The sequence below is a fragment of the Pseudophryne corroboree genome, chromosome 4 (assembly GCF_028390025.1).
Source record: "Pseudophryne corroboree isolate aPseCor3 chromosome 4, aPseCor3.hap2, whole genome shotgun sequence".
In the NCBI taxonomy this organism is placed as follows: Eukaryota; Metazoa; Chordata; class Amphibia; order Anura; family Myobatrachidae; genus Pseudophryne; species Pseudophryne corroboree.
Window position 1 is genome coordinate 258136609 of NC_086447.1, and position 144179 is coordinate 258280787.

The 144179-nt window shown below is 47.6% G+C and overlaps 1 protein-coding gene across 3 annotated transcripts; it reads left to right on the forward strand.

The window, feature by feature from the left end:
• Window positions 1–1078: 1078 nt before the first annotated feature.
• On the forward strand, window positions 1079–115099 carry SUCNR1 (succinate receptor 1). 3 transcript variants are annotated; one of them, XR_010176477.1, is made up of 3 exons: window positions 1092–1141; window positions 61006–61073; window positions 113617–113705. XR_010176477.1 is itself a non-coding variant. In XM_063919581.1 (2 exons), exons 1-2 carry the CDS (start codon window positions 1139–1141, stop codon window positions 114607–114609), a joined length of 996 nt encoding a protein of 331 aa, XP_063775651.1. In that variant the 5' UTR covers window positions 1079–1138; the 3' UTR covers window positions 114610–115099. The 3 variants fall into 3 exon arrangements, 1 of the variants encoding a protein (XP_063775651.1); XR_010176476.1 differs by having other exon boundaries at window positions 1103–1141; window positions 60428–61073; XM_063919581.1 differs by lacking the exon at window positions 61006–61073 and having other exon boundaries at window positions 1079–1141; window positions 113617–115099.
• The last annotated feature ends 29080 nt before the right edge of the window (window positions 115100–144179 follow it).

A 144179-nucleotide genomic window follows, 5' to 3' on the forward strand; every position in this document is an offset into this window, starting at 1 on the left:
CTACAGCTTTGATTCTTTATATCCATGGAAAAATTTAGATTCAAACATAAAAAGTCTACTATTGTCTCAATGTAGCCACCTACAACCGCCATCTGCTACACCATGTTGGGGAGTGAATTTTCCTTAAAAGAATGTTTTGATAGGAGGACTGCCTACTACTAAGCTACAGTACATAGTTGTAAGAGTTAAACAGGTGGCGCAGACTTCAGCTCTGCTTTCTTATGACAGTACAGATATCACATCGGCAATCAATACCAAAAGACAATCAATGAAGAGGGCAGTTATGGAGTTGTATGAATAAAAAAGATACTACAATACGTTTTTATTACTTACTATATGTTCTTGGTCATGGTAGTCCAAGCGTGTCTACCCTATTACTGTGTTTGCTTATACTCACCCAACAAGGTGGAGTTACTGTAATAATCACATAGGCTTAGTAAGTAGTCATTGTTTTTGTAAAACTGCTTACATGTTTTCTATAATCAGATTTCTGTCGGGTTACTAAGTATTTTCTTATTGTTATTTTACAAAAACATTAAACGCATGTCTTCCCATGTAAGAGGCCCATTTCATATGAACTACTGTACAAAACACCCAAACCATAAAACGATGTTAGTAGTAAAGTCACTGCCCATCAGAAGTGCAGGTTTTTAATACGATGATGACTCACTTTATTGTTTTTTATATTCATTCTAGGTGCAATATTGCAGTAGTGATAGCGAATGCTACTTTTACAATATTGTAAAATGTTTCACATCCTACAAAGTAGAAAATTACTTTGTTTTGATCCAGTAATTTCAGAAAAAAATAACATGGAAGGCAGAGAATAAACGTTAATGGGAATGGTAATTCAATTTGAATGACCACTTCTCTCATTGTGTTTATACAATAAACCTGCTTATTTGTTTATGAAGTAATGTTCTAACCCATATTCCTTCCTGTTGGTTGCTAACCGCAAGGTGAGCTTAACCACACTGGCTTATGACTTAATTTTGAATTATTAACTAGCGTTACTCAAGATATGCAAATGAGCCTATTAGGGCTGCTCTCCCGTATATATATAGAGAGATGACAAAGAACTGCTCAGTGTCACAGACTGCTAGAGGATTGCAAGGAAGGACCCATATCATCTGATACAATGGTAGGTGTTGTACTTTATTCATAGAAATAACATGTTACATGCCGCATAGTGCACAGTGAGCTAAATATTTCATGAAATAGCAGAAGTAATATGTTGAGTTTGATTCTGTTGCAGGAGGAAAAAGAATAAGCAATTCATTTAAATGTTCCTCCTCATTTCACATATAACCTGCTGTTTCAATTCTTGGGTTATAAAAAAACAATCAAAAAAATCATGGAATCGTCCAATTAATTATGGGGGGAATTCAATGAGCCATGATAATTCCACTTATGACCTGTATGCGCGCTATCGTTTTTCCACACAATTTAATAACAAAACTGAAATCAGCATTCGCGCGATAATATTTGCTGGTGTTACCAACGTTCAGTCTAGGTGAAAATGGCAAATCTGCCTGTACCCCCGAAAAAAGGCAAACTAATATAGGATTGACAGTATAGGGCAGTGGTTCCCAAACTGTGTGCCGTGGCACCCTGGGGTGCCTCGGGACACTTGTAGGGGTGCCTTGGATTGGTGGTCCAGGACCAATTAAAATTATTTATGGTCAATGTAATAGGCAAAACCGGTGCTGGTGGCTGCTAATCATAAAATACGTGGACAAACAGAAGCAAATCTTGTCCCTCACCACACAATTTAACTTATGGATGACATATAAACACAATTCACTTCATTTAATATTTCTTTCTAAATTTTTCAATAAGAAGCTTTTGTCCTTGAGGTGCCGTGAAAAAATTCTGATGCTCGAGGGTGCCGTGATTCCAAAAAGTTTGGGAACCACTGGTATAGGGGATATGTTTACCAAAGAGAAGGTTTTTAGGTGGAGATGTTGCCCATAACAACCAATCAGATTCTAGATATTATTTTCTAGAAGGTGCTAGATAAATTATATGTAGAATCTGATTAGTTGCTATGGTAACATCTCCACTTCTAAAAGCCCACACTTTAGTAAATATACCCCTAGTAGTTTATTATTGGTCATTAAAAAAAAGTATTCAGGGTTCTTGAAATGTGAAAAATGTTGTTATAAGCATTACTCTAAAACAGTGACAATAATTATATAAAGTAAGTGTTTTTCTGCAAAATAAGTTCTCTTATTAAATTAAGGGTCCAAAAAATGCCAATTAGTAGGTTTTTCTGTCATTTTAAGGACTTTTAAAAGCTCTTGTATCTCCCACCTGCAAACCTAAAAACACATTTCCACATCATATAGCAGCCCTACGTACTTGTCCCATACCTTGAAACCCATTATTCTGCACTTTGCATTTTTTAAGCTAATTAAAAAATTGAAAGTGCTTAATTAATCATTAAGGGGGTCACATTGCCGAAATGATGAGTAAGGCTGCATGTGTATTTAATGGAAGTTTCAACTAAAGGTATAGTAATGTCATTGATTACCATAATAATACAACAATATGCCTTTCTAGGATAAGATAAAAATGTGATAACAAGGGGGGTCATTCCGAGTTGTTCGCTCTGTATTTTTTTCTCGCAACGGAGCGATTAGTCGCTAATGCACATGCGCAATGTCCGCAGTGCGACTGCGCCAAGTAAATTTGCTATGCAGTTAGGAATTTTACTCACGGCATTACGAGGTTTTTTCTTCGTTCTGGTGATCGGAGTGTGATTGACAGGAAGTGGGTGTTTCTGGGCGGAAACAAACCGTTTTATGGGAGTGTGTGAAAAAACGCTACCGTTTCTGGGAAAAACGCGGGAGTGGCTGGAGAAACGGAGGAGTGTCTGGGCGAACGCTGGGTGTGTTTGTGACATCAAACCAGGAACGACAAGCACTGAACTGATCGCAGATGCCGAGTAAGTCTGGAGCTACTCAGAAACTGCTAAGAAGTGTCTATTCGCAATTCTGCTAATCTTTCGTTCGCAATTTTGATATGCTAAGATTCACTCCCAGTAGGCGGCGGCTTAGCGTGTGCAAAGCTGCTAAAAGCAGCTTGCGAGCGAACAACTCGGAATGACCCCCAAGGACAAGTAAAGGACTATCACTGTTCTGATTTAATAATGGATTGGATACCTTTCTTGCACGGAATAGCATGGACATGTTACCTTAATTGGGGGTGTTTTATTTTCTTCAACAAGATTAAAATGGCAGCTTTGAGGGATATGAATGTTTTCAATCTTGTAAACAATGTAAACAAGGAATTAAGGGGGAGATTTATCAAAGCTTGGAGAGAGATAACGTGGGGAGATATAAAGCACTAACCAATCAGCTTCTAACTCTCAAGTTACAGTCTGTTTGAAAAACGACATGAGCTGATTGGTTGGTACTTTATCTCTCCCCACTTTATCTCTCTCCAAGCTTTGATGCATCTCCCCACACAGTATGTCTGTATACCTATATTCACATATACTATATATTTTAAACATAACCTCCTAGTAATGAAATAACAGTTCACGTACACATGCAGTAATTTTTACCCTCATAGCAGGATCCGGGATATTCCAATGTGAAGAGGACACAGCAGACTGTTCTGCACTAATCCTGCTCATTCCACTGTGCCACAATGAGAGTGTGGTACACTGAGGAGTGGGAAGTATGATCAGCTACTTTGTAGGCAGGCCCTTGATGGATTTATTGGCTGCAACCTACTGTAGCTTAATTTGACATAGATATGTTACATTTATATATATATTGTAACATATTATACCTAATTTATAAATGTCACATTTTAGTATTCCTGGCCTAAAATGAAACTTATTACAAAAAATAATTATTTTCCACCTTTGTACAGCATCGTATAGGGGACCTGAATTTGATTTAGGAACAGAAAGAAGAATGAGCAAGTAACTGTGCACCTGGACAAACCATAGTGCAATGCATGTGGTACAAATGCTTCCTTTCTGCTGCGGGGTACACTGGGCTCCACAAGGAATGGACAATGGGGTGTAGAATAGGATCTTGATCCGAGGCACCAACAGGCTCAAAGCTTTGACTGTTCCCAGAATGCACAGCGCCGCCTCCTATATCACCCCGCCCAGTGCCAGATTAAGGTCCACATGGGCCTGGAGCTGAAATTTATGAAGGGCCTATTGTGTGCCGCGCAGTGGGTGTGATTAGCGCCACAGAGAATTTGTCTGTGGGCAGGGGGGTGTGGTGGCATACTACATCACTGCACTTCCTTCCCACACTAGGGGGGTCATTCCGAGTTGATCGCTAGCTGCTGTTGTTCGCAGCGCAGCAATGAGGCAAAAAAATCTGCATTTTTGGGCATGCGTATGCTCTGCAATGCACATGCGTGACGTACGGGTACAAAGGCATTTGTTTTTTAGCACAGGTTCTAGCAAAGTTTTCAGTCGCTCTGACGGCCGCAAGAAGATTGACAGGAAGGGGGCGTTTCTGGGTGTCAACTGACCGTTTTCAGGGAGTGTTTGCAAAAACGCAGACATGTCAGAAAAAACACAGGCGTGGCTGGGCATTCGCTGGGCGGGTGTATGACGTCAAATCGGGACAGGAATAGGCTGAAGTGATCGCAAGCGCTGAGTAGGTTCAGAGCTACTCAGAAACTGCACAAACTGTTTTTGCAGAACTCTGCTGCACATGCGTTCTCACTTCTGCTAAGCTAAAATACACTCCCCAGTGGGTGACGGGATAGCGTTTGCACGGCTGCTAAAACTAGCTAGCGAGCGATCAACTCGGAATGACCCCCTACATCTCTTCACTTTATCACTACTACACTACATCTCTTCACTTTATCACTACTACACTACATCTCTATGGGGCATCCGCCATGTGGATGGGATGTGATAAATTTCTACCAAAATCGCATTGCGATAATTGAAGACATCGCATGGATGTATCAGTTATCGAATACAGGGACAGAGCTTGCGAGAAAGCTGTCCCTGGGAATCCAGTTACCACAATTATCAGTGTATTTCTCTGACGTCCTAAGTGGATGCTGGGGACTCCGTCAGGACCATGGGGAATAGCGGCTCCGCAGGAGACAGGGCACAAAATTAAAAGTTTGACCACTAGGTGGTGTGCACTGGCTCCTCCCCCTATGACCCTCCTCCAAGCCTCAGTTAGATTTTTGTGCCCGGCCGAGAAGGGTGCAATCTAGGTGGCTCTCCTAAAGAGTTGCTTAGAATAAAAGTTTGTTAGGTTTTTTTATTTTCAGTGAGTCCTGCTGGCAACAGGCTCACTGCAACGCGGGACTAAGGGGATAAGAAGCGAACTCACCTGCGTGCAGGATGGATTGGGCTTCTTAGGCTACTGGACACTAGCTCCAGAGGGACGATCACAGGTACAGCCTGGATGGGTCACCGGAGCCGCGCCGCCGTCCCCCTTACAGATGCTGAAGTGAGAAGAGGTCCAGAAATCGGCGGCTGAAGACTTCCCAGTCTTCTTAAGGTAGCGCACAGCACTGCAGCTGTGCGCCATTGCTCTCAGCACACTTCACACCGCGGTCACTGAGGGTGCAGGGCGCTGGGGGGGGGCGCCCTGGGCAGCAATGAGATTACCTATACTGGCTAAAAATACATCACATATAGCCCCTGGGGCTATATGGATGTATTTAACCCCTGCCAGGATTTCAGAAAAACCCGGGAGAAGAGCCCGCCGAAAAGGGGGCGGGGCCTATCTCCTCAGCACACAGCGCCATTTTTCCCACACAGCTCCGCTGGTAGGAAGGCTCCCAAGCTCTCCCCTGCACTGACTACAGAAACAGGGTAAAATCAGAGAGGGGGGGCCACTTATTTGGCGATATTCATAATATTTAAGCTGCTATAAGGGGAACACACTTTTCTCTGACGTCCTAAGTGGATGCTGGGGACTCCGTCAGGACCATGGGGAATAGCGGCTCCGCAGGAGACAGGGCACAAAAGTAAAAGCTTTAGGATCAGGTGGTGTGCACTGGCTCCTCCCCCTATGACCCTCCTCCAAGCCTCAGTTAGGTTTTTGTGCCCGGCCGAGAAGGGTGCAATCTAGGTGGCTCTCCTAAAGAGCTGCTTAGAGTAAAAGTTTTATTAGGTTTTTTATTTTCAGTGAGTCCTGCTGGCAACAGGCTCACTGCAACGAGGGACTTAGGGGAGAAGAAGTGAACTCACCTGCGTGCAGGATGGATTGGCTTCTTAGGCTACTGGACACTAGCTCCAGAGGGACGATCACAGGTACAGCCTGGATGGGTCACCGGAGCCGCGCCGCCGACCCCCTTGCAGATGCTGAAGAGAGAAGAGGTCCAGAAATCGGCGGCTGAAGACTTCTCAGTCTTCATGAGGTAGCGCACAGCACTGCAGCTGTGCGCCATTGCTCTCAGCACACTTCACACCAACGGTCACTGAGGGTGCAGGGCGCTGGGGGGGGCGCCCTGAGCAGCAATGAAAGTACCTATACTGGCTAAAAATACATCACATATAGCCTCTGGGGCTATATGGATGTATTTAACCCCTGCCAGGTTGTCAGAAAAACGGGAGAAGAAGCCCGCCGAAAAGGGGGCGGGGCCTATTCTCCTCAGCACACAGCGCCATTTTCCCTCACAGAACTGCTGGTGGGAAGGCTCCCAGGCTCTCCCCTGCACTGCACTACAGAAACAGGGTTAAAACAGAGAGGGGGGGCACTTATTTGGCGATATGATTATATATTAAGATGCTATAAGGGAAAACAATTATATAAAGGTTGTCCCTGTATAATTATAGCGTTTTGGTGTGTGCTGGCAAACTCTCCCTCTGTCTCCCCAAAGGGCTAGTGGGGTCCTGTCCTCTATCAGAGCATTCCCTGTGTGTGTGCTGTGTGTCGGTACGTGTGTGTCGACATGTATGAGGACGATGTTGGTGAGGAGGCGGAGCAATTGCCTGTAATGGTGATGTCACTCTCTAGGGAGTCGACACCGGAATGGATGGCTTATTTAGGGAATTACGTGATAATGTCAACACGCTGCAAGGTCGGTTGACGACATGAGACGGCCGGCAAACAAATTAGTACCTGTCCAGGCGTCACAAACACCGTCAGGGGCTTTAAAACGCCCATTTACCTCAGTCGGTCGACACAGACACAGACACGGACACTGACTCCAGTGTCGACGGTGAAGAAACAAACGTATTTTCCTTTAGGGCCACACGTTACATGTTAAGGGCAATGAAGGAGGTGTTACATATTTCTGATACTACAAGTACCACAAAAAGGGTATTATGTGGGGTGTGAAAAAACTACCTGTAGTTTTTCCTGAATCAGATAAATTACATGAAGTGTGTGATGATGCGTGGGTTTCCCCCGATAGAAAATTATTGGCGGTATACCTTTTCCCGCCAGAAGCTAGGGCGCGTTGGGAAACACCCCTTAGGGTGGATAAGGCGCTCACACGCTTATCACAAGTGGCGTTACCGTCTCCAGATACGGCCGCCCTCAAGGAGCCAGCTGATAGGAGGCTGGAAAATATCCTAAAAAGTATATACACACATACTGGTGTTATACTGCGACCAGCGATCGCCTCAGCCTGGATGTGCAGCGCTGGGGTGGCTTGGTCGGATTCCCTGACTGAAAAATATTGATACCCTTGACAGGGACAGTATTTTATTGACTATAGAGCATTTAAAGGATGCATTTCTATATATGCGAGATGCACAGAGGGATATTTGCACTCTGGCATCAAGAGTAAGTGCGATGTCCATATCTGCCAGAAGATGTTTATGGACACGACAGTGGTCAGGTGATGCAGATTCCAAACGGCACATGGAAGTATTGCCGTATAAAGGGGAGGAGTTATTTGGGGTCGGTCCATCGGACCTGGTGGCCACGGCAACAGCTGGAAAATCCACCTTTTTTACCCCAAGTCACATCTCAGCAGAAAAAGACACCGTCTTTTCAGCCTCAGTCCTTTCGTCCCCATAAGGGCAAGCGGGCAAAAGGCCAGTCATATCTGCCCAGGGATAGAGGAAAGGGAAGAAGACTGCAGCAGGCAGCCCATTCCCAGGAACAGAAGCCCTCCACCGCTTCTACCAAGTCCTCAGCATGACGCTGGGGCCGTACAAGCGGACTCAGGTGCGGTGGGGGGTCGTCTCAAGAGTTTCAGCACGCAGTGGGCTCACTCGCAGGTGGACCCCTGGAGACTACAAGTAGTATCCCAGGGGTACAGATTGGAAATTCGAGACGTCTCCCCCTCGCAGGTTCCTGAAGTCTGCTTTACCAACGTCTCCCTCCGACAGGGAGGCAGTATTGGAAAAAATTCACAAGCTGTATTCCCAGCAGGTGATAATCAAAGTACCCCTCCTACAACAAGGAAAGGGGTATTATTCCACACTATATTGTGGTACTGAAGCCAGACGGCTCGGTGAGACCTATTCTAAATCTGAAATATTTGAACACTTACATACAAAGGTTCAAATCAAGATGGAGTCACTCAGAGCAGTGATAGCGAACCAGGTGTCCCTGGACATCAGGGATGCTTACCTCCATGTCCCAAATTTGCCCTTCTCACCAAGGGTACCTCAGGTTCGTGGTACAGAACTGTCACTATCAGTTTCAGACGCTGCCGTTTGGATTGTCCACGGCACCCCGGGTCTTTACCAAGGTAATGGCCGAAATGATGATTCTTCTTCAAAGAAAATGGACGATCTCCTGATAAGGGCAAGGTCCAGAGAACAGTTGGAGGTCGGAGTAGCACTATCTCAAGTAGTTCTACGACAGCACGGGTGGATTCTAAATATTCCAAAATCGCAGCTGTTTCCGACGACACGTCTACTGTTCCTAGGGATGATTCTGGACACAGTCCAGAAAAGGGTGTTTCTCCCGGAGAAGAAAGCCAGGGAGTTATCCGAGCTAGTCAGGAACCTCCTAAAACCAGGAAAAGTGTCAGTGCATCATTGCACAAGGGTCCTGGGAAAAATGGTGGCTTCTTACGAAGCGATTCCATTCGGCAGATTTCACGCAAGAACTTTTCAGTGGGATCTGCTGGAAAAATGGTCCGGATCGCATCTTCAGATGCATCAGCGGATAACCCTGTCTCCAAGGACAAGGGTGTTTCTTCTGCGGTGGCTGCAGAGTGCTCATCTATTAAAGGGCCGCAGATTCGGCATTCAGGACTGGGTCCTGGTGACCACAGATGCCAGCCTGAGAGGCTGGGGAGCAGTCACACAGGGAAAAAATTTCCAGGGAGTGTGATATAGTCTGGAGACTTCTCTCCACATAAATATACTGGAGCTAAGGGCAATTTACAATGCTCTAAGCTTAGCAAGACCTCTGCTTCAAGGTCAGCCGGTATTGATCCAGTGGGACAACATCACGGCAGTCGCCCACGTAAACAGACAGGGCGGCACAAGAAGCAATAGCTGTGGACGTTCTGGTAACACCGTGGGTGTACCAGTCGGTGTATGTGTTCCCTCCTCTGCTTCTCATACCCAAGGTACTGAGAATTATAAGACGTAGAGGAGTAAGAACTATACTCGTGGCTCCGGATTGGCCAAGAAGGACTTGGTACCCGGAACTTCAAGAAATGCTCACAGAGGACTCATGGCCTCTGCCGCTAAGAAGGGACTTGCTTCAGTAAGTACCATGTCTGTTCCAAGACTTACCGCGGCTGCGTTTGACGGCATGGCGGTGGAACGCCGGATCCTAAGGGAAAAAGGCATTCCGGAAGAGGTCATTCCTACCCTGGTCAAAGCCAGGAAGGAGGTGACCGCACAACATTATCACCACATGTGGCGAAAATATGTTGCGTGGTGTGAGGCCAGGAAGGCCCCACGAAGAAATTTCAACTCGGTCGATTCCTGCATTTCCTGCAAACAGGAGTGTCTATGGGCCTCAAATTGGGGTCCATTAAGGTTCAAATTTCGGCCCTGTCAATTTTCTTCCAGAAAAAATTGGCTTCGGTTCCTGAAGTCCAGAAGTTTGTCAAGGGAGTACTGCATATACAACCCCCTTTTGTGCCTCCAGTGGCACTGTTGGATCTCAACGTAGTTCTGGGATTCCTCAAATCACATTGGTTTAAACCGCTCAAATCTGTGGATTTGAAATATCTCACATGGAAAGTGACCATGATGTTGGCCCTGGCCTCGGCCAGGCGAGTGTTAGAATTGGCGGCTTTGTCTCACAAAGCCCATATCTGATTGTCCATTCGGACAGGGCAGAGCTGCGGACTCGTCCCCAGTTTCTCCCTAAGGTGGTGTCAGCGTTTCACCTGCACCAGCTTATTGTGGTACCTGCGGCTACTAGGGACTTGGAGGACTCCAAGTTGCTAGATGTTGTCAGGGCCCTGAAAATATAGGTTTCCAGGACGGCTGGAGTCAGGAAAACTGACTTGCTGTTATCCTGTAGGCACCCAAAAAACTGGGTGCTCTTGCTTCTAAGCAGACGATTGCTAGTTGGATGTGTAGTACAATTCAGCTTGCACATTCTGTGGCAGGCCTGCCACAGCCAAAATATGTAAATGCCCATTCCACAAGGAAGGTGGGCTCATCTTGGGCGGCTGCCCGAGGGGTCTCGGCTTTACAATTTTGCCGAGCTGCTACTTGGTCAGGGGCACACCCTGGCTGAGGAGGACCTGGAGTTCTCTCATTCGGTGCTGCAGAGTCATCCGCACTCTCCCGCCCGTTTGGGAGCTTTGGTATAATCCCCATGGTCCTGACGGAGTCCCCAGCATCCACTTAGGACGTCAGAGAAAATAAGAATTTACTTACCGATAATTCTATTTCTCGTAGTCCGTAGTGGATGCTGGGCGCCCATCCCAAGTGCGGATTGTCTGCAATACTTGTACATAGTTATTGTTACAAAAATCGGGTTATTATTGTTGTGAGCCATCTTTTCAGAGGCTCCGCTGTTATCATGCTGTTAACTGGGTTCAGATCACAGGTTGTACAGTGTGATTGGTGTGGCTGGTATGAGTCTTACCCGGGATTCAAAATCCTTCCTTATTGTGTACGCTCGTCCGGGCACAGTATCCTAACTGAGGCTTGGAGGAGGGTCATAGGGGGAGGAGCCAGTGCACACCACCTGATCCTAAAGCTTTTACTTTTGTGCCCTGTCTCCTGCGGAGCCGCTATTCCCCATGGTCCTGACGGAGTCCCCAGCATCCACTACGGACTACGAGAAATAGAATTATCGGTAAGTAAATTCTTATTATTTAAGGTTGTCCCTATATATATTTATAGCGCTTGGGTGTGTGCTGGCAAACTCTCCCTCTGTCTCCCCAAAGGGCTAGTGGGGTCCTGTCTTCTATCAGAGCATTCCCTGTGTGTCTGCTGTGTGTCGGTACGTGTGTGTCGACATGTATGAGGACGATGTTGGTGTGGAGGCGGAGCAATTGCCTGTAGTGGTGATGTCACCCCCTAGGGAGTCGACACCGGAATGGATGGCTTTGTTTATGGAATTACGTGATAATGTCAGCACGCTGCAGAAGTCGGTTGACGACATGAGACGGCCGGCAAACCAATTAGTACCTGTCCAGGCGTCTCAGACACCGTCAGGGGCTTTAAAACGCCCATTACCTCAGTCGGTCGATACGGACACCGACACGGACACTGACTCCAGTGTCGACGGTGAAGAAATAAACGTATTTTCCAGTAGGGCCACTCGTTACATGATCACGGCAATGAAGGAGGCTTTACATATTTCTGAAAATTGTATACCAACAGGTAATGGATCGGGCGCTAATAGGATGCTGCACCTCTAATGCTGCCGCTAAATTTACTGGGATAGTCACACCCAATTTAACCAATAATACAAACAAACAGTAGCAGCGCTAATTAATGAACTAACACATAAGGATTGAATGAAAAATTATAATCAATTTAATATGTTGGCAATCATTTGCCTAAAAAGCAATATACACAGCTCATATAAAAATATATATAGTATCAATTAAAAATTGGGTCTTAGCAGTGAAGTGCCTATAATAAGCAGTCCGTTCCTATTGGGTGAACTGGTTTTGGCAGATAAGAAATTTTTTAGAAAAACAGACTGTCTGCGCAGTCAACCATCCAACTTTACCAATCCCGCTAGAGGTGAAGTCCCTTGGTGTTTTCAGTTGTTTGTAAACATCCCAGCCGGGTTCCTCAATAGTTGCGGTGTCCTTATCCTTTTAAGGTTGGAAGTTGTAGGATGTAATTAAGATGGTTTATCTGCAAAGTTATAAGTCCAGTTCTGGTCCGGTTATAGGCAGTGTAATCAGCACTTGATGACCCAACAGTTCCAGGAACTGTTGGGTCAACAGTTCCAGGAACTGTTGGGTCATCAAGTGCTGATTACACTGCCTATAACCGGACCAGAACTGGACTTATAACTTTGCAGATAAACCATCTTAATTACATCCTACAACTTCCAACCTTAAAAGGATAAGGACACCGCAACTATTGAGGAACCCGGCTGGGATGTTTACAAACAACTGAAAACACCAAGGGACTTCACCTCTAGCGGGATTGGTAAAGTTGGATGGTTGACTGCGCAGACAGTCTGTTTTTCTAAAAAATTTCTTATCTGCCAAAACCAGTTCACCCAATAGGAACGGACTGCTTATTATAGGCACTTCACTGCTAAGACCCAATTTTTAATTGATACTATATATATTTTTATATGAGCTGTGTATATTGCTTTTTAGGCAAATGATTGCCAACATATTAAATTGATTATAATTTTTCATTCAATCCTTATGTGTTAGTTCATTAATTAGCGCTGCTACTGTTTGTTTGTTTTACATATTTCTGATACTGCAAGAACCACAAAAAGGGGTATTATGTGGGGTGTGAAAAAACTACCTGTAGTTTTTCCTGAATCAGATGAATTGAATGAAGTGTGTGATGAAGCGTGGGTTAACCCCGATAAAAAACTGCTAATTTCAAAGAAGTTATTGGCATTATACCCTTTCCCGCCAGAGGTTAGGGCGCGCTGGGAAACACCCCCTAGGGTAGATAAGGCGCTCACACGCTTATCAAAACAAGTGGCGTTACCGTCCCCAGAAACGGCCGCCCTCAAAGACCCAGCTGATAGGAGGCTGGAGAATACCCTAAAAAGTATATACACACATACTGGTGTTATACTGCGACCAGCTATCGCATCAGCATGGATGTGCAGTGCTGGGGTGGCTTGGTCGGAGTCACTGACTGAAAATATTGATACCCTGGATAGGGACAGTATTTTATTGACTATAGAGCATTTAAAGGATGCATTCCTTTATATGCGAGATGCACAGAGGGATATTTGCACTCTGGCATCAAGAGTAAGTGCGCTGTCCATCTCTGCCAGAAGAAGTTTATGGACGCGACAGTGGTCAGGTGATGCGGATTCCAAGCGGCATATGGAAGTATTGCCGTATAAAGGGAGGAGTTATTTGGGGTCGGTCTATCGGACTTGGTGGCCACGGCAACAGCCGGAAAATCCACCTTTTTACCTCAGGTTACCTCCCAGCAGAAAAAGACACCGTCTTTTCAGCCGCAGCCTTTTCGTTCCCATAAGAACAAGCGGGCAAAAGGGCATTCATATCTGCCCCAAGGCAAAGGAAAGGGTAAGAGACTGCAGCAAGCAGCTCCCTCTCAGGAGCAGAAGCCCTCCCCCGCTTCTGCAAAGTCCTCAGCATGATGCTGGGGCCTTACAAGCGGACTCAGGTGCGGTGGGGGGTCGCCTCAAGAATTTCAGCGCGCAGTGGGCTCACTCGCAAGTGGACCCCTGGATCCTGCAGGTAGTATCTCAGGGTTACAGGTTGGAATTCGAGACGTCTCCCCCTCGCCGGTTCCTGAAGTCTGCTTTACCAACGTCTCCCTCCGACAGGGAGACGGTATTGGAAGCCATTCACAAGCTGTATTCTCAGCAGGTGATAGTCAAGGTACCCCTTCTACAACAAGGAAAGGGGTATTATTCCACGCTGTTTGTGGTACCGAAGCCGGACGGCTCGGTAAGACCTATTCTAAATCTGAAGGCTTTGAACATGTACATACAAAAGTTCAAGTTCAAGATGGAGTCACTCAGAGCAGTGATAGCGAATCTGGAAGAAGGGGACTTTATGGTGTCCTTGGACATCAAGGATGCTTACCTCCATGTCCCAATTTGCCCTTCACACCAAGGGTACCTCAGGTTCGTGGTACAAAACTGTCATTATCAGTTTCAGACGCTGCCGTTTGGATTGTCCACGGCACCCCGGGTCTTTACCAAGGTAATGGCCGAAATGATGATTCTTCTTCGAAGAAAAGGCGTATTAATTATCCCTTACTTGGACGATCTCCTGATAAGGGCAAGATCCAGAGAACAGTTAGAGGCCGGTGTAGCACTAACCCAAGTAGTGCTGCAACAGCACGGGTGGATTCTAAATTTTCCAAAATCCCAGCTAAGCCCGACGACACGTCTGCTGTTCCTAGGGATGATTCTGGACACTGTTCAGAAAAAGGTGTTTCTTCCGGAGGAGAAAGCCAGGGAGTTATCCGGACTTGTCAGGAACCTCCTAAAACCAGGAAAAGTGTCTGTGCATCATTGCACAAGAGTCCTGGGAAAAATGGTGGCTTCTTACGAAGCGATTCCATTCGGCAGATTCCACGCACAAATTTTTCAGTGGGATCTGCTGGACAAATGGTCCGGATCGCATCTGCAGATGCATCAGCGGATAACCTTGTCTCCGAGGACAAGGGTGTCTCTTCTGTGGTGGTTGCAGAGTGCTCATCTGTTAGAGGGCCGCAGATTCGGAATACAGGACTGGGTCCTGGTGACCACAGATGCCAGTCTGAGAGGCTGGGGAGCAGTCACACAGGGAAGAAACTTCCAGGGCGTGTGGTCAAGCCTGGAGACGTCTCTTCACATAAATATACTGGAGCTAAGAGCGATCTACAATGCTCTAAGCCTGGCAAAACCTCTGCTTCAGGGTCAGCCGGTGTTAATCCAGTCGGACAACATTACGGCAGTCGCCCACGTAAACAGACAGGGCGGCACAAGAAGCAGGGGGGCAATGGCAGAAGCTGCGAGGATTCTTCGCTGGGCGGAAAATCATGTTATAGCACTGTCAGCAGTGTTCATTCCGGGAGTGGACAACTGGGAAGCAGACTTCCTCAGCAGACACGACCTTCACCCGGGAGAGTGGGGACTTCATCCAGAAGTCTTCCACATGCTTACGATCCGTTGGGAAAAACCAATGGTGGACATGATGGCGTCACGCCTCAACAAAAAACTGGACAGGTATTGCGCCAGGTCAAGAGATCCTCAGGCAATAGCTGTGGACGCCCTGGTAACACCATGGGTGTTCCGGTCAGTGTATGTGTTCCCTCCTCTGCCTCTCATACCCAAGGTACTGAGAATTATACGGCAAAGGGGAGTAAGAACGATACTCGTGGCTCCGGATTGGCCAAGAAGGACTTGGTACCCGGAACTTCAGGAGATGCTCACGGAAGATCCGTGGCCCCTACCTCTAAGAAGGGACCTGCTTCAGCAGGGTCCTTGTCTATTCCAAGACTTACCGCGGCTGGTTTGACGGCATGGCTGTTGAACGCCGGATCCTGAAGGAAAAAGGCATTCCGGAAGAAGTCATTCCTACCCTGATTAAAGCCAGGAAGGAAGTGACCGCACAGCATTATCACCGCATTTGGAGAAAATATGTTGCGTGGTGTGAGGCCAGGAGGGCCCCGACGGAGGAATTTCAACTCGGTCGATTCCTACATTTCCTGCAAACAGGATTGTCTATGGGCCTCAAATTGGGGTCCATTAAGGTTCAAATATCGGCCCTGTCGATTTTCTTCCAGAAAGAATTGGCTTCAGTTCCTGAAGTCCAAACTTTTGTCAAAGGAGTACTACATATACAGCCCCCGGTTGTGCCTCCAGTGGCACCGTGGGATCTCAATGTAGTTTTGGAATTCCTCAAATCCCATTGGTTTGAGCCACTTAAATCGGTGGATTTGAAATATCTTACATGGAAAGTGACCATGCTACTGGCCCTGGTTTCGGCCAGGAGAGTGTCAGAGTTGGCGGCTTTATCGTACAAAAGCCCATATCTGATTTTCCATTCGGACAGGGCAGAACTGCGGACGCGTCCTCAGTTTCTCCCTAAGGTGGTATCAGCGTTTCACCTGAACCAACCTATTGTGGTGCCTGCGGCTTCTAGCGGCTTGGAGGACTCCAAGTTGTTGGACGTTGTCAGAGCCTTAAAAATATATATATTTCAAGGCCGGCTGGAGTCAGAAAGTCTGACTCGCTGTTTATACTGTATGCACCCAACAAGCTGGGTGCTCCTGCGTCTAAGCAGACGATTGCTCGTTGGATTTGTAGCACAATTCAACTTGCGCATTCTGTGGCAGGCCTGCCACAGCCAAAATCTGTAAATGCCCACTCCACAAGGAAGGTGGGCTCATCTTGGGCGGCTGCCCGAGGGGTCTCGGCATTACAACTCTGCCGAGCAGCTACGTGGTCAGGGGAGAACACGTTTGTAAAATTCTACAAATTTGATACCCTGGCTGAGGAGGACCTGGAGTTCTCTCATTTGGTGCTGCAGAGTCATCCGCACTCTCCCGCCCGTTTGGGAGCTTTGGTATAATCCCCATGGTCCTGACGGAGTCCCCAGCATCCACTTAGGACGTCAGAGAAAATAAGAATTTACTTACCGATAATTCTATTTCTCGTAGTCCGTAGTGGATGCTGGGCGCCCATCCCAAGTGCGGATTGTCTGCAATACTTGTACATAGTTATTGTTACAAAAATCTGGTTATTATTGTTGGAAGCCATCGTTTCAGAGGCTCCTCTGTTATCATGCTGTTAACTGGGTTCAGATCACAAGTTGTACAGGGTGATTGGTGTGGCTGGTATGAGTCTTACCCGGGATTCAAAATCCTTCCTTATTGTGTACGCTCGTCCGGGCACAGTATCCTAACTGAGGCTTGGAGGAGGGTCATAGGGGGAGGAGCCAGTGCACACCACCTAGTGGTCAAACTTTTAATTCTGTGCCCTGTCTCCTGCGGAGCCGCTATTCCCCATGGTCCTGACGGAGTCCCCAGCATCCACAACGGACAACGAGAAATAGAATTATCGGTAAGTAAATTCTTATTTTTTCGCAATAATTACCCTGAGATTGTAAAGCATATGTGCCTCCACTAGCTATGCCCCACCCACCTTCATCCCCATGACCCTCATCCATCTCCGCCTACACCTGCCTGTCCAGTGATCACTGAGCTCTCTCTTCCAGTCAGCTGATCGCGGAGCTCCTGCTCTGTGACCTTGATCAGCTGTGAACCGGCATCTCATATGCTGTAAAGTTAGTTACCAGTCTACAGCACAGCTGACCGGGGTCATAGAAAAGGAGCCCCACCTAACCATGGAGAGCTCACAATCTACTCTACATTACTATGCTACGTACTTACACTACATTCCTGCAGTATATCACTACGCTACCGGTATGCAGTTAAAATACCACCTGCCAGGCCCCCGGCGGTCTCAATACCGATGCCGTAATCCCAACAGGGGTACTATCCTGCCGTCGGAATACCTCAGAGGTAGGTGATTCTCCCTCTGTGGGTGTCCACGACACCCGTACAGGGAGAATAGAACCTGTGCGAGTGAAGCGAGCCACAGTGCCCACCACGTGGTGAGCACAGCGAGCCCGCAAGGGGCCTCTATGTGCTCGCCCCGCTGCCAGCATTCTGGCTCCTGGGATGCCGATGTCGGAATAGTGACATTCGGCATCCCTTATGCCGGGATCCCATACCGATTCCTTGCTACCTCCCCACACTACATCCCCGCATTACACCTCCCCAAACTACCTCGGCACTCAACACTACATTACTGTTACCTACTCCTCATCTAATCCCTGCACTAAACAGTATAACTGATCTACTTCTCCACACTATGGCCCTCATTCCGAGTTGTTCGCTCGCTAGCTGCTTTTAGCAGCCGTGCAAACGCTAAGCCGCCGCCCTCTGGGAGTGTATCTTAGCTTAGCAGAAGTGCAAACGAAAGGATCGCAGCGTGGCTACAAAAAAAGATTGTGCAGTTTCTGAGCAGCTCGAGACCTACTCCTAGCTTGCAATCACTTCAGACTGTTTCGTTCCTGATTTCACGTCACGAACACGCCCTGCGTTCGGCCAGGCACGCCTGCGTTTTTCCACACACTCCCCTAAAATGGTCAGTTACCTCCCAGAAACACCCACTTCCTGTCAATCACTCTGCAGCCAGCAGTGCGATTGTAAAGCGTCGCTAGATCTTGTGTGAAACTGCATCGGCTGTTGTGAAAGTACATCGCGTGTGCGCATTGTGCCGCATGCGCAGAAGTGCCATTTTTTAAGCCTGATCGCTGCGCAGCGACCGAAAACAGCTAGCGAACAACTCGGAATGACCACCAATATCTCTATTCTAACTCCCGCACTATGGGCCTAATTCAGACCTGATCGTAGTCCTGCAAAATTTTGCAGGGCTACAATCAGGCACACAGGCATGCGGGGGGATGCCCAGCACAGAAGTACAATGCGCACAGCGGCGATGCTTTTGTACTTCAGGAGTAGCTCTCGGCCAGCGCAGCTCCTGCGCGCTAGCCGGGAGCTACTCATTGCTGCCCGGGTCGCAGCGGCTGCATGTGACGTCACGCAGCCGCCGCGGCCCACCCCCAGCAGGGTCCGGTCACACCTGCGTTGGCCAGACTGCACCCCATAAACGGCGGCTTAACGCCGCCGTCCCTACCCCCAGCGAGTGCCTCTGACTGTCAATCAGGCAGAGGCGATCGCTAGGCTACGACAGCCGTCGGCTGTCTGCCATGCGCCGGCGTATGCGTACTTCTGACCCGAATGCTGCGATGAATGGCAGCGTGCGATTAGGTCAGAATTACCCCCTATATCACTGCACTACATCCCGCACTATATCACTTCACTGCCACCCCACACTACATTTCCCAAACAACCTCCCAACACTACATAGCTGCACTACCTGCCCACACTACATCACTACGCCGCCTCTCCACACTACATTTCCCAAACAACCTCCCAACACTACATAGCTGCACTACCTGCCCACACTACATCACTACGCCGCCTCTCCACACTACATTTCCCAAACTACCTCCCAACACTACATAGCTGCACTACCTGCCCACACTACATCACTACGCCGCCACTCCACACTACATTTCCCAAACTACCTCCCAACACTACATAGCTGCACTACCTGCCCACACTACATCACTACGCCGCCTCTCCACACTACCCTTATCTCTGTCTCTTTGCCCTAGTCTCTGTGTACAGAGCAGCTCCAGAGGCGGTAGAAGTTTCAAGCGAGGTAATACAGACAGGATAGTGGTAACAAAGAGGTGAGCCTGAGGATGGGGATGAGAGGAGTAGAAGAAAAATGGGGGACAGCTGGCCTGAGTATAGGAGCAGGAACGGGCTACTCTGGATGTTTGCCTACTCACTACGGTGCATCAGTCCATAGGTGGCTGGCTTAAGCGTGCGCAGAATCTAGAAACTGGGGTGTGTGGGACATACCCCATTCTCCCAACAGACTACTGACCTGATCTTCTCATACTCTGCAGGGCTCCCCTGCATGTCAGGCACTCTGATATCTCCATGCTGAAACTGCTGCTACTCTTGTTCCATCAGTCACAGCTGGTGAGAGGTGAAGGTGCTGAGAGGGGCAGAAACACAGGTGAGGAGGGAGGCAGAGATATATTTGGAGAGGCAGACGGAAGTTTGAGAGAAGGCAGAGACACAGGTGGAGAGGGGGGCAGAGATACAGGTGGAAAGTGGGCAGCGATATAGGTGGGAAGGATAGAGATAAAGGTGGTGAGGGAGATGGAAGCACAGGTAGAGAGAAGGTAGAGAGAACGCAGACACACAGGTAGGGAGGAAAGCAGAGATACAGGTGGAGAAGGGGCAAAGATGCTGGGGGAGAGGGGTGCAGAGACACAGGAGGAAAGGGAGGCAGAAGCACAGGTGGTGAAGGGGGAAGAGACACAGGTGGGGATAAAGGCAGGGCTATACATGGAGATGGAGGCAGAGACACAGGTGTGACGCGGCAATGACAGAAGTTGGAAATGAGGCAGAGACACAAGACACAGGTGGCAAGAGGGACGGACATACAGGTAGTGAAGATGGCAGAGACACAAGGGAATAGGAAAGTGGAAGCACAGGTAGGGAGAAGGCAGAGATACAGGTGGAGAGGGGGCAGAGGAACAAGTGAGGAGGGAGGTGGAGGCACAGATGGTAAAATAAGTAGAACAGGTGTGAAGGGACAGAAATATACAGTAGGTGCAGAGGGGTAAAAGACACAGGTAATAAAAAGGTGAAGTGGGACATATTGTAAGGGGGCAGTGGCGTGAATGATGCGGTCGCACCTAGGCAGCAGCAGCCGCATCTGATGTCCCAGGCCATTTAGGGGAAAACTTAACATGATAGCACACATCCTCTCCACCACCCAGCCCAGTGCTTCTCTGAGTGCTACCCAGGAAGAGAGCATTAGGTGGGGTGAAAAGCAGCAGAGAACAGGGGGAGGAGCAGTAGTGGGTCAGGGGAAGCAACATGCACACAGGAAGAGCTGCCACCCCTGTGGTAACAGCTGTATTGTAAACCTCCTGGCACCGCTGTCCTGAATGCTGTATTACTCTGAATGCTGTATTACTCTGAATGCTGTATTACTCAGAATATCCTCACTGATCACCAGCTCTACCACCAGCCCTGCTGCCGATCCAGCTGCTTAAAGAGAGAGAGAGACTTTAGAAGTTTTGAGTGTGACAGCATCCATGCGGAGCTTCGGACAGCCAGGGAGGCGGCGCTCCGACGACCTAGGAGGCGGAGCTTCGGACAGAGCTGGGAGGCGGAGCTTTGTAAGATCCAGGAGGCGGAGCTTTGGAAGATCCGGGAGGCGGAACTTCAGACGGCCCAGGAGGCGTAGCTTCGGACGGAGCTGGGAGGCGGAGTTTTGGACGGCCCAGGAGGCGGAACTTTGAACGGGACTGGGAGGCAGCGTTTTTGACAGGGGTGTTGGAGGTGGTGCTTTCCTCGTTTCCGGGAACGGTGTGTGCTTCAGCTGGCTGAATCTGAAAGAGGAGGGGCTTCTGTCGGCCGGCTGGGGGCCTGGGTAATCAGATGATTTTTTTGGGGTTGATGGGAGGGGAGTGAGCTGGGCTTTGGTAGTAACAGGAAAATGTTTTCCTGTCACCACTGGCTGCATTGCCTGGGAGTCTCCGGGCCTATTTTTAATGGGGGGCCTGGAGCTGCAGCTCCATCCGCCCCATTGTTAGTCCGGCTCTGACCCCGCCTCCCAGCACAGGAGCTCAGTTTTGTAAGTTGGTGCTGCAGTAAGCAGGCACTGAACAGAGGGGCGGCTTCAAGCAGCCCTAAGAAAAGCTTTTTATGAGGTAAAAAGTGAAGACTTCAAGGGCAGCAGCGGTGGTAAATGTCTTGTGACATTCACTGCTGCAGCTCCAGCTCTCCCCTGCGGCTCTGTACACTCCCGAGCCCTGGTTGCCGGGTACCTACAGCGGAGGCTCCGGTTTTCTTCACGTTAGACACACATGGCTGGGGCTCTCCAGGATCGCGTGGCCCCGCTTCGGGAGGTGGTAAGTGGGTCCCGCTTGCGGGACCCGGTCTTTATCGCGATCCGCCGCGGTCAGTGGGAGGCGGGCCGTGCACGCTGGCGGTGGACACTGTGGCAGTACAGGCGATCCCACTAGATCACCAGGGCATGGGCGCAGGTCAGGTTTTCTCTCTAAACCAATTCTTATATCGCCCGCAGTACCCGGTGGTTTTACCAGCAGAGGGGATAAGGCTTAGACCTGAAGCCCCTACCCCAGCCCCAGGGCGCCATTTCTAGCAAGTGTTCCCACCCTGGAGCTGCATATCTGTCTTTTCCTCACTCCCTGTCAGTGTCTGCGGCGCCATTATCCCTCAGCTCACTGTTCCTGGGACTGCTTGGGCAAATCCTCCTATGTAAAGCCGCCTGGTTGTCAGCGCTGTGCCTTTACACAGAGCCGGCCCTATCCAATATGATGCTCTAGGCAAGATTTTGGCTGGTTCCCCCTAGCACCAACGCTAGTTCCTCCTCTAACCCTGCACCCCTTTCCCAGCACCATCACCCCCCACCTATACCATTCCTTATTTTGGTTTTCCTACCCCCTGTAATTTAAATAAGAACAGTGTGCATATTCAGCGCACAGCCCAAAAAGGTATGTGTTCTTGCTGGGAAAGGGCATGGCAACACAATAGTACCCCCAATTCAAATTATGCCACACAGTACTGCAACTTTGTTCACAATTTATCATGCGATAGTATCCCTTATTCACATTACATCACGAAGTTGTACCACTTTACCTTATATACGTTACTCCACAACAGTAGTGCCCCTCATTCACATAACATCATACTGAATTGCTCCTTATTCACATTACACAACACCATATTGCTCTTTATTATCATTACACCACACCATGTTGCTCCTTATTCACATTACACCATAACATATTGCTCTTTATTCACATTAGACCACACACTAGTGCCCTTTCTATACACATTTGCTGCACATTATTAATACATTATACACATTAAACGCATAATGACCCTTACACACATGCTGAACACTATTGCACAACCAACCCACTCACACGGCCGCTAACACTGTGACCTCTGCCTCTGCTTGGATACATAAATCTTACACCATGCAGCAGGAGATGCCTGGCGCGAGTCAACTGGTAGCTCTGCTAACGTCAGGTGCCTGTTTTTGATGAAAATGCATCTTATTTGCATTGCTATGTGGCTAGGATGCACAAGCAGCTTCTTCTGATTAAAATGATACGCGGCATGCCTATATACTGTGTGTGACTGTGGCTGTATCTGCATACGAAATGCTACACACAGACTATAGGCATGCCGCATATCATTTTAATCAGCAGAAGCTGCTTGTGCCCCTAGGCATACCAGATTCCCTAGGCAATTGCCTAGTTTGCCTATACCTAGGGCCGGCTCTGCCTTTACATGACACTTAAGTATTCTACCTGCCTTTTTAGACAGTGATAGTTAAGAAAGAGTGCACTTAGTCAGGGTTTTATAGTACAATTACCCTGTGATATACATCCAGTTCTTATTGTGTACTGTTATATCTATTGTTATATAGCTGTGTAAGCTAGTCCAGTGCAGTATTATTGTCAGTAATAACCTCTGCATTGTACAAACTGTGACTTTCTGTGTGTGCCTTTGATAGCTGAGTGGTGTCCATTTCGTGTCTTTCACTCAACCTGCTATCCCTAAATTCTATAACCTGAGGGGGCTTGGTGCGTCAGGCAGTGGCAGATCCAGGGGGGGGCACTCGGGCCCGTGCCCCCCCTGTCATTTGTGGCCCTGTCCGACCCGTCTGTCCCCCGGCGTCCCCCCCCCCCCCGCTTGTGTCACTAAGACACGCTGCCGCTCAGTCCGGCGGCAGCGTGTCTCAGCTGTCAGGAGGAGAGCGCGGCTATCTGGCGGCATGTAGCGGACTTCAAACCAGCTGCCGGTTCGTGAGCCAATCAGAGCTCGCGGACCGGCAGCCAATCAGGAGCCGCCGGTCCGCGAGCTCTGATTGGCTCACGAACCGGCGGCTAGTTTGAAGTCCTACACGCCACCGCCACCGGCACCAGACTTAGCCCTCAGAGCCGGGCAGAGAAGCAGCAGCAGCGGTAAGCAGCTACAGCACTGCTGTGGGGGCATTTGTATACCTGCTGTGGGGGCATTTGTATACCTGCTGTGGGGGCATTTGTATACATGGCACTGTGAGGGCATTTGTATACCTGGCACTTTGGGGGCAATTGTTTACTTGGCACTGTGGGGGCAATTGTTTACCTGGCACTGTGGGGGCAATTGTTTACCTGGCACTGTGGGGGCAATTGTTTAACTGGCACTATGGGGGCATTTGTATACCTGACACTGTGGGGGCATTTTTGGATCTGGCACTCTAGGGGCATTTTTGGATATGGCACTGTAGGGGCATTTTTGGATATGGCACTGTGGGGGCATTTGTGGATCTGGCACTGTGGGGGCAATTGTGGATCTGGCACAGTGGGTGCAATTGTGGATTTAGCACTGCACTATTGGGGGCATATGTCTGTGTATCACGTCTCATTTAATTGGCCACACTAATTATTTTGACGCGCACGCCTCCGGCGCGCGCACACAGTACCTCTATGGGACACTCTCTGTCTGATTGGTCGTCGCTTAGCCTCGCCGGGAGTGCCCCATTCTAGTGAATGGGGCGCGTGCATGTCACGGACACGTGCGCGCCCCAGACGCGGTGATAGGCCCAGGCACAGACGGAACTCCATCTGTAATGTAAGGGGGCATAAGTCAGAACAAAAATATAGTCCTATGGATTGTTTGAGGTAGGGGGGCCCCAAATCGGTTGTGTTACCAGCGGGCGCCCGTCTCTCCTCACAGAAAGCTGGAGGCAGGAGCTCAGTACTGAGCTCCGGCTTCTGGCGCTGTCACTGTGCGGCGTGCGCTATGGCAGATGACGTCTCTCTCATAGTGCTGAGGAGAGGACGCCAAGAGAGGAGGACTGCAGCGGTCTGGAAGCGGGAGCGGGGCTCGGTAAGTATGTTTTTTTTTTCTTCCTTAGTGCAGCGGGGGCATATAATGGGGGCAAACTACGAGGGGACATTACTACTGGGGGGGAATCAACAAGAGGCATTACTACTGGGGGGCATCACTACTGGGGGGTCATCTATTGGGGGCATTACTACTGGGGGCAATACGGGCATTGCATAAGGGGCACCACTACTATGGGGTCTATATAAGGGGCACTACCAGTACAGTGGACATTGCATAATGAGCGCTACAACTGTGGGCATTGTATAAGAAGCGCCACCTCACATGCACCGAAGCTGCATGCAAATGTACTTGCCCCTTCCATGGTGCCCCCCTATCATTTTCTTCTGGATCCGCCCCTGGCGTCAGGTGTTATCTAATATAGGATTTTCACAAAGATATACTGTATTACGTATTTTTCTCTGTGATTTAGTCACCATATCTCTCCTTTAACTCTGCTAGTGCTGACTACACTGCGCAGGGGTTTGGGTTTAGAGATATAGTGCTGCTGATAACTGTACTGTGTTAACCTCATACTGCAAGTTATATCATGTCTACTTCTGAGGGTAATGGTTCTGGGGCTGAACACACTGCTGGTGTTGCTGACGCCATGGAGACATACGAGGAGAATATAGCAGCTGTGGGCTCTGGTTCTGGAGGCTCCTTGCCCCCCCAGTGGGACTGTGGCAATGGAGGCACATACTGACCCACCATAGCCCGCTTTTTCCACGCTTCTGCATACACTAGTTCATAAACTAACTCCCCCTATGGGACCCCCAATGCCGGTACAACCGTATGTGGTCCCTGCAGCTAACCCGCCGTGGGCGGACGATTTATCTGCTCAATTAAAGAAGTTGAACCAGTCCTTGACTACTAAAAAGTCTGACCAACGCTCGCCTAAGTCCAAGAGGTCCTCTAAGCGAGCGCTTATCTCCTCACAATCCACTGCTGTCACTGACACCTCGTCTGATTAAGACGGCATGTATACTGACCCCACAGGTTCTGACTCAGATACGGCTGATGGGGAGGGTAGTTCACATGTGGATGTTCCTGATCTTGTGGAGGCTATTAAGTTAATTCTGCAGATTACGGATGATCCCGAGTCATCCGTCCCTCCTAAGAAACCAGATAGGTTCAAGCATCAGAAGGTGGTTAAGCAAGTTTTACCTCACTCTGACCACCTAGTGGATATACGTCAGGAACCCTGGGAAAACCCGGGTACGAAGTTTGTGCCTCAAAGGAAAATGCTGGCTCGCTATCCCCTCGCGCCAGAGCTGTCTAAAAATTGGGAAACGCCTCTTCTAGTGGACTCACATGTGGCTAGGATGGTGGTTTCCTCAGCTCTACCTGTCACTACCGTCACGTCTCTAAAAGAGCCTACGGATAAACGTGTGGAGGGTTGTCTGAAAGCGATTTACACCCTCACGGGTGCTGCATAAAGGCCCACTATTGCAGCTACATGGGCTGCAGAGGCTATTGAAGCATGGGCCTTGCAGTTAGAAGCTGAAATCTCTTCTGACCATGCTAGACAATGCTTGTCATATATTGTCACTGTAACGATTTCTAGAGTTCTCTGTGTGTGCGTGCTTGGAAAGATGTCAGCTGAAGCCAGGTGAAAATTAAGTAAAGTTTATTGTGGAAAAAGTGGTGGTAAAAATAAATATAAACTGGATGCTTGATTACATGGAACAAAACACGATAAATGGAATATTTCAGGTTAAACATAGATGCAAAATAAACATGAAGAAATCCGGGTTTAAATCAAGCAGGGGAAAAAATAACATACCAAAAATGAAGTGATCAGGCAGGAATGGAAACAAACTGCAAATAATAGTCCAGAAATGTAGATGTTGAACTGGCAGGGTAAGAAGTCCAGAAGCAAGGCACATGCGTTTTAGCAAACTGCAGGGAAGTCTCCAAGAAGCAAATAAGGCAGAATCTGGACAGGGTTACTGGAGAGAGCCCAGTCTCACTCCATACGGAACCGCAATGATCTGCAACTAAGTGCCTGTGAGCTGGAGTTAAATAGCAGCAGGGTGTTGGGCTCCAGGTGCACACAATCAGGTAATTACCCTGCAGAGGCAGTGTGCAACTGCCATTCAGACCTGAGGCAACAAGTGAGACCCCTAGAGGCAGGAATGAGGTAATGCAAGGCAAAACAAAACACAAATATTCCTAACATTATCCCCCCCTTAAACAGGCGGATTCCAGACGCCTCAAAGTTCACCTTCTCTTCTTTTTTCCTTTTTTCTTTCTGGGTTGCCTAACCCTATTTGAAGGTGTCACAAAGACACTATTAGGCAATACAGGTCCATCAAAAACGAGTCTCGGATCATCCAGAAGCTCACTCTCAGAGTCGGAGCCACCACCCAGCGGTAGAACTGACCTCTTATTTTCCTGGATGGAATCAAGAGCGGATGGTAAACTTGTAGATGTTAAACTTGCCGAGCAATCTGCGTGAACACCTAGAGATACCTGCCCACATCTGAAAAACTGAGGGTGCTCCCCAGACTGCAAAGGCAGGTTCTCAGAGGGGCACACCTTAGTAGATTCATCTAGGAGCGTGAGGACAGTTGGTGGACTGAATCTTTCGGTCACAGCCTTGAGGAAACCGGGCAAATCTTGTAACACTGGATCTCCCTTATCTATAAGACCATTTACCCACTTCAAGGCCCTCCCTCTGAATCTCATACATACGTTAGCAATGATATCAATAGGGGACAAGTCATCAAAACTCAGATAATATCTGAAGAGAGCTAAACAGTGAGAGATATTTCCATAAAAGTAAGGCAGATCCTCGGGCAAATCTTGGATCTCGGGCATGGCAGGCACCTCTATCTGGTGTTGGACAGGCGGAACCCCCTCCTGGGGCTGGACAGGCAGAACCCCCTCCTGGGGCTTGGCAGGCGGAACCCCCTCCTGGGGCTGGGCAGGCGGAACCCCCTCCTGGGGCTGGGCAGGCGGAACCCCCTCCTGGGGCTGGACAGGCAGAACCCCCTCCTGGGGCTGGACAGGCAGAACCCCCTCCTGGGGCTGGACAGGCAGAACCCCCTCCTGGGGCTGGACAGGCAGAACCCCCTCCTGGGGCTGGACAGGCAGAACCCCCTCCTGGGGCTGGACAGGCAGAACCCCCTCCTGGGGCTGGACAGGCAGAGCCCCCTCCTGGGGCTGGACAGGCCTTGGCCGGACCTCTGGCAAGGTGGACACCTCTCGGACCTCTGGCAAGGCGGGCACCTCTCGGACCTCTGGCAAGGCGTGGACCTCTGGCAAGGCGGGCACCTCTCGGACCTCTGGCAAGGCGAGCACCTCTCGGACCTCTGGCAAGGCGTGGACCTCTGGCAAGGCGGGCACCTCTCGGACCTCTGGCAAGGCGGGCACCTCTCGGACCTCTGGCGAAGCGGGCACCTCTCGGACCTCTGGCGAAGCGGGCACCTCTCGGACCTCTGGCGAAGCGGGCACCTCTCGGACCTCTGGCGAAGCGGGCACCTCTCGGACCTCTGGCGAAGCGGGCACCTCTCGGACCTCATGCCGTGAGGCAAGGGCAACGGGGACCTCATGCCGTGAGGCAAGGGCAACGGGGACCTCATGCCGTGAGGCAAGGGCAACGGGGACCTCATGCCGTGAGGCAAGGGCAATGGGGACCTCATGCCGTGAGGCAAGGGCAATGGGGACCTCATGCCGTGAGGCAAGGGCAACGGGGACCTCATGCCGTGAGGCAAGGGCAACGGGGACCTCATGCCGTGAGGCAAGGGCAACGGGGACCTCATGCCCGAAGGCAAGGGCAGCAGGGACCTCATGCCCGAAGGCAAGGGCAGCAGGGACCGACACCCCTCCTGGGGTCGCAGGGCCGGACACCCCTCCTGGGGTCGCAGGGCCGGACACCCCTCCTGGGGTCGCTGGGCCGGACACCCCTCCTGGGGTCGCTGGGCCGGACACCCCTCCTGGGGTCGCTGGGCCGGACACCCCTCCTGGAGTCGCTGGGCCGGACACCGCTCCTGGAGTCGCTGGGCCGGACACCCCTCCTGGAGTCGCTGGGCCGGACACCCCTCCTGGAGTCGCTGGGCCGGACACCCCTCCTGGGGTCGCTGGGCCGGACACCCCTCCTGGGGTCGCTGGGCCGGACACCCCTCCTGGGGTCGCTGGGCCGGACACCCCTCCTGGGGTCGCTTGGCCGGACACCCCTCCTGGGGTCGCTTGGCCGGACACCCCTCCTGGGGTCGCTTGGCCGGACACCCCTCCTTTCGAAATTTGAGCACCACAGTGGCATAACTGAGCAGAATTTGGCACTATGGCAGAATGAGGAAAGCTCTTTTTATGTTTGCGAGCAGGACATAACTGAATAAAATGTCCCGACCTGCCGCAATAAAAACAGAGCTTCTTATCCCTTCTATGTCTCCTTTCTTCCTCAGAGAGACTGGGTCGTGGAAAACTCCAAAACTTGCCTTTGCTTACGCTAGAAAAACAGCAGCCAGAATTGAGAGTACCAGACTGATCTTTTCCCCTTTTTTCCTGCGTCTCCTTAAAGGGAGCAGGTAACCTTACTGAATCTTCAGGCAGAGCAGACAGTATCTCTGAAGATAGGATTTGAATACCCTCCAGTTTCTCTCTGAAATCCACCAGCAATGCAGAACTCAAAAACGGCAAAAACTTGAGAGGCAGGGAACCTTTCTGAAGTGAAGCCATTTTATGAGATTCAGCTGAATCAAAACAAAACTCCTGCACACGTTTATTTTGGCAGATCATTCTGTAACGATTTCTAGAGTTCTCTGTGTGTGCGTGCTTGGAAAGATGTCAGCTGAAGCCAGGTGAAAATTAAGTAAAGTTTATTGTGGAAAAAGTGGTGGTAAAAATAAATATAAACTGGATGCTTGATTACATGGAACAAAACACGATAAATGGAATATTTCAGGTTAAACATAGATGCAAAATAAACATGAAGAAATCCGGGTTTAAATCAAGCAGGGGAAAAAATAACATACCAAAAATGAAGTGATCAGGCAGGAATGGAAACAAACTGCAAATAATAGTCCAGAAATGTAGATGTTGAACTGGCAGGGTAAGAAGTCCAGAAGCAAGGCACATGCGTTTTAGCAAACTGCAGGGAAGTCTCCAAGAAGCAAATAAGGCAGAATCTGGACAGGGTTACTGGAGAGAGCCCAGTCTCACTCCATACGGAACCGCAATGATCTGCAACTAAGTGCCTGTGAGCTGGAGTTAAATAGCAGCAGGGTGTTGGGCTCCAGGTGCACACAATCAGGTAATTACCCTGCAGAGGCAGTGTGCAACTGCCATTCAGACCTGAGGCAACAAGTGAGACCCCTAGAGGCAGGAATGAGGTAATGCAAGGCAAAACAAAACACAAATATTCCTAACAGTCACAGCTTCTCAATATATTAAAGAGGTGGCTTCTGATGCCGGTATCCTAGCAGCCAAGGCCTCTACTACGTCAGTCATGGCTCGCCGGATATTGTGGCTGAGATCCTGGTCTGTGGATCTGGACTCTAGAAAAACCCTGGAGGTACTCCCTTTCAAGGGAGATATTCTCTTTGGGGGGGACTTAAATAAGATTGTGGCTGACTTGGCTACTGCCAAAACTGCCTGTCTGCCTAATACCGCTCCTTCTGTGTCGAAGGCTAAAGGTACGTCCTTTCGCCCCTTTCGTCCATCAGGTGAAGCAAAAGGTCAGGCGTACCATAAGCAGGCCAGCACTTCCAAGCCTGGTAAGCCGAAGCCTAAAAGAGCCTGGGCTGCCCGTCAGCCAGCTGCCAAGACCGATAAGCCTGCCGCATGACGGGGCGGGCCTCCCCCTGGGGGATCCCAGGGTGAGGGGCCGGCTTCTAGGGTATACCCAGGAATGGTTGAAGACCACTTCAGATGCCTGGGTGCGGGAAGTCGTCACTCAAGGTTACGCCATAGCCTTCAAAAACCGACCCCCTCATCGATTTTGCAAGACAGACGTCCCTTTGGACCAGACAAAGGCAAAAACTCTACACTCGGTGGTACAGACCCTCCTGGATACATGAGTCGTCGTACAGGTGCCTCTTTCTCAGAGGGGCCGGGGGTACTATTCTCCGCTGTTTCTAGTCCCGAAACCGAATGGGTCCTCCCGGCCCATTTTCAACCTCAAGGCATTGAACAGGTTTATGAAGGTCTCCAAGTTCCGTATGGAAACCCTTTGCTCTATAGTTCTGGCCTTGGAACCTGGGGACTACATGGTCTCCCTGGACATACAGGATGCTTACCTGCATATTTCTATCGCAGTGTCATATCAACAATACCTGAGGTTCGCTATTGGCAACCTACATTACCAGTTTCGGGCATTACCTTTTAGTTTAACAATGGCTCCGCGAGTCTTCACCAAAGTTATGGCGGTGATGACGGTGGTACTCCGCCGTCAAGGGGTCAGGATACTGCCGTATCTGGGCGACTTGTTAATCCTGGCAAATTCCCCAGATCTTTTCCTGCGTCATCTGGATATGACGGTCCGGTTTCTACAAGCCCACGGCTGGCTCATCAACTGGAAGAAATCCTCCCTGGTCCCTGCTCAGAGCATGGTGCACCTGGGAGTGTTGTTGGACACACAACCAGAGGTTGTTCTTGTCTCAGGAGAAAGTCCTGAAGATTCAGGACAGGACGCGTTGCTTCCTTTCTCGTCCGCAAGTGTCGATACATTCGGCAATGCAGGTGCTGGGCCTAATGGTATCAGCATTCGACATGGTGGAGTATGCTCAATTCCATTCTCGCCCCCTCCAGAGGCTGATTCTAGCCAAGTGGGACGGCCTGCCTCACCAGATCAGATCTCAAATGATCTTTTTGACTCCAGAGGTCCGTCTGTCGCTACACTGGTGGCTCCGGGACCAACAATTGTGCAGGGGTCGTCCCTTCTGGATATCCAACTGGGTCCTGTTGACGACAGATGCCAGTCTAAGAGGTTGGGGCGCGGTGCTGGAGCAACACTCCCTTCACGGTCGGTGGACCAAGGAGGAATCTCTCCTCTCGATCAACATTCTGGAATTGCGGGCGGTCTTCAATGCGTTGAACCTGGCCCAGCATTTAATTCAGAACCGTCCTGTTCAAGTACAGTCGGACAACGCCACCACAGTGGCTTACATAAATCATCAAGGTGGCACTCGAAGCCGTTTGGCAATGAAGGAAGTCTCACGGATTCTACGTTGGGCGGAACGCCATCTACCGGCTATATCGGCAATATTCATTCCGGGAGTCCTGAATTGGGAAGTGGACTTTCTCAGTCGTCAGGACGTGCATGCCGGCGAGTGGGGCCTCCATCCAGAAGTGTTTCAACTGCTCGTGGAAAAGTGGGGTCTTCCAGATGTGAATCTGATGGCGTCTCGACACAATCACAAGGTTCCGGTCTTCGGAGCAAGGACAAGGGATCCTCAAGCAGCATTCGTGGATGCGCTGGCGGTAACGTGGAGGTTTCGGCTGCCGTATGTGTTCCCTCAGGTGTCCCTCCTGCCTAGGGTAATTCGGAAGTTCAAGCAAGAAAAAGGAAATCTGCTTCTCATAGCTCCAGCGTGGCCCAGACGGCACTGGTTCTCAGACCTGCAGGGCCTGTCATCAGAGCGTCCAATTCTACTTCCACAACGCCCAGACCTCCTCGTTCAGGGCCCTTGTGTCTACCAGGACCTAGCTCGGCTGTCTTTGACGGCGTGGCTCTTGAAGCTTCCGTCTTAAGGGCTAAGGGTTTTTCTGAAGAGGTAATTAAAACCATGTTGCGGGCCCGGAAACTGGCTTCTGCTCGGATTTACCATAGGGTCTGGCATTCCTACTTTGTTTGGTGCGCATCTAACAATCATGACGCTTCCAAGTTTAGTACAGCCAAGCTTTTGGCTTTTCTGCAGCAAGGCCTAGAGTTGGGCCTGCGTCAGGCCTCCCTAAAGGTTCATATTTCTGCCTTGTCGGTGTGGTTTCAGAGAAAAATTGCGACTTTGCCTGATGTTCATACTTTCACTCAGGGTGTGTTGCGTATCCAACCTCCCTATGTCCTGCCTGTGGCTCCTTGGGACTTGTCGGTGGTTTTGGAGGCATTGCAGGAGCCTCCGTTTGAACCCCTTGGTTCAGCTGACATTAAGTGTCTTTCCCTTAAGGTGGTGTTCTTGCTGGCTATTGCCTCTACTAGAAGAGTGTCGGATCTGGGTGCCTTGTCTTGTAGTTCCCCTTATCTGATTTTTCACCGTGATCGGGCGGTTCTTAGGACTCGTCCCGGATATTTACCTAAGGTGGTTTCTTCGTTTCACCTTAATCAGGAGATTGTGGTTCCGGCCTCTATCTCTCCTGATTTGTCTCCCAAAGAGCGGTCTTTGGATGTGGTACGGGCTCTCCGTATCTATGTGAAGAGAACTGCTTCTATCCGAAAATCTGATTCTCTCTTTGTTTTGTTTGGATTTCACAAACGTGGCTGGCCTGCTCACAAGCAGACCCTGGCCAGATGGATTAGAATGGTGATTTCACATGCTTATGTGAGGGCTGGTCTCTCTGCTCCTGATCACATTAAGGCCCATTCTACTCGGTCTGTTGGACCTTCTTGGGTGGCCCAACGTGGTGCGACCCTTGAACAGTTGTGCAAGGCGGCTACGTGGTCTTCCAGGAACACGTTCATAAGGTTCTATGCCTTTGATACTGCCGCTTCCCAGGATGCTTCCTTTGGACGCCGGGTTCTTGTGAACGCTACAGTGCGTCCCCTCCCATAAGGAACTGCTTTAGGACATCCCCATTGTCCATTCCTTGTGAAGCCCAGTGTACCCCGCAGCAGAAAACGAGTTTTATGGTAAGAACTTACCTTTGTTAAAACTCTTTCTGCGAGGTACACTGGGCTCCACAAGGCGCCCACCCTGACGCACTTAGCTTCTTTGGGTTGGTGTGGCATTAGCCGCTGACACTTGTCGTGAGAGTGTGATGTATGTGGCTACTAACTGTTGTCGTCTCTTTTCCTGCTACTGCATTGGGCTGGTTAACTAAAAACTGAGCTCCTGTGCTGGGAGGCGGGGTTATATAGGAGGCGGCGCTGTGCATTCTGGGAACAGTCAAAGCTTTGAGCCTGTTGGTGCCTCGGATCAAGATCCTATTCTACACCCCATTGTCCATTCCTTGTGGAGCCCAGTGTACTTCGCAGAAAGAGTTTTAACAAAGGTAAGTTCTTACCATAAAACTCATTTTTTTATGCATGCAGGGTAAATACTGCCTGCTTCTGCATGTAGCTCACAAATGCTGGACAGAATTATTTTTACACTGAAATTTAGATTTGAGTTTGGACACACCCCTCCAAAAATATAAATCTCTGCATATTTTGCATCAGCCCAAGCAGCACGGTTTTACCGAGGTGCGCAGCATGGACGTGCGGTGAGGTAAATGGCTGAGGAGGCACTGGCTTGTACCAGAGCCAGATTTAAACATAATATTTAAATAATGAACTGCTCTGCAACTGCCACTGGCAAGGAAGTCCAGCCTTATGGTTCAGGAGATTTTGCGATGAGTCGGTGGTATTTGCCTTTTATACATATAGATTTCAGATGTAAGTACTTAACCAATCTTTTTCTAGTCAGGGAAGGATAGTGTCTCAATTATCAGAGGTTAACCTGTCACTTGAACTAAACACTGCTGAACCTCTCAGAGAGCAATAGGACGAAAGGAGACATAAAGGAAAGCTTGATAGTCAGCAACTGCTTTTCTGCTGTGTAAAGGGTACCGACAGCTCTCCCAGTGACATTAAGTGTTGTGCAAAAATATGTACCTTTTTACCTCAAAGGAGGAGCCCTAAGGAGAGCAAAAAGCTAAGCAAGGAGACCTAGAGCCCTTAGGAATAGAGTCAGCGTATCCCTGCAAACCTTACATATTTAACATACAGTGGGCGGAGCTTGGATTGTCGTCTCAGCATTTACAGCACTGAGCAGGGCAACATCAGAAGCTGGATGGGGCAGAACAAGCAAATTATTATCCTCTGCTCCATCCTTTTGACAAAGGAGGTGCGGCCTGACAAAGATTGGCAGCGGTGGGCTGAGCATGTCCTACTGTAAGTCTATTTGCTGATTTTCTGTGATAAACTAACCAGTTAACTAAGGTATATCCCATTGTCCAGAAAATAAGATACAGAGACTACAGTTTAAATTTGCTTAAATACCAGCGCTTTTCATCTCTTTGTGATTATACATGACATTCCGTAGCAAAGCACGGATATTCAACTAGTTCTTTATATAGTCAAAACTCTGGCGTATATGTTAGTATGACAGGATAGGCTCTGTCTCATCTGCCTCAACCCACCGCACGTCACTGGTGCACAATTACTTGCTCTTTCTTACTTCATTCCCAAATAAGAATCAAGCCCAGTAACTCCCAGTGGATTCCATATACCCTTAATGCCAATAACCAATAGGGTAATAATTATATGTAATGAGGAAGCCAATAATAATAAGAATAATAATAAGAATAATTCTAAAAAATCCTTTCACTTAATGGTTAAACTCCCAGATCCCAACGTTTCAAAGTCTGGAAGTAATTCTATCATGCATGTTGACTTTTTATTAATTTTGTGTGCACCATGCAAGTTTACATACAGACAATTTCATGAAAATGATTTGCCATTAGTTATATTACCAGCACTATGTATTGCCAGTCGCACATTAGACAGCTTTATAGCTTCTTTTTTTTTTTTGAACAACAAAGTCTTAAACAAACACTTAGAGGCGGGTGAATGACAAAGGGCTTTAGTTATTCACCAATGCACTAATCCGATATTACCTTCAGTGTCAATAAGCTACTGTATTACAAATTCCAGGGCTCATATCCAGCAACCACAGAAAGTCCGGTAGCTCGGGTGTTTCAATAAGCATGTGTGTGACAGTTGTAAACCATATGTGAAGGGCTCACAATTAACTTAATACTTTGGAGAGAGATAAACTGGACTGAGATAAAGTACCAGCGAACTGTCCTTATTCAAACACAGCCTGTAACATGACAGTTAGGAGCTGGTCGGCTGGTACTTTATGTCCATCTACTTTATCTCTCTCCAAGGCTTAGTACATAGACCCCATAGACCCCTAAACCAACATATTCAGGAATGGTAACCAGGACTACCAGACAGTATGTCATACAGTTACCCATTGTCTCACCAGGGCCGCAGGGATTCTATTGTGTTTTGGTACTAAGAGGTGTGAACATGCCCCATTGTGAATGACAGGGCCTTCTTTACATGATGGTATGCCTATCAAGGGGGGCATGGTCATGACATCAGGGCCTGGAGTGTGTCACCTCTGTTTTCTGGGAGGGGAGAGCCCACGGTCTGCATGTCACCATGCAGACTTCCTGGCCCTGCAGACCCCTTGCATTTCCTTCCATCTGTGAATCAGGCCCTTAGCAGCAGCACTAATGTCTGGTGTAGCTTGTATTTATGGCAGCAGCAGCCCATATGTTGTAGCCTGTATTTAGACAGCAGCAGTACTAATGTCTGATTTAGCCCGTATTTAGGCAGCTGCAGTACTAATGTCTGATTTAGCCCGTATTTAGGCAGCTGCAGTACTAATGCCTTATGTGGAACATATTTTCATGGTGTAGTATTTAGGAAGGCTTAGCAGTAACATCCGGTACGTGTTGGACTGTCAAATTAAAACAGGGAAATGCAATGACAGGGGCCTACTGAAGTGGCATGACTAGCTATTGGGTAAGCATAGCCAACTGGGGAAGGGGGGGGGGGGGGGGCATGGCCATCCCACAAAGAGCAAAACACATTGTTATGCGGCATCTGATTCTTGTGCCCAGTTTAGTTTAATACATTTTATGTGTGCCCAGTATAGTCTAATAATAATCCGAGTCCACTTTCATAGGATAATAATCTGTGCCACCTTTCGTCTTTTAGTCGTCATCTACTACTACTACTACTACTACTAATAATAATAATAATAATAATAATAATAATATATGTCACTTTCAGTATAAATAAGAATTTACTCACCGGTAATTCTATTTCTCGTAGTCCATAGTGGATGCTGGGGACTCCGTAAGGACCATGGGGACTAACGGCTCCGCAGGAGACTGGGCACAACTATAAAGAAAGCTTTAGACTACTGGTGTGCACTGGCTCCTCCCACTAAGACCCTCCTCCAGACTTCAGTTAGGATACTGTGCCCGGAAGAGCTGACACAATAAGGAAGGATTTTGAATCCCGGGTAAGACTCATACCAGCCACACCAATCACACCGTATTACTCGTGATACAATACCCAGTTAACAGTATGATAACAACTGAGCCTCTCAACAGATGGCTCAACAATAACCCTTTAGTTAAGCAATAACTATATACAAGTATTGCAGACAATCCGCACTTGGGATGGGCGCCCAGCATCCACTACGGACTACGAGAAATAGAATTACCGGTGAGTAAATTCTTATTTTCTCTAACGTCCTAGTGGATGCTGGGGACTCCGTAAGGACCATGGGGATTATACCAAAGCTCCCAAACGGGCGGGAGAGTGCGGATGACTCTGCAGCACCGAATGGGCAAACTCTAGGTCCTCCTCAGCCAGGGTGTCAAACTTGTAGAATTTAGCAAACGTGTTTGACCCCGACCAAGTAGCTGCTCGGCAAAGTTGAAGAGCCGAGACCCCTCAGGCAGCCGCCCAAGAAGAGCCCACCTTCCTCGTGGAATGGGCTTTTACTGATTTAGGATGCGGCAGTCCAGCCGCAGAATGTGCAAGCTGAATCGCACTACAGATCCAGCGAGCAATCGTCTGCTTTGAAGCAGGTGCACCCAACTTGTTGGGCGCATACAGGATAAAGAGCAAGTCAGTCTTTCTGACTCCAGCTGTCCTGGAAACATAGATTTTCAGGGCCCTGACTACGTCCAACAACTTGGAAGCCTCCAAGTCATTTGTAGCCGCAGGCACCACGATAGGTTGGTTCAGATGAAAAGCTGATACCACTTTGGGGAGAAACTGGGGACGAGTCCTCCATTCTGCCCTATCCATATGGAAAATCAGATAAGGGCTTTTACATGACAAAGCCGCCAATTCTGATACACGCCTGGCCGAAGCCAAGGCCAACAACATGACCACTTTCCACGTGAGATATTTCAAATCCACGGTTTTCAGTGGCTCAAACCAATGTGACTTTAGGATATCCAACACCACGTTGAGATCCCAAGGTGCCACTGGAGGCACAAAAGGGGGCTGAATATGCAGCACTCCCTTAACAAAAGTCTGAACTTCAGGTAGTGAAGCCAGTTCTCTCTGGAAGAAAATCGATAGAGCCGAAATATGGACCTTAATGGAACCCAATTTAAGGCCCATAGTCACCCCTGACTGTAGGAAATGCAGGAAACGGCCCAGCTGAAATTCCTCCGTTGGGGCCTTCCTGGCCTCACACCACGCAACATATTTTCGCCATATGCGGTGATAATGGTTTGCGGTTACTTCTTTCCTAGCTTTAATCAGCGTAGGAATGACTTCCTCCGGAATGCCCTTTTCCTTCAGGATCCGGTGTTCAACCGCCATGCCGTCAAACGCAGCCACGGTAAGTCTTGGAACAGACAGTGCCCCTGCTGCAGTAGGTCTTGTCTGAGCAGGAAGAGGCCATGGGTCCTCTGACATCATTTCTTGAAGTTCCGGGTACCAAGCTCTTCTTGGCCAATCCGGAACAATGAGTATAGTTCTTACTCCTCTTCTCCTTATTATCCTCAGTACCTTTGGTATGAGAGGAAGAGGAGGGAACACATAAACCGATCGGGACACCCACGGTGTCACTAGAGCGTCCACAGCTATCGCCTGCGGGTCTCTCGACCTGGCGCAATATTTTCCTAGCTTTTTGTTTAGGCGGGACGCCATCATGTTCACCTGTGGCCTTTTCCAACGGTTTACAATCATTTGAAAGACTTCTGGATGAAGTCCCCACTCTCCCGGGTGGAGGTCGTGCCTGCTGAGGAAGTCTGCTTCCCAGTTGTCCACTCCCGGAATGAACACTGCTGACAGTGCTAACACGTGATTTTTCGCCCATCGGAGAATCCTTGTGGCTTCTGCCATTGCCGTCCTGCTTCTCGTGCCGCCCTGTCGATTTACATGGGCGACCGCCGTGATGTTGTCTGACTGGATCAGTACCGGCTGGTTTTGAAGCAGGGGTTTTGCCTGACTTAGGGCATTGTAAATGGCCCTCAGTTCCAGAATATTTATGTGCAGGGAAGTCTCCTGACTTGACCATAGTCCTTGGAAGTTTCTTCCCTGTGTGACTGCTCCCCAGCCTCGAAGGCTGGCATCCGTGGTCACCAGGACCCAGTCCTGTATGCCGAATCTGCGGCCCTCTTGAAGATGAGCACTCTGCAGCCACCACAGCAGAGACACCCTTGTCCTCGGAGACAGGGTTATCAGACGATGCATCTGAAGATGCGATCCGGACCACTTGTCCAACAGGTCCCACTGAAAGGTTCTTGCATGAAACCTGCCGAATGGAATCGCTTCGTAGGAAGCTACCATTTTCCCCAGGATCTGCGTGCAGTGATGCACCGACACCTGTTTTGGTTTTAGGAGGCCTCTGACTAGAGATGACAGCTCCTTGGCCTTCTCCTCCGGGAGAAACACTTTTCTCTGTTCTTTGTCCAGAACCATCCCTAGGAACAGTAGACGTGTCGTAGGGACCAGCTGTGACTTTGGAATGTTTAGAATCCAGCCGTGCTGTTGTAGCACTTCCCGAGATAGTGCTACCCCGACCAACAACTGCTCTCTGGACCTCGCCTTTATCAGGAGATCGTCCAAGTACGGGATAATTAAAACTCCCTTCTTTCGAAGGAGTATCATCATTTCGGCCATTACCTTGGTAAAGACCCTCGGAGCCGTGGATAGACCGAACGGCAACGTCTGGAATTGGTAATGACAATCCTGTACCACAAATCTGAGGTACTCCTGGTGAGGATGGTAAATGGAGACATGCAGGTAAGCATCCTTGATGTCCAGTGATACCATGTAATCCACCTCGTCCAGGCTTGCAATAACCACCCTGAGCGATTCCATCTTGAACTTGAAATTTTTTATATATATGTGTTCAAGGATTTCAAATTTAAAATGGGTCTCACCGAACCGTCCGGTTTCGGTACCACAAACATTGTGGAATAGTAACCCCTTCCTTGTTGAAGTAGGGGCACCTTTACTATCACTTGTTGTGAATACAGCTTGTGAATTGCCTGTAACACTGCCTCCCTGCCTGAGGGAGTGGTTGGCAAGGCAGATTTGAGGAAACGGCGGGGGGGAGACGTCTCGAATTCCAGCTTGTACCCCTGAGATACTACTTGAAGGATCCAGGGATCCACCCGTGAGCGAGCCCACTGATTGCTGAAATATTTGAGACGGGCCCCCACCGTACCTGGCTCCGCCTGTGAAGCCCCAGCGTCATGCTGTGGACTTAGAGGAAGCGGGGGAGGACTTTTGCTCCTGGGAACTGGCTGTATGCTGCAGCTTCTTTCCCCTACCTCTGCCTCTCGGCAGAAAGGACGCGCCTTTAACCCGCTTGCCCCTATTGGGCCGAAAGGACTGTACCTGATAATACGGTGCTTTCTTTGGTTGTGAGGGAACATGGGGTAAAAATGTAGACTTCCCAGCTGTTGCTGTGGAAACGAGGTCCGAGAGACCATCCCCGAACAACTCCTCACCCTTATAAGGCAGAACTTCCATGTGTCGTTTGGAATCTGCATCTCCTGTCCACTGCCGAGTCCATAACCCTCTCCTGGCAGAAATGGACATTGCACTAATTTTGGATGCCAGCCGGCAAATATCCCTCTGTGCATCCCTCATGTATAAAAGTGCGTCTTTTATATGCTCTACGTTTAGCAATATAGTGTCCCTGTCTAGGGTATCTATATTTTCTGACAGGGAATCTGACCACGCAGCAGCAGCACTGCACATCCAGGCTGAAGCAATAGCCGGTCTCAGTATAACACCTGTGTGTGTATATATAGATTTCAGGATAGCCTCCTGCTTTCTATCAGCAGATTCCTTCAGGGCGGCCGTATCCGGAGACGGTAGTGCCACCTTCTTTGACAAGCGTGTGAGCGCTTTATCCACCCTAGGGGATGTTTCCCAGCGTGATCTATCCTCTGGCGGGAAAGGGTACGCCATTAGTAACCTCTTAGAAATTACCAGCTTTTTATCAGGGGAAGCCCACGCTTCTTCACACACTTCATTTAACTCTTCAGATGGAGGAAAAGCTACTGGTAGTTTTTTTTCTCCAAACATAATACCCTTTTTTGTGGTACCGGGGGTAACATCAGAAATGTGCAACACATTTTTCATTGCCTCAATCATGTAACGTGTGGCCCTACTGGAAGTTACATTAGTCTCATCGTCGTCGACACTGGAGTCAGTATCCGTGTCGACATCTGTGTCTGTCATCTGAGGTAGCGGGCGTTTTAGTGCCCCTGATGACTTTTGAGACGCCTGGGCAGGCACAGGCTGAGAAGCCGGCTGTCCCACATTAGGTATGTCGTCAAACCTTCTATGCAAGGAGTCGACACTGTCGCGTAATTCCTTCCACAGCACCATCCACTCAGGTGTCGACCCCGCAGGGGGTGACATCACGTTTACAGGCATTTGCTCTGCCTCCACATAAGCCTCCTCATCAAACATGTCGACACACCGCAAACACACAGGGAATGCTCTGACAGAGGACAGGACCCCACAAAGCCCTTTGGGGAGACAGAGAGAGAGTATGCCAGCACACACCAGAGCGCTATATAACACAGGGATCCCACTATAAATGAGTGTTTTCCCTTATAGCTGCTTTTTTATATATCATATATATATATATATCTATACTGCGCCTAAATTTAGTCCCCCCCCCCCTCTCTTTTTTACCCTAATGTAGTGTTCAGACTGCAGGGGAGAGCCAGGGAGCTTCCTTCCAGCGGAACTGTGAGGGAAAAATGGCGCCAGTGTGCTGAGGGAGATAGCCCCGCCCCTTTTTCGGCGGACTTTCTCCCGCTTTTTCTGGAATACTGGCAGGGGTAATTTTACATCTATATAGCCTCTAGGACTATATATGATGTAGATTTGCCAGCCAAGGTGTCATATATTGCCCTCAGGGCGCCCCCCCCCAGCGCCCTGCACCCATCAGTGACCAGAGTGTGAGGTGTACATGAGGAGCAATGGCGCACAGCTGCAGTGCTGTGCGCTACTTTGGTGAAGACCGAAGTCTTCTGCCGCCGATTTTCCGGACCTCTTCGTTGCTTCTGGCTCTGTAAGGGGGACGGCGGCGCGGCTCCGGGAACGAACACCAAGGTCGGGTTCTGCGGTCGATCCCTCTGGAGCTAATGGTGTCCAGTAGCCTAAGAAGCCCAAACTACCACCTGTTTGGTAGGTTCGCTTCTTCTCCCCTTAGTCCCTCGCTGCAGTGAGTCTGTTGCCAGCAGATCTCACTGTAAAATAAAAAACCTAAATATACTTTCTTTCTAGGAGCTCAGGAGAGCCCCTAGTGTGCATCCAGCTCAGCCGGGCACAAGAATCTAACTGAAGTCTGGAGGAGGGTCTTAGTGGGAGGAGCCAGTGCACACCAGTAACATAGAAACATAGAATTTGTCGGCAGATAAGAACCACTTGGCCCATCTAGTCTGCCCCCTTTTTTTTTTTTTTTTTTAATATTATTTTTATCTCTAACCTTATTTGATCGTTATTTCTTTGTAAGGATATCCTTATGTCTATCCCATGCATGTTTAAATTGCTCTACTGTCTTAGCCTCTACCACCTCTGATGGGAGGCTATTCCACTTGTCCACTACCCTTTCTGTGAAATAATTTTTCCGCAAATTTCCCCTGAACCTCCCCCCCTCCAGTCTCAGTGCATGTCCTCGTGTCCTATTGCTTCTCTTCATTTGGAGAATGTTTCCCTCCTGGACTTTGTTAAAACCCTTGATATATTTGAAAGTTTCTAATACTACCATGTCCCCCCTTTCCCTTCTCTGCTCCAAACTATACATATTGAGATTTCTTAGTCTTTCTGGGTATGTTTTGTGATGTAGGCCATGCACCATTTTAGTTGCCCTCCTTTGTACAGTTTCTAATGTATTAATATCCTTTTGAAGATATGGCCTCCAGAACTGAAAACAGTATTCTAGATGAGGCCGTACCAATGACCTATACAGTGGCATTATTACTTCTTTCTTTCTGCTGCTGATTCCTCTCCCAATGCAGCCAAGCATCTGACTAGCCTTCCTCATTGCCTTGTTACATTGCTTACCTGCCTTTAAGTCATCTGAAATAGTGACTCCTAGATCCCTTTCCTCCTCAGTAGTTTCCAGTATAGTGCCATTAATACTGTATTTAGCTTTAGGATTTTTGAGACCCAAGTGCATGATTTTGCATTTTTTGGCATTAAACTGTAATTGCCAGACTCTTGACCATTCCTCTAGTCTACCTAGATCCTCAATCATTTGTTTTACCCGACCTGGTGTGTCTACCCTGTTGCATACCTTCGTGTCATCTGCAAAAAGGCATACTTTCCCTTTAATGCCATTTGCAATGTCACCAATAAAGATATTAAAAAGCACTGGTCCAAGTACAGATCCCTGGGGTACTCCACTGGTAAAATTTCCCTCCTGTGAATGCAAGTCTAAAGCTTTCTTTATAGTTGTGCCCAGTCTCCTGCGGAGCCGCTAGTCCCCATGGTCCTTATGGAGTCCCCAGCATCCACTAGGACGTTAGAGAAATAATAATATGTAACACTTTATTATAATAGTAATCATATATGCCCCTTTTATCTTTTGAATGTAATCAGTTTAATATCTAAAAAATATAATACCCCTATTAGTATATTTTGAATATAACAAACCATACATATAACACAGTATAAATATACTAATTCATATATGTAACTAGCTGAATACCCGTGCTTTGCTACGGAATTTCAAGTATAATCACAAAGAGATGAAAAGCGCTGGCACTGTATTTCAGCAAATTGAATCTGTAGTCTCTGCGTCTTTTTTTCTGGACAACGGGATATACTAACTGGTTAGTTTATCACAGAAGATCAGCAATAAGACTTACAACAGGACATGCTCCACCCGCCTCTGCCAATCTTTGTCAGGCCGCACCTCCAGGCGGGCCTTCACTGGATTGATGCTGTCAATAGGCTGTCACTGAGGAGAATAATCCACCTCCTTCTCTGCCCAGTCCCGCCTCTGATGCTGCCCTGCTCAGTGCTGTAAATGCTGGGATGACAGTCGCAGCTCAATGTTAAATATTTAAGGTTTGCAGGGATAGGCTGACTCTTTTCCAAAGGGCTCTAGGTCTCCTTGCGCTTCTCACTCTCCTTAGGGCTCCTCCCTCTCCTTAGGGCTCCTCCTTTGAGGTAAAAAGGTAAATATTTTTTGCATTTAATGCATGTAAGAGTCAAAATATCACTGAACTATAGTGGAGTAGCTCTAAATTAAACTACAGCTCCCAGCAGCCGTTGCTGTCTGGAGCTCCCGGCAGCAAGGCCTGCTGGGAACTGTAGTTTTATTTAGAGCTACTCCACTATAGTGCAGTGCCGGACACCAGCGCTAGTTATGCTGACTGCTAATTGTGTACTGCCTGTACTATCTACTACCCCTGGCCCCGGGTAGCACTGCCGGGAGGTGCCCCCCTTCCCCCTCAGCCGGCGCCCCTGGTGAGTACCATCCTGGCCAAGGGGTAGATACGCCTCTGGCTCTCGTCATTCTATCTGACTTTGATGGAGAGAAACACATGGTAAAGCATACCTCCCAACTTTTGGCTGGATGAAAGCGGGACTCTCGCACAGCGAAGCTGCGCTCCGACCCTAAAAGGGGCGTGGCCTCACTCATGATGGGCGTGGGCTCGCTCGTGATGGGCGTGGCCTCGCCAAACGGCCCGTTTTTATGCCTTTCGGGGGTGTGCCCAGCGCTCCCTGAGCAGCTAGGCAGCCCCCGCTCCCCTCCTAGCTCTGAATACATGCCATGCGCACGGCATGTATTCAGTGATCACCGGCTGCATGTATTCAGTGATCACCGGCTGCTTTGCAGAGCAGAGCAGCGGGTGATCAAAGCCTCCCCGCAACTGCCCCCCTACCCGCCGGACACTGCTGCCCGCGGGTGGGACAGCGGGACAGGGTCCGAATAGCGGGACTGTCCCGCTGAAAGCGGGACAGTTGGGAGGTATGGGTAAAGTGGTATGCGGGGTTTTTTCACCACAAGAAACATTTATTTGCTTTTCAAAGTCATCAATTTTTCTGCATGCCAGGTATAATTACTGTTATGTCAAAGCAAATTTATCCAGGTCTAAAAGTATATATCATACATGTTGGTAATTTGTCAATGTGAAAAACCATGCCTGAATACTAAGCTCAGCAGTTTATTCCAAAATGGTGGCTGTGGGGTAAATTGAGCCAGTTTAAAATTAAGAACGATGAAGTGAGTCAGGATTTCTCAAAAAAATCAGGGGAGCACTGGCAAAGACTAAAGCCAATTCTGCATTTAAGGAAAATTATGTGACATTTTTCCCATATAGGGGCAGATTTATCAAAGCTTCCCTGCAATATTTGTGGAAATGACAAACAGATGATGTACAGTATAAAAAAAATTCATTGTGGAGTAATAACTTTATTTGGTTGGTTTTATATTATTTTAAGTTACTGTACCTTAAAGAGAAAAAAACAAGACTATTTTGAAAAGGAAAAGGCTTTAGTCATTTTTATAGCCCTATGTCACAGATAATAAGAATTTACTCACCGGTAATTCTATTTCTCGTAGTCCGTAGTGGATGCTGGACTATTATTATTATTATTACATTTTATTTATAGGGCGCCACAAGTGTTTCGCAGCGCCGTACAAAGGACAGTACAGGGAGACAGAACTTAGCATAACAGTAAATAAATAACAAAAATGGAGTGCAGGTAACAAAGAGCATCACAAATCTCAAAACATAATACAGCTTAGATGTAAGTAGCGAAGGAGTAATCATTGTACTACTTGGGGCTGGCGGCCATAGATAGAGATGAGCCTTTACCAGCAGGAGAGAAAGCAGGTAAAGATGGTCGCTGAGTGAAATGTGTCAAGAAGAGGGTTTAGACAAGAGGAAAGAGGGCCCTGCTCTGAAGAGCTAACAATCTAGTGGGGAGGGGGAACAGACAGATGACATGAGGTGCAAGCAGGTAGAAGCCTGATGGTGGTATGCGAGCAAAGCAGAGATGTCCAAGGCATGGGGCAGGGGGATGGAGGAGCAGCCTAAGGACTAGGTTATGCATTGGAGGGGTACGCTTTGATGAATAGGTGGGTTTTCAATGCCCGTTTGAAGCTTTGCAAGGTCGGGGAGAGTCTAATGGAGCGGGGGAGCGCATTCCACTGAAGGGGTGCAGCACGGGCAAAATCCTGAACTCGTGCATGGGAAGCAGTGACCAAGGCAGAGGAGAGGCGACGGTCATCAGCCGACCGTAGTGGGCGGGAGGGAGTATGAAGGGAGAGGAGGTTGGAGATGTAGGGAGCAGTGGAATTAGAGATGGCCTTGTATGTGAGGGTGAGGAGTTTGAAGAGGATTCTGTAGGGGAATGGGAGCCAGTGTAGATTTTGTTGAAGGGGAGTGGCAGAAGTGGAGCGGCGGGAGAGGAAGATGAGCCTAGCTGCAGAGTTGAGGACAGATTGGAGGGGAGCGATGTGGGAGCAAGTGAGGCCAGTGAGGAGCACATTGCAGTAGTCAAGTCGTGAGATGACCAGTGAGTGGATGATAAGTTTAGTTGCACTCTGGGAGAGAAATGGCCTGATGCGAGCAATGTTGCGTAGCTGGAACCGACAAGATTGCGCCAGAGCTTGGATGTAGGGTGCAAAGGAGAGGGAGGAGTCAAGAGTGACGCCCAGGCAGCGGAGTTGGGGAACGGGGGAGATGATAGTGTTGTCAACAGTGATAGAGATGTTTGTAGGGGGTGTTGCTCTGGCTGGGGGAAAGATAATAAGTTCAGTTTTGTCCATGTTGAGCTTCAGAGAGCGCTCAGACATCCAGGAGGAGATGGCAGAGAGGCAGCTGGAGACCTGAGAGAGAACAGAGGGGCTCAGATCAGGAGAGGAGAGGTAGAGTGTGTGTCATCAGCATAGAGGTGGTATTGAAGGCCAAAGGAGTTAATGAGCGCACCCAGGGAAGAGGTGTAGACGAAGAACAGAAGGGGGCCTAGGACAGAACCCTGAGGGACACCAACAGGAAGGATGGAAGGGTGTGAGGTGGTTCCGGAGGCAGACACAGAGAAGGAGCGGTTAGTGAGGTATGAGGTAAACCAGTCAAGGACGGTGCTAGAGAGGCCAACATTTTGGAGTGTGCGGAGGAGGAGAGGGTGATCCACGGTGTCAAAGGCAGCAGAGAGGTCCAGAAGGATGAGCAAAGAGAAGTGGCCCTTGGATTTGGCCGAAAGCAGGTCACTGGTGACTTTCACCAGGGCAGTCTCGGTGGAGTGGAGTGGGCGAAAGCCAGATTGTAGTGGATCAAGGATGGAGTGGTCAGAGAGGTAGCTTGTGAGACGGCTGTAGACCAGTCGTTCAAGTAGTTTGGAGGCGAAAGGGAGAAGAGAGATGGGGCGGTAGCTAGTGAGTGATGAAGGGTCGAGGTTGGCTTTTTTGAGAATAGGGGACACCAGAGCATGTTTGAATGGTGAGGGAAAGATGCCAGTAGAGAGTGATAGGTTAAAGAGGTGAGCAAGGTGGGAGCATGCAGAGGGGGGGAGGGAGCGGAGAAGACGGGAGGGGAGGGGGTCCAAGTGGCAGGTTGTGGGGGGAGAGGATAAGATGAGGGAGTGGACTTCCTTGTCTGAGGTGGGACGGAAGCAGGACAGAGTGGGATAGATGGACGGGAGGGATGGTGGGAGCAGGGGGGCAGCAGAGGGGTGACGGGAGGAGATGTAATTTTGAATATCCTCAATTTTGGAGATGAAGATGGAGGCAAAGTCAGTGGGAGTGAGGGAAGAGGGGAGGGGAGGAGGAGGGGGGCGAAGGAGAGTGTTGAAAGTTTCAAAGAGTCGGCGTGGACTGGAGGACTGAGAAGAGATGAGTGTTTGGAAAAAGGATTGCTTGGCGAGAGAAAGAGCAGAGCTATAGGAAGAGAGGATAAACTTGAAATGGAGAAAGTCCGCCAGAGAGTGGGATCTCCTCCAGGAGCGTTCTGCAGACCGTGAACATTTTTGTAGGAATCGTGTGAGTTTGGTGTGCCAGGGTTGGGGTTTGGAGCGGCGGAGGGGGATAGATGAGAGGGGGGCCACAGAGTCAAGAGCAGCAGTAAGGGAAGAGTTATAGAAGGAGGCTGCCTGGTTGGGACAAGTCATAGTGGAAAGAGGAGAGAGGAAGGTCTCGAGGGAGGACATGATAGTGGGGTTGAGGGACCCGAGATTGCGTCTGGTGATGGTGGATCTGGGTGTGGAGCAGAGAGGGGAAGATGAGAGGGTGAAAGAAAGCAGATGGTGGTCAGAGAGAGGGAAGGGAGAGTTAGAGAAATTAGAGAGATCACATCGGTGGGTGAAGACAAGGTCGAGGGAGTGGCCGAGATTGTGAGTAGGGGTGGAGGACCATTGAGAAAGTTCAAAGGAGGTGGAAAGAGCAAGAAGGTTAGAGGAAGCTGCATTAGTGATATCGATAGGGATGTTAAAGTCACCGAGGATGATAGAGGGGAGGTCGGAGGAGAGAAAGTGGGGAAGCCAGGCAGCAAAGTTGTCAAGGAAAGGTGTACAGCGGCCAGGGGGGCGGTAGATCACTGCCACATGGAGGTGAATGGGGTAGAAGAGGCGGATAGTGTGGACCTCAAAGGTGGAGAAGGTGAGGGAGGGCTCAGGTGGGATGACCCGAAAGGTGCAGTTAGGAGAGAGAAGGATGCCCACGCCTCCACCCTGGCGGCCATCAGGTCTGACCGTGTGGGTGAAGGAGAGGCCTCCGTAGGAGAGGGCAGCAGGGGAGGTGGTGTCAGAGGAGGAGAGCCAGGTTTCAGTGATGGCGAGAAGGTTAAAAGAGTGGGAGATGAAGAGGTTGTGGATAGTTGGCAACTTGTTGCAGATTGATCTAGCATTCCAGAGTGCACAGGAGAAGGGAAGGGAGGGGACGGGGGAAATGGGGATCAGGTTGGCTTGGTTCTGAATGCGTGTGGGTAGTCTGGAAATTTGGGTGGCGGGTGATCTAGCAGTGAGGATTGGTATGGGACAGGATCGAGGAGCCATAATTCCTGCTCAGTAGTGTTGTTCTGAGGAATAGTATTGAATGGAGTGGCTGTAATAAAGAAATAATAATAAGAATAAGAAGGGGGATGTAGTCAAAGCAGAGACAGTGGAGACCAGTTTTTTTAGTAAATAATGGAGGGAATGGAAACACAGAGAATGTTACACAGTGGTTGAAGAGAGTATAAATGAGGAGCAGAAAGCAATGTGTGAGAGCAGTATGGCTGTTACTTAAGCAGACAGGGAGTTCAGTGTCCAGGCTGTGTGGATTGCAGGCGTTGGTGGTACTTGATTAGGTTACTCTCTGTAGGCTGTTGATTGCAGGTGTGGAAGATAGTCTGCTGTCCTTCTGTTCTTCTCCTGTTCATCTCCGATTATCTCCAAGGTCATATCGCCATACTTAACACTAATATACTTCACATCTAAGATGCTACACAGCCAGAGGCTTATACAGCCAGTCTGTACTGATTAAATAAAGATACAGTCTAGATTGCTAACAGCACCCACCCACTGAGACCCCACCCACAACAAAAGGTCAGCTACAGGTGTGAACAACAATAGAGCAGGACATCCCCCACTAGTACACAGTGAACTCCTACTATAGTAGTGGTTAGGAATAACTATGGGGGTAATTCTGAGTTGATCGCAGCAGGATCTTTGTTAGCAGTTGGGCAAAACCATGTGCACTGCAGGGGAGGCAGAAATAACATGTGCAGAGAGAGTTAGATTTGGGTGGGTTATATTGTTTCTGTGCAGGGTAAATACTGGCTGCTTTATTTTTACTCTGGAATTTAGATTGCAGATTGAACACACCCCACCCAAATCTAACTCTCTCTGCACATGTTATATCTGCCCCCCCTGTAGTGCACATGGTTTTGCCCAACTGCTAAAAAATTTCCTGCTGCGATCAACTTGGAATTACCCCCTATAAACAAAGACACAGGTTACCTATCACAATTCATAAGTAAGCATAGAACTTGCAGGGATGAGAGTCATGTAGGGGGAATAGACGGCTCCGCAGGAGACTGGGCACATCTAAAGAAAGATTTAGGTCTATCTGGTGTGCACTGGCTCCTCCCCCTATGACCCTCCTCCAAGCCTCAGTTAGGACACTGTGCCCGGAAGAGCTGACACAATAAGGAAGGATTTTGAATCCCGGGTAAGACTCATACCAGCCACACCAATCACACCATATAACTCGTGATAGGAACCCCGGTTAACAGTATGATAACAACGGAGCCTCTGAACAGATGGCTCGCAATAACAACCCGATTTGTGTAACAATAACTATTTACAAGTATTGCAGACAATCCGCACTTGGGATGGGCGCCCAGCATCCACTACGGACTACGAGAAATAGAATTACCGGTGAGTAAATTCTTATTTTCTCTGACGTCCTAGTGGATGCTGGGGACTCCGTAAGGACCATGGGGATTATACCAAAGCTCCCAAACGGGCGGGAGAGTGCGGACGACTCTGCAACACCGAATGAGAGAACTCCAGGTCCTCCTCAGCCAGGGTATCAAATTTGTAGAATTTTGCAAACGTGTTTGCCCCTGACCAAGTAGCAGCTTGGCAAAGTTGTAAAGCCGAGACCCCTCGGGCAGCCGCCCAAGATGAGCCCACCTTCCTTGTGGAATGGGCTTTTACAGATTTAGGCTGCGGTAGTCCCACCGCAGAATGCGCCAGCTGAATAGTGCTACAAATCCAGCGCGCGATAGTCTGCTTAGAAGCAGGAGCACCCAGTTTGTTGGGTGCATACAGGATAAACAGCGAGTCAGTTTTCCTGACTCCAGCCGTCCTGGAAACATAAATTTTCAGGGCCCTGACTACGTCCAGTAACGTGGAATCCTCCAAGTTCCTAGTAGCCGCAGGCACCACAATAGGCTGGTTCAAGTGAAACGCTGATACCACCTTCGGGAGAAACTGAGGACGAGTCCTCAACTCTGCCCTATCCATATGGAAAATCAGATAAGGGCTTTTATAGGACAAAGCCGCCAATTCTGACACACGCCTGGCCGAAGCCAGAGCCAACAGCATGACCACTTTCCACGTGAGATATTTCAAATCCACAGTCTTAAGTGGTTCAAACCAATGTGATTTCAGGAACTCCAAAACCACATTGAGATCCCAAGGTGCCACTGGGGGCACAAAAGGAGGCTGAATACGCAGAACTCCTTTGACAAAAGTCTGAACTTCAGGCAGTGAAGCCAGTTCTTTTTGGAAGAAAATCGACAGGGCCGAAATCTGGACCTTAATGGACCCCAATTTGAGGCCCAACGTCACCCCTGCTTGCAGGAAATGCAGGAATCGACCCAGTTGAAATTCCTCCGTTGGGGCCTTCCTGGCCTCACACCAAGCAACATATTTCCGCCAAATGCGGTGATAATGTTTTACGGTGACATCCTTCCTGGCATTGATCAGGGTAGGGATGACTTCCTCCGGAATTCCCTTTTCCTTCAGGATCCAGTGTTCAACCGCCATGCCGTCAAACGTAGCCGCGGTAAGTCTTGGAACAGACAGGGCCCCTGCTGCAGCAGGTCCTGTCAGAGCGGCAGAGGCCAAGGGTCCTCTGAAAGCATCTCTTGAAGTTCCGGGTACCAAGCTCTTCTTGGCCAATCCGGAACCACGAGTATAGTTTTCACTCCTCGCCTTCGTATTATTCTCAGTACCTTGGGAATGAAAGGCAGAGGAGAAAACACATAAACCGACTGGTACACCCACGGTGTTACTAGAGCGTCCACAGCGATCGCCTGAGGGTCCCTTGACCTGGCGCAATATCTTTTTAGCTTTTCGTTGAGGCGGGACGCCATCATGTCCACCTGTGGTCTTTCCCACCGGTTTACCAGCATTTGGAAGACTTCTGGATGAAGTCCCCATTCTCCCGGGTGGAGGTCGTGCCTACTGAGGAAGTCTGCTTCCCAGTTGTCCACTCCCGGAATGAACACTGCTGTCAGTGCTAACACATGATTTTCCGCCCATCGGAGAATCCTTGTGGCTTCTGCCATTGCCCTCCTGCTTCTTGTGCCGCCCTGTCTGTTTACATGGGCGACCGCCGTGATGTTGTCTGATTGGATCAGTACCGGCTGGTTCTGAAGCAGGGGCCTTGCTTGGCTTAGGGCATTGTAAATGGCCCTTAGCTCTAGAATATTTATGTGAAGCGAAATCTCCTGATTTGACCACAGTCCTTGGAAATTTCTTCCCTGTGTGACTGCGCCCCAGCCCCGAAGGCTGGCATCCGTGGTCACCAGGACCCAGTCCTGTATTCCGAATCTGCGGCCCTCTAATAGATGAGCCCTCTGCAGCCACCACAGCAGCGACACCCTGGTCCTTGCCGACAGGGTTATCCGCTGTTGCATCTGGAGATGGGACCCGGACCATTTGTCCAACAGGTCCCACTGGAAAGTCCTTGCGTGGAACCTTCCAAATGGAATCGCTTCGTATGAAGCTACCATTTTTCCCAGGACTCGTGTGCATTGATGTACCGACACCTGTCCCGGTTTTAGGAGGTCTCTGACTAGAGATGACAACACCTCGGCTTTTTCCACTGGAAGAAACACTTTTTTCTGGTCTGTGTCCAGAATCATTCCCAGGAACAGAAGACGTGTCGTCGGAACCAGCTGTGACTTTGGAATATTGAGAATCCAGCCGTGCTGTTGTAGCACTTCCCGAGAAAGTGCTACCCCCACTACCAACTGTTCCTTGGACCTCGCCTTTATCAGGAGATCGTCCAAGTACGGGATAATTAAAACTCCCTTCTTGCGAAGGAGTATCATCATTTCGGCCATTACCTTGGTAAAGACCCTCGGTGCCGTGGATAACCCGAACGGCAGCGTCTGGAACTGATAGTGACAGTCCTGTACCACAAATCTGAGCTACTCCTGGCGAGGAGGGTAAATGGGGACATGCAGGTACGCATCCTTGATGTCCAGGGAGACCATGTAATCCCCCTCGTCCAGGCTCGCAATAACCACCCTGAGCGATTCCATCTTGAACTTGAACCTTTTGATATAAGTGGTCAAGGATTTTAAATTTAAGATGGGTCTCACCGAACCGTCCGTTTTTCGGTACCACAAACATTGTGGAATAGTAACCCTTCCCTTGCTGAAGGAGGGGTACCTTGACAATCACTTGCTGTGAATACAGTTTTTGGATAGCCACCAACACTGCCTCCCTGGCAGAGGGAGTTGCTGGTAAGGCAGATTTTAGAAAACGGCGGGGGGGGGGGGGACGTCTCGAATTCCAGCCTGTACCCCTGAGATACTACTTGAAGGGCCCAGGGATCCACCTGTGAGAGAGCCCACTGTGTGCTGAAATTTCTGAGACGGGCCCCCACCGTACCCGGATCCGCCTGTGAAGCCCCAGCGTCATGCTGTGGACTTACCGGACGCGGAGGAGGACTTTTGCTCTTGGGAACTGGCTGTATGCTGCAGCTTTTTCCCTCTACCTTTGCCTCTCGGTAGAAAGGATGCGCCTCACGCCCTCTTGTGTTTATGGGGCCGAAAGGACTGTACTTGATAATACGGTGCCTTCTTTTGCTGTGGGGTAGCCTGTGGCAAAAATGTCGATTTCCCAGCCGTAGCTGTGGAAACGAGGTCTGAAAGACCATCCCCAAACAGTTCCACCCCCTTATAAGGCAAAACTTCCATGTGCCTTATTGAATCGGCATCACCTGACCACTGCCGAGTCCATAACCCCCTTCCGGCGGCAATGGACATTGCGCTTATTTTTGATGCCAGCCGGCAAATATCCCTCTGTGCATCACGCATGTATAAGACAGCGTCCTTTATATGCTCCACTGTCAGCAAAATAGTGTCCCTATCCAGGGTATCAATATTATCCGACAGGGAATCTGACCACGCAGCAGCAGCACTGCACATCCATGCTGATGCAATCGCTGGTCGCAATATAATGCCCGTGTGTGTATATATAGCTTTTAGGGTAGCCTCCTGCTTTCTATCAGCAGGATCCTTTAGGGCGGCCGTATCCGGAGACGGTAGTGCCACCTGTTTTGATAAACGTGTAAGCGCTTTATCTACCCTAGGGGACGTTTCCCAACGTGACCTATCCTCTGGCGGGAAAGGGTACGCTGCCAATAACCGTTTAGAAATTATCAATTTCTTATCGGGGGAAGTCCAGGCTTCCTCACACACCTCATTTAATTCCTCAGATGCAGGAAAAACTACTGGTAGTTTTTTCTCACCGAACATAATACCCTTTTTTGTGGTACCTGGGGTACTATCAGAAATGTGTAATACATTTTTCATTGCCTCAATCATGTAACTGGTGGACCTATCGGAGGGTACACTAGTCTCATTGTCGTCGACACTGGAGTCGGTATCCGTGTCAACATCTGTGTCTGCCATCTGAGGTAGCGGGCGTTTTAAAGCCCCTGATGACATTTGAGACGCTGGAACAGTCACAAGCTGAGTAGCCGGCTGCCCTATGTCGTCAAACCTTTTATGTAAGGAGCTGACACTGTCACGTAATTCCTTCCATAAGTCCATCCACACAGGTGTCGACCCCACAGGGGGTGACAACACATTTACAGGCATTTGCTCTGCCTCCACATCATTTTCCTCATCATACATGTCGACACAGCGGTACCGACACACAGCACACACACACAGGGAATGCTCTGACAGAGGACAGGACCCCACAAAGCCCTTTGGGGAGACAGAGGGAGAGTATGCCAGCACACACCAGAGCGCTATATACCACAGGGATATCACCTATAAAGAGTGTTTTCCCTTATAGCTGCATATATATATTATACTGCGCCTAAATTTGTGCCCCCCCTCTCTTTTTTACCCTTTCTGTAGTGCAGGACTGCAGGGGAGAGCCAGGGAGCGATCCTTCCAGCGGAGCTGTGAGGGAAAATGGCGCCAGTGTGCTGAGGGAGATGGCTCCGCCCCTTTTTTGGCGGGCTTTCTCCCGCTTTTTGTGTTATTCTGGCAGGGGTAATTTACACCTATATAGCCTCTGGGGCTATATATGGTGTCAGTTTTGCCAGCCAAGGTGTTAATATTGCTGCTCAGGGCGCCCCCCCCCCCCCCCAGCGCCCTGCACCCATCAGTGACCGAAGTGTGTGGTGTGCATGAGGAGCAATGGCGCACAGCTGCAGTGCTGTGCGCTACCTTGGAGAAGACAGAAGTCTTCAGCCGCCGATTTTCCGGACCTTCTTGCTTCTGGCTCTGTAAGGGGGATGGCGGCTCGGCTCCGGGAACGGACGACGAGGTCGGGTCCTGTGTGCGATCGCTCTGGAGCTAATGGTGTCCAGTAGCCTAAGAAGCCCAAGCTACCACCACTTAGGTAGGTTCCCTTCTTCTCCCCTTAGTCCCTCGCTGCAGTGAGCCTGTTGCCAGCAGGTCTCACTGTAAAATAAAAAACCTAAACTATACTTTCTTTCTAGGAGCTCAGGAGAGCCCCTAGTGTGCATCCAGCTCGGCCGGGCACAGAAATCTAACTGAGGCTTGGAGGAGGGTCATAGGGGGAGGAGCCAGTGCACACCAGATAGACCTAAATCTTTCTTTAGATGTGCCCAGTCTCCTGCGGAGCTGTCTATTCCCCATGGTCCTTACGGAGTCCCCAGCATCCACTAGGACGTCAGAGAAACATTCTTATCATTTTGATTGACAGAAGGAAGCCTGAAATAAAGGTAGATGGTTTTATTACTTCAGTCTCCTTTTTTCTTGCCTAGGGGACAAATTAAGTAAAAATTTCAGCGCAAAGAACTGCAGAACATCGTACTGATGCCAGAAGCAGGCTGAGCAGAGCATAATAAGTAGCACTGCAGGACATAACCAGGGCTGGTCCGACCATTACGCCGGGTACGCGGCTGAGTAAGATACCACAGTGAGGAGGGCGTCGGTCGGGCACAATGAAAACAAACAGCGCTGATGGCATTTGAAATGTGGGGCCAGCTGCAAGCCAATCGGACATCGTGCACCCTGCAGCCAATCAGGCAGGACCACCAGGACCACAAGCTCTGATTGGCTCGCGAGCAGGCACCACATTTAAAATGGTCGCACGCTGCTCTGGGGTACGCCTGGCTGCCCACCACTCTGCCCAGCTGTGTCCATATTGATTACACCTCGTTACCTGGTGCCCAACCTGACTGCTGCTGCCCCAGACCACTGCTGTACACACACGGAGCGGGGACCTGACGGGACCTGTCAGCCCTCCACTCACAGAACTGTAAGACTGCAGCTCATATGGACAACACCATCAGCCATGGCCCGCTGTACAAACATGGAGCGGGAACCCGTGCACCGGCAGCAACTGAAGGTACCTGTCAGCACTGCACTAACCACTCCAAGCCAGGAGTCGGATCCACAGGAGCGCACACCATCACCTGGGATCCCACGCTGTAGGACAGATAGGGACTTTTTACTATCTTCGTGCCTCTAATCTGCTCTCCCTATCTCTCCCTCTATGTGCCTCTCACCTGCTCTCTCCTTAACTGTCCCCATGTGTGCCTCATGCCTGCTCTCCCTATCACCCCCCCCCCCCCACCCCCATTTTTGACTCTCACTTACTCTCTCCTTATCTTTCCCCCTGCACTCACCACAGGAGCACACACCATCCTCAGGGATACTATAGGGTAATTATCTCTGACTCTGGGTGCACCACCAGGCCCTATAATCGCAACAGGAATTACACGTGTATAATTATGTTATTCTGGTACCACATTATCTTTGATAATTATTTTTTTATTATTATTTTTTTACTGGTGCGGAATCACATCTATCTTGTGAGATACTATAGGGTGGGACAGATAGGGACTTATTACTATCTCCCTACGTACCTCTAATCTGCTCTCTCTGCCCCTCACCTGCTCTCCCTATCTCCTCCCGTGTGATTTTCACTTGTTCTCCCTATCTCTCCTTGTGTGCCTCTCACCTGCTCTCTCCTTATCTCTCCTTGTGCCCCTCACCTGCTCTCCCTATCTCTCCCCCTGTGTGCCCCTCACCTGCTCTCCCTATCTCCTCCCGTGTGATTTTCACTTGTTCTCCCTATCTCTCCTTGTGTGCCTCTCACCTGCTCTCTCCTTATCTCTCCTTGTGCCCCTCACCTGCTCTCCCTATCTCTCCCCCTGTGTGCCCCTCACCTGCTCTCCCTATCTCCTCCCGTGTGATTTTCACTTGTTCTCCCTATCTCTCCTTGTGTGCCTCTCACCTGCTCTCTCCTTATCTCTCCTTGTGCCCCTCACCTGCTCTCCCTATCTCTCCCCCTGTGTGCCCCTCACCTGCTCTCCCTATCTCCTCCCGTGTGATTTTCACTTGTTCTCCTTATCTCTCCTTGAGCCCCTCACCTGCTCTTTCTATATCTCCCCCTGTTTGCCTCCCACCTGCTCTCCCTATCTCTCCAACTGTGTGCCTCTCACCTGCTCTCTCCTTATCTCTCTCCCTGTGTGCCTCTCACCTGCTCTCCCTATCTCTCCCCCTGTGTGCCGCTCACCTGCTCTCTCCTTATCTCTCCCCCTGTGTGCCCCTCACCTGCTCTCCCTATCTCTCCCCCTGTGTGCCGCTCACCTGCTCTCTCCTTATCTCTCCCCCTGTGTGCCCCTCACCTGCTCTCCCTATCTCTCCCCCTGTGTGCCGCTCACCTGCTCTCTCCTTATCTCTCCCCCTGTGTGCCCCTCACCTGCTCTCCCTATCTCTCCCCCTGTGTGCCGCTCACCTGCTCTCTCCTTATCTCTCCCCCTGTGTGCCCCTCACCTGCTCTCCCTATCTCTCCCCCTGTGTGCCGCTCACCTGCTCTCTCCTTATCTCTCCCCTGTGTGCCCCTCACCTGCTCTCGCTATCTCTCCCCCTGTGTGCACCTCACCTGCTCTCGCTATCTCTCCCTCTATGTGCCCCTCACCTGCTCTCGCTATCTCTCCCTCTGTGTGCCTCTCACCTGCTCTCTCCTTATCTCTCCCCCTGTGTGCCCCTCACCTGCTCTCCCTATCTCTCCCCCTGTGTGCCGCTCACCTGCTCTCTCCTTATCTCTCCCCCTGTGTGCCCCTCACCTGCTCTCGCTATCTCTCCCCCTGTGTGCACCTCACCTGCTCTCGCTATCTCTCCCCCTGTGTGCACCTCACCTGCTCTCGCTATCTCTCCCTCTGTGTGCCTCTCACCTGCTCTCTCCTTATCTCTTCCAGTGTGCCCTCACCTGCTCTTTCTATATCTCCCCCTGTGTGCCTCTCACCTGCTCTTCCTATCTCTCCCCCTGTGTGCCTCTCACCTGCTCTCTCCTAATATCTACCCCTGTGTGCCTCTCACCTGCTCCTCCTATCTCTCCCCCTGTGTGCCTCTCACCTGCTCTCTCCTTATCTCCCCCCATGTGCCTCTCACCTGCTCTCTCTATCTCTCCCCCTGTGTGCCTCTCACCTGCTCTTCCTATCTCTCCTCCTGTTTGCTTCTTACCTGCTCTCTCCTTATCTCTCCCCGTGTGCCTCTCACCTGCTTTCCCTATTTCTCCCCTGCTTTCTCCTTATCTCTCCCCCATGTGCCTCTCACCTGCTCTCTCTATCTCTCCTCCTGTGTGCCTCTCACCTGCTCTTTTCTTATCTCTCCCCCTGTGTGCCTCTCACCTGCTCTCTCCTTATCTCTCCCCGTGTGCCTCTCACCTGCTCTCTCCTTATCTCCCCCCATGTGCCTCTCACCTGCTCTCTCTATCTCTCCCCCTGTGTGCCTCTCACCTGCTCTTCCTATCTCTCCTCCTGTGTGCCTCTCAGGTGCTCTCTCCTTATCTCTACCCGTGTGCCTCTCACCTGCTCTCTCCTTCTTAGGTGCTCTCTCCTCATCTCTCCCCCTGTGTGCCAAATACATGCTTTCGCTACTATTTCTCCCCTGCTTTTTCCTTATCTCTCCCCCTGTGTGCCTCTCACGTGCTCTCCTTATCACTTCCCCTGTGTGCCTCTCACCTCCTCTTCCTATCTCTCCTCCTGTGTGCCTCTCACCTGCCCTTCCTATCTCTCCTCCTGTGTACCTCTCACCTGCTCTCTCCCTATCTCTTTCCCTGTGGGGTATGATATTACTGTGTGTGATGTGTTGTATGGGGGAGATGAAATTACTGTGTGTAAAGTATTATATAGGGTTTATGAGGTGCATGAGATGATATTTTTATAATGGGAGTAGAGGCTACCAGTGCAGCATAGTTTACCACCTACTGCATGCTTCTGCCCCCGGTTCCCACTATAACAGTGCAGGCCCTGGGACTGGAACTCCTTCCACTGCTGATCCTACAGCTGGCTGCTAGCTACATTACCTCACCTACTCTCTCCCTGTCACCCCTGCCTCCCCTGTCACCCACTATCTTCCTGTTAACCCTGCCTTCACAGTTACCCCCTTTCTCCCTGTCACTCTTGCCTCCCCAGTCACCCACTATCTCCCTGCCTCCCCAGTCACCCACTATCTCCCTGTGACCACTGCCGCCCCAGTCATCCATATCTCCCCATCACCCACTATCTCCCTATCACCCACTATTTCCTTGTCACCCCTGCCTCCCCAGTCACCCACTATCTCCATTTCATCCACTTTCTCTCACTCACTATCTCACTGTACCCTTGGGGGTACTATTGTGTGGCCAAGCCCCTTCCTTGTGAGACCACACCCCTGTTCATGGCATGCCTTCTGCGTGCATTGCGCATGCACAAAGTTTAAATTGCGATACAATTTAGTGAAATGCGATCGCCATTTGATTGACAGGTAGTGACCGTTTGTGGGTGTTAACATGGCATTTGTGAGGAGTGGTTGTAAAAATGCAGGCGGATCATGGGTGTTTTTGGGGCGTGTATATGACGTTAGTTGCAATGGATTGCGACTAAAAAAACATGGCGCCACTGTGATTGCATTCTCATTATTCTGAGTAGACCTGGGTCAACCGCATTTGTCGATGATACTCGATTTTATACGAAATTTTGCGATTGCATCAGTGGGCATCTATTAAATTACTAGGCAGCTCATCACATGCTATTTTTAGCAGAAGCAGGATTGAGAAAATAGCAGTTTATTTCTCAGTAGTGATCCAAGCTGAATGAGGTCCTTAGTCCAGGGCCTGGGGTAAGACACACAGTATAAAATTTGTTTTGATCCTGCGGCAGAAGACTAGGATGGGCCTAATTCAAGACTGATTTCAAAACAACATTTTCCTCTAATGGGCAAAACCATGTGCACTGCAGGGGGGCAGATATAACATGTGCAGAGAGAGTTAGATTTGGGTGGGGTGTGTTCAAACTGAATTCTAAATTGCAGTGTAAAAATAAAGCAGCCAGTATTTACCCTGCACATAAGCAATATAACCCACCCATATCTGACTCTCTCTGCACATATTATATCTGCTCCCCCCCTGCAGTGCACATGTTTTTGCCCATTAGAGGAAAATGTTGTTTTACAATCAACCTTGAATTAGATCCATTATGCAGGGTGATTCAAAAGTAGCAGTACACCCTTTTGTTTAAAAAAACTGTGCAGGAAATGGGAAAACTGAATACTCCAGTAAGGTATGGGTGAGGTGGGCTATCTTTTAGGATATGTACTGAACATGGGCGCCATCTTGAAATTGGCAATCTTGAATCTAAATCAGTTTTTTTCAAATGGAAAGGGGGTTGTGTAACATGTCAAACAACTCAGAATTTGCTGAAAATATTATTGCTGCAAACAGATTTGAAATAGCAGTTACGGTTCAAGAGTTACAACACTTTTTTGTTGCAGGTAACTGAAGATGGCTTTGACAAAAGAGGAGAGAATTTAGGTCATTTTGATGTCTGAAGAATGACGTTTCCAAGTCATAGCTGCAAATTTTTGGATGGTTCCATCCAGTGTGGATTCTGATCACTCCAGTACCTGTGGTTGTGATGGTTAATTTCACCACTGACGTTTGCCTCATCACTTAACAAGATGCCTTGTGCAAAAGAGGGATCCTGTTGATTTTGCTCTAAGGCACACGTGCAAAACTGCAAACATGTCTTTTTTTCAACCATAACTGCTATTTCAAATCCGTTTGCAGCAATAAACTTTTCAGCAAATTCTGATGTTGTTTGACATGTTACATGACCCCCTTTCCATTTGAAAAAACTGACTTATATTCAAGATGGATGATATCAAGATGGCGCCCATGTTCGGTTCATACCCTAAAATATAGCCCACCTCATCCATATCATACCGGAGTATTCAGTTTTCCCATTTCCTGCACAATTTTTGGTGTACTTTTGAATCACCCTGTATATATCAGATTGAGGTTAGTTAGGAAGTAGCCTCAATAGGAGCATAATTCTGTCTCATCCCTATAGATTAACCATCGTGAGACGACACTGCAACTTTAGAAGACATCCAGCCCTGTGTATGTTCCCATGGGAAGGTAATTTCTGTTTAACCCTACAGATATCCGTATACTGTAAGACAACACATAATACAAAACCACAACACAAGAAGGGGCATGGAAGCCATGATGACAGTGGCAGATTAACAACAGGGCAACTGGGGAGGAGGGAGTGTCAACCAGGGGTCCCCACGTAAAAGGGTTTATACAGTAGTGTTACAAAGCATCCATTATCAGAGCTACAATAATTGAAACCTATCAAAATTCCACACAAAAAAAGATTTCAGACGTCACTAACGAAATGCACAACACAGAAAATACATTTTAGTTTATATCTGGAGTTGCGTCTCATCGCTTGATGTATACATTCCCTGCTCTCAGCTCCCACTGCCTCCAATGAGGGATAATATGCTTGTGATAAATAAAAATAACACCCTGGGCCAGTTTGCCAAACCTGCCTCCCTCAGCTTCATCCTACTACTGACTGTGGAACCAAGAGACTATGGATCATGGAAGTAGGGAAAAAATATACAATGTCCAAAGCAGAGGAACAGCACCACCCTCCACAGACAGGCAGACAGTCATGGAGACAGGAAGATAGACGTTGGCAGCAATAGATGCTGAGAGGATGACAGGTCATGCGCGGACCATGGTGAGCCAGCAAACAGTCCTTGGGGAGCTAAACAATAGCCGCACACAGTAGAAACCCAGCTAGGCAACAGTTGGAAAACCACGGTGCATGAGACCAGAGTCTGGGAGTTAGGCAACACACTGCAGGGCAGGGGCAAACCAATAGGGAAGCACCATCCAGTCACCCAGGGCTACCTGTGAGGGATGGATAAATAAATAGATGTTGGAGAAAGAGGGTGGAGGGGGAAAGAGAGATAGAGGAAAGAAGAGGGCACAACAGCTAGCAATCCCTGTAGGTCCAAAATAGTAGTGTGTGCGTGCGTGTGTGTGTGTCTGTACTGTATATACAGGTGTGTGTGTGTGTGTGTGTGTGTGTGTGTGTGTGTGTGTGTGTGTGTGTGTGTGTGTGTGTGTATGTATAAATTATAAATATATCTAGATATAAATAAATATATCTATATATATCTAATGAAGCAAGGTAAGCAGGCGGCACTCATCAGACTGAATAAACGTGGTTACTTTATTGGCTGAAGGCCGACATGTTTCGGAGATAGCTTCTCCGTCCTCAGGGCCAGACAAAAAAGATTCTATAAATAGATAGATAGATAGATAGATAGATAGATAGATAGATAGATAGATAGATAAATAGATAGATAGATAGATAGATAGATAGATAGGATGCGGTTATAATACTGCTAGTCAGGAAGGATTCCGGATGTCACAATGCCAACACCGGAATCCCGACTAGCGGTTAAATACCGGCACTGGAATCCAGGTGCCACAGGCTTTTCTCCCTCTATGGTTGTCCGCGACAGGGACACTGATAGAATAGAAGAATATAACCTGTGGCGAGTGCAACGATCCCCCTGTCAGTACATATATATATATATATATATATATATAAATATATATATATACACACACACACAGGGAAAAAAACCTTTATCACGTGCTTCAGAAAGACAGCAGCACCTCACAGTAGAACCCCTGTTAGTGGGAACAGCAAATTTGTAGAAGAAAAATGAAACCAGAGGGTGCTAATGATGTCATAAGCAATTGTCCAAAACCAAGTTAATAACTGGCTATAGAAGAATATCCAATTTGTTCAGTGACATATTCTTATAGGTCTTGATTGGATCCCCGACCCGGGGTGGTGAATTTTTGCTCAACCAAATGTTTCTCCTGCAAAAATACCCTAACACCAAAGACTATACACCCTAAAACGTGGCCAAAGGCCTCAGATTAATAAAACATTTGCTGTTTATTTGAACATCTAATATAAAATATGCAATAAGAATGAACTTTTACATTCAATACAAGGTGCTTTAAGAAAACCAAGGTTACACCAGGGCAGATATACAGGTTTGTGCCACCAACCACCGCGGATTGTGAGTTCAGTGGTGGGGACTCCCAAAATACAATCAGGGTATCCTAATTACCTTGAAAACCCTATGCATTTCGTCTTATGACATGACTTCCTCAGGGCTAAAATCTTTTTAAGAAGCAAATTAGAAGTGTGTTATAAAATTTCATTAACATACTTGTATGATGGAGAGTATACTAATTCAAAGAAGATACATACCAAAATATACAACAAGGTGGATACATATGATTCCCACCTGAAGGATTATGATTAGGCAAACTGGATATTGACCTAAGAGGAAACATATAGGGCCATTACCATTATAAATTATTTCGGTATTCTCCCATAGATTTTATAGTATTGATGCTACGTACCAGAATGAAGTACAATAAAGTTGATTAGCTCCACTGGTCAAAATGAACCAAATGTCAAGAGCAAAAGGGATTCTAAAAGATATATATTTCTCTAAAAATATTTCTGTAACAATACTGACCTCATACTTTCAAATCAGAAATTTCCTTTATACATACCCAAAATAATTTTGTCCTTTGCACAGAGATGGTAATTCACAACCACTGGTCAGACACTTCTTAGGGGATCAGGAGACATCTACAGATAAACATTATTCTTATCATTAAATTCATAACAATACATCATCCTTTAGAATGTTACATTCAATTCATAATATCATACATAGATCACACACAATGAGGACTTGGTTCAGGATTTCCCTAAACAGTACTTACATAAAAGTGTATTATTATTATTATTATTATTACATTTTATTTATAAGGCGCCACATGTGTTTCGCAGCGCCGTACAAAGGACAGTACAGGGAGACAAAACATAGCATTACAGTAAATAAATAACAGAAATAGAGTACAGGTAACAGAGCACAACACATTCTGAAGACATAATACAGCTAAGATGTAAGTATTGAGGAAGTGATCATTGTACTACTAGGGGCTGGTGGCCATAGATGGAGATGAGCCTTTACTAGCAGGGTAAAGATGGTCGTTGAGTAGGGGAGAGCTGTGAGTGAAATGTGTCGAGACGAGGGCTTAGATAACAAGAGGAAAGAGGGCCCTGCTCTGAAGAGCTAACAATCTAGTGGGGAGCGCCGACAGACAGATGATAAGAGGTGCAGGCAAGCGGGAGGTAGCCTGATGACAGTATGCAAGTAAACCTGAGCTGTTCACGGCATGAGGCAGGGGGGTGGAGGCACGGCTTCAGAACTGGGTTATGCATCGGGAGAGTATGCTTTGATGAATAGGTGGGTATTTAGTGCATGTTTGAAGCTTTGCAAGGTCGGGGAGAGTCTAATAAAGCGGGGGAGTGCGTTCCACTGAAGGGGTGCCGCACGGGCATAGTCCTGAACACGAGTATGGGAAGCAGTGACCAGGGCGGTGGAGAGGCGACGGTCATTGGTTGACCGTAGGGGGTGGGAGGGAGTATGAAGGGAGAGGAGGTTGGGGATGTAGGGAGCAGTGGAATTAGAGATGGCCTTGTATGTGAGGGTGAGGAGTTTGAAGAGGATTCTGTAGGGGAATGGGAGCCAGTGTAGATTTTGTCGAAGGGGAGTGGCAGATGTGGTGCGGAGGGAGAGGAAGATAAGCCTAACTGCGGAGTTCAGGACAGATTGAAGGGGAGCAAGATGGGAGCAAGTGAGGCCAGTGAGGAGAACATTGCAGTAGTCAAGTCGTGAGATGACCAGTGAGTGGATGATGAGTTTAGTTGTACTCTGGGAGATATATGGCCTGATACGAGCAATGTTACGTAGCTGTAAACGACAGGATTTTGCCAGAGCTTGGATGTGGGGTGCAAAGGAGAGGGAGGAGTCAAGAGTGACGCCCAAGCAGCGGAGTTGGGGAATGGGGGAGATGGTGGTGTTGTCAACAATGATAGAGATATTGGTTGGGGGTATTGCTCTGGATGGGGGGAAGATGATGAGTTCAATTTTGTCCATGTTGAGCTTCAGAGAGCGCTCAGACATCCAGGAGGAGATTGTGGAGAGGCAGCTAGAAACCTGAGAGAGGACAGAGGGGGACAGATCAGGAGAGGAGAGGTAGAGTTGTGTGTCATCAGCATAGAGGTGGTTTTGAAGGCCAAAGGAGTTAATGAGCGCACCCAGGGAAGAGGTGTACAGGGAGAACAGAAGGGATTCGAGGACAGAACCCTGAGGGACACCAACAGGAAGGATGGAAGGGTGTGAGGTGGTGCTGGAGGCAGACACAGAGAAGGAGCGGTTAGTGAGGTAAGAAGAAAACCAGTCAAGGGCAGTACTAGAGAGGCCAGCGTTTTGGAGTGTGCGGAGGAGGAGAGGATGATCTATGGTGTCAAAGGCAGCAGAGAGGTCCAGAAGGATGAGCAGAGAGAAGTGGCCCCTGGATTTGGCCAAAAGCAGGTCATTGGTGACTTTCACCAGGGTAGTCTCAGTTGAGTGGAGTGGGCGAAAGCCAGATTGTAGTGGATCGAGGATGGAGTTGTCAGAGAGGTAGCTTGTGAGATGGCTGTAAACCAGTCGTTCAAGTAATTTGGAGGCAAAGGGAGAAGAGAGATGGGGCGGTAGTTAGTGGGTGATGAGGGGTCGAGGTTGGGTTTTTTGAGAATAGGTGAGACCAGAGCATGTTTGAATGGCGAGGGGAAGATGCCAGTAGAGAGGGACAGGTTAAAGAGGTGAGCAAGGTGGGAGCAGGCAGTGGGGGAGAGGGAGCGTAGAAGACGGGAGGGAAGGGGGTCCAGGGGGCAGGTGTATTTGTCTCTAATGGTCCTATCACTCCAGTGTCAGCAGTAGGAATGATGGTGAGCTGTCCTTCCCAGATATTTATAGAGGACTAGTTACGACATCACTTCCTGTATGAAAATGTGGTGATTGTGTCCAACTACTACTTTGTAACTTTGTATTGGTCACTAGGGTAAATGATCTTATTGAAATTAATCCCTCTAACCTACTTAATAAGTGGTATGAAACATCATTAAAGAGAAACCTCCATTGTCTCAAACTATTAATGGGGTGACCGCCGATCACCTACCTCCGTTTATACCGTGGAACGCACTTCCACGTTCCACTTTCAGTAATACATCTGTGTTACCAGGCAGCGTGTGGATAAGCCACACGTTGCTCTAAGTCCGGAGTCGATGTGGAACGCACACTGCACTCCACCCGACGCCGCCCTCCGTCCAGCGTTGCCGTGGAACGCACGCTGCGCTCCACCCGATGCTGTCTCTGAATTTCTTGTTAGGCTTCTACGTGGGTGTGTAGCAGTTTTGGATCCAGATCTCCTTCATATTTTGGATCTGGATTTGTTTTGCCAAAAAAAACCTTGCGGGTTTTGGTTTTGGATCTGTATTTTTTTTTTTAATCATCAAAACGGCCACAATAACAGAATTTGACAGTGTTTTTAATTCTACAGTATTATTAACCACAATAACATTCATTTCCACTCATTCCCAGACTATTCTGGATACCTCACAGCTCCCAATATTGTTTTTATCCAGTTTAGGCCAAAAGGTTTCACCGAGGTAGCTGGATGGAGCAGCAGTAGTCCTTGGATGTATATACTGGGAGGACAACATATAAAAAAAAATGTATTTAAAAAATGATGCATCTTGGCAAGGCTCAAAATTTCAGTTCACAAAAAGATGATTAAGGCAAAGAAGAATAAATAAGACACTATTTTAGATTTAATTTATTTTAATTTCAATTTATTTTAATTTAATTGCTTTGATTGGGCCTTTGTTTCTGGGTCATAAAGGAATACCCAGGTCTCATCTCCTGTAATTACATTTTCCAAAAATATCTCAGGGTTGGCTTCAAAGTTGGTCAAAAGGTAATTGCACACTTCCACCCTCTGGGCTTTATGATCACTGGTTAATTGCCTTGGAACCCATTAAGCATAAACTTTACGATATCCCAAATCATTGATTAATGTTTCTACATTGCCATGATTACATTGAACTTCATAAGTTCATCACTGATATCTCTGATGGTCACACAATGGTCTTTTTTAATCATGGCATCAACTTTGTGTCGGTTCTCTGCTGTCACTACAGTTGATGGTCTGCCACCACGAGGTTTGTCGCACATGGACGATTCTCCCAATTGAAAGTACTTCATCCACCTACTGACACTGCTATAGTCAATTGTACGCTCACCATACACTTTTTTCAGTCTTCTGTGGGGTTTTGTAGCACTGCAGCCTTCTTTTTCCAGAAATTCAATGACGGCTCTTTGTTGCATCTTAGATTCAGGGGCAAACGCAGGATTTGTGAGGGGGTGGGGGGTTCCTGTGTGTGTGTGTGTGTGTGTGTGTGTGTGTGTGTGTGTGTGTGTGTGTGTGTGTGTGTGTGTGTGTGTGTGTATATATATATATATATATATAATGTCGGAAATAAGGCGGCAGGCACTCATCAGCAGGCTTGTAATCTTTATAAAACGTTGTCATTTATTGCGGTCCGCAAAATAACAAGCCTGCTGAGTGCCGCCTTATCTCCAACATTGTATTTGGCAACGTATGCTATAGGAAGGCACTGCAGCAAGTAAATAAGGTATCCAAACAAGTGCCGGGCTATTTCTTCCAATATTTATTTATTTATTTATTTATTAACAGTTTCTTATATAGCACAGCAAATTCCGTTGCGCTTTACAATTGGAAATAACAATGATATAACAAACTAGGTCCTAACAAACAGTCAGAGGTAGGAAGGCCCTGCTCGCAAGCTTACAATCTATAGGGAAATAGGCATGTATACACAAGGAAAGGTGCTATCTATTGCATAGTTGTCCGCCAAAGGTTCTTGGTGGGCTGTATGATATGGTCCTACAGCAATGATGAACCGGGTTTGAGAGGAAGGGAAAGTGAAGAATGAGAAGACATGTGAGGATATGTGTGGACTGTACAGAGTGGATGTAATTTGATAGGAAGGTTTATGAAAGCTATGTGGGCGGTTCTGGAATTTGATATGCTTGCCTAAAGAGGTGAGTTTTCAGGGAACGCTTGAAGGTTTGGAGACTAGAGGAGACTCTTATTGTGTGTGGTAGGGCATTACACAGAGTGGGTGCAGCCCGATGAAAGTCCTGCAATCGTGAGTGGGAGCAAGTAATGAGTGTGGATGAGAGACGCAGGTCTTGTGAAGAGCGAAGAAGTCGGGTTGGGAGATATTTTGAGATAAGCGAAGTGATGTACGTTGGTGTAGTTTGGTTAAGGGCCTTGTGTGTGAGTAAAAGTTTTTTATATTGAATACAGTAGAATACAGGTAACCAATGGAGGGACTGACAGAGTGCATCTGCAGACGATGAACGTCTAGTGAGGAAGATTAGCCTCACCGCTGCATTCAGAATGGATTGTAGTGGTGAGAGTCTCGTTTTGGGAAGACCAGTTAGGAGACTATTGCAATAATCAATGCGGGAGATAATGCGAGCGTGGATTAGAGTTTTAGCAGTGTCTTGTGTAAGGTATGGTCGTATTTTGGATATGTTTTTTAGATGCATGTAACATGATCTTGAGACAGATTGAATGTGGGGAACAAAGGACAGATCAGAGTCAAGGATGACACCTAGGCAGCGAGCTTGTGGGGTAGGGTAGATAGTAGAGATGTGCACTTGAAATTTTTCGGGTTTTGTGTTTTGGTTTTGGGTTCGGTTCCGCGGCCGTGTTTTGGGTTCGACCGCGTTTTGGCAAAACCTCACCGAATTTTTTTTGTCGGATTCGGGTGTGTTTTGGATTCGGGTGTTTTTTTTAAAAAAACACTAAAAAACAGCTTAAATCATAGAATTTGGGGGGCATTTTGATCCCAAAGTATTATTAACCTCAAAAACCATAATTTACACTCATTTTCAGTCTATTCTGAATACCTCACACCTCACAATATTATTTTTAGTCCTAAAATTTGCACCTAGGTCGCTGGATGACTAAGCTAAGCGACCCTAGTGGCCGACACAAACACCGGGCCCATCTAGGAGTGGCACTGCAGTGTCACGCAGGATGTCCCTTCCAAAAAACACTCCCCAAACAGCACATGACGCAAAGAAAAAAAGAGGCGCAATGAGGTAGCTGTGTGAGTAAGATAAGCGACCCTAGTGGCCGACACAAACACCGGGCCCATCTAGGAGTGGCACTGCAGTGTCACGCAGGATGGCCCTTCCAAAAAACCCTCCCCAAACAGCACATGACGCAAAGAAAAAAAGAGGCGCAATGAGGTAGCTGTGTGAGTAAGATAAGCGACCCTAGTGGCCGACACAAACACCGGGCCCATCTAGGAGTGGCACTGCAGAGTCACGCAGGATGGCCCTTCCAAAAAACCCTCCCCAAACAGCACATGACGCAAAGAAAAAAAGAGGCGCAATGAGGTAGCTGTGTGAGTAAGATAAGCGACCCTAGTGGCCGACACAAACACCGGGCCCATCTAGGAGTGGCACTGCAGTGTCACGCAGGATGGCCCTTCCAAAAAACCCTCCCCAAACAGCACATGACGCAAAGAAAAAAAGAGGCGCAATGAGGTAGCTGTGTGAGTAAGATAAGCGACCCTAGTGGCCGACACAAACACCGGGCCCATCTAGGAGTGGCACTGCAGTGTCACGCAGGATGTCCCTTCCAAAAAACCCTCCCCAAACAGCACATGACGCAAAGAAAAAAAGAGGCGCAATGAGGTAGCTGTGTGAGTAAGATAAGCGACCCTAGTGGCCGACACAAACACCGGGCCCATCTAGGAGTGGCACTGCAGTGTCACGCAGGATGGCCCTTCCAAAAAACATTCCACAAACAGCACATGACGCAAAGAAAAATTAAAGAAAAAAGAGGTGCAAGATGGAATTGTGCTTGGGCCCTCCCACCCACCCTTATGTTGTATAAACAGGACATGCACACTTTAACCAACCCATCATTTCAGTGACAGGGTCTGCCACATGACTGTGACAGAAATGACGGGTTGGTTTGGACCCCCACCAAAAAAGAAGCAATTAATCTCTCCTTGCACAAACTGGCTCTACAGAGGCAAGATGTCCACCTCATCATCATCCTCCGATATATCACCGTGTACATCCCCCTCCTCACAGATTATCAATTCGTCCCCACTGGAATCCACCATCTCAGCTCCCTGTGTACTTTGTGGAGGCAATTGCTGCTGGTCAATGTCTCCACGGAGGAATTGATTATAATTCATTTTAATGAACATCATCTTCTCCACATTTTCTGGATGTAACCTCGTACGCCGATTGCTGACAAGGTGAGCGGCGGCACTAAACACTCTTTCGGAGTACACACTTGTGGGAGGGCAACTTAGGTAGAATAAAGCCAGTTTGTGCAAGGGCCTCCAAATTGCCTCTTTTTCCTGCCAGTATAAGTACGGACTGTGTGACGTGCCTACTTGGATGCGGTCACTCATATAATCCTCCACCATTCTTTCAATGTTGAGAGAATCATATGCAGTGACAGTAGACGACATGTCCGTAATCGTTGTCAGGTCCTTCAGTCCGGACCAGATGTCAGCATCAGCAGTCGCTCCAGACTGCCCTGCATCACCGCCAGCGGGTGGGCTCGGAATTCTGAGCCTTTTCCTCGCACCCCCAGTTGCAGGAGAATGTGAAGGAGGAGATGTTGACAGGTCGCGTTCCGCTTGACTTGACAATTTTCTCACCAGCAGGTCTTTCAACCCCAGCAGACTTGTGTCTGCCGGAAAGAGAGATCCAAGGTAGGCTTTAAATCTAGGATCGAGCACGGTGGCCAAAATGTAGTGCTCTGATTTCAACAGATTGACCACCCGTGAATCCTTGTTAAGCGAATTAAGGGCTCCATCCACAAGTCCCACATGCCTAGCGGAATCGCTCCGTGTTAGCTCCTCCTTCAATGTCTCCAGCTTCTTCTGCAAAAGCCTGATGAGGGGAATGACCTGACTCAGGCTGGCAGTGTCTGAACTGACTTCACGTGTGGCAAGTTCAAAGGGCATCAGAACCTTGCACAACGTTGAAATCATTCTCCACTGCGCTTGAGACAGGTGCATTCCACCTCCTATATCGTGCTCAATTGTATAGGCTTGAATGGCCTTTTGCTGCTCCTCCAACCTCTGAAGCATATAGAGGGTTGAATTCCACCTCGTTACCACTTCTTGCTTCAGATGATGGCAGGGCAGGTTCAGTAGTTTTTGGTGGTGCTCCAGTCTTCTGTACGTGGTGCCTGTACGCCGAAAGTGTCCCACAATTCTTCTGGCCACCGACAGCATCTCTTGCACGCCCCTGTCGTTTTTTTAAAAATTCTGCACCACCAAATTCAAGGTATGTGCAAAACATGGGACGTGCTGGAATTTGCCCATATTTAATGCACACACAATATTGCTGGCGTTGTCCGATGCCACAAATCCACAGGAGAGTCCAATTGGGGTAAGCCATTCCGCGATGATCTTCCTCAGTTGCCGTAAGAGGTTTTCAGCTGTGTGCGTATTCTGGAAAGCGGTGATACAAAGCGTAGCCTGCCTAGGAAAGAGTTGGCGTTTGCGAGATGCTGCTACTGGTGCCGCCGCTGCTGTTCTTGCGGCGGGAGTCCATACATCTACCCAGTGGGCTGTCACAGTCATATAGTCCTGACCCTGCCCTGCTCCACTTGTCCACATGTCCGTGGTTAAGTGGACATTGGGTACAACTGCATTTTTTAGGACACTGGTGAGTCTTTTTCTGACGTCCGTGTACATTCTCGGTATCGCCCGGCTAGAGAAGTGGAACCTAGATGGTATTTGGTAACGGGGGCACACTACCTCAAGAAATTGTCTAGTTCCCTGTGAACTAACGGCGGATACCGGACGCACGTCTAACACCAACATAGTTGTCAAGGCCTCAGTTATCCGCTTTGCAGCAGGATGACTGCTGTGATATTTCATCTTCCTCGCAAAGGACTGTTGGACAGTCAATTGCTTACTGGAAGTAGTACAAGTGGGCTTATGACTTCCCCTCTGGGATGACCATCAACTCCCAGCAGCAACAACAGCAGCGCCAGCAGCAGTAGGCATTACACTCAAGGATGCATCGGAGGAATCCCAGGCAGGAGAGGACTCGTCAGAATTGCCAGTGACATGGCCTGCAGGACTATTGGCATTCCTGGGGAAGGAGGAAATTGACACTGAGGGAGTTGGTGGGGTGGTTTGCGTGAGCTTGGTTACAAGAGGAAGGGATTTACTGGTCAGTGGACTGCTTCCACTGTCACCCAAAGTTTTTGAACTTGTCACTGACTTATTATGAATGCGCTGCAGGTGACGTATAAGGGAGGATGTTCCGAGGTGGTTAACGTCCTTACCCCTACTTATTACAGCTTGACAAAGGCAACACACGGCTTGACACCTGTTGTCCGCATTTCTGTTGAAATACTTCCACACCGAAGAGCTGATTTTTTTGGTATTTTCACCAGGCATGTCAATGGCCATATTCCTCCCACGGACAACAGGTGTCTCCCCGGGTGCCTGACTTAAACAAACCACCTCACCATCAGAATCCTCCTGGTCAATTTCCTCCCCAGCGCCAGCAACACCCATATCCTCCTCATCCTGGTGTACTTCAACACTGACATCTTCAATCTGACTATCAGGAACTGGACTGCGGGTGCTCCTTCCAGCACTTGCAGGGGGCGTGCAAATGGTGGAAGGCGCATGCTCTTCACGTCCAGTGTTGGGAAGGTCAGGCATCGCAACCGACACAATTGGAGTCGGACTCTCCTTGTGGATTTGGGATTTCGAAGAACGCACAGTTCTTTGCGGTGCTACTGCTTTTGCCAGCTTGAGTCTTTTAATTTTTCTAGCGAGAGGCTGAGTGCTTCCATCCTCATGTGAAGCTGAACCACTAGCCATGAACATAGGCCAGGGCCTCAGCCGTTCCTTGCCACTCCGTGTGGTAAATGGCATATTGGCAAGTTTACGCTTCTCCTCCGACAATTTTATTTTAGGTTTTGGAGTCCTTTTTTTACTGATATTTGGTGTTTTGGATTTGACACGCTCTGTACTATGACATTGGGCATCAGCCTTGGCAGACGACGTTGCTGGCATTTCATTGTCTCGGCCATGACTAGTGGCAGCAGCTTCAGCACGAGGTGGAAGTGGATCTTGATCTTTCCCTAATTTTGGAACCTCAACATTTTTGTTCTCCATATTTTAATAGGCACAACTAAAAGGCACCTCAGGTAAACAATGGAGATGGATGGATACTAGTATACTTATGGATGGACTGCCGAGTGCCGACACAGAGGTAGCTACAGCCGTGGACTACCGTACTGTGTCTGCTGCTAATATAGACTGGATGATAATGAGATGAAATCAATATATATATGTATGTATATATAATATCACTAGTACTGCAGCCGGACAGGTAGATAATATATTTATTAGGTAATGATGACTGATGACGGACCTGCTGGACACTGTCAGCTCAGCAGCACCGCAGACTGCTACAGTAAGCTACTATACTATAGTAGTATGTACAAAGAAGAAAGAAAAAAAAAAAACACGGGTAGGTGGTATACAATTATGGATGGACTGCCGAGTGCCGACACAGAGGTAGCTACAGCCGTGGACTAACGTACTGTGTCTGCTGCTAATATAGACTGGATGATAATGAGATGAAATCAATATATATATGTATGTATATATAATATCACTAGTACTGCAGCCGGACAGGTAGATAATATATTTATTAGGTAATGATGACTGATGACGGACCTGCTGGACACTGTCAGCTCAGCAGCACCGCAGACTGCTACAGTAAGCTACTATACTATAGTAGTATGTACAAAGAAGAAAGAAAAAGAAAAACCACGGGTAGGTGGTATACAATTATGGATGGACTGCCGAGTGCCGACACAGAGGTAGCTACAGCTGTGGACTAACGTACTGTGTCTGCTGCTAATATAGACTGGATGATAATGAGTTGGAAATATGTTTGTTTGGCAGTGTCCAGGGAATTTCTATAAGAGTGGTAGACAGTCTTATATGTGAGGAAGTCACTTGAAATACGAGATTTACGCCACTGACGTTCAAGTTTTCGTGTGAGTTTTTGTAGTTGTCTTGTTAATTTGGAGTGCCATGGTTGACATCTAGGCCTACGTGGAGTGTGATGGGTAGCTGGAGCCACTTCATCAAGGGCTAGTTCTAGAGTCTCGTTCAGGTGTGATACAGCCATCTCAGGAGAGGTGAATGCAGAAATAGGTGAAAGCAGTTGTTGGAGTGAAGTGGAAAGTTCTTGAAGATTAATTGTGTTAATATTTCTGCGGGTTTGGGGAAAATTGTTGGACTTCAGCAACACAGGGTTTGAATTAACGAAGGTTGTGATCTGAGAGGGGGAAAGGAGTGTTAGTGAGTTCAGAGACGGAGCATAGTCTGGTGTATACTAGATTAAGGCAGTGGCCCTCCCGATGAGTAGAGGAGTCAGTCCATTGGGAGAGGCCAAGAGAGGAGGTTAGAGAGAGCAGTTTGGAGGTGTGAGCAGCAGATTTTGGACAATCAATAGCAATATTGAAATCACCCATGATAATGGTGGAGATGTCAGAGGATAGGAAGTGAGGGAGCCAGACAGACAGAAAGATCTTCCAGAAATTGTTTGGGATGCCCAGGTGGGCGGTAGATAGCTGCAACACGCAGAGAGAAAGGAGAGTAAACCCTAATGGAATGTACTTCAAATGATGTAAATGTGAGTGATGGAACCTGTGGTAGAACAGTGTATGCGAAAAATTGGGAATGTAAAAGTCCAACTCCTATATATATATACACACACACACACACAAACACACACACACAATATGAAACACAGTCACACAGTCAAACTGTAAATTTACACACACCGACAGCCCCCCCTCAAACACCCACTCAGACTGCAGATTACACATACAGACTGTACCCTCTCACACACACACTCTCACACTTAGACTGCAGACAGAATCTCCTCCCACACCCAGGAATGCACCTGTAGCAATGGAGGGGCTGCTATTACCTGCCACCCTGGACATCATCCGGAGTCATACAGAAGCCCCTTCCATGCCACCGCTTCATACTTCACTCCTGCGCCCAATCAACAGTAAGCTGTAGCGGCACCAGAAGCTGCCGCCGGGGAGACTCGGCCTGCACCTCCTCTTCTCCTCCGGCAGCTTGGCGGCTGGTGTTTATAGGCTGCATGTTGAGGAGAGGGGAGAGCCGCTCTCTCAGCGCTGTACTCCTCCGCTCTGATGGGTCGCTCGGTGACTCGCAGCCGGCTCCTCACTCACCAGCCAACCAAGCATCCTCACTCATCTGCCTGGCCAACTCCGCCTGTCACAGAGGGGGGGGAAAATCGGCGCGCTGCAGTAGTAGATCGGGTTAGCATGGTGGGTTTCTAGGTACTCAGTAATCCCCCCCCCCCCCCCAGCGTGCGCTAGTGTGATTACATGGTATTTCTTGGACTACCTAAACAAAAATACCTATATAGCTAGCAGACATATTAAACTACAAACTGACAAAGTTTCAAATAAATATTGCATATTATTTCAGAGTTATGAGCATTTAGGCATTACTTTTTGTACAACCCGTGTGTGTGTGTGTGTGTGTGTGTGTGTGTGTGTGTGTGTGTGTGTGTGTGTATATATTTTGCACTTGTGGGTATACTTATTACTTACTATTGTGTACAGTAATCAAGTATTCTACAGTATGTATATATATATATATATATATATATAAAAATGTAGTGTATATCGATATGCATTTCGAATCATCTACATAAATTTGCATTAACATAGTATTTGATAGTCATTCTATTCAGTTTTCTCCTTGGATATTTCACATCAGGAGTTATCACAATGTGTGTAGTCAGCATGAGCTTACCCTCCAACTGTACCTTTTTGGCAGGTACAGTACCTTTTTTTATGGTCAGTACCTGCCAAAAAGGGCTTTTTACCCATTTTTGACTCTCCAAATTAACATTGAAGGTATAGGAAAGGGGGTGTGACCACGCCCCCTTTACCCATGGCCACGCCCCTTTCCTAATTTGTACCGGTTTTCATGTGTAAAATGTTGGAGGGTATGTATGAGTCTGTAAGCTATTGTTATACAGGTTGAGTATCCCATATCCAAATATTCCGAAATACGGAATATTCCGAAATACGGACTTTTTTGAGTGAGAGTGAGATAGTGAAACATTTGTTTTTTGATGGCTCAATGTACACAAACTTTGTTTAATACACAAAGTTATTAAAAATATTGTATTAAATGACCTTCAGGCTGTGTGTATAAGGTGTATATGAAACATAAATGAATTGTGTGAATGTAGACACACTTTGTTTAATGCACAAAGTTATAAAAAATATTGGCTAAAATTACCTTCAGGCTGTGTGTATAAGGTGTATATGAAACATAAATGCATTCTGTGCTTAGATTTAGGTCCCATCACCATGATATCTCATTATGGCATGCAATTATTCCAAAATACGGAAAAATCCCATATCCAAAATACCTCTGTTCCCAAGCATTTTGGATAAGGGAGACTCAACCTGTATATTATAAATTACCGTTCTTTATTTATTTATAAACATTAATTGGAATCTTGGTGCACAGAACAACAGACCTTTATAAGAATTATTCCTGTTAAATGTAGACAGTGCCTGTAATATATCCTCTTTGTCAAACATACAGTACTATTACCTATACTTATATCTGAGAGCAAGGGCAGATTGGCCATAGGGCTCACCAGGAATATATGTCTGGTAGGCCAACGTGTCTGCGAGGCCTGTTTTGTGTGTTGTCATGTGGCCCCACCCCCCACATGATAGCTAGCCCATCGCACTCAGGGCCTAATTCTGCATGCAGCGTTTGCATCCTGAAGCCCTGTAAAATGTGCGCACACGCAGAAGCTGCACTGCACATGCGCACACTGTGAAATGTGACGGCATCTCACATCTGCGAACACTTCTGCCTGCGTTTGCAGGGTGGGAGGTGGCATCGCAATGGCATTAAAGAGGCAATGTGTTGTCCAGACCGTTTGCAGGGCAGGCTGCGGTGGCTGCATGACATACACAGCTGATGTGACCTGAAATATGGCGGGTAGCCTCCTGCCTTCATAGCTAGGCTGCGTAGGCAGAGGGCTACCCTAAACATGCGAAAGCATAGACGCCATGTGATGCATTCGCATGTTTAAGGAGGGGGCAGGACACAGCATGCAGGGCAGACTTGCCCCGTGCTGAGCGTCCCTCTGCATGTCACAGTGACGTGCGGCGAGGTCAATGGATGGGGTGGCACTAGCAGCTAAACAACCCCCCCCCCCCTCTCCTCCCATTGAGGGGGAAAAAATGTGTAGTCCTCCCACACACCACTAAAACCAGCATCAGGCAGAACCAGCTAGGGGGGATAATGCCATAGCAGGGGAGACACTCAGTGTGGGTTCCCCCTGCCATGCCATTAAAGTGCCCCCCAAGCTAGACAGCCCAGGGCTGGAATTCTTCGGAAAGTGGGGCCCCCAAAAAATTCAAATAGGGTCCCCCCTCCCGAGCAACAACCAGCAATGGGCAGATAGCCCAGTGCTATGCCCCGCACCCCTGGTGGCGGTGGGTGCCGGGTTCATTGTATGCTAATATTGTTCTTTACAGGTGGCCTACAGGTCCCAGCAAGCCTGCCCAAGCTTGCTGGCACTTGGAGAACCACAAGTGCCAGCATGCCCGGACATAAAGGGCCCGTTGGCACCTGTAGTCCACCTGTAAAGAAAATATATATATAAAAAAAAAACACAACACAGTCTTTAAAAAAAAGTTTTATTACACAGGGTCTTCACCTGGGGGTGGCGGCCTTTAAGCTCTTTTGCGTGGCTGCTACCTTCCCAGGACTTCCGGCGTCTTCACCTGGGGGGGGGGGGGGGGGGAGACCACCTCACCAGGGCTTCTGGCGTCTTCACCTGGGAGGCCGCGGCTGCTAAGCGCTTTTGCATAGCAGCCGCCCATCCAGGACTTTCACGGCGTCTTCTTTCTTCAGGAGCTCTTCTCTGCTCCTCCACCGCCGTTGGACTGACGCCGCTGCCTCACGCTGACTTATATAATGTGGCTCACGGCGGTCAACTTGAATTTAAAAAATGACGCTGAGGCGACATTTTTGAAATTGGAAGCCGCTCTCCGGTGCCGAACTCTGCAGAATGGCCCTGACTGCCGCATTCCGCCGCCCGCATCCCGCCGCCCGCACATCCGTCCCATCGGTCCGCCGCCACCATCGCCCGCACCTCCTCCGCATCCCGCCGCCGAGCCCACCAAGTGATGACAGCGGATCCCGGTGACGGATCCGCTGGCCAATCACTGTGGCCTCACTCACAGGGGCGTGCTTTCATGGGTTGAAAGCACGTCCTTGTATAAAAGCAGCACCTCTAATGCTACCGCTTTCCTATGTAACTAATTTTAATGGGCTTTTACCTGCCCATTGCTAGGTCCCGCCTGCACCCGCCCCTGCTTCCATACCTTTGCCATTCACAACGGGAGGCTCCATGATCGGTGCCTCCCAAACACATTTAATTAACACCTTATAATGATTAGAATAATAAAGGAGATACTTATGACACAGAATATGTGTCATAAGTATCTTCTTTATATTATTTTAATCATTAATGACAGGGGAGGCACTGCCTCCCCTGCCTCCCCTGACTGCACGTCCCTGGTAAGTACTCACTTTGGGCAAGCCCTAGCAGAAAGGGAGTATTTGCATACAAAGAAATGCTTCTGCTGTGGAGAAGATGATACAGTATGTTCTTTACCTTTCTTTTATACGGGTGTGGTATGTTAGGTAGATTAGACTTAGGTCAACAGTGTTTAGGTTGACCACTATTGGTCGACAGTAAGTAGGTCGACATGGTTTCTAGGTTGACAGGGACTCTAGGTCGACATGTACTAGGTCAACATGAGAAAAGGTTGACATGAGGTTTTTTTTTACTTTTTTTTGTGTCGTTTTCTCCGTACAGTGACCGGGAACCCCAATTAGTGCACCGTGTCCCACAAGGTTACTGCAGGGAGGACTGAAGCTAGGCAGCATGACAACTTGTCAGTAACTTATGCAAAGGGGGGGTTCTTCACAAGGGGAGGGACGATCTGCACAGAGCTTGGTGTTTTTTTTTTAACACAAGGGGGATCTGCAAAGGGTGGAGTATCTACATAGGGAGGATTATTGTAAAAGGGGCTATTATGCAGGGGACCATAAGGGGGTATCTGCAAAGTGGGGGATTTGTACAGAGGAGGGTATTGTACAAGGGGCTATTATGCAGGGGAGTGGAAGAGGGGAATCTGCAAAGGGTGGGATTTGCACAGAGGGGGGTTATTTGATGTTGTCATTCTTAATCATATTTTTAAATATGAGCGTAATTATCGGTGTTATTTGCCGCTGGTAGATCACTGGTAAGTAAGTGAACAAAAAGTAGATCCTAGGTCCCAAAAGTCCGGCCACCCTTGGCCTACAGTATATTGATAATAGGAGCATACAGTCTAATTTTCCTATCTCACACATTAGGTTAATTTTTGTCAGCAGGCAATTAGTGTACTAGTAAGTATCTGGACTAGGGCAGGAACCAGAGTGTCAAGGAGAAACCCACGCAAACACGGAGATATAAAAAGAGCCTAATGGAAATCAAAACTATGACCCCAATGCTATGAAGATGAAATGCTAACCATTGTACCACCATGCCAATTATCATTACTTTTTTTCTTTATGGTTTTTAGAACATTTTGCATAAAAGGTGTCCAGATAACACTATCCTTTATAGCAGGGATGAGGAAACTTCGTCCCTCCAGCTGTTGGTGAACTACGCATCCCAGCATGCCTAACAGTTTTAGGGGTATATTCAATTGGGGTCGAAAGCTGCCGTCTGTCGAAAAGATGGCAGTTTTCGACTTTTTAAGGTAGAATCATGATTCGACCTATTCAATCGCAGCTATTTTTATTCGACAAGTCCGGGGAATTCGACTTGTCGAATAGTACGTGAATTGGCGGTATAGCTGCCGATTCACGTACTTTTGAGGGAAACGGAGCCAAATTCGACAGGATTTGGCCCCGTATCCAACTATCTCAGTCCGACATAAAAAAATGTCGGACTGAGATGAGGGACCTTACAGGAGGAGAGGGGAGAGAGCAGCGGGGAGATGGGGGAGAGCCGCAGGGCATACAGGGGAGAGCAGCGCTACAGCACAGCGCTGCAGGACAATGTGTCACATCCGCGCCGCTCACGGCAGCGTCCACCCAGCTCCAGCAAGTGAGGTCACGCTTGCTGGAGCCGGGTGGACACTGCCGTGAGGTCTGGCGGCTGTGAGATATCCTTCTGCAGCACTACTGTAGCGCTGCTCTCCTCCGTCTGCCCGCGGCTGTCACCGCTGGTCTCCCCCCTCTCCTCCGCTCACAGGTCTCATCTCAATTCAACTTTTTTTAAAGTCGAATTGAGATGGGATTGCATAGGGGTTGTCGGATCCATTCCGACAAATGCATGTCGGAATGGATCCGACCTTAATTGAATATACCCCTAAGCATGGCCAAATAGCAAAATTGTAGTAACGCATGCTCGTATGTGTAGTTCAACAACAGCTGGAGGGCCGAAGGATCCCCATCCTTGCTTTATAGAGTAAGAATGTTGCTAATAGCCAGTAATTTAATAATTAAATGGTAGTGGATTCTACAATGATAAAGGACATTGGGTCAGATGTATTAACATGGAGAAGGCATAAGGAAGTAATAAACCAGTGATATGTGCAAGGTGATAGAGGCACCAGCCAATCAGCTTCAATATGTAAATTAACAGTTAGGATCTGATTGGCTGGTGCCTTTATCACCTTGCACATATCACTGGTTTATCACTTCCTTATGCCTTCTCCAGGTTAATACATCCAGGGCCGTCTTAACAGCAGTGTGGGCCCCTGGGCACAACAATGCACTGGGGCCCCTACTTATCCTCCAGCTGTAGGGTTTGGGGGTGCTAGCAGCGGCAGCTTTGATGTCCCGTGGGCAGTAGGGGGTGTTCTATCTTCAGCTCAGCATGTAGGACCTGGAGCAGTAATTTCTGCTAATTAATCCTTTACTGCACAGATCTGGCGGAGGGACACTAAACTGTATAAGGGGGCATTGGGCTGAATGAAGGGGCCCTGGTACATGACTTCCAGGGTGGTAGGGGGTGTTTAATACGAAGGGGAGGGGTGGATAGTGGAGTGGGCTTAATATTCACCATTTTCCGGTGAGAGGGCAGCTTGCTTGACTGCAGATATCTCCAGTTCCTGGAAATAGATTTCTTAGCTTTGAATGGGATAAAAACACTTAAGAGTCTCACCTTTCAGGAGGTTCTGGGGACTTGGGGATCAGAGTTCAGGAGCCAGAGCAATCCACCAACAAAAATATAAAATGTATACCAGGCGTGCAGAGCTGGAGCAGGGACAAGCTGCTGGAAGGCTGATATCTCTGGTTCTGGGCATAGTAGAGACAAGCTGCCAGTGTTCACCAAAAGGGGAGAGTCCCAGATTTTGGAATTTATCCTCAGAAAAACTATAAGTCAAACAGAATCCGAGATATCTGGCTGGGAAGAGCAATTAACATGCTTGGATGGGGACCACTGCTTTGAAGTCGGATATCTCTGGTTCCCCTTGCCCGATTTTAAAAAAATCTGGTACTCCTGGAAAGAGGGGACCCTCAGCTATCAGCTTAGGGCCCTTATACTCCTGGGGCCCTTGGGCAAGTGCCCATTGAGCCCATACGAAAAGACTGCCCTGAATACATCTGCCCCAATGTATTATCTTATCCGGTATCAGAGGCAGCTGTGGTGTTTCCTCTTCACACCCCCTGAGAATATGAATCATATTTGCTATATTTCACACTGATGAATATCACAATTCCGTTTGCTAACAGAAAAGCATCACTTATTTGAACTTGATATTGAGAAAATTGTACGGAAGCAAAAAAGGGTGAAAGCACTTAATTAGAAAATGTGCTGCCTATAAAATTATACTTGTGAAAATGTCATATTTGTAATATGTATTAGGAGAGGTATAATCATTTATATACACAGTGTCATACAGTATTAATAGAACCATTGAACAGAAATTTAGCATTGCCTAAATATATGCAGTAATTCTCTTTCAAGTAGACATTTACTCCAGAGTTCAAATTACCCTCTATAAATCTTTTCAATGCATACTCTGTACACACTTGTAAGATAGAGCAGGAAATACACAGCCTCAGATCATCAGGGGCAGTATCATGCAGTGTTGGGATTACATGAGCTTCCATAGTTAGCCTGACTAGAAATTTATCTCTTATAGCAGAAAATCATGTTTCCCATATTATTTTTATTTATTTTTTAATGAATAGGAATAGAAAATTAGTTCATGGTCCACAAAGGCTTTGCACCTAATTTAGAGGTATTTAGGAATACTCCCAGTGCAAACAACAGCCTTCTGAAGTAAAGTTTATTATATTTTAGTTGATAGGGGCCAGTATATGAATACACTGTGACTACAACCATTCTTCATCCTGTTTTTATTGTTGTTGGATGAATTGCCAGTGTTGAGGGCGTGATGAAGATCATAAAAGATAAATAAATGCTGTGACTGAATGTACTATTTGGAATTGTAATGTCACTTAATACTAACATGCAGGGGTGGATTTAGGGACCAGGCCGCCCCTAGAGACCAGGGGTTCTCAAACTCGGTCCTCAGGACCCCACACAGTGCATGTTTTGCAGGTAACCCAGCAAGTGCAAGTGCCCTTTCTTGGTTCTCATCCTACCTATCTAATCGCTCCTTCACATCTCTTGGCAAACTAATCAACTCTTTCGGATTTCAGTACCATCTGTATGCGGATGATACTCAAATCTACCTATCCTCCCCTGATTTGTCACCATCTGTATTGGGCCGTGTCACTGAATGCCTTTCTGCCATTTCATCTTGGATGACATCTCGCCACCTCAAACGTAATATTTCCAAAACAGAATTAATTATATTTCCACCAGCCAATAGTAGTTTCCAACCTGATATCTCTATCACTGTTGAGAACTCGGCAATCACCCCTACCCCACAAGCTCGCTGCCTAGGTGTCATTCTTGACTCTGAACTGTCCTTTGTTACCCACATTCAATCTGTCTCAAGATCATGTTACATACATCTAAGAAACATATCCAAAATACGACCATATCTTACACAAGACACAGCAAAAACTATAATCCATGCTCTCATTATCTCCCGCATTGATTATTGTAATAGTCTCCTGACCGGTCTTCCCAAACTAGGCTCTCACCGCTCTCATAGGCCTCACCTGTGTATCCTTTCCACACATCTCTAATCAAAACTCACCAGACTTCCAGGAGTTTATAATGCTGCACCTGTGTGTAATGCCCAGATACAGTGTCGGACTGGGGCATGAAGGGCCCACCGGGGGATTGCTGCTGTAGGGGCCCATGCTTAAAAGTGTAGCCAGGTTCCAGTGGGGGTGTGGCCAGCCACTACAGAGGCTTGGCTAACTATTACATGTTCTGCGCCCCTTGGTAAATATATAATAAACCAAATTATTGTGAAGTATAATGTAACATATGTATAATGCATAAATTCAGTGCACTAGGATAGTCTGGAAATTGATCCCTAGAGGTGGAGGAGGGCCCACAGGCAGTAGGGCCCACCGGTGGTTTCCCCTGTTCCCCTGTGGGCCAGTCCGACCCTGCCCAGATGTACCCTTTGGCTCATATATTGCATGTAAATCTGGATCTGGGGTTAGCCAGTGCCTCCTGAGCCATTTAGCTCACCGCACGTCCCTGTTGTAAGCTTGCGAGCAGAGCCTTCCTACCTCTATGTCTGTCTGTTTTTACCCAGTTTTGTTCTATTACTGTTGTTCTAATTGTAAAGCGCAACGGAATATGCTGCACTATATAAGAAACTGTTAATAAATAAATAAATAAATAATAAGTGCACAGGTGTATTAATTACTCACAGACACATTTTAAATGGTCCACAAGTGGAGCTAATTATTTCACTTGTGATTCTGTGAGGAGACCGAGTTTGAGAACCTGTGCCCTAGACACATTATTGCCCCCCACAGGTGATGGCAATCATACAGCAAGAGGGAAGTCCAGGAGCAGAACATTCTATCCCTCCTGGAGAGGGTCATGTTGGGAGGTATGCATTAGAGATGAGCGGGTTCGGTTTCTCTGAATCCGAACCCGCCAGAACTTCATGGTTTTTTTCACAGGTCCGAGCAGACTCGGATCTTCCCGCCTTGCTCGGTTAACCCGAGCGCGCCCGAACGTCATCATGACGCTGTCGGATTCTCGCGAGGCTCGGATTCTATCGCGAGACTCGGATTCTATATAAGGAGCCGCGCGTCGCCGCCATTTTCACACGTGCATTGAGATTGATAGGGAGAGGACGTGGCTGGCGTCCTCTCCATTTAGATTATAAGAGACTGAGAGAGATTTACTGGAGCTGACTAGGAGGAGTACTGTTACTGTAGAAGTGTAGAGACTGAGTGGAGAGAGTTTACTAGTGAGGACAGTGCAGTTTACTTTATAATCCGTTCTCTGCCTGAAAAAAGCGATACACAGCACACAGTGACTCAGTCACATACCATATCTGTGTGCACTGCTCAGGCTCAGGCCAGTGTGCTGCATCATCTATTATCTATATATAATATTATATATATCTGTCTGACTGCTCAGCTCACACAGCTTATAATTGTGGGGGAGACTGGGGAGCACTACTGCAGTGCCAGTTATAGGTTATAGCAGGAGCCAGGAGTACATAATATATTATATAGTGAGTGACCACCAGACACACAGTGCAGTTTATTTAATATATCCGTTCTCTGCCTGAAAAAAGCGATACACAGCACACAGTGACTCAGTCAGTCACATACCATATCTGTGTGCACTGCTCAGGCTCAGGCCAGTGTGCTGCATCATCTATTATCTATATATAATATTATATATATCTGTCTGACTGCTCAGCTCACACAGCTTATAATTGTGGGGGAGACTGGGGAGCACTACTGCAGTGCCAGTTATAGGTTATAGCAGGAGCCAGGAGTACATAATATATTATATAGTGAGTGACCACCAGACACACAGTGCAGTTTATTTAATATATCCGTTCTCTGACTGAAAAAAGCGATACACACAGTGACTCAGTCAGTCACATACCATATCTGTGTGCACTGCTCAGGCTCAGGCCAGTGTGCTGCATCATCTATTATCTATATATAATATTATATATATCTGTCTGACTGCTCAGCTCACACAGCTTATAATTGTGGGGGAGACTGGGGAGCACTACTGCAGTGCCAGTTATAGGTTATAGCAGGAGCCAGGAGTACATAATATATTATATAGTGAGTGACCACCAGACACACAGTGCAGTTTATTTAATATATCCGTTCTCTGCCTGAAAAAAGCGATACACACAGTGACTCAGTCAGTCACATACCATATCTGTGTGCACTGCTCAGGCTCAGGCCAGTGTGCTGCATCATCTATTATCTATATATAATATTATATATATCTGTCTGACTGCTCAGCTCACACAGCTTATAATTGTGGGGGAGACTGGGGAGCACTACTGCAGTGCCAGTTATAGGTTATAGCAGGAGCCAGGAGTACATAATATATTATATAGTGAGTGACCACCAGACACACAGTGCAGTTTATTTAATATATCCGTTCTCTGCCTGAAAAAAGCGATACACACAGTGACTCAGTCAGTCACATACCATATCTGTGTGCACTGCTCAGGCTCAGGCCAGTGTGCTGCATCATCTATATATATTATATATCTGTCTGACTGCTCAGCTCACACAGCTTATAATTGTGGGGGAGACTGGAGAGCACTACTGCAGTGCCAGTTATAGGTTATAGCAGGAGCCAGGAGTACATATTATATTAAAATTAAACAGTGCACACTTTTGCTGCAGGAGTGCCACTGCCAGTGTGACTGACCAGTGACCTGACCACACTGACCACCAGTATAGTTAGTAGTATACTTATATTGTGATTGCCTGAAAAAGTTAAACACTCGTCGTGTGACTTCACTTGTGTGTTGTTTTTTTTTTATTCTATAAAAATAAAACTCATTCTGCTGACAGACAGTGTCCAGCAGGTCCGTCATTATATAATATATAATATATACCTGTCCGGCTGCAGTAGTGATATATATATATATTTTATATCATTTATCATCCAGTCGCAGCAGACACAGTACGGTAGTTCACGGCTGTGGCTACCTCTGTGTCTCTGCACTCGGCAGGCAGTCCGTCCATAATTGTAATACCACCTAACCGTGGATTTTTTTCATTCTTCTTTATACATACATAGTTACATAGACATCTTCTCTTTATCAACCAGTCTATATTAGCTGCAGACACAGTACAGTACGGTAGTTCACGGCTGTGGCTACCTCTGTGTCTGCACTCGGCAGGCAGTCCGTCCATAATTGTATACCACCTAACCGTGGTTTTTTTTCATTCTTCTTTATACATACATAGTTACATAGACATCTTCTCTTTATCAACCAGTCTATATTAGCTGCAGACACAGTACAGTACGGTAGTTCACGGCTGTGGCTACCTCTGTGTCTGCACTCGGCAGGCAGTCCGTCCATAATTGTATACCACCTAACCGTGGATTTTTTTCAGTCTTCTTTATACATACATAGTTACATAGACATCTTCTCTTTATCAACCAGTCTATATTAGCTGCAGACACAGTACAGTACGGTAGTTCACGGCTGTGGCTACCTCTGTGTCTGCAGTCGGCAGGCAGTCCATAATTGTATACTAGTATCCATCTCCATTGTTTACCTGAGGTGCCTTTTAGTTGTGCCTATTAAAATATGGAGAACAAAAATGTTGAGGTTCCAAAATTAGGGAAAGATCAAGATCCACTTCCACCTCGTGCTGAAGCTGCTGCCACTAGTCATGGCCGAGACGATGAAATGCCAGCAACGTCGTCTGCCAAGGCCGATGCCCAATGTCATAGTACAGAGCATGTCAAATCCAAAACACCAAATATCAGTAAAAAAAGGACTCCAAAACCTAAAATAAAATTGTCGGAGGAGAAGCGTAAACTTGCCAATATGCCATTTACCACACGGAGTGGCAAGGAACGGCTGAGGCCCTGGCCTATGTTCATGGCTAGTGGTTCAGCTTCACATGAGGATGGAAGCACTCAGCCTCTCGCTAGAAAAATGAAAAGACTCAAGCTGGCAAAAGCAGCACAGCAAAGAACTGTGCATTCTTCGAAATCCCAAATCCACAAGGAGAGTCCAATTGTGTCGGTTGCGATGCCTGACCTTCCCAACACTGGACGTGAAGAGCATGCGCCTTCCACCATTTGCACGCCCCCTGCAAGTGCTGGAAGGAGCACCCGCAGTCCAGTTCCTGATAGTCAGATTGAAGATGTCAGTGTTGAAGTACACCAGGATGAGGAGGATATGGGTGTTGCTGGCGCTGGGGAGGAAATTGACCAGGAGGATTCTGATGGTGAGGTGGTTTGTTTAAGTCAGGCACCCGGGGAGACACCTGTTGTCCGTGGGAGGAATATGGCCGTTGACATGCCAGGTGAAAATACCAAAAAAATCAGCTCTTCGGTGTGGAGGTATTTCACCAGAAATGCGGACAACAGGTGTCAAGCCGTGTGTTCCCTTTGTCAAGCTGTAATAAGTAGGGGTAAGGACGTTAACCACCTCGGAACATCCTCCCTTATACGTCACCTGCAGCGCATTCATAATAAGTCAGTGACAAGTTCAAAAACTTTGGGTGACAGCGGAAGCAGTCCACTGACCAGTAAATCCCTTCCTCTTGTAACCAAGCTCACGCAAACCACCCCACCAACTCCCTCAGTGTCAATTTCCTCCTTCCCCAGGAATGCCAATAGTCCTGCAGGCCATGTCACTGGCAAGTCTGACGAGTCCTCTCCTGCCTGGGATTCCTCCGATGCATCCTTGCGTGTAACGCCTACTGCTGCTGGCGCTGCTGTTGTTGCCGCTGGGAGTCGATGGTCATCCCAGAGGGGAAGTCGTAAGCCCACTTGTACTACTTCCAGTAAGCAATTGACTGTTCAACAGTCCTTTGCGAGGAAGATGAAATATCACAGCAGTCATCCTACTGCAAAGCGGATAACTGAGGCCTTGACAACTATGTTGGTGTTAGACGTGCGTCCGGTATCCGCCGTTAGTTCACAGGGAACTAGACAATTTATTGAGGCAGTGTGCCCCCGTTACCAAATACCATCTAGGTTCCACTTCTCTAGGCAGGCGATACCGAGAATGTACACGGACGTCAGAAAAAGACTCACCAGTGTCCTAAAAAATGCAGTTGTACCCAATGTCCACTTAACCACGGACATGTGGACAAGTGGAGCAGGGCAGGGTCAGGACTATATGACTGTGACAGCCCACTGGGTAGATGTATGGACTCCCGCCGCAAGAACAGCAGCGGCGGCACCAGTAGCAGCATCTCGCAAACGCCAACTCTTTCCTAGGCAGGCTACGCTTTGTATCACCGCTTTCCAGAATACGCACACAGCTGAAAACCTCTTACGGCAACTGAGGAAGATCATCGCGGAATGGCTTACCCCAATTGGACTCTCCTGTGGATTTGTGGCATCGGACAACGCCAGCAATATTGTGTGTGCATTAAATATGGGCAAATTCCAGCACGTCCCATGTTTTGCACATACCTTGAATTTGGTGGTGCAGAATTTTTTAAAAAACGACAGGGGCGTGCAAGAGATGCTGTCGGTGGCCAGAAGAATTGCGGGACACTTTCGGCGTACAGGCACCACGTACAGAAGACTGGAGCACCACCAAAAACTACTGAACCTGCCCTGCCATCATCTGAAGCAAGAAGTGGTAACGAGGTGGAATTCAACCCTCTATATGCTTCAGAGGTTGGAGGAGCAGCAAAAGGCCATTCAAGCCTATACAATTGAGCACGATATAGGAGGTGGAATGCACCTGTCTCAAGTGCAGTGGAGAATGATTTCAACGTTGTGCAAGGTTCTGATGCCCTTTGAACTTGCCACACGTGAAGTCAGTTCAGACACTGCCAGCCTGAGTCAGGTCATTCCCCTCATCAGGCTTTTGCAGAAGAAGCTGGAGGCATTGAAGAAGGAGCTAAAAGGGAGCGATTCCGCTAGGCATGTGGGACTTGTGGATGCAGCCCTTAATTCGCTTAACAAGGATTCACGGGTGGTCAATCTGTTGAAATCAGAGCACTACATTTTGGCCACCGTGCTCGATCCTAGATTTAAAGCCTACCTTGGATCTCTCTTTCCGGCAGACACAAGTCTGCTGGGGTTGAAAGACCTGCTGGTGACAAAATTGTCAAGTCAAGCGGAACGCGACCTGTCAACATCTCCTCCTTCACATTCTCCCGCAACTGGGGGTGCGAGGAAAAGGCTCAGAATTCCGAGCCCACCCGCTGGCGGTGATGCAGGGCAGTCTGGAGCGACTGCTGATGCTGACATCTGGTCCGGACTGAAGGACCTGACAACGATTACGGACATGTCGTCTACTGTCACTGCATATGATTCTCTCAACATTGATAGAATGGTGGAGGATTATATGAGTGACCGCATCCAAGTAGGCACGTCACACAGTCCGTACTTATACTGGCAGGAAAAAGAGGCAATTTGGAGGCCCTTGCACAAACTGGCTTTATTCTACCTAAGTTGCCCTCCCACAAGTGTGTACTCCGAAAGAGTGTTTAGTGCCGCCGCTCACCTTGTCAGCAATCGGCGTACGAGGTTACATCCAGAAAATGTGGAGAAGATGATGTTCATTAAAATGAATTATAATCAATTCCTCCGCGGAGACATTGACCAGCAGCAATTGCCTCCACAAAGTACACAGGGAGCTGAGATGGTGGATTCCAGTGGGGACGAATTGATAATCTGTGAGGAGGGGGATGTACACGGTGATATATCGGAGGGTGAAGATGAGGTGGACATCTTGCCTCTGTAGAGCCAGTTTGTGCAAGGAGAGATTAATTGCTTCTTTTTTGGGGGGGGTCCAAACCAACCCGTCATATCAGTCACAGTCGTGTGGCAGACCCTGTCACTGAAATGATGGGTTGGTTAAAGTGTGCATGTCCTGTTTTGTTTATACAACATAAGGGTGGGTGGGAGGGCCCAAGGACAATTCCATCTTGCACCTCTTTTTTCTTTTCTTTTTCTTTGCATCATGTGCTGATTGGGGAGGGTTTTTTGGAAGGGACATCCTGCGTGACACTGCAGTGCCACTCCTAGATGGGCCCGGTGTTTGTGTCGGCCACTAGGGTCGCTAATCTTACTCACACAGTCAGCTACCTCATTGCGCCTCTTTTTTTCTTTGCGTCATGTGCTGTTTGGGGAGGGTTTTTTGGAAGGGACATCCTGCGTGACACTGCAGTGCCACTCCTAGATGGGCCCGGTGTTTGTGTCGGCCACTAGGGTCGCTAATCTTACTCACACAGCTACCTCATTGCGCCTCTTTTTTTCTTTGCGTCATGTGCTGTTTGGGGAGGGTTTTTTGGAAGGGACATCCTGCGTGACACTGCAGTGCCACTCCTAGATGGGCCCGGTGTTTGTGTCGGCCACTAGGGTCGCTAATCTTACTCACACAGCTACCTCATTGCGCCTCTTTTTTTCTTTGCGTCATGTGCTGTTTGGGGAGGGTTTTTTGGAAGGGCCATCCTGCGTGACACTGCAGTGCCACTCCTAGATGGGCCCGGTGTTTGTGTCGGCCACTAGGGTCGCTAATCTTACTCACACAGCTACCTCATTGCGCCTCTTTTTTTCTTTGCGTCATGTGCTGTTTGGGGAGGGTTTTTTGGAAGGGACATCCTGCGTGACACTGCAGTGCCACTCCTAGATGGGCCCGGTGTTTGTGTCGGCCACTAGGGTCGCTTATCTTACTCACACAGCGACCTCGGTGCAAATTTTAGGACTAAAAATAATATTGTGAGGTGTGAGGTATTCAGAATAGACTGAAAATGAGTGTAAATTATGGTTTTTGAGGTTAATAATACTTTGGGATCAAAATGACCCCCAAATTCTATGATTTAAGCTGTTTTTTAGTGTTTTTTGAAAAAAACACCCGAATCCAAAACACACCCGAATCCGGCAAAAAAAATTCGGTGAGGTTTTGCCAAAACGCGTTCGAACCCAAAACACGGCCGCGGAACCGAACCCAAAACCAAAACACAAAACCCGAAAAATTTCAGGCGCTCATCTCTAGTATGCATCATGTCACCGCACCCTTCATTTAGGGGCCAATCTGGATGCCTCGAGACTGCCAAAGCAGCCCCAGCCTCACACTACTATCACCTCTTGGACCACAATTTGCTGCCCATTGTCACACTCGCGTCAGTTGCAAAAGTATTTTAATAAAAACTTGTAATGACAAAAAAAAAGGGATCTGTACAGGTCAATGTAGAAGCAAGTTGGAAGTTGACAGAGTGACACATTTAACATTTACGATTGCATGCAACTTGCATCACTTGCAGCATAGGCATATAGGCCCTTTCGCCTTGAATGTTAATTTATTGCTGTTTTGTATGTATATGAAGGGTATAGTTACCTAGATACTAGTTTTGCAAATACTCAGAAATAAACTTGTACATATGTGCTGCAAAGTACCGATTATTGGTAATTTGCACATGCGCAGGACCCATTCTGTGCATTTGTGAACAGGTCCTGCCACACAGGATGCAGAACAGCAGCAGTGATTGACAATCTGCTGCCATTTGGGGGCGGGAGGGGGCTGCGATGTCCTCTGTTTCCCCCACCGTATTGGGTAGGGAAGGGGCCAGGGATCTCCATGGCTGCACAGAGATATCCTGGCCTCTGTGACGGGCAGCGTGCATGTCCACATGGGTGCCGCAAGCAACCCGATGGTGAGTGAGTGATCCGATGCTTGCATCCTAGGATGCAGGTCAGATCACTACTAGTAATAGACGCCTCCTGCTGCATTACCATACAGAGCTATCCAGTAGCGGATCTTGCCACGGGCTAGCAGGACTTTTGCCCGGGGCGCCATCCGGAGGGCGCCGCACCAGGGCAAGATCCGCTGCTGCTGTGTGCCCCCCGCTGCCCGCCTGCTGCCGCTGGCCGCTGCCCCCCCCGCTGCCGCTGTGAAGGGAAACTAGACGCGTACACGTCTAGTTTCCCTTCGTGGAGAGGTCCTTTACTGTGCGGTGCGCGATGATGTCATCGCGCACCGCACATCCTTTCAGTCTGTACAGGGGGTGTAAATGACCATGCCCCCTGTACGAAGCCACGCCCCCTATTGCCGCCCGGGGCACTCAGAGCGCCAGAACCGGCCCTGGAGCTATCACTGCTACTTCCAAGGAAGCAGCAGTGATAGCAAGTTGAGCCACATCTGAGGGGAGGGGGAGGCAGATTTAACATGTGCAGAGAGAGCTAGATTTGGGTGTGGTGTGTTCAATCTGCAATCTAATTTGCAGTGCAAAAATAAAGCAGCCAGTATTTACCCTGCACAGAAATAAAATAACCCACCAAAATCTAACTCTTTCTGCACATGTTATAGTTGCCTCCCCTGCAGTGCACATGGTTTTGCCCAATTGCTAACAAAATTCCTGCTGCGATCAACTTGGAATTACCCCCATGGTTTTGCCCAATTGCTAACAAAATTCCTGCTGCGATCAATTTGGAATTACCCCCAACATCTCATCAACTTGTTATTAAAACTTTCTCCAGGAAACCCAAGTTTTAATCGTATTTACCCACTCTCTCTGAGTTTGGAAGGAAGTCTCCCTGCACCCAGGAGTGCAGACAGACAGACAGACAGACAGACACACATAAGTATGCAAATAGAGACATATACAGGGAAAGGGACAGAGAAAAAGAGACAGAAGCTGGGAAGCAACTGCATTTTTTATGTGGGCCTGATCGCCTTAGGGAATGAAGTCCCAGCGGCACCCTAAGGCTGGTAGGGCACAATATTAAGAAGACCCTGGCTGGGAATATCAACTGTTGGTAATGGAAAATTCATGGAGGTCCGCACACTCTTTGTCCTTCCAAATTTTCCACTACCTGTCTATGTAGTGCTGGTTTTTAATAGGGGTAGTGGTTGATATTATTATTATTATTATTATTATTATTATTATTATTATACAAAAAAGCGTAATGCCAGATTATTCTATTTATGTTACATACGACCATACCTTACACAAGACACTGCAAAAACTTTAATCTGGGCTCTCATTGATTATTAACATTTATCATCTGTGGATCCACTCTGTCAGTCCTACATTGGTTACCTGTTTTCTATCATATTCAATATAAAATACTTTTACTCATTCACAAAGCTATTAACCAAATTACACCATCATAATCTCATCTCTTATCTCAAAATATCTCCCAATCTGACCCCTCCACTCTGCACAATTGCAGTACTTTTTTTTCGAGCTGTGCCCACTCTGTGGAATGCACTCCCACGCAAAATTAGACTCTCCTAGTCTCCAAACCTTCAAGCATTCCCTGAAAGCTCACCTCTTCAAGCAAGCCTAACAAATTCCGGAACTACTCACATAACCTGCATAAGCTTTCCTACTCAAGTACATTCCCTCCATACATTCCGCACATAACCTCAAATATTATGTCTTTATTCACGTCACATCCACCTGACCCCTGGCCAACATTGCTGTGTGACTATATCATACAGCCCTTTGCAATCTGGCTGGACCATTTTGCACACCCTCCAACATTTTACATATAAAAATCAGTACAAATTCGAAAAGGGGGTGCCTTTTCCTATACTTTCAATGGAAGTTTAGAGAGCCAAAAATCAGTAGAGACCATAAAAAAAGGTACTGTACCAGTGGTGTGCGGTGAGGTCAGAGGCTGGTGAGGCACTACAGCCATAATGTCCGCCGAATCCTGCCGAAGACCCCTACCGCCGCCGAGCCAATGCTCGCTACTGCCACTGAGCCGATGCCTGCTGCCACCGCCAATGGCTTACAAACTAGCCCACCATCAACTGACCCAGCCCTCCACCACTAATTTGCACCTCAGTCCGATGCCGCCAATGCCCGCTGCCTGCCTGCTCATCATACTTGTGATATATTGTACATTTTTATAGAAAAAAAAGAAAAATTTATGTTTGGGAAGGGAGTGGGAGGAGGACATGAATGCAATTTTGTTGTCCAGGGCTTCCATTAACTTAATGGAGAAGGATCTGAATGGGTTAAAAAATGTAAAAAAAAAAAAAATGCGTGAGGTCCCCCTTCCTAAGTATAACCAGCCTCGGGCTCTTTGAGCCGGTCCTGGTTGTTTAAATACTGGGAAAAAATTGGACAGGGGTTCCCCGTATTTAGACAACCAGCACCGGGCTCTTAGACCGGTCCTGGTTCCAAAAATACGGGGGGACAAAAGATGTAGGGGTCCCCCGTATTTTTAAAACCAGCAATGGACTCCACTAGCCAGGGACATAATGCCACAGCCGGGGGACACATTTATGTAGGTCCCTGCGGCCGTGGCATTACCCCCCCAACTAGTCACCCCTGGCCAGGGTTCCCTGGAGGAGTGGGGACCCCTTAAATCAAGAGGTCCCCCCCTCCAGGCACCCAAGGGCCAGGGGTGAAGCCCGAGGCTGTCCCCAGCACCCCTGGGCGGTGGGTGCCGGGCTGATAGTCATAAGTGTGTATAAAAAAGAATATTGTTTTTTGTTGTGGAACTACAAGGCCCAGCAAGCCTCCCCCGCTTGCTGGTACTTGGAGAACCTCAAGTGCCAGCATGCGGGGAAATAACGGGCCCGCTGGTACCTGTAGTTCTACAATAAAAAAAATACCCAAATAAAAACACAACACACACAACGTGAAAGTAAAAATGTATTAAAATACACTTACACACTCACACATACTTACCTACATCCCACGCCGGTCACGTCCACTTGTCCAGTAGAATCCAATAGGGCCGGTACCTGTAAAAATGAAAATTATACTTACAAACAAAGTAATCCACAGGAGGAGAGAGAGAGAGAGATAGAGAGAGAGAGCGAGAAATGAATGAATATTATGCACTCGCTGACGCGGGAAGACGTTAGCACAGACAGGGGAGAGTGCTGCTGCTAACTGGGATGATGGAGCAGGCTCCCCCAATAGTTGTGAGCCTAGTAGCTGTACCCCTAGTAGTACATATACAAGCGCTGTTTTTGTGTATGGCACCTGAAAAAAAGAAGGTTGGTTAGTGGTAATGTTTACAGCTCCTTTTGGAGCTCTTTTGCGGTGACCAGTTTGTAAAGGAACAGTCTAACTTTCCCTACCTTGCTCCCGGCCACGGGATTCCTCAGCCAGGTGGAGCCCGGCTGTCCGTGGCGTGTTGTTATGTCAGCGTCTCCCGCCGCTGCGTCCAGCGGTGAGAGACGTGGAGCTGGGTGGTGAGAGCGATGCGAGCGGGTGACGTCACGTAGCACTCGGCGATCTTCCGGTTGGTGTTCTTAGCGTCTCCTCTGGTCAGCACTTGTCCATCTAACGCATTTCATGCTATTTCCAGCACTTTATCAAAGATGGAATGGTTTTAAAAACTCTGTCTTTTTATACACTAAATCTTTATTCAGAAAACGTCACTTCCGGTCCGGAAGTTGTAAAAAACGAGCGGGATCCGCATGGTTAAGCGAAAAAATGTTAAACAATTAGGAATTACTTACAAATTATACAGGTGCCACACAATAATTTTAGATGTGTTGTTTATAGAAAAACGTTAAGAGAAAAAAATGTTAAAAAATTAAGTATTAATTAAAAATTATACAGGTGCCACACAATAAATTTTGGATGTATTGTTTATAGAAAAACGTTTAATTTAATATCTATATTATGACCACGTGGTTGTAATGTATGGAGCTCGAACATCCATTTGCTTTCATTTTTCTTAAGTTCAGTTATCAAGTCTCCTCCTCTCCAATTATTCTTCACCTTTTGAATTGGAAGAAATGTCAGCCCAGTTGGGTCTTTATTGTGCTTTTCCAGAAAATGGTTGGATAGGCTATGGGTTGTGAGTCCTCTTTTTACGTTATAGATGTGCTCGGCAAATCTAATTTTGGCCTTCCTTTTAGTCTGGCCTACGTATTGGTGTCCACAGGGGCAGGTGGCAATATATATAACACCTTCTGTATCACAGGAAAGATGATCAAAAATGGTGTAACTTTTTCCAGTGGTAAATGATGTAAATGTAGTTGAGGGTTGAGTGGATTTTACTTTGTTGTTATTACATGCTTTACAGTGCAAACATCAAAAGAATCCTTTTGTGTATTTGGAAGTTTGCTGATTGTTGTTCCTTAATGTGCTTGAAACTATCGTCTGTTTTATATTCTTGACCCTTCGATATATGATCTGCGATTTGGTCAGCAATATGGGTTGTAGAATGTCATCCAGTAAAAGGACATGCCAGTGAGTTCTTATCATATTCTCCACCACCTTTATATTGCTGTTGAATTGTGTAATGAAGGGGATGAAAGGAACCAAATTTTCTTTTCTTTTTGTATTTTAATAATTCATTTCTCTCCATTTGTTTTACCTTAGTGATTTCTTCTTCCAGTTTCTTTTTATGATATCCCTTTTCCATGAATTTTCTTTTCATCTCTCCACTTTGTGTTTCAAATGTACTCAAGTCTGTGCAATTTCTTCTGAGTCTCTGAAATTGTCCTCTTGGGATACTGGAGATCCAGTTTTTGTGGTGATTGCTTGTTACTGGGAGCATGTTGTTTCCATTTACTGTTTTGATGTGAGTCCTTGTATGGTCATTGATATATATTTCTAAATCTAAGAAGGTGATCTTGTCTTTACTTGATGTTGTATCAAATTCCAAATTAATTGAATTATTATTAATGTATGTTTTGAATTCTTCCAATTTTTCCTCGGTCCCGGTCCATATGAAAAAAATATCGTCTATGTAACGATACCAACATCTGAGGAATTTGATGTATTGGTTATTTGTCCAGATATGATCATCTTCCCACTTGGCGAGAAATAAGTTGGCACAACTTGGTGCTAGAGATGTGCCCATTGCCGTACCACATTTTTGCAAATAGAACTTGTCATCGTTCCAAAAGTAATTGTGTGTTAGTACAAACTCAATGTTTGACAAGATGAAATTTATTTGTTGGTTGGTTAAACTTGTGCTGTTAGAGAGAAAAAACCTGGTATGGGCACATCCTATCTTATGTGAAATACAGGTGTATAGAGATTTAATTTCTGTAGTGCAGAGTATGAAATTATCTTCCCATTGTATTTGTTCCAGTTTTTGTAATATGCTTGTAGTGTCTTGGAGGTAACTTTTCTGTTCAGTGACTAGTTCTTGAAGAAAGAAGTCTGTGTTGGATAGCCTATCCAACCATTTTCTGGAAAAGCACAATAAAGACCCAACTGGGCTGACATTTCTTCCAATTCAAAAGGTGAAGAATAATTGGAGAGGAGGAGACTTGATAACTGAACTTAAGAAAAATGAAAGCAAATGGATATTCGAGCTCCAAACATTACAACCACGTGGTCATAATATAGATATTGAATTAAACGTTTTTCTATAAACAATACATCCAAAATTTATTGTGTGGCACCTGTATAATTTTTAAATAATACTTAATTTTTTAACATTTTTTTCTCTTAACGTTTTTCTATAAACAACACATCTAAAATTATTGTGTGGCACCTGTATAATTTTTAAGTAATTCCTAATTTTTTAAAAAATTTTCGCTTAACCATGCGGATCCTGCTCGTTTTTTACAACTTCCGGACCGGAAGTGACGTTTTCTGAATAAAGATTTAGTGTATAAAAAGACAGAGTTTTTAAAACCATTCCATCTTTGATAAAGTGCTGGAAATAGCATGAAACGCGTTAGATGGACAAGTGCTGACCAGAGGAGACGCTAAGAACACCAACCGGAAGATCGCCGAGCGCTACGTGACGTCACCCGCTCGCATCGCTCTCACCACCCAGCTCCACGTCTCTCACCGCTGGACGCAGCGGCAGGGAGACGCTGACATAACAACACGCCATGGACAGCCGGGCTCCACCTGGCTGAGGAATCCCGTGGCCGGGAGCAAGGTAGGGAAAGTTAGACTGTTCCTTTACAAACTGGTCACCGCAAAAGAGCTCCAAAAGGAGCTGTAAACATTACCACTAACCAACCTTCTTTTTTTCAGGTGCCATACACAAAAACAGCGCTTGTATATGTACTTTTATATTTCCCCCCTTTTTTCAACAAGCAGCTCAATCATAGCGCAGAAAACATTTTTTCTTTATGTACCCCTAGTAGCTTTGCCCCCTGTAACAGTGCCCCGAGTAGTTGTGACCCCTGTAGTTGTGCCCCCAGTCGCTGTGCCCCTTGTAGCTATGCCCCCTGTAGCTTTGCCCCTTGTGGCTGTGTCCCCAGTAGTTGTAACCCCTGTAGCTGTGCCCGTTGTAGCTGTGCCCCTTGTAGTTGTGCCCCCGGTCGCTGTGGCCCCTGTAGCTTTGCCCCCAGTCGCTGTGCCCCCAGTAGTTGTGACCCCAGTCGCTTTACCCCTTGTAGCTTTGCCCCCAATAGCTGTGCCCACTAGCTGTGCCCGAAGTAGTTGTGCCCCCTGTCGCTGTGCCCCCAGTCGCTGTGCCCCCAGTCGCTTTGCCCCCAGTAGCTGTGCCCCCAGTAGCTGTGACCCCTGTAATTGTGCCCCCAGTTGCTGTGCCCCTTGTAGTTGTGCCCCCCAGTTGCTGTGCCCCTTGTAGTTGAGCCCCCCAGTTGCTGTGCCCCTTGTAGTTGTTCCCCCCAATTGCTGTGCCCCCCAGTTGCTGTGCCCCTTGTACTTGTGCCCCTTATAGCTGTGCCCCTTGTTGTTGTGCCCCCCAGTTGCTGTGCCCCTGTTGCTGTGCCCCTTGTTGTTGTGCCCCCCAGTTGCTGTGCCCCTGTTGCTGTGCCCCTTGTTGTTGTGCCCCCCAGTTGCTGTGCCCCTGTTGCTGTGCCCCTTGTTGTTGTGCCCCCCAGTTGCTGTGCCCCTTGTTGTTGCACCCCCCAGTTGCTGTGCCCCTGTTGCTGTGCCCCTTGTTGTTGTGCCCCCCAGTTGCTGTGCCCCTCTTGCTGTGCCCCTTGTTGTTGTGCCCCCCAGTTGCTGTGCCCCTCTTGCTGTGCCCCTTGTTGTTGTGCCCCTGTTGCTGCCCCCAACACAAACACATAAAAAAAAAAAACACACACACACATACTTACCGCTCCTGCAGCGCTGTCCTCCGTCTCCGTCCGCCGGCTCGTCTCTGCTGTACTATGGGAGAGACATCATGACTCATGACGTCTCTCTCATAGTAGCGGTGCTGGCTGCAGCGGGCGCCCACACAGCCCACGGCGCCTGCTGCAGCCGGGAAGGGGGCTCGCTACGCTAGTGATTGGACAGAGGATCGAGCACTGGATCCGCTGGGCCAATCACATCTGGGGCACTGACAGGGGCGTGCATTCATCGGGGCTGAATGCACGCCCCTGTCATTGCGGCACCAGTATAGGTGCCGCTTGTCCATTCATTTTCAATGGGCTTTCACAGCCCATTGCTGCGCCCCACCCCCTGCCCGCCCCCGCTGCCCGGAGTTTTAGTGTTAGCAGCGGGAGGCACCTCTCCCGCTGCCTCCCACCCTCACAAGCAGCCACAGGGGGGGGGGGGGGGAATTATTAAAATAATGAAAAAAGATATTGATAACAGACTCTGTTATAAATATCTTCTTTTTATTATTTTAATCATTATGACAGGGGAGGCACTGCCTCCCCTGACGGCACGTCCCTGGCATGTCAGTGTAATGGATCGCAGATGTGCGATTTTTCGCACATCTATGGTCTATGCTAAATTAGGCCCTCAGTACACTGCATTGTTCCCATTCATTCTGTTATTTCGGGATCAGTACTAAATCCCGCTGGACGGGATCCCGGCGGTCGAAATACCGACGCCGGAATCCCGACCACACAATCCCGACAGGGGTGGCGAGCGGAACGCGGCCCCTTGCGGGCTCGCTTCGCTCGCCACACTGCGGGCACGGTGCCTCGCTACCCTCGGCACACTATTATATTCTCCCTCTATGAGTGTCGTGGACACCCACGGAGGGAGAATATGTCGGGATTGTGCTGGTCGGGATTCCGGCGTCGGTATTTTGACCCCCGGGATCCCGTCCAGCGGGATCTTGACCACCTCCCGTTATTTTATATCTGCAGTACAGCAACTCTGCCATCCAGGGATGCTGCCATGTCTACACATTATGTTATACCTCTTGTGCTGCCCATGTCTGGCCACTTCAACATAATTTTACAGGGCCACTTTTAGTTCCCAATCCGTCCCTAGTCTGCAGCAAAAGATGCTAGTAAGACTATATTTACATACAGTCAGGCCCTATGAAGAGGGATTCCACCCTCCTCAACAGACCCCACCCCCTCATCACACCGCACCCCCATTAAGGCTGCTTCCAGAAATTTCCCGGGCTGGTTTTCCATCCCAATCCGTCCCTGTCTGAGAGCATGTGTAGAATATGCTTTACTTTCTGCATTTGTGTTTTTTAACAATTCTGTGAACTTTTGCATCCAGGCAGTATAAACTGAGGAGGTGATTCAGACCTGATCGCTAGGCTGCTAAAATTGTACTCCTGCGATCAGACAGTCGCCGCCTAAGGGTAGTGTATATTCGCTGTGCAAGTGTGCGATTGCATTTGTACGGCGAGCAGCATTTGTACAGCGAGCAGCTAAAAAAAAAAACCTAGCGTAAGCGGACAGCTGCAAATCCGTCCGCACCACACTCACCACTGAATGTTTTTTACCAGTGTGTGCAGTCTCTGCGCAGCCCAGGACTTACTCCTACAGTGCGAACAGAACGGGCTGATCGGGGGCCGTAGCTGACGTTACACACTCTCCCTGAAAACGCTTGGGAACGCCTGCGTTTTCCCCGACACTCCCAGAAAATGGTCAGTTACCACCCACAAACGGCTTCTTCCTGTTAATCAGCATGTGAATGGCTGTGCGATTACAATTTTGTGCGATTGTCGCTGACCAGCAATGCCAGTCTGATGCTGATGTGTGTGCGCATTGCGGTGCATGCACAGTTAATTACTGATCGCCCACTGTGCGGAAATGAACAGCACCAATCAGGTCTGAATCAGGCCCTGAGTTTCATTTATCGAGTGCAGTGTCCTCCATACTATAACACTCAGTCAGACACTGCTGTGCTGACTACAGTAACAGTAGTTATTGATTATGAAAGTTGTTGCAAACTGTTAACATTATAATTAGAGATGAGCGGGTTCGGTTTCTCTGAAACCGAACCCGCACGAACTTCATGTTTTTTTCACGGGTCCGAGCAGACTCGGATCCTCCCGCCTTGCTCGGTTAACCCGAGCGCGCCCGAACGTCATCATGACGCTGTCGGATTCTCGCGAGACTCGGATTCTATATAAGGAGCCGCGCGTCGCCGCCATTTTCACACGTGCATTGAGATTGATAGGGAGAGGACGTGGCTGGCGTCCTCTCCATTAGAAATTAGATTAGAAGAGAGAGAGAGATTGTGCAGAGTCAGACAGAGTTTACCACAGTGACCAGTGCAGTTGTTGTTAGTTAACTTTTATTTATTTTAATATATATCCGTTCTCTGCTATATCCGTTCTCTGCCTGAAAAAAAATGATACACAGCAGCAGCCAGTCACACAGTGTGACTCAGTCTGTGTGCACTCAGCTCAGCCCAGTGTGCTGCACATCAATGTATAAAAGGCAAAGCTTATAATAATTGTGGGGGAGACTGGGGAGCACTGCAGGTTGTTATAGCAGGAGCCCCCAGGAGTACATAATATTATATTAATTTAAAATTAAACAGTGCACACTTTTGCTGCAGGAGTGCCACTGCCAGTGTGACTAGTGGTGACCAGTGCCTGACCACCAGTATAGTAGTATATTCATTGTTGTATGTATTGTATACTATCTCTTTATCAACCAGTCTATATTAGCAGCAGACACAGTACAGTGCGGTAGTTCACGGCTGTGGCTACCTCTGTGTCGGCAGTCGGAACTCGGCAGGCAGTCCGTCCATCCATAATTGTATTACAATATATACCACCTAACCGTGGTATTTTTTTTTCTTTCTTTATACCGTCATAGTGTCATACTAGTTGTTACGAGTATACTACTATCTCTTTATCAACCAGTGTACAGTGCGGTAGTTCACGGCTGTGGCTACCTCTGTGTCGGCAGTCGGCAGGCAGTCCGTCCATCCATAATTGTATTATTATTATAATATATACCACCTAACCGTGGTTTTTTTTCCATTCTTTATACCGTCGTCATAGTGTCATACTAGTTGTTACGAGTATACTACTATCTCTTTATCAACCAGTGTACAGTGCGGTAGTTCACGGCTGTGGCTACCTCTGTGTCGGCAGTCGGCAGGCAGTCCGTCCATCCATAATTGTATTATTATTATAATATATACCACCTAACCGTGGTTTTTTTTCCATTCTTTATACCGTCGTCATAGTGTCATACTAGTTGTTACGAGTATACTACTATCTCTTTATCAACCAGTGTACAGTGCGGTAGTTCACGGCTGTGGCTACCTCTGTGTCGGCAGTCGGCAGGCAGTCCGTCCATCCATAATTGTATTATTATTATAATATATACCACCTAACCGTGGTTTTTTTTCCATTCTTTATACCGTCGTCATAGTGTCATACTAGTTGTTACGAGTATACTACTATCTCTTTATCAACCAGTGTACAGTGCGGTAGTTCACGGCTGTGGCTACCTCTGTGTCGGCAGTCGGCAGGCAGTCCGTCCATCCATAATTGTATTATTATTATAATATATACCACCTAACCGTGGTTTTTTTTCCATTCTTTATACCGTCGTCATAGTGTCATACTAGTTGTTACGAGTATACTACTATCTCTTTATCAACCAGTGTACAGTGCGGTAGTTCACGGCTGTGGCTACCTCTGTGTCGGCAGTCGGCAGGCAGTCCGTCCATCCATAATTGTATTATTATTATAATATATACCACCTAACCGTGGTTTTTTTTCCATTCTTTATACCGTCGTCATAGTGTCATACTAGTTGTTACGAGTATACTACTATCTCTTTATCAACCAGTGTACAGTGCGGTAGTTCACGGCTGTGGCTACCTCTGTGTCGGCAGTCGGCAGGCAGTCCGTCCATCCATAATTGTATTATTATTATAATATATACCACCTAACCGTGGTTTTTTTTCCATTCTTTATACCGTCGTCATAGTGTCATACTAGTTGTTACGAGTATACTACTATCTCTTTATCAACCAGTGTACAGTGCGGTAGTTCACGGCTGTGGCTACCTCTGTGTCGGCAGTCGGCAGGCAGTCCGTCCATCCATAATTGTATTATTATTATAATATATACCACCTAACCGTGGTTTTTTTTCCATTCTTTATACCGTCGTCATAGTGTCATACTAGTTGTTACGAGTATACTACTATCTCTTTATCAACCAGTGTACAGTGCGGTAGTTCACGGCTGTGGCTACCTCTGTGTCGGCAGTCGGCAGGCAGTCCGTCCATCCATAATTGTATTATTATTATAATATATACCACCTAACCGTGGTTTTTTTTCCATTCTTTATACCGTCGTCATAGTGTCATACTAGTTGTTACGAGTATACTACTATCTCTTTATCAACCAGTGTACAGTGCGGTAGTTCACGGCTGTGGCTACCTCTGTGTCGGCAGTCGGCAGGCAGTCCGTCCATCCATAATTGTATTATTATTATAATATATACCACCTAACCGTGGTTTTTTTTCCATTCTTTATACCGTCGTCATAGTGTCATACTAGTTGTTACGAGTATACTACTATCTCTTTATCAACCAGTGTACAGTGCGGTAGTTCACGGCTGTGGCTACCTCTGTGTCGGCAGTCGGCAGGCAGTCCGTCCATCCATAATTGTATTATTATTATAATATATACCACCTAACCGTGGTTTTTTTTCCATTCTTTATACCGTCGTCATAGTGTCATACTAGTTGTTACGAGTATACTACTATCTCTTTATCAACCAGTGTACAGTGCGGTAGTTCACGGCTGTGGCTACCTCTGTGTCGGCAGTCGGCAGGCAGTCCGTCCATCCATAATTGTATTATTATTATAATATATACCACCTAACCGTGGTTTTTTTCCCATTCTTTATACCGTCGTCATAGTGTCATACTAGTTGTTACGAGTATACTACTATCTCTTTATCAACCAGTGTACAGTGCGGTAGTTCACGGCTGTGGCTACCTCTGTGTCGGCAGTCGGCAGGCAGTCCGTCCATCCATAATTGTATTATTATTATAATATATACCACCTAACCGTGGTTTTTTTATACCACCTAACCGTGGCAGTCCGTCCATAATTGTATACTAGTAAACTATCCAATCCATCCATCTCCATTGTTTACCTGAGGTGCCTTTTAGTTCTGCCTATAAAATATGGAGAACAAAAAAGTTGAGGTTCCAAAATTAGGGAAAGATCAAGATCCACTTCCACCTCGTGCTGAAGCTGCTGCCACTAGTCATGGCCGAGACGATGAAATGCCAGCAACGTCGTCTGCCAAGGCCGATGCCCAATGTCATAGTACAGAGCATGTCAAATCCAAAACACCAAATATCAGAAAAAAAAGGACTCCAAAACCTAAAATAAAATTGTCGGAGGAGAAGCGTAAACTTGCCAATATGCCATTTACCACACGGAGTGGCAAGGAACGGCTGAGGCCCTGGCCTATGTTCATGGCTAGTGGTTCAGCTTCACATGAGGATGGAAGCACTCAGCCTCTCGCTAGAAAACTGAAAAGACTCAAGCTGGCAAAAGCACCGCAAAGAACTGTGCGTTCTTTGAAATCCCAAATCCACAAGGAGAGTCCAATTGTGTCGTTTGCGATGCCTGACCTTCCCAACACTGGACGTGAAGAGCATGCGCCTTCCACTATTTGCATGCCCCCTGCAAGTGCTGGAAGGAGCACCCGCAGTCCAGTTCCTGATAGTCAGATTGAAGATGTCAGTGTTGAAGTACACCAGGATGAGGAGGATATGGGTGTTGCTGGCGCTGGGGAGGAAATTGACCAGGAGGATTCTGATGGTGAGGTGGTTTGTTTAAGTCAGGCACCCGGGGAGACACCTGTTGTCCGTGGGAGGAATATGGCCGTTGACATGCCAGGTGAAAATACCAAAAAAATCAGCTCTTCGGTGTGGAGGTATTTCACCAGAAATGCGGACAACAGGTGTCAAGCCGTGTGTTCCCTTTGTCAAGCTGTAATAAGTAGGGGTAAGGACGTTAACCACCTCGGAACATCCTCCCTTATACGTCACCTGCAGCGCATTCATAATAAGTCAGTGACAAGTTCAAAAACTTTGGGTGACAGCGGAAGCAGTCCACTGACCAGTAAATCCCTTCCTCTTGTAACCAAGCTCACGCAAACCACCCCACCAACTCCCTCAGTGTCAATTTCCTCCTTCCCCAGGAATGCCAATAGTCCTGCAGGCCATGTCACTGGCAAGTCTGACGAGTCCTTTCCTGCCTGGGATTCCTCCGATGCATCCTTGCGTGTAACGCCTACTGCTGCTGGCGCTGCTGTTGTTGCCGCTGGGAGTCGATGGTCATCCCAGAGGGGAAGTCGTAAGCCCACTTGTACTACTTCCAGTAAGCAATTGACTGTTCAACAGTCCTTTGCGAGGAAGATGAAATATCACAGCAGTCATCCTACTGCAAAGCGGATAACTGAGTCCTTGACAACTATGTTGGTGTTAGACGTGCGTCCGGTATCCGCCGTTAGTTCACAGGGAACTAGACAATTTATTGAGGCAGTGTGCCCCCGTTACCAAATACCATCTAGGTTCCACTTCTCTAGGCAGGCGATACCGAGAATGTACACGGACGTCAGAAAAAGACTCACCAGTGTCCTAAAAAATGCAGTTGTACCCAATGTCCACTTAACCACGGACATGTGGACAAGTGGAGCAGGGCAGGGTCAGGACTATATGACTGTGACAGCCCACTGGGTAGATGTATGGACTCCCGCCGCAAGAACAGCAGCGGCGGCACCAGTAGCAGCATCTCGCAAACGCCAACTCTTTCCTAGGCAGACTACGCTTTGTATCACCGCTTTCCAGAATACGCACACAGCTGAAAACCTCTTACGGCAACTGAGGAAGATCATCGCGGAATGGCTTACCCCAATTGGACTCTCCTGTGGATTTGTGGCATCGGACAACGCCAGCAATATTGTGTGTGCATTAAATATGGGCAAATTCCAGCACGTCCCATGTTTTGCACATACCTTGAATTTGGTGGTGCAGAATTTTTTAAAAAACGACAGGGGCGTGCAAGAGATGCTGTCGGTGGCCAGAAAAATTGCGGGACACTTTCGGCGTACAGGCACCACGTACAGAAGACTGGAGCACCACCAAAAACTACTGAACCTGCCCTGCCATCATCTGAAGCAAGAAGTGGTAACGAGGTGGAATTCAACCCTCTATATGCTTCAGAGGTTGGAGGAGCAGCAAAAGGCCATTCAAGCCTATACAATTGAGCACGATATAGGAGATGGAATGCACCTGTCTCAAGTGCAGTGGAGAATGATTTCAACGTTGTGCAAGGTTCTGATGCCCTTTGAACTTGCCACACGTGAAGTCAGTTCAGACACTGCCAGCCTGAGTCAGGTCATTCCCCTCATCAGGCTTTTGCAGAAGAAGCTGGAGGCATTGAAGAAGGAGCTAACACGGAGCGATTCCGCTAGGCATGTGGGACTTGTGGATGCAGCCCTTAATTCGCTTAACAAGGATTCATGGGTGGTCAATCTGTTGAAATCAGAGCACTACATTTTGGCCACCGTGCTCGATCCTAGATTTAAAGCCTACCTTGGATCTCTCTTTCCGGCAGACACAGGTCTGCTGGGGTTGAAAGACCTGCTGGTGACAAAATTGTCAAGTCAAGCGGAACGCGACCTGTCAACATCTCCTCCTTCACATTCTCCCGCAACTGGGGGTGCGAGGAAAAGGCTCAGAATTCCGAGCCCACCCGCTGGCGGTGATGCAGGGCAGTCTGGAGCGACTGCTGATGCTGACATCTGGTCCGGACTGAAGGACCTGACAACGATTACGGACATGTCGTCTACTGTCACTGCATATGATTCTCTCAACATTGATAGAATGGTGGAGGATTATATGAGTGACCGCATCCAAGTAGGCACGTCACACAGTCCGTACTTATACTGGCAGGAAAAAGAGGCAATTTGGAGGCCCTTGCACAAACTGGCTTTATTCTACCTAAGTTGCCCTCCCACAAGTGTGTACTCCGAAAGAGTGTTTAGTGCCGCCGCTCACCTTGTCAGCAATCGGCGTACGAGGTTACATCCTGAAAATGTGGAGAAGATGATGTTCATTAAAATGAATTATAATCAATTCCTCCGCGGAGACATTGACCAGCAGCAATTGCCTCCACAAAGTACACAGGGAGCTGAGATGGTGGATTCCAGTGGGGACGAATTGATAATCTGTGAGGAGGGGGATGTACACGGTGATATATCGGAGGGTGAAGATGAGGTGGACATCTTGCCTCTGTAGAGCCAGTTTGTGCAAGGAGAGATTAATTGCTTCTTTTTTGGGGGGGGTCCAAACCAACCCGTCATATCAGTCACAGTCGTGTGGCAGACCCTGTCACTGAAATGATGGGTTGGTTAAAGTGTGCATGTCCTGTTTTGTTTATACAACATAAGGGTGGGTGGGAGGGCCCAAGGATAATTCCATCTTGCACCTCTTTTTTCTTTTCTTTTTCTTTGCATCATGTGCTGATTGGGGAGGGTTTTTTGGAAGGGACATCCTGCGTGACACTGCAGTGCCACTCCTAGATGGGCCCGGTGTTTGTGTCGGCCACTAGGGTCGCTAATCTTACTCACACAGCTACCTCATTGCGCCTCTTTTTTTCTTTGCGTCATGTGCTGTTTGGGGAGGGTTTTTTGGAAGGGACATCCTGCGTGACACTGCAGTGCCACTCCTAGATGTGCCCGGTGTTTGTGTCGGCCACTAGGGTCGCTAATCTTACTCACACAGTCAGCTACCTCATTGCGCCTCTTTTTTTCTTTGCGTCATGTGCTGTTTGGGGAGGGTTTTTTGGAAGGGCCATCCTGCGTGACACTGCAGTGCCACTCCTAGATGGGCCCGGTGTTTGTGTCGGCCACTAGGGTCGCTAATCTTACTCACACAGCTACCTCATTGCGCCTCTTTTTTTCTTTGCGTCATGTGCTGTTTGGGGAGGGTTTTTTGGAAGGGCCATCCTGCGTGACACTGCAGTGCCACTCCTAGATGGGCCCGGTGTTTGTGTCGGCCACTAGGGTCGCTAATCTTACTCACACAGCTACCTCATTGCGCCTCTTTTTTTCTTTGCGTCATGTGCTGTTTGGGGAGGGTTTTTTGGAAGGGACATCCTGCGTGACACTGCAGTGCCACTCCTAGATGGGCCCGGTGTTTGTGTCGGCCACTAGGGTCGCTTATCTTACTCACACAGCGACCTCGGTGCAAATTTTAGGACTAAAAATAATATTGTGAGGTGTGATGTGTTCAGAATAGGCTGAAAATGAGTGTAAATTATGTTTTTTGAGGTTAATAATACTTTGGGATCAAAATTACCCCCAAATTCTATGATTTAAGCTGTTTTTTAGGGTTTTTTGAAAAAAACACCCGAATCCAAAACACACCCGAATCCGACAAAAATAATTCGGTGAGGTTTTGCCAAAACGCGTTCGAACCCAAAACACGGCCGCGGAACCGAACCCAAAACCAAAACACAAAACCCGAAAAATTTCAGGCGCTCATCTCTAATTATAATCCAGTTACTCACAGTTCATCATTATGCCTATCACATTTTTGTCAATCTGGTAGATTAGCCAGTGCCGTACCTAGACATTTCAGCGCTGTGTGCAAGAAACAGCATTGGCGCCCTCCTCCTCTTATTTAAAATAGGGCCACTGGGCACATAGGCGTGCCCCAAAAAATATGGGGCGTGGCTTCATAGGGGAGGGGTGTGGCCACAAAACAATACCAATTCATATTACGCTGCACAGTAGTCTCCATTTTTCAAATTACGCCGCACAGTAGCGCCACTACACCAGGTAGAGCCCGTTTTACACATGACGGCAGGCAGAGTCCCTTTTTTACACAGTACGGCAGGTAGAGTCCCCTTTTTACACATTACGGAAGCCAATCCCCCTTTTTACACATAACGGCAGGCAGAGTGCCCTTTTTAACATTACGGCAGATAGTCCCCCTTTTTACACATTACGGCAGGCAGAGTCCTCCTTTTTACACATTACAGCAGGCAGAGTCCCCTTTTTACACATTACGGCAGACAGCGTCCCCCTTTTTACACATTATGGCAGACAGCGTCCCCCTTTTTACACATTATGGCAGGCAGAGTCCCCTTTTTACACATTATGGCAAACAGCGTCTCCCTTTTTACACATAACGGCAGACAGTGTCCCCCTTTTTACACATTACGGCAGACAGCGTCCCCCTTTTTACACATTACGGCAGGCAGAGTCCCCTTTTTACACATTACGGCAGACAGCGTCCTGTTTTTGCACATTACGGCAGCCAGGTAAAGCACCTTACATCACCCTCCCTACTCTTATGGTGTAGTGTAGTGTAGTGTACTGTAGTAAAGTGTACCGCCAGCAGGCAGCTGAACAGAAGCCTCCATAATGTACAGCATCAGCCGGCTGTCAACGGTGCTGAGGAGCCAGGCACCCTGCGCTGCGCTGGGCAGTGCTGCACAGGTAACTATGGTGTTAGGGCTGGAGGCTGCCAGGGAGTGATAAGGTGTGCTAGTATAGGGAGGATGGAAAGCAGCCAGTGCCGATTTGTGTAATGAGCCTGGCGAGTGTTAGAATAACTGGTCCGTGTAATCAGTTGTGCGTTTCCTTTACTGTCTGAGTGGCAGATCAGCTTCTCTGCACAGCCTGGCATGAAATGGGTTAGTCACCCAGCTGTCAGCACAGGCACTGGGTGCTGTATGTCTACTGCACTGTACTAGTGCAATGCACACCTTATATACTCCTCTGTGTAAATGCAGAAGGGCTAGTCGTTTGTGTAGTCTTTTGCTGACTAGGTCTGTGGGTGGCTACAGTGGGCAGGATGTACAGATGGAGCCATACTAATCGTGGCTCCGTCTGTACCTGATGGGGCGCAACTATCACCGCGTCTGGGGCGTGCGTCCGTGACGCGCACGTGCCCCATTCACTAGAATGGGAGCATCTCTGTGCACTCCTGGTGGGTCTAGGCCAACAGATCGCCTAGTCATGCTGGGAGTGCACGTATGCGATGGAGCCGCACTCCGGCTACCGTAGTTTTTAAGTGCTGTTTGTGAAAGTGCGGACTGTGCATATGACAGTCCAGAGGTCCTGGGGGTGGGGCCAGCATGGGCAACGTCACGACGTGTGACGTTGTGGAACTTAAATTCCATTTACCGTGGGAGCATAGCAGTGCACAGCGGCAGGAGAGACTGTCTGTGTGCACCGTGTCAGTGTCGGCGGTGGTCACACCAGCAGGCCTGTTTCATGGATTGTGTGCATGTGGCTGGAATTCTGTGTCGCTGTGATTACTGGTAATTGTTACTGCACAACGACCTGCTAGCCCAAGCTGTCTATCACTCGTTCTAGGTGGAGCACTGCCAGTGTTATAGTATAGGGTCAGTGTTATAGGGATAGTGTCTGTGTTATATGGATCACGTCAGAGTTATAGTATCCTCTGGTAGTATGCTATCCATACACAAACATGCTCTTTGGTATGCTGCTCTTTGTACTATAGAAACAAAGAATTTGACGGCAGATAAGAACCAAATGGCCCATCCAGTCTGCCCTTTAGGATTAGAGTATTAAGGGCCCCATACACTACAGCGACATGTCGGACCCTCATGTCGCATAAGATTTCCCTTGAACCACCCGGCAGCCTCCCGGTCGGCAGGATCCCATAGGATACATCGTATGCGATCCTTTTGCATATGCTGGTGGGATCCGAGAAATCACGAGTGCAGCACTAATGACCTAGCGCATCGGATCGGATGTAATGTACATCCGATTTGCCACTTTCCATCCGATTTATCAACCCGAAAGGTCGAAATTGGATGAAATCAGGCATTATCATTGTAGTGTATGGGGCCCTTTAGGGATGGTTTAGTGGTTTGGGTTAGGGTATTAGCATAGTTTAGGACAGTGGTTCTCAAACTCGGTCCTCAGGACCCCACACAGTGCATGTTTTGCAGGTAACCCAGCAAGTGCACAGGTGTAGTAATTACTCACTGACACATTTTAAAAGACCCACAGGTGGAGCTAATTATTTCACTTGTGATCTGTGAGGAGACATGGAAAACATGCACTGTGTGGGGTCCTGAGGACCGAGTTTGAGAACCTGTGGTTTAGGAGATGGGGTTAGGGTATTAGGCTTGGGTTAGGGTATTAGGGTTACTTGGGGGGTTTGGTTTAGGTGTTACGGTATTAGGGATAGGATATTAGGGTTGGATTAGATATTAAGGTTAGGGTTATGGTTGTTAGGTTATTAGGACCAGGGATAAGGTATTAGGGTTAATGTTTAGGGTGAGGTTTAGGTTAAGGTACTAAGGTAAGGGTTAGGTTAGGGATGCTGTACGTCATTGTTTAGGCTTATCATGTGTTAGCAGGTCTGTTGTGAAAGCTTGATTTAAATGCTGCCCCCTGAAAATCCATGTTTTAAGGATAGACCTTATAGGGTTTTTTTGTAGAGCAAATGTGATGTCAAGCTCTGTTTTCAAGCATGGATATCCCTAAACATGGCTGCTTATGTCACCCGTGCATCCATTTAATGTCAAATTGCTTTTCAATGGTTGTGTAGGCCGATAAGATGTTTACATTTTAAATGTTGGTGTTTTGTTTTGTTTCTATTTTATTATTATTATTTATTACCAGTTATTTATATAGCACACACATATTCCGCAGCACTTTTCAGAGAATATTTGGCCACTCACATCAGTTCCTGCCCTAGTGGAGCTTACACTCTATATTCCCTACCACGTGCGCACACACACACATAGTCACGCAATGGTTAATTGTATTGGGAGCAAATTAACTAGGGGCCTAATTATATATTCTACCAGTATATTTCTGTATTGTGGGAGGAATCCGGAGTACCCTGATGAAACCCACACAAGTACGGGAAGGGTATACAAACTCCACACAATTAGGGCCATGGTAGGATTCAAACCCTTGTCCTTGCTAACCATTATATCATCCATGCTGCTCATTTTTGGGGTCATTTGGCATTGTTTATGCTTGTCACAGTGACTGGTGGGCCCAGGGGACAGTGCCACAGTGTTTAGTGGGTGAGGTCTGGACATTTTCGGGGCAGCTGCGTGACAACACGTGCAGCCGCTCTGAGAAAAAAATTGCTCCAGACCACTTGCCAGCACAGACAGGCTGCTCAGGCAGCGGTCGTCATCAAATCGATAAGTTTGCAATTAAATTGGAAACACATTGCGGGGTGGCACAACACACATGCTGGGAGGCCCCAGAATGTGAGTAGATGGACGCACATCTTGCTGCGGAAGCAAAATCTGCTTCCATCTCTGAATAACCCCCATTGTGTCCCATATGAAGATGGCCATTTTGGGTTAGACAAAATGAGCAAAATATTAATTCCCTTATAATCACTGGAGTGAGCACCTGCCACTGAAGAACACACCCCTAAGTGGCAATAGATACGCCCATAGGTGGAGCTAGACATGCCCTTTGGGTGGAGCATAACACTCTACATTCTGCGCTTACACCTACAATCTCCCTGAAACTAGTTTTCAAAAGTAGGCTTGTATGGTGTTAAGGGACTTTAGACACATAGGCCCAAATGTATTAAGCCTTAAAAACTGATAAAGTGGAGACAGACAAAGAGTGATAAAGTACCAGCCATCCAGCTCCTGTCATTTTTCAATGTGGCCCAGATTTATCAAGTCTTGGAGAGCGATAAATTGTGCAGTGATAAAGTGACAACCAATCAGCTCCTCATTGTCATTTTCCAAACACAGAATCTAACATGGCAATTAGGGGCTGATTGGTTGGTACTTTATCACTGTGCAATTTATCACTCTCCAAAGCTTGATAAATCTAGGCCACATTGAATGACAAGAGCTGGTTGGCTGGTGCTTTATCGCTCTTTATCTGTCTCCACTTTATCATTTTTTAGGGCTTAATATATTTGGGCCATATTCTTTCCTGTAGATCCACAATTCACCTTGCACTAGTCCAAAAGCAATGACATGGACCTATGCTGAATAGTCTATGCTTCTGCGTTCTGCCAACCTGGGAATGAAAGTAGAGCAGAGTCTGTATCATCTTAAATAACATGACTTCAGTGTCTCCTAACAATTGTCTGATCCTCTTAATTACCAACTGACATGAGTTGTCACTGTCACAGGTGACATGATTCCACTTAACCAACATAAGAACCTCCCTAAGGAAAAGCTGCGTAATTGATGGTCCCCAAAGTCATTTTGTACACATCGCCCTCATCATGTACAGTATATATAAGTAACTTATGTAACAAATGTTTCTTTACAATAACATATGAGTAATAGAATCACAATTTGCACTCACTCTTCTTACTTCTTCCTAGGATCAAGAAGGACCCAACTGTTCATCAATTGATTGCCTGCTTGAAAAATACTACCTATCCACTGTGTACTCTCTGGAGTTTATATTCGGCATCATTTGCAATGGGGTGGTGATGTTTGGCTATATTTTTTGCATGAAGAAGTGGACAAGTGGACACATATACCTGTTTAATTTGTGTCTATCAGACTTCACTTTTCTCTGCACCCTCCCTCTACTGATTGAAAGCTACACCAGTGGTCGATGGATATTTAATGAGTCCTTATGCTACAGCAATAGATACTTACTACATGCCAACCTGTACACCAGCATCCTCTTCCTCACTTTCATCAGTATTGATCGATACCTTATTATTAAGTTCCCGTTCAAAGACCACATTATGCAGAAAAAAATTGTTTCAATCATACTATCTATTGGAATCTGGATTGTGGTCATATTAGAAATAGCACCGATTCTGTTCTTTATAGAATTGCGTGATAACAGTCAGTGTCTGAGCTATGGCAGTTCCGGGTTGGCCACGTACAGTCTTGTGTACAGTATTTGTCTTACTGTCACAGGCTTTCTTATCCCTTTGTGCACCATGTGTGTGTTTTATATGAAAATGGTTCGCTTCTTGAGAAATAGGAATGAGCAGCTTACAACATCATTTTCTCTAGAAAAACCGCTCACTTTAGTGTATGTTGCTGTAATTGTGTTTTTTGTAATATTTACTCCTTATCACATCATGAGAAATGTGAGGATAGCATCACGTATGGAGCAATGGAAGCTGAATAATGACTCAAAGATTGCCATCAATGCCATATATGTAGTTACAAGACCTATTGCATTCTTAAACAGTGTGATAAACCCTGTGTTTTATTTCCTTATGGGAGACAATTTCAGGGAAATGTTGCTATCCAAGCTAAGGCACTTATTTGCAGTAATAAAGTGTCGTTGTGTTGTTTATAACTATAAATCCGAAGGCAACGACTCAAGATGTTATACAACATATTCTTAGCAACAAGCATGTATATACTGAGGAGATGTATCAAACCTGGGGAGAGATAAAGTACCAATCAATTAGCTTCTGACATTTTACAGGCTCATTAGTGCTCGCCCAGCTGTCAGCAAGCCGGCGGTCGGGATCCCTGCGCCGGTATGCTGGCCCCGGCCACTCATGCTACACCCCCACCTTATCTCTCTCTAAGGCTTAATACTTCTCCCCCACTGTATGTTCTATTAAAGGTCATAGTCACTATTTTTCTGTTAAACAGAACTGTTTTGTGTTAAATTGATACGTTGTAGGAGTTTTCCTGCTGACTAAACATGGCATGACATTGAGATGTTTTAAATAAATATGTAATATATTTTGAAGCAGTGTAGTATGTTTTTATCATGTAGCTTGGATAAAGCACATTTCCTTCCTCTGTCATTAGAATGCTTTTAGAACCAGTAAAGATGGTATTTTGCAGGGTAAGGGCATCAGAACAATAAACATCATTAAAACATTTTAGTTTACTTTATTTCTAATGATTTCACTATTTTTTTTTTTTTTTTTTATTGAAGCATCGCCAGGTCAATTCAACAACATTGTGGTAAATCAGTTCAACATTTTTGAAAGGTAGTACCATCAACATACAGTACCACATATATCAAATTGTCGTGTTATCATTGAATAAAACATTTTTACATTAATGTTGTAAAGCACATTTGTATTCATCTATCCACGTTAGGTGAGAATAAAAGACAAAGCAAATATAATCTACGTGAATGTCTGCCGTGCCACCAGAGCCCCACCCCTCCCCCCTACCATCTCCCCGAACACTTCATGTTTTGCATAGAATACCCCATCCGAGATCTGAGATTAACTAAAATGTAATATCACAGAGGAATCGGAGGGTCATTAGCGACCACCTGCGACATAAACCAAACTGTATCCTTAAAGCTATTATGGATTTGGGTCCTTAACGGAAGCGACAGGGTAGCTATATATGATTCCCATGTTAGAAAGAACCTCTCAACTTTATTTTCTCTATCCAGTACCACCTCCACCCACTGCATCCTAAATAGATAGTGTAGTTTAGCTTTAAAAAGTGCCAACAGTGGCTGAGAGGGTTGTAACCAGGTCTGTAGAATGGTTTTGCAGGCCGCTGCTCCTATAGCCAGCAAGAGCCTCTTGCCCCCCTGCGATGTACGAATGTTAGGGGGAAGTATACCAAACAGGGCCCATTCAGGTGTCATAGGGATGTAGTTGACCAAGCTATCAGCAGAATATTTCCTGACCTGAGTCCAAAAACCTCGAATTACGGGGCAATACCAAAGACAGTGAAATAAATCCGCTGAGTTAGTTCCACATTTGTAACAGTTGGAGTTTAGTGAATTGCCTATCAAGAAACTTCTGTGAGGGGACAAGTAAGCCCTATGTAGTATGTTTAAAAACATAGTTGTATATGGAGAGTAAGGCAATAGCGCACATGCTCTGGTGTGAGAACGAAGTATATCGTTTGATGATATATTTGGAAGTCGTGAAAGCCAAGGAGCCAGGGTCGTAGAGGACTTGTCTGGTATAAACACTTGCCGTATGCAATTGTACGTTAAAGAAATGGCTTTTTGTGTCAAGCTTTGATTTTGTATTAATGTGTCTAGTGGGTTGTTCCAGTCCAACATTGTGAAAGGACGTATAATAGAGCTAATATAGTGTTGGGCCTGTAAGAATGCAATAGGGTAGGCCGCCATCCAGGGATGGCGTTCCCCAGCGTCCCGGAATGTGGAAGGCCTCCTTGCCGATGCACAGACCAAATCTCTCACGGTCCTCACACCCAGGGCCTGCCAACTAAAAAATGGGTAGGAAGCCTGCCCATTCTGAAATTCAGGATTATCTACAAAGGTGAGAAAGAGAGATTTGTATGCATTTAATCCAAATTTGTGTCTTAGTACATGCCAAGTTTTCCTAGTATGCCAGAGCAACGGGTTATCACGTATTTCCGGTGAAATTTCGCAGTCATATAAATGAAGAAAACTTGTAAGGTTAATTCCCTGCAAGAATTCCTTTTCTAGTGATGTGTTCGCATAGAGATCTCGGCCATTTAGCCAATCTTTAATGTATCTGGCGTGCGCTGCTGTTATGCACACCAGTGCCTGCAGGAAAGTACTGGTGTCAGAACTGTTATGCACTCCAGTGTCTGCAGGAATGTACTGGTGTTTGAACTGTTATGCAAAACAAATGGACTCACAGACAAACTGGGGAATATGACATAACGTACACAGAAGGTAATAGAGTAACAAAATACACACAAAGTGAACAGAGAAGCCCAGAGGCTAAGGAACTGGGTATCTCCCTTGTATTAGAACTGCACAGATGGAAAAAGCAAGATGTTGTGTTTTAATACGTAGAGAACCTGAAATGCTGTTGCTAAGGGCAACAGCAAAACCCTAAAGGGTTACCAACGGGTGTGGCAGTAAACTCCTTGGTCAGAGATGGAATGATAGACACAAGGAGAGTCTCCACAATCCTATTTCTCACTTGCAGTGCACAGGTTTTAGCTGACTGCCACTAAACTGACCCCTGACACCTAGCACAGTGAGACAGGATTAGACAGGCAAGTCTTAGAATACAGCCGCAAACTTGCTAAGTTCACAGAGTAGTAACAGAACCCCAGCAAGCTAAATGACTGACTCCAGTCTTACTGCTAGGTCTGGATTGGCAGAGTGTAATACCAAATCCCCAGGCCTATTTGCAGTAAGCAACAAACAAATACAAAGCTACACAGTACTGGCTAACTTTCATGAACTGACTAACCAACAAAGATTCAGCAGCATCTGCTTACCCTGAAAAGAGGCCTTATAAAGCAGGTGCTGTCCACGCCCCACTCAGACCTCACAGACTGTGAGCACAAAAACCAGCACCGGATCCCCTGCCGTGCACAGAGCCTATAACCACTGCACAGCAAAAGACCCGAACCGGAGTATCAGCTGCGCACAGGTTACTCCACTAGCACTTGTCTCCCGGTTGCCATGACGACGTGGCAGCACAGGGCAGGAGACCCTAACAGTACCCCCCCTCTGACGAGGGGTCAAAGAACCCCTACCACCGGGTTTATCGGGGAACTGCGAGAAGAAAGAGCGTATCAGTCTGGGGGCATGAAGATCACAACTGCGCACCCACGACCGCTCCTCCGGGCCATACCCCTTCCAGTGCACCAAAAATGACAGCCGACCCCGAACCACCTTGGAGTCAAGAATCCTTTCAACAACAAACTCCCTCTGGCCACGTATCAGAAGAGGGGAAGGTCTTCCACTGGAAGAAGGATTACTAATCGCCCGTTTTAAAAGGGAACAATGAAATGTTTTATTGATACCCAAAGAACGGGGCAGATCTAACTGAAATGCCACCGGATTGATAACCCTGGTGATCTTATAAGGGCCGATGAACCGGGGCCCTAACTTATGAGATGGCTGTCTCAACTTCAAATTCTTGGTAGACAACCAGACGAAGTCTCCTAATTTGAAGCTGCAGGGTCTTTTCCGCTTATCAAAAACCCTTTTGGTCACTAATGACACAGACACAAGGGCTTTCTTCACTTTCCGCCAAATACCTCTAAGGACCGAAACCACAGAGGAACCACCAGGCGTGGAGTCCAGGGGGTCAAAAGAATTGGCCTTAGGATGATGCCCATACACACAAAGGAAGGGAGAGATCCCTGTAGCAGAGTGAGCCGCGTTGTTATAGGCAAACTCCGCCATGGACAGATGAGCAACCCAGTCAGTCTGACACTTGGAGACATAACACCTGAGGAACTGCTCCAAGGACTGGTTCACCCTTTCAGTCTGCCCATTAGACTGCGGATGGTAGCCTGACGACAAGCTGACAGAAATCTGGAGATCGGAACAAAATGCCCTCCAGAATTTGGCCACAAACTGGGATCCGCGGTCAGAGACCACATCAAGTGGCAACCCGTGGAGACGCACAACATGCAGCATAAATAATTCAGACAGGCGTCTGGCTGATGGCAGCCCAACCAGTGGAACAAAGTGCGCCATCTTCGAAAACCTGTCAACGACAACCCAGATGGCTGTCATCCCCGAGGATTTGGGCAAGTCCACCACAAAATCCATTGAAATGTGGGTCCATGGCTTAGATGGGATAGAGAGTGGATGTAATGGGCCAACAGGAACCCCTCTAGGAGTCTTATTTCGGGCACAGATGTCACATGCCCGAACCCACTGATCCACATCCTTAGCCACCGAGGGCCACCACACCGCCCTAGATAGCAACTCCCGAGTTCTGGCAATACCCGGGTGACCTGCCGACTTCTTGGCATGGAATTCCAGGAACACTCGCTGTCTTAACCTAGGAGGCACAAACAAAAGACCTACCGGAAGGTCTGGAGGAGCCTGCTCCTGTGCTCTAAGGACTAATGATAAGAGGTCCTGGGTAATGCCCACTTTAATACATGATGGGGAAACAATGGGCAACGGCTCCTCGGTGGTCTCCTGGATTGGAGCAAAACTCCGCGAGAGCGCATCAGCCTTGATGTTTTTTGACCCAGGGCGATATGTTATCAAAAAATTAAAGCGAGCAAAAAACAAAGCCCATCGTGCCTGCCTGGCATTGAGACGCTTCGCTGACTCTAAATATGCCAGATTCTTATGGTCAGTGAGAATTGAGACCACAAACTTAGCCCCCTCAAGCCAGTGTCTCCACTCCTCGAGTGCATCCTTAATAGCCAACAATTCCCGGTTACCCACGTCATAATTCATCTCGGCAGGCGAAAATTTACGGGAAAAGTAAGCACAGGGATGAAGGCGATTATCAGACACTCCCATCTGAGAAAGCACTGCCCCAATACCCATCTCAGAGGCATCCACCTCCACCACAAAAGGACGCTCTGGATCTGGGTGTCGCAGCACCTTGGCCGAAACAAATGCCCTTTTGAGACGGGCAAAAGCCGCTTTAGCCTCACAAGACCAGTGAGCAACATCCGCCCCTTTCTTAGTGAGTGCCACCAAGGGCGCCACTATAGACGAAAATCCAGCGATAAATCGTCTATAAAAATTTGCAAAGCCCAGGAAACGCTGAAGCGCCTTCAAACTAGTGGGCTGCACCCAATCCAGGACTGCCTGTACCTTGGAACCCTCCATTTGGAAACCTTCTGGGGAGATAATATATCCTAGAAATGCGATTTGCTGAACTTCAAATTCGCACTTCTCCAGCTTTGCCCCAAGCCGGTGGTCTCTGAGTTTCTGGAGGACTAAGCGTACATGCTTCCGATGTTCCTCCAGGGAATGGGAGAAGATTAGGATGTCATCTAAGTATACAACTAAGAATCTATCCAAATATTCCCTGAGCACATCATTCATGAAATCCTGGAAGACTGCCGGGGCATTACAGAGCCCAAAAGGCATCACCAAATATTCATAATGCCCTGAGTGGGTATTAAAGGCAGTCTTCCATTCACCCCCCTCTCTTATTCGGATTAGATTGTACGCACCGCGTAGGTCAATCTTAGAAAAAATGGTGGCAGTACGAAGCTGGTCAAACAAGACCGAAATGAGAGGCAGTGGGTATGAGTTTTTAATCGTGATACGGTTCAATTCCCTGAAGTCGATGCAGGGTCGCAACGAACCGTCCTTTTTACCCACGAAGAAGAACCCCGACCCAACTGGAGACTGTGAAGGTCTGATAAATCCCTTAGCCAAGTTCTCCTGAATGTACTCTGCCATAGCCTGAGTCTCAGGACGTGACAGGGAGTACAACCTGCTCTTGGGAAGCTTAGCATTTGGCAACAAATCAATGGCACAGTCATAGGGGCGATGGGGAGGTAGTACCTCTGCAACTTTTTTGGAGAACACGTCCGCAAAATCTGCATAACACCCTGGCAATCCTGGCAAACTTAGCTGCGAGAGCCTGACTGGAAGGCTCAAGCAACTCCTGAAACAATCAGTACCCCAACTAAGAATCTCCCCAGAGACCCAGTCAAATTGAGGATTGTGGGCCCTTAACCAGGGTAACCCCAACACCAATGGGGCAAAAGTACAGACAGTCACATAAAAGGACAATTTTTCAGAGTGTGTGGCTCCAATAAACAAAGAAATCTGGCTAGTGCAAGAGGTAATTTTACCTTGGGATAATGGTTCCCCGTTTAACCCACAAATCTCAATTTCCGATGCCAAGGGTACTAAGGGAACAGAGTGTTTCAGGGCGAATTGGCGGTCCATAAAAACCCCGTCGGCCCCACTGTCCACAAAGGCCTCAGTCTTGACAGTTTGACCGAGGATCTTCAAGGTCACCGGAATGATAAAAGTCTTCTTGGGAAATTCTGACTTCTGGCCTGACAGGATATTTCCCATCACCCTCAGGCCCTGAAGTTTTCCGGCTTTTCTGGGCATGATACTACCACATGACCTTTATTCCCACAGTACAAACACAACCCCTGCTGTCTCCTCCGCGTCTTCTCACGCGAGGAGAGGCGGGTAGCCCCAATCTGCATAGGCTCCTCAGAAAATTCCTCAGAGTCTGAGGTTCCCTTGGGAAGGAAGGAAATCTCAGTCTCCCTTTCAAGCCTACGCTCTCTCAGCCGTCTATCCACCCGGATGGATAACTGCATGAGCTGATCCAAGCTATCAGGCAAGGGATATTGTACCAGTTGGTCCTTTATCTGGTTAGAAAGACCTCTTCGGTACTGGTGTCTCAGGGCTGGGTAATTCCACTGGGTATCATGGGCCAACCTCCGAAACTCCGTACAGTAAACCTCAACTGGCCTTCGCCCTTGCTTAAGGATCGAAATCTGAGCCTCGGCTGAGGCCGTCTTGTCAGGGTCATCATACAACATGCCCAGTGCCGTAAAAAAAGCATCAACACTTTTAAGCGACGGACAGTCAGGCTGCAACCCATATGCCCAGACCTGTGGGTCTCCTTGTAGCAAGGAAATCACTATGCCCACCCGCTGAATCTCCGACCCAGAAGACTGAGGCCTAAGCCGGAAGTATAGCTTGCAGCTCTCCTTGAAACAAAAGAACTGCGAGCGATCTCCAGAAAAACGATCCGGGAGATTTACTTTCGGCTCCTTAACCCCTGCAGGTGCTGCTGCTGCGGGAGCTCCGCCAGCAGCCTGGGAGGTGTGCATTTTAATGGACAAATCATTAAATTGTCGAGTCAGGACCTGCACCTGATCGACCACCTGTTGCAACGTATTTTGAGGGGTATGCTCCATATTCCCACAAAATTTCAACAGGAGTATTAGGCTGCTGAATATGTTATGCACACCAGTGCCTGCAGGAAAGTACTGGTGTCAGAACTGTTATGCACTCCAGTGTCTGCAGGAATGTACTGGTGTTTGAACTGTTATGCAAAACAAATGGACTCACAGACAAACTGGGGAATATGACATAACGTACACAGAAGGTAATAGGGTAACAAAATACACACAAAGTGAACAGAGAAGCCCAGAGGCTAAGGAACTGGGTATCTCCCTTGTATTAGAACTGCACAGATGGAAAAAGCAAGATGTTGTGTTTTAATACGTAGAGAACCTGAAATGCTGTTGCTAAGGGCAACAGCAAAACCCTAAAGGGTTACCAACGGGTGTGGCAGTAAACTCCTTGGTCAGAGATGGAATGATAGACACAAGGAGAGTCTCCACAATCCTATTTCTCACTTGCAGTGCACAGGTTTTAGCTTACTGCCACTAAACTGACCCCTGACACCTAGCACAGTGAGACAGGATTAGACAGGCAAGTCTTAGAATACAGCCGCAAACTTGCTAAGTTCACAGAGTAGTAACAGAACCCCAGCAAGCTAAACGACTGACTCCAGTCTTACTGCTAGGTCTGGATTGGCAGAGTGTAATACCAAATCCCCAGGCCTATTTGCAGTAAGCAACAAACAAATACAAAGCTACACAGTACTGGCTAACTTTCATGAACTGACTAACCAACAAAGATTCAGCAGCATCTGCTTACCCTGAAAAGAGGCCTTATAAAGCAGGTGCTGTCCACGCCCCACTCAGACCTCACAGACTGTGAGCACAAAAACCAGCACCGGATCCCCTGCCGTGCACAGAGCCTATAACCACTGCACAGCAAAAGACCCGAACCGGAGTATCAGCTGCGCACAGGTTACTCCACTAGCACTTGTCTCCCGGTTGCCATGACGACGTGGCAGCACAGGGCAGGAGACCCTAACAGCTGCATAGGAGTATAATTGGACATCAGGAAAGTTTATCCCCCCATTATTTTTCATTTGTTGTAGTTTATTTAGTCCTATCCTCGGGTGTTTACCCTTCCAAATAAATTGTCTAAAACTACGGTTAATCGACTTTACGTCTCTGTTCGAGATAACATAAGGGAGTGCCTGTATTAAAAACATTAATTTTGGGAACGAAACCATTTTAATAAGGTTCGCTCTACCTAAGTATGACAACCATAGCCCCTTCCATCCGTCTAACTCTGTTGCTATAGAGCGAATAACAGTGGAAGAGTTGAGACTGTAGAGGAGAAAAGGATTATGTGAGATTTTAACCCCAAGGTAAGTAAAGTGTTGATGTGCCCACATTATTGGGATAGTGGATTTAAAAGAAACGCGAGAGGGGGGAGTTCCAAGACGAAGCGCCACCGATTTAGACGTATTGACTTCGAAGCCGGATACCCTTCCATACTTAGTCAAAAGAGAGAATATCCTATCCAGGGATTCTGCTGGGTCTCCAACAAACAACAAAATGTCGTCTGCAAAAGCGGTCAACTTTATTTCCTTTTGACCAATCTGAATTCCCTTAAAGTAATCTCCCCCCTGAAAAAGTCTGAGTAATGGATCTATAGCTAAGTTAAATAAAATAGGGGAAAGGGGGCAACCCTGTCTGGTGCCCCTAGACATCATTATAGGGTTACTACTGTGTCCATTTATTACTAGAGAGGTGGAGGGAGTAGTATAGATGTATTTTATAAGATTAATGAACACTGGATCAAATTGCCGTGCATGAAGAATTCCAAACAAGTGTTGCCATAAAACAGTATCAAACGCTTTGGTCGTATCCAGATTTAAGAGAATATTTTGGGTATGTGGTTCTCCATGAGATTTTACCACCGCTGCTATCGCTGTTCGAATTCCTTTGACTAGATGTTTATGGCGAACAAATCCCAGCTGGTGGTCAGTGAGAATCTGTGGAAGCAGCAGCTGAAGTCTATCCGCCATAATTTTGGTTAGTATTTTAATATCTGTGTTAAGTAGCGTAATTGGTCTATACGAATCAATTTGCTGGGGGTCACGCTGTGGTTTGGGAATCATGATTGTGTGTGAGTTGTTGAAATGAGGAAAAAATGTACTGTTGTGTAGAATTTCATTAAACAGTTCCACCAAAGCAGGTGCTATGTGTCCCTGAAGTATTTTGTAATATTCATTAGATAACCCATCTGGGCCTGGTGATTTATGTAATTTTAGCTTTGAAATAGCATTAGTTATTTCTTCAAGTGTGATATCCTGTTTGAATACTTCATTTTGTGAACTAGACAATTTGGGAAGGTTTGCTTCAGACATAATATTGTCATGTAATGTCTGATCAAATGGACGTGCATCGTACAAGTTGGAAAAGTATGCTTCGAAGTGTGCTAGGATACGTGAGGTCGTTGTGTCAATTGAAGACGAGTTCGGGTCTTTAATGGCGGTGATCAATCTCTTTGGGGCGCTCAGTTTGGACATGGTGGCTAATAAACGTCCAGTTATATTGCCCCACCGAAAGTATTTAGATTTTGAGAAAGTCAGATCACGCTGTGCCTGGGATAGCAGAAGATCATCCAACATCTGTCTTGCCTGTGTGTATATTTGTCTATTATCTGGGGAAGGGGAATCTATGTATGTTCGCAGCGCAGCCGTTAGTGAAGCATGAAGAGCTTGGTATTGCGCAGAGACTTTCTTTTTCCGTTTGGAGATATACTCCATTATGCTCCCTCTCATAGTAGCCTTAGATGCTCCCCAGAATACAGTTGGTTTCTCCCAAAAATCAATGTTGTCGTCAGTAAAGGTCATCCAACTATTTGTTAGAAAAAGACGAAAGTCTTCTGAATTAGGCCCTCATTCCGAGTTGATCGGTCGCAAGGCGAATTTAGCAGAGTTACACACGCTAAGCCGCCGCCTACTGGGAGTGAATCTTAGCTTCTTAAAATTGCGACCGATGTATTCGCAATATTGCGATTACTAACTACTTAGCAGTTTCAGAGTAGCTTCAGACTTACTCTGCCTGTGCGATCATTTCAGTGCTTGTCGTTCCTGGTTGACGTCACAAACACACCCAGCGTTCGCCCAGGCACTCCCACCGTTTCCCCGGCCACTCCTGCGTTTTTTCCGGAAACGGTAGCGTTTTCAGCCACACGCCCCTGAAACGCCGTGTTTCCGCCCAGTAACACCCATTTCCTGTCAATCACATTACGATCGCCGGAGCGAAGAAAAAGCCGTGAGTAAAATTACTTTCTTCATAGTAAAGTTACTTGGCGCAGTCGCAGTGCGAACATTGCGCATGCGTACTAAGCGGATTTTCACTGCGATGCGATGAAAAATACCGAGCGAACAACTCGGAATGAGGGCCTATATAAATAAGTCGGGAATCTCCAAGGCTTAAAGTTCCCAGCTGACGTAGATCTGGTGAGATGAAGTGTAATTGGGGCATGGTCGGAGACCAGGATGTTATGGATGTCCACTTTTAGAACACGTGACACCAAGGAATCACCTATGAGAAAGGAGTCTATTCTAGACCAGGAGCCATGTACTGCCGAGAAAAAGGTAAAAGAATGGTCGGTTGGGTTAAAGAGCCTCCAAATGTCACTAAGCTGTAGTGTTGTCTTGAGGAAATGTCTTTGTGTGTAAAAAGCTGATGAAGGGTTCTGTGGGACAGGCTGTTTATCAATCATTGGGTCATCTACTGAATTAAAATCTCCCGCAAGTACTAGGAGACCATTCTGTCGCTGCGCCAGGGTTTGAGCCAAAGATTGTAAGAACTCCAAGGTTGACACATTGGGTGCATAGATATTAACTAGTGTGTAATTTGTTCCCCATATGATTGCGTCTAAAATTATAAATCTTCCTTCTGAGTCAAGTATAGAGTTAGTGATAGAGTATTGGACATCTTTCTGAAATAGAATAGACACTCCCCTGGTTTTATTGCGGAATTTAGATGAAACGCATTCGCCCAGCCATGGAGCCCGCAGTGTCGATTCCCCTCCCGCCTCCCAATGGGTCTCCTGCAGAAATATAACATCTGGGTGAAATTTACGTAAGTGGTTCACTACTCTCTTTCTCTTAATGGGAGAGTTGAGGCCTCCCACATTCCAGGATATTAGCTTTAGAGGAGCAGGGGTATTCAAAGAAGGGATAGGTTGAGGATTAAATTGCATTATCCAACACCCAGTTTGGGAAACCATCTTACCGTGTGGTATGTGCATGTTGGAAGAACCCCTCCGTCCCAGCCATCGGAAGGGGTTGAATATCTAGGGGGACAGGGGGAGGGTGTAGGCCCCGGCAGCACCAACTTAACAAACAAACAATGCTTCAATTCACGTTTTCTAAATTTTCCGTAACCGAACATCTTAAGAGTGACCAATACGCTTAGAGTATTGACACCCATGATCATACACAAAAAAAACATGAGGAATAGAAGAGCAAAAACAAAATAAAAACCAAACATCAGATCATCTCGAGTAGCCTTGTAGTATCTACTGGCATTACATCTTAATATACATAATTAAATTAACCACTTTATACTTAGCGATCAGATGGTCCCCCTGCATGAAATACCCTATCAAAGTGTGTTTTAGCCAATGTCGGGTCAGAGAAAAATACGTCGCGGCCATTTTCCTGCACCCGCAGTTTAGCCGGGTACAATAGTTGGAATCGTGTACCGCTGTCGTGGAGTAGTTTGCATACTTCTACAAATTCCTTCCTTTTTTGGGAAACAGAGGCCGAAAAATCCTGGAAGATTAAAATTTTTGACCCTTTTACCTCTAACCGTGAGATCTTGCGATAAGCACCCAGAGTTGCCTCTTTCATGCGGTAGTCTAAATATTTGGCTATAACAGGCCGTGGTCTAACCGCAGAATCGGGTCTTTCTGGTCCCAATCTGTGTGCCCGTTCAATATGCACTAGGAAAGGGGAATCTTGGGTCCCCAGTTCTTTGGGGAGGTCAACTGTGAGAAACTCAAGGAGTTTAGGGCCCCTAACCGTTTCGGGGATGCCAATGAAACGGAGATTATTTCGTCTATGACGATTTTCCATATCATCAAGCTTAGCCTGGAGAGTTTGGATGGAGGAGGTCTGGGTATCTACCAGTCGTTGTATTGAATCTACCCGGTCCTCTGAATCACTGGTCCTTTGTTCCAGGGAAGCAATACGGGTAGTATTGGTATCTATTTTAGCTAAGGCTGCATCGAATGCAGTTTGTAAGGTTTCCAGTTTTTTATAAATTAATGGCATGATGATTTTTGAGATTTCCTGGGCCGTTTCTGCGGCCGAGGGAACCTTTGGGACCTGATTGGGAGAGGAGGGGGCGCTTAAAGAATCCTCCTCTTCCGAGTTATGCACCGGGGAAGAAGGAGCAGTAGCTCGTCCTTGGTTATTTTTGGATTTCCCCGTCCTTGTGTTTGCAGAAGAGTGTTGGGATTTTTGGGAATTTGTTCTGTTATAATATTTATCCATTGTTCTCTACCTCTGTCACTATTTGCAGTTAGTTTGAGCAAAAAGAATATCTGCCTTTGCAGTAACTGTTTGCAGGTTCGAAGAAGGCTACTCGAAAGATAAAAGCTGGCCTACATGCCGTTTGGAGGATACATTAAATAAGAAAGAACTCTTAATGGAAAGACTATAAGACTGTAGGATCACACTGCTGTTACGCTATGTTTCAAACTCAATCAAATAATATACAAGGCTATTTGTCAGAGAGATACCGGATGTCACTGTTGCATAAGCTGTGTGCTCTACCTATTTATGCTATATAGTGGACTCTATAGCGTTCGTCCAGTTCAAGCAAGCATCCTTAACCTCAGCTCATAGTAAGTCAATGAGTGGATTATTGAAATCTTAGAGTGCTAGACACACTGAAAAATTCTTTGTGCACGGCCTCCCAAATAGTGTTATCCGCCCACCACGGCTGAATCTCCACTTTCTAGTAATTTGAGCAAAAAGGTTATCTACTTATGCTGTACCTGCGTGCCGGTTTGAAAAAGACCCCTCAAAAGATTAAGTTAGACCTACATGCCGGGTGAAGGATACATTGAACAAGAAATAACTTCTAATGGAATAACAATAAGACTGAAGGGTCACACTGCGGTTGTGTTATGTTTCAAAATCAATCAAGCAATACCCACAGCTGTTAGTCTGAGAGACACTAGATGTCGCTGTTGCCTAAGCTGCGTGCACTACCTGCTCATCCTATATAGCAAATTTTAACGCACTGGTATAGCTCGAACATGCATCCCTAATAACATCCCATAACAAATCGATGAGAGAATTGTTGATAAAGACCACTTAATTGATCAAACTAGGCCTGCATGCTGCGGGAAGGATACATTGAATAAGAAATAGCACTTAATGGAAAAACAATAAGACTGTAAGGTCACACCGCAGTTGTGTTATGTTTCAAAATTAATCAAGTAATATACACAGCTATTTGCCAGAGAGACAGTAAATGTCGCTGTTGCATATGCTGCGTGCACTATCTGTATAACCTGTATAGCAAACTTTATAGGACTAGTGAAGTTCAAACACGTATCTCTAATATCAGCTCACAGGAGGTCAGTGAGTGGATTATTAGAGTTTAAAACTCTAGGTATACAGAAAAACCCTTTGTGTACAGTCCCCTAAGGAGTACCATCCACCTGTAACAGCTGGGTATGAATGAACAAAATAAAGTATATGTAGTTCAAGCTGTATTTAAGATAGGGTTATATGACTCAGCTTAGCGTTGAACACCACCGTCACCCGGCAGAGAATGAAATGCAGGCACACAAAGTACGTCAAAAGTCCCACAGTTGAACATGCCCCATTGCAGGTTTGGGCCAGCAGAACTTATGTTTATGTCCAGAGTCCTATATATGTCCCCGGATATCAATGAGCACCTTCTAGAAACCTAAGAGAATGGGGAAGGCAGCAGGGAGGGAAGACAGAATATTTGGTAAGGGGACGCAGGGTGGGGTATGGAAAACACGTGGAAAACACGGTAGGTAGGGAGGTTCAAAGAGGTGGGAAGGTTGAGAAAAGGATGTTAGTTAAGAGAAGAGTGGGGGTAGACAAACAATGTTAGTACCCTGCGGGGGGAGAGATGCAGCCAAATAGCCAGGGTCCATCTCGCGTCCAGCAGCACCGCGCCAGCAGCCCGACTCCGGAGGATAATTCTGACTGGGGCAAAGTAGAGGTAAGTGGCTCCCACTCTTCACTCCAGCTGCAATCAGCCCGGGGACTTCCACGAAGAACCGTCCGTCGGGTTATCAGAGAGCACAGCGTGCTCGGAGATCCGCCAAGCCCAGTCTCTGTCTGTTCCAGAGTCCACCGCCGCTCCACAAGGCCGCCAGGACAAAGCCGTCCGAGCGTTCCACTCCGCTAGTCCCCCTTTGGAAGAGGATCAGCAGGTCCGGGGCTCGTGCGGCACAGCGCAGGGAACAGTTCCAGCGGCTTCCCCGACAGGGGCCTCCAGCTGCTCCAGCCAAGCCACACGGTACCACGGGGGGAAGAGGGGGGAGACGAGCCGCGCTCCTCCCGCCGGCGACCAACCCGGCAAGTCCGGGTCCTGATGCGGGCAGACCACGGGATGCTAGGGGATCCGGCAAGCAGTGATAAGCGGTTAGGGGAAGTCGACCGCCAGGAGTAGGCCCGATCCCGACCGCGGCGGGTCCCCGGGGAGGCAGCGCTATCGCCGACGGCGTCTCACAATCCCAGGCACCCCTTCACTCTCGGTTCCTTAGCAGTTCCGGAGCCGGGGAGACATCCACGTCGAGCCCCAGTGGCAATAGGGCGAGGCAAGAGATGCAGCAGCTCCACTCCAAGCAGCACCGCGCCTCCCGACCTTGGCGCCACGCCACAGCGTGCTGGGGAGGCCTGACACACTGCAGGCCAGACTCTGGTGTAAATATCGCTCCAAAGTTCCCAAATTTCAGCTCTTATGAAACAGCAGGTTTCCCTCTTCTCATAGAAGGAGGTGAGACCCCATATTCAGCAATTTTAAACACAGATGCAGTCAGATTGTAGAGAGGGGGAACGGAGCTGGTCTAAAATGCGGCCACCTTGATGCACCGCCCACCGGAAGTCTCTTTCACTATTTTTTTAATGTATTTTTTCTTTCTGTAACTGTTTTATTTAGATTCTCAATATATTGTTCCAGTATACTATACATTATTTCAATATATGCAAAGGTTAAAGTGAGCTGGAACAGGGCGGAACTGCGTTCCGTCAGTTCCAATTGGAGACGGAACGCAGTTCCGCCTCCTCCGGCTAACCTAACCAAGAACGTGAGCCCAGACCGCATGGGGATGCGGGGTGCCCACTGAGGTTGTGTTACCAGAGGGCGCCGGCTCCTTCCCCTCAGCGGCAGCCGGAGCTCACTCCTGAGCTCCGGCTTTCGGCTGTGTGAGGCACTGTGGAAGAGACGTCATGGCGTCTCTCCCATAGTTCCGAGGAGCGGGCGCCAGGCGGAGGGCAGCAGCGGTCCGGAAGCAGGAGCGGGGCCGGTGAGTATTGTGTGTGGTTGTTTTTTTTTATGTATGTGTGAAGTGGTGGTACTAGGGGGCAGCTCTACTGGGTGCATCTGTATTGGTGGCAGCTCTACTAGGGGGCATCTGTATTGGGGGAAGCTATACTAGGGGGCATCTGTATTGGTGGCAGCTCTACTAGAGGGCATCTGTATTGGGGACAGCTCTACTACGGGGCATCTGTACTGGACGCAGCTCTACTGGGAGGCATCTCTACAGAGGGCAACTGTACTGGGGGCAAAACTACAGGGGGCATCTGTACTGGTGGCATATCTACAGGGGGCATCTGTACTGGGGGCATAACTACAGGGGGCAGCTCTACTGGGGGCATCTATACTGGAGCATAAGTACAGGGGGCATCTCTGCAAGGGGTATCTGTACTGGGGTATCTGTACTGGGGCATCTCTACAGGGGGCAATACTACACGGGGCATTACCACTGGGGGCTGTATGTACTATGGCCTCTACATAAAGGGCACTACAACTGTGGGCACTACCACTACAGTGGGCATTACATAAGGGACACTACTACTGAGGGCATTGTATAAGGGTTGATACTGCTGTGATCATTATGTGTATTTGGGGTACTTCTACTATAGGCTTTGTGTATAAGGGACACTAATGAGTGTCATAACATAAGATTGTGCTACTGTGCACCGTAATTTGAATTGGGAATACTATTGGGTGACCCCCCCCCCCTTTTTAAGACCATGCCCCGTTTTTGCGACGCGTGCCTACAGCGCACAATACCTTTACACAGGGGCGGAACTGTGGGAGGCAGTGGAGTCGGCTGCCGCCGGGCTCCTAGCCTCAAGGGGGCACGTCTCCTCCACTGTCTCTCGCTGACGATCGCTCGCTGCTACTTTTTTTTTTAATGATTCTTACAGACGGAGGAGCTGTGTCCGTGACACAGAAGCTACCTCCTGTATATACAGAGAGCTGGCACTGGCTGCAGCTAGGGGGAGCTCCAGAGCGCAGCTCCTCCCGGGCTCTTCCAATTAAGCAAGCCAGCCGAGTGAAGTTCTCTGTTCCTGCATCAGGCTGATGACAGCCAAAGGTAGGCACTGGCCTCAAGCTGCACTATGGTGGAGAAGGTGTAGTTGGGGGTGTTGGGTGGGCTTTGATAAATGTTGGAAGCACTGTGTTTTGTGTGTGCGTGTGTGTGTGCGTGTGTGCGTGTGTGCGTGTGTGTGTGTGTGTGTGTTTTTAAGGAAAGCTGTGTGTTCAAGTAAAAGAGGCATGTGTGTGTGTGAGAGGCATGTGTGTGTGGAAGTGAGAGGCATGTGTGTGAGAGGCATGTGTAAGTGAGAGGTGTGTGTGTGTGTGTGTGTGTGTGTGTGTGTGTGTGTGTGTGTGTGTGTAAGTGAGAGGCATGTGTGTGAGAGGCATGTGTGTATGTGTGTGTAAGTGAGAGGCATGTGTGTGAGAGGCATGTGTGTATGTGTGTGTAAGTGAGAGGCATGTGTGTGAGAGGCATGTGTGTATGTGTGTGTAAGAGGCGTGTGTGTGTGTGTGTGTGTGTGTGTGTGTGTAAGTGAGGTGTGTTTGTATAAATGAGAGGCATGCGTGTGTGTGAGAGGCATGTGTGTGTGAGACATGCGTGTGTGTGAGAGGCATGTGTGTGTGAGACATGTGTGTGTAAGTGAGAGGCATGTGTGTGTGTGTGTGTGTGTGTGTGTGTGTGTGTGTGTGTGTGTGTGTGTGTGTGTGTAAGTGAGAGGCACGTGTGTGAGAGGCAAGGATTAAAGGAGGCATTTGAGCATTTCTACAGGACTATGGGGGTCATTCTGACCCGTTCGCATGCAGTGGTTTCTCGCTGCGGTGCGAACGGGTGCAGAATGCGCATGCTCGGCGGACGCTGTGGGCGTTCGCAGCGTTGCCCGGCGACAGAGGTCGCCGGGTTACGTCGCGCCTACTGGCGGAAGCGGTCGCAGAGGCGACCGCTAAGAAGATTGACAGGAAGGAGGCGTGGCAGGGCGGATCCGGACCGTTGGAGACCGTTTTCGGGGAGTGGTGAGTAAAACGCAGGCGTGTCCAGGAAAACGGAGGGCGGAGGTGTGACGTCAAAGCCGAGACCATCATCGCTGGATCCATCGCACAGGGTAAGTATGTCCAGGGCTGGTCTATTTCTGCTTGAATTTTTTTTTAGCTAAAATACACTCCCCCATAGGCGTGGACTATTGATTGCAGCAGCAGCTAAAAGTTGCTGGCTGCGATCAACTCAGAATGACCACCTATGTACAGAGCACACACCTGGTCTGGGTACATGCTACCTTACAAATATATGGAGATGTGTGTGTGTGTGTGTGTGTGTGTGTGTGTGTGTGTGTGTGTGTGTGTGTGTGTGTGAGGCGTGTGTGTGTGAGGCATGTGTGTGTGTGTGTAAGTGAGAGTCGTGTGTGTGTAAGTGAGAGGCATGTGTGTGTTTAAGTGAAAGCGGCGTGTGTGTGTTTTTAAGTGAAGGAGGCATGTGTGTGTGTGAGTGAAAGAGGCATGTGTGAGAGGCATGTGTGTGTTTTTAAGTGAAAGAGGCATGTGTGTGTTTAAGTGAAAGGCGCTTGTGTGTTAAAGTGAAAGCGGCGTGTGTGTATGTTTAAGTGAAAGAGGCGTGTGTGTGCTTTTAAGTGAATGAGGTGTTTGTGTGTTTTTTATATATAGTGGCACACCGCTTCGCCAAAGCATCTCCATCGAGACCTGCTGGCGGGTGAGGGAGCACTCTAGGTGTACTATAAAGGTATGCTGGTATCTGTTTTTATTGTAATGACTGACTTGGAGTGCTCCCACTTTTTATGTGTATCTATATTACTATTAGGAAAGGTACCTGAGCACGCTACTACTGTTCACCCTGAGTGCCGGATAGTTACATATGGTATGTGTGTGTATATGTAGGGGGGCACCAACATTTATCATGCCTCCGGGAGACTGGGAGGAACTTACGCTAAAGGCTTTACAACTGGTGCGCCGGGGTGTGGGTGTGTGTGTGGGGGGGTGGGTTCCACCACCTCTCCAGGACCACTTTAAGCACTGAATATATGGTTAAGGTACAGGGGCAAACACAGGATTTCTAGAGGGGGGTTTCCAAATGCAATCCACAATCTACCACACTGTGCAACATTGGAGCAAGTGCATTAGTCTTGTGGAGCGGTAGAATAACTTAGTGCAGACCTTTTGTCTTTTTATACATTGGATAGTGTATGAAATACAATATTACATATGGTCTATAGCAGGCATGTCCAAACTGCGGCCCTCCAGCTGTTGTGAAACTACACATCCCAGCATGCCCTGACACAGCTTTAACATTCTCTGACAGCAAAACTGTGTCAGGGCATGCTAGGATAGGTAGTTTCACAACAGCTGGAGGGCCGCAGTTTGGACATGCCTGGTCTATAGTATAGACTGTATAAAACATATTTAACTAATATAAATAACATAAGTGCTCAGGAAAAGGTTAAACATCCCATAATAAATAAATGCACAGACATAATAGAACCAGTAGGAGAACTGCACTTTCTAAGCACACATTCTCCCACCTCAAGGTAAAGCATCTGTCTCTTCTTCCTGGCAACTACTTTCTGGTCCAGTGTGCTGATTGAGTACTCAGATCTAAACACACAGCAAACTTGGCAGAAGAAGCTGCTTCCACTGGACATGTGCAGCAGCTCTGCTTTGTCCCTTAAACTACACTGGCGGAAGCTCTAGTAATCGCATTATACACTATTCTTAAAGTGGTCATAATTTGAGCCGCTGGCCAGGTGGAGAGTGGTTTCTGGGCAACTGGAACCCCCCCACCCCGTGCATTTGCCTATGAGTTTGTGTAAAGTTAAAATTCTCCTCTTGCAGTACAGTATTTAAGGATATCTATACAGTATTTCAGTATATTAACAGTATGGTTGCTATTTTGAATTTCTTCCAGGAATGCTATACTGCTGCTTTAGTGGTCGACAAAGCACCAGCTGGGTAATTACTTTGTCCATAGTACTTCACAGAGGCAGAACTCTGGGAGGCAACGGAGTCATCTGCCGCCGGGCTCCTGCTCTGAAGGAGGCACCTCTCCTCCCATTCTGTGACACCATTGAATTAAGTTAATTGATAGCTGTCGCTGTCTTTTCAGTGGCCGACTTCCTCACTGGTCCCTGCACCTTACAAATCACACCCTCTTTATTATACTGAATATACACCTTTTACAAGTATCACACCGAGGATTAGAAACCATAACCTATTACACTGGAAGCAGACACCTTACTGATAAAGCTGTTTGCTCCTGTATAGGAAATATAAAAATTTTAACTATATGAAGATACTTCTCTGACAATTACACATAACTTCATATAGTTAGAATTCTCATGCTTCATCTACAGGAGCAAATAGCTCCATCAGTAAAGTGTCTGCTGTCAGTGTAACAGGTCATGGGTTCTAATCCTGGGTATGACTGCTAAGAAATGTGTGATTTAAAAAAAAAGACAATCAAATGTATAAATACAGTATATACATTTTTTTCAGACCACTCCACACACACACACACACACACACACACACACACACACACACACACACATCTTAATATAGGAAATAGGGGGGCACCAATATTTATCTTGCCTCCGGGCAACTGTGACGAACTTACGCCACTGGTACTTCAAGTACTGTATGTGCAGTCGTTAGCTTATCAAATACAGTAAAGTACACACACAGACGTTGAGCTACTGGGAGATCTATTTGTCCTTGGCACTTGGTGGCATGAACAAGCATGTAGAGGCATAATAGCGTCCTATTGAAGATATCAGGGCCCACTCGATAACTATCCTAAAGCTGTCTTTATTTTGTAGTGAATGTTGGTGGAAGTTTGAAGTTAGATTGTTCTCCTTCTGTTTAACGCAGGTATAACGCAGAATTTTAACCCTTAGGGGCTAATTCAGGTTGGCTTGCGAATTTTTACGATTGCGTCACGGGCACATGCGCAACACTCCGTTTACAAGGGGGGGGTGGCAACACTCCATTTCCAAGGTGGAGCGTTGCGAGAGTGCGGCATAAAAGCGGGGGCCTGGCTGCGTGAACAGGGGACGTGGTGTGGGCGTGAATGGGGCGGCTGCGTGACATCACATGCAGCTGCTGCGATCACCAATATGGCGGCTGGCCTCCTAAGCTGTGCCAGCAGGAGACTACTTTATTTATAGCGATCACGCTGAAATTGCGGTGCAACCGCAATTTCAATGTGATCGGGGGCTGGGGGTTAATATGCAGGACGGCCTTACCCTGTGATGGGTGCCCCCAACATGCGATCCTAAGAATTGCAAATTCTGCTACTAAGCAGAATTTGCAATCCTTACTGAATCAGGTCCTTACTCCTTAGTACTATCTGCAGGGCCGAAACTAGGATTTTCGGCACCCGGGCAAGGCTGCAATTTGGCACCCCCCTACACACACACACACACGCACATTATTACACTAAATTACCATATATTTAGAAAAAAGTGGATACTAATAGACTATAATGCCCCCCTGTGTGCCCCAAATGCCCTAAGCATCTGTCATATGGCACACAGCAGCGTCTTCCCCACATGTCCACTGTGTGCCCCAGATGTGCTTACTGCTTAACTTCTGTCACATGGCCTCCCCAACAGCATCTTCCACTACGTGCCCCGTTTGTCCTCTTACATTCCACAACGTCGCTGCACTGCATCATTACACTACATCACTACACTACATTCCCTTGTACGCTGTACTGCACTACATACCCTATATACTACACTACATACTGTAACTACACTACAGCCCCCATTCCCTACAATAACATCAGAACATCTTACTGACTCCACATAAGCTTACCTTGAGTATGATGTGTCTTTTATTCTTAGCTCCTCTGTGCTACTATGGAGCTCCAGATAGATTTAAATTAGGGCAGCATGGAGTGGGCTCGGTGGAAGGGGGGCGGACCACCTGGTTCACATCAGCAGCAGCAGCACACGGGTGGCTGGTCCTGGAGCAGGCACCAGCCACTATATACAAAAGGTCACTTGCAGAGGAGGTAGGGCGCAGCAGAGATTGCATACACACACTGACACTCTGCTGGCCGCCTCCTCTCCTCTGCTAGTGACGTGAGCAGGCTGCTGAGGGCTAGGACATCGCCGCGTGTCTGAGCCTTGCTAGGACCGGTGAGTGACATCCGCGGCTGTGAGAGGCAGACTCGGGAGGCGCGGCTTCACCAGTGCTCCAAGGAGAAGCCAGCGTCTGTGTCACAGCTCCACCCCGGGTCCGCCTCTCACAGCCGCGAGCTCCAAGTTTTGTATACCGCTGCTGCTTCTGCCGGGTCTGCCACCTGTTCTCTTGGTCTCTCTGCGCCCCCCAGAATCCTGCGCCCAGGTCACGTGCCCACCTAGCCCCTCCCCCTCCCCCTTAGTTACAGCCCTGATAACGTGGCTTGTTTTCTCTGTCTAGGGGTCTATATTGGCTATGTGTTCTACTACTCCTACAATCTCTGGCAAAATGCCCCTCCTTTTTACAACTGTAACATATTCTTGGTCTTTTCCAAACAGCAGGGGTCTGGGGTTTAGGCTGATGAGACTTTGCTGTAAGAGCCTGTATACTTTCAATCCTCAGCCTCTCCTCCTGCAGTTCTCTACGCCTAGCAATATTCTTATGGTGTTCAATCGCGCACTCTCTAAGACAAGCTACTGTGGCCCCTCTCCAATTAGGCAAAAATGTTTGTACCCTGTCCCTTACTGTCTTATTGAGTCCGTCCATTAGCACAGAGAAAGCCATCTCCCTGTAATTCGCATCGTTCCCTGTATCTGATACCCCAATGTATCTATCCATTATTTGCAGGGCCCGATGGAAATATTCAGATGTCATTTAATTTTCCCTCTGTTTTATGGAGAAAATTTTTCTCCAATTAACATTAATGGGGAAACACAACTCTAGTTGTCTATTAATTTGTTCTACGTTCTCCTGATTGTGTTTGTCAGTCATAAGACTATCTGACTCTAACCTACAATCAGTGATACATTTTTGGGTGTCAATATTAGGGGGTAGGAACGCTTTCAACAATGTGTAGGGGAAGGACAATATACCAAGCATATATTCAGGCACTGTGATGAATGGTTTAACTTAGCAGCTGTATAAATAAGGGGTAGTCAAGCCCTTTTTTAAAAAACCAAGACAAAGGAAGAAGTTGAATATACAGCGCTGATTGACACAGGATAATGATCGTATAAGAATATATTTAATATTTATATTAAAAAAAATTTGAACATATAAAAACAAGTCAATATTTAAAATAATAAGCACAATTTCTATGTCTCACAGATGAATGCAACCCGGGGGACTTTGAGACCCTATTGATGCTAGCACCGATAGATATATGCATGCAGGGCAGGTAAACAGTCATAGAGAAGGACCAACTGTAGAATGATTCATCCAAATGGATGTGATTACCAATTCTGTGTTCCAATTACAAGGCTCCTATAGATGCAAGTTCGTATGGCAACGACAGCAGGTGGTGTAGTTCTGGTTCACAGTGGATAGAATGTTCCGTGTTCCAATATAAAGGATCCCAAGGCAAGATGGATCCGGCGTTCAACCGCCATGCCGTCAAACGCAGCCGCGGTAAGTCTTGGAACAGACAGGGTCCCTGCTGGAGCAGGTCCTTTCTTAGAGGTAGAGGCCACGGGTCCTCTGTGAGCATCTCTTGAAGTTCCGGGTACCAAGTCCTTCTTGGCCAATCCGGAGCCACGAGTATAGTCCTTACTCCTCTCCTTCTTATGATTCTCAGTACCTTGAGTATGAGAGGCAGAGGAGGGAACACATATACTGACTGGTACACCCACGGTGTTACCAGAGCGTCTACAGCTATTGCCTGAGGGTCCCTTGACCTGGCGCAATACCTGTCTAGTTTTTTGTTGAGGTGGGACGCCATCATATCCACCTTTGGTTTCTCCCAACGGTTCACAATTATGTGGAAGACTTCTGGGTGAAGTCCCCACTCTCCCGGGTGGAGGTCGTGTCTGCTGAGGAAGTCTGCTTCCCAGTTGTCCACTCCCGGAATGAACACTGCTGACAGTGCTCTCACATGATTTTCCGCCCAGCGAAGAATCCTTGCAACTTCTGCCATTGCCCTCCTGCTTCTTGTGCCTCCCTGTCTGTTTACGTGGGCGACTGCCGTGATGTTGTCTGACTGGATCAGCACCGGCTGACCTTGAAGCAGAGGTCTTGCTAGGCTTAGAGCATTGTAGATGGCCCTTAGCTCCAGGATATTTATGTGAAGTGATGTCTCCAGGCTTGACCACAAGCCCTGGAAATTTCTTCCCTGTGTGACTGCTCCCCAGCCTCTCAGGCTGGCATCCGTGGTCACCAGGACCCAGTCCTGAATGCCGAATCTGCGGCCCTCTAGAAGATGAGCACTCTGCAACCACCACAGGAGAGACACCCTTGTCCTTGGTGACAAGATTATCCGCTGATGCATCTGAAGATGCGACCCGGACCATTTGTCTAGCAGATCCCACTGGAAGGTTCTTGCGTGGAATCTGCCGAATGGGATTGCTTCGTAAGAAGCCACCATCTTTCCCAGGACCCTTGTGCATTGATGCACTGAGACTTGGCCTGGTTTTAGGAGATTTCTGACTAGTTCGGATAACTCCCTGGCTTTCTCCTCCGGGAGAAACACCTTTTTCTGGACTGTGTCCAGGATCATCCCTAGGAATAGAAGTCGTGTCGTCGGGATCAGCTGCGATTTTGGAATATTGAGAATCCAACCGTGCTGGCGCAGCACTATCTGAGATAGTGCTACTCCGACTTCCAACTGTTCCCTGGATCTTGCCCTTATCAGGAGATCGTCCAAGTAAGGGATAACTAAAACTCCCTTCCTTCGAAGGAGTATCATCATTTCGGCCATTACCTTGGTAAAGACCCGGGGTGCCGTGGACAATCCAAACGGCAGCGTCTGAAACTGATAGTGACAGTTCTGTACCACAAACCTGAGGTACCCTTGGTGAGAAGGGTAAATTGGGACATGTAGGTAAGCATCTTTGATGTCCAGAGACACCATATAGTCCCCTTCTTCCAGGTTTGCAATCACTGCTCTGAGTGACTCCATCTTGAATTTGAACCTTTGTATGTAAGTGTTCAAGGATTTTAGGTTTAAAATTGGTCTCACCGAGCCGTCCGGCTTCGGTACCACAAATAGTGTGGAATAGTACCCCGTTCCCTGTTGTAGGAGGGGTACCTTGATTATCACCTGCTGGGAATATAGCTTGTGAATGGCTTCCAATACTGCCTCCCTGTCTGAGGGAGACGTCGGTAAAGCAGACTTTAGAAAACGGCGAGGGGGAGACGTCTCGAATTCCAATTTGTACCCCTGAGATACCACCTGAAGGATCCAGGGGTCCACTTGCGAGTGGGCCCACTGCGCACTGAACTTCTTGAGACGGGCCCCCACCGTGCCTGAGTCCGCTTGTAAAGCCCCAGCGTCATGCTGAGGACTTTGCGGAGGCGGGAGAGGGCTTTTGTTCCTGGGAACTGGCTGTTTGTTGCAGCCTTTTTCCTCTCCCTCTGCCACGGGGCAGAAATGAGGCGCCTTTTGCCCGCTTGCCCTTATGGGGCCGAAAGGACTGCGCCTGATAATACGGCGTCTTCTTAGGTTGAGAAGCTACCTGGGGTAAAAATGTGGATTTTCCAGCAGTTGCCGTGGCTACCAGGTCTGATAGACCTACCCCAAATAACTCCTCCCCCTTATAAGGCAATACTTCCATGTGCCTTTTAGAATCCGCATCACCTGACCACTGCCGCATCCATAAACCTCTTCTTGCAGAAATGGACAGCGCGCTAACTCTTGATGCCAGCCGGCAAATATCCCTCTGTGCATCACGCATATATAGAAATGCATCCTTCAAATGCTCTATAGTCAGTAATATACTGTCCCTATCTAGGGTATCAATATTTTCAGTCAGGGAATCCGACCACGCCAGGCCCGCACTGCACATCCAGGCTGAGGCGATTGCTGGTCGCAGTATAACACCCGTGTGAGTGTATATACATTTTAGGATATTCTCCAGCTTTCTATCGGCAGGTTCCTTTAGGGCGGCCGTATCAGGAGAGGGTAGTGCTACCTGTTTAGACAAGCGTGTGAGCGCTTTATCCACCCTAGGGGGTGTTTCCCAACATGCCCTATCCTCTGGCGGGAAAGGGTACGATGCCAATAACCTTTTAGGAATTATCAGTTTTTTATCGGGGGAAACCCACGCCTCATCACACACTTCATTTAATTCCTCGGATACAGGAAAAACTACAGGCAGTTTTTTTCTCACCAAACATAATACCCTTTTTAGTGGTACTTGTATTATCAGAGATATGCAATACATTTTTCATTGCTTCAATCATGTAACGTGTGGCCCTAGTGGAAGTCACGTTTGTCTCCTCATCATCGACACTGGAGTCAGTATCCGTGTCTGTGTCTGCCATTTGAGGTAACGGGCGTTTTAAAGCCCCTGATGGCGTTTGAGACCCCTGGACAGGCACAAGCTGAGTAGCCGGCTGTCTCATGTCGTCAACTGTCTGTCGTAAAGAGCTGACACTGTCACGCAATTCCTTCCATAAGCTCATCCACTCAGGTGTCGACTCCCTAGGGGGTGACAACTCTATAATAGGCAATTGCTCCACCTCCATCTCATTTTCCTCCTCAAACATGTCGACACAATCGTACCGACACACCGCGCACACACACAGGGAATGCTCTGATAGAGGACAGGACCCCACTAGCCCTTTGGGGAGACAGAGGGAGAGTATGCCAGCACACACCAGAGCGCTATATATAGACAGGAATACTACTATAAAATGTGCTTTTCCCTTTATAGCTGCTGTTAGTATTAAAACTGCGCCAAATTAGTGCCCCCCTCTCTTTTTTACCCTTTTCTGTAGTGCAGGACTGCAGGGGAGAGTCAGGGAGACGTCCTTCCAGCGGAGCTGTGATGGAAAATGGCGCCCGTGTGCTGAGGAGATAGGCTCCGCCCCCTTCTCGGCGGCCTTTTCTCCCGCTTTTTGGTGAGTTCTGGCAGGGGTTAAAATACATCCATATAGCCCTGGGGGTTATATGTGGTGTATTTATGCCAGCCAAGGTGTTTACATTGCTGCTCAGGGCGCCCCCCCCCCTAGCGCCCTGCACCCTCAGTGACCGAAGTGTGAAGTGTGCCTGAGTAACAATGGCGCACAGCTGCAGTGCTGTGCGCTACCTTGTTAAAGACTGATGTCTTCTGCCGCCGATTTTTCCGGACCTCTTCTTGCTTCTGGCTCTGTAAGGGGGCCGGCGGCGCGGCTCTGGGACCGAGCTCCGAGGCTGGGCCTGTGTTCGGTCCCTCTGGAGCTAATGGTGTCCAGTAGCCTAAGAAGCCCAAGCTACCACCACTTAGGTAGGTTCGCTTCTTCTCCCCTTAGTCCCTCGATGCAGTGAGCCTGTTGCCAGCAGGTCTCACTGAAAATAAAAAACCTAAAACTAAACTTTCACTAAGAAGCTCAGGAGAGCCCCTAGTGTGCACCCTTCTCGGCAGGGCACAAAAATCTAACTGAGGCTTGGAGGAGGGTCATAGGGGGAGGAGCCAGTGCACACCAGGTAGTCCTAAAGCTTTACTTTTGTGCCCAGTCTCCTGCGGAGCCGCTATTCCCCATGGTCCTTACGGAGTTCCCAGCATCCACTAGGACATCAGAGAAATTAGGGTTAATACATTGTTTTTGCATACTACTATCATTTACGGATATACCATTGACTGTAGCCATCTCTTCCCCTTCGACCTGTGTCGACACTGGTGTGTTTGTGTTCTCATTCCCGCTAGGTTTTGAACCTGTTTTGCAAATTTGTTCTCTTTGCATATCCCCCTCTTGCTGCCATAGTTTTAAACAATCATTATGTCTAATCCTTTGTTTTCTGGATTTAAGAAGACATATTTTACTGCTTACATTCTGCAGTACCTCTGGTTCAAAGCTGCCCACCTTAGGGAATGGTTCCCTATCATTGTTAGTCATACGTACCCATTCAGGCAAAAAGCCTTCCGTGTGTGGACCATATTTCCCACACATATCAAACCTCGCTGACCCCATGGGCCGCGGCTCTTCAACCTGAACCCTGGTTACAATACGTCCACCGCTTGTGCAATTGGATCCCATCACGGGCTTTTTCCTTTTATCGCAATCCCCAATGCACAATACGAATAGACGGTGAAAGTTCTTAGAGCGCTTTCACCCACTCACGCCCACGTTGGCCAATACAACGATACACCGTTGGTAGCGGATCGCAATGTACCCAACCTAGGGCCCTATCTGACCTATATTTACTGGAAGTTTTTAGGAATAACTTACCCTTTCCAGTAAAGTATCGGCCGTTGGAGATTTTCCTGAGAGAGACCAGCGAAAACTCCCTATGCACTTTGTTATACACAAATCACGCTTGCGTATGCTCTATACAGTGCTAATGATACCGTGATTTTACGCAAAAGCTCGTAAAAAGGATATCAAGTTGCGCTATCTATCGCACCCACAAACGCGCGGTCCAATCGCTCAGCATATAGGTACTTGTTACTTATCTGCCGTATGACTACGGGTCATTATACAAACTGGGACCCTCAGTCCGGAGCGTAATACCAAAAAAAACCTTTTCGCAATACAATGCACTATCACGCTCCTTTACAAATCACCTCACGATTTGCGTATTAAACCTTATACTAACATGAAAAGAAGAAAATGAGACAGCGCATCTTACTTTGAAAAAGATTTTTTATATATATATATATGAAACACAATAAATCTCAATATCACATATGAATACCGGCCAGTATTCTTTAAAAAAAACATTTATATATTTCTATTATACAATCTAAAACAGCAAAAACCACTTGATACTTTATGGAACTGCCAATTTCAATACTCTATTAGCTACAGTACAGCTATAGTTTTAACTTGCATAAATATTTCATCTATCCTCTATGAAGACAATTTAACAGGTATAATATCCAGGTTGGATTCCCACTGTGATTATTTCCAGCACAGTTCTTTTAGGTATAACATGCAAGTGTGCCAATCAAATCAAACGGTATTAGGCAGTCCTGTAAGCATGCCAAAGAGATAACGAGGTATTATAGCGTGTTAGTAGAAGGCAGATCTTCCACAGCAGTAGCAAGATAATATTATAGCATGTTAGTAGAAGGCAAATCTTTCCAGCACTTTTAAGCCATGTACCGATTTACTGGTAATTAATGTGTAGCAGTTCTTTTAGGTGCACCATGCAAAGCACCAATTACCTCTCCCAGCAACTTCTCTCCCTTGGAGCCTTGCCTGTGCTCCAAGGCTGCTGTGTGGAGTCCGTTCTGTTCCCCCTTTAGCGCTGGGGTGTTTGAATGAATGTGAGCCGGCCGGCTTTCAAACAATGCTGTAGGAGTACTTTTCTCTCCCAAGGTGTTCTGCTCATGACAAACGCATTTCTCCGCCTCCTCATTAGCATCGGCGGCTTCCTCAGTGTCAGTAGTGCTTATGTGCATAGTTTGATCTTTAAATACTCATATTCGCGGCTCGCGCATGCGCACTGCGCCCGCGATTCAAGCCTCTCTCTCGGTCTGGTTTCCTATGTTCGTGGGTCGCGCATGCGCACTGCGCCCGCGTTTCAAACCTCTTTCTCAGTCTAATTGTTTTCTATACAGGCACGGAGCCAAGCCTCGTTTTCGTTCTATCTCAGGACAGCTTTTTCTTTTTTCTCCATCTAGGCTTCCTTCATATACCCAAGCCTCCTTTTCATTCCAAGAGTATTGAATGGGCTCCCAATGTATCAGCATTATTCCATACTGTTCTATTAACAATATAAATAAATAAATAACATATACACCTAAACACATAAGCC